Source organism: Sceloporus undulatus, chromosome 2, assembly GCF_019175285.1.
Source record: "Sceloporus undulatus isolate JIND9_A2432 ecotype Alabama chromosome 2, SceUnd_v1.1, whole genome shotgun sequence".
NCBI lineage: Eukaryota > Metazoa > Chordata > Lepidosauria > Squamata > Phrynosomatidae > Sceloporus > Sceloporus undulatus.
The window spans coordinates 321,594,675-321,719,868 of NC_056523.1; the positions used below are offsets into that span (position 1 = coordinate 321,594,675).

The 125,194-nt window shown below is 42.4% G+C and overlaps 1 protein-coding gene across 1 annotated transcript; it reads left to right on the plus strand.

The window, feature by feature from the left end:
* Positions 1–17,455: 17,455 nt before the first annotated feature.
* On the plus strand, positions 17,456–120,341 carry SKOR2 (SKI family transcriptional corepressor 2). Its single transcript, XM_042447861.1, has 12 exons — positions 17,456–17,529; positions 69,788–70,355; positions 71,617–71,864; positions 71,940–72,875; positions 73,416–73,468; positions 75,937–75,997; positions 77,917–77,991; positions 102,532–102,597; positions 103,016–103,114; positions 108,978–109,045; positions 113,775–113,840; positions 120,103–120,341. The coding sequence occupies exons 2-11, from the start codon at positions 69,823–69,825 to the stop codon at positions 113,835–113,837; spliced, it is 2,202 nt and encodes a 733-aa protein (XP_042303795.1). The 5' UTR covers positions 17,456–17,529; positions 69,788–69,822; the 3' UTR covers positions 113,838–113,840; positions 120,103–120,341.
* The last annotated feature ends 4,853 nt before the right edge of the window (positions 120,342–125,194 follow it).

Here is a 125,194-nt window from a genome sequence, read left to right on the forward strand (position 1 = left end):
TTCTAGTCTGTTCAGGTCATTTTGAATCTTGATCCTGTTCTCTGGGGTATTAGCTACTCCCCCTAATTTGGTGTCATCTGCAAATTTGATAAGTATTCCCCCAGTTTTGTCCTCCAAGTCATTGATAAAGATGTTGAATAGCACTGGGCCCAGGACAAAGCCCTGTGGGACCCCACTGGTCACTTCTCTCCAGGATGAAAAGGAGCCATTGTTGAGCACCCTTGACACCACTTTAACTGCCATGGCTCAATGCTATGGAATTCTGGGGGTTGTAGTTTGTTGTGGCAGAAAAGGTCTGCTCTGGTGCTTCAACAAACTACAATTCCCAAAATTCCATAGCATTGAGCCCTGAATGTTAAAGCTGTGTCAAACTGGATTATATTTTGGCAGCGTGGATCCTGCCAATGACCACAGCAACTCCCAGAAGTCTGTGGTTACATGGAGAGCGCCCATGGTCACCTTCAAAGAAAAACTTTGGTGAATCACAATCCTACAAAACCTCAGCTCCTCTACCTGAAACACTCTCCAGTTAGTTACAAGTTAGGTACATTTTATATAGAATTCAGAAAGTGAGTGTTGTCCTTGTCACTCCTCGCTTACCATCTACCCTGTATATCCTTATATAAGTGAAACAAATCAATCAGAGCAATTAATCAGTTGGTAATTAGGAGGTGACATGAACATTTACTACCATCAGGCATAATTTGTATTATTACAGATGATTAAATAAAATGTAATTGAGTGCAAAGGCAATTTGTTAAGTACATGTAGGTACATGCAGCTCTGTCTCTGCGAACCTTACAAGCTAAACAGAGCCAAGCTAGGTCAGAATCTGGACAAAAAGTCCAGAAAACAGCACTGGAAGACTTTTCTTGAGGGGTTCCTGTAGATGCACATTATTATCAATAATAATAATAATAATAATAATAATAATAATAATAATAATAATATCAAAACATTGTCCCAGTTTGGGTCTCAAGACAGTTTACAGTAGAATAAAAAACACAAAAGTTAAAAACTGATTAAACTATCAAAAACAGCAAAAAAATAACAGTTTAAACTATGCACAGGTTGAGTCTCCCTTATCTGAAATGCTTGTTTTGATTTTGGATTATTTTTTTGTAGTTTGGAATATGCACGTATACATAATGAGATATTTTAGAGATGGGACCCAAGTCTAAATATGACATTCATTTATGTTTTGTATATACCTTAGAGACATAGCCTGACGTTAATTTTATACATGATGTTTTAAACAATTTTGTGCCTGAAATTTTGTGCCGCTCTAGAGCAGGACCGGAGAAATTTGATGACGGAGGTAAGCCAGGACTGAGGCCTAGTCTTAGAGGAAGAAGTGCGTACAGAGACAGGGGCAAAGCTGTCAAGAGTCGAGGAAAGAGTGGAGTTAAATAAAGACATTGCTGAGTCAGCAGAATCGCCGAGATTTAGGGAAGAGAGAGATGAATCCAGGGTCTGATCAAGATGGTTGGAGTCAACAGATTGAAGATCACGAAAATGGCGTTGAACAGTATGACGAGGAGGAGGAGTATAAGTGAGAGCAAAGGAGATTAAATGATGATCAGATAGTGGAAAGTCAAGTGCCAGGTAGTCAGAAATGGCGCAATTTGCAGCAAGAACTAGGTCAAGACAGTGACCGTGAGAATGAGTTGAAGAGTTGGAGTGTGGCTGGAGGCCAAAAGAAGCCAGGAGAGAGTTGAAGCGAGACGTTGTAGGGTTATTGGAATCATCAATGTGGATATTAAAGTCACCTAGGATCAAAGTGGGGACTGAATCAGAAAGAAAAAATGTCAGCCATGATTCAAAGTCTGAGAGGAACTGGGTGGCAGAACCAGGAGGGCAATAGATAACTGCAACCCGGAGCTGTAGAGGAGAAAAGAGTCTAATAGGATGAAACTCAAAGGAAGAGAAATGATAGCTGGGGGGAAAAGATAGAACTTGAAACTGGCAGGAGTTAGATAGCAAGATACCAACCCCTCCTCCTCGACCCTCAGGACGGCTAGAGTGGGTGAAGGAGAGACCACCAAAAGAAAGGACAGCGGGGGTTGCAGTATCACGGGCTGGGAGCCAAATTTCTGTGAGAGCAAGGAGATTAAAGGATTTGGAGAGAAAAAGGTCATGAATTGCTGCTGCTTTAAGGGCAGCAGAGCTACCGTTACATAGGGAACAGAGAAATGGAAGCAGGGAGACAGGAAGAGGCTGAATGGGGATCAGGTTAGGAGAAATGTGTGGAGCCATGGGAAGGATAGGATTCACTGCCCAGTGAGCAGTGTATGCTTTTGTATGCTTTTAACTGTACTGTGTTTTTAGACTGTAAACTGCTTTGAGTCCCAATTTTGCAGGGAAATCGGGGTAGAAACAAATATAATAATAATAATAATAATAATAATAATAATAATAGTGTAGTCCTTGCCAGTTGATTGCAGATCACTTGCAGTTCTACCAATTGGTTTAGATCTGTCTTCTGCCATCTTCCTTGCTCTAAAGAACAAATTAAAAACACACGGCCTACAAATGACCTAAAGCCCTTGAGAGAATCCCATGTAGCCCTTTGCCCTCCCCCAATCAAAAATGTTCTTTTAGTTTTCAAATGGGCTTGCTTGGGTCCGTAAATGGTGTTTTTCTGTCACCCTAAAACAGCCAGAAAACATCCCATGTATGATGTATAAGTGATCAGAAAGGAGTTCCAATTGGCCCGCTATCACTTCTGATCACCATGGGGCATACTGATACATATCCTGCAACATTTCATAGATGAAAATGAGGACATGTTTAGCCAAGTAAGCATAGACTGCACTCGAGATTGCAATGAGGAAGGGAAGACAAGCTAAGAAAGGCTACAGAAGTTTGCCTGAGTCTACAGGGAAGGGCAAGATTCTGCTCTCTTCTGTCCTCTCCCTAAGGACGTTATCAGACAAGGGAAATTGGAAGTATATTCCAATGGCAATCCAAACGCAATCATGGGTTTCATGTTATTGCGTGAGAGGTGATCACACGCAATTTCAGACAATGGCAAGCTATTTTTGGGCAATGGGAAGTCAGTTCGAATGCAGTTCGAATTCACATACATTCACTGAACTAGCAAATTCACATGAATGCATTTTGGCCCCACTTTCTTTTCATTCAAAATTAAGAGAAATTCCTCCCATGTGATAAACTCCTATGTTAAATGAGTCCAAACCACTTAATGACATTGAACTCAAATTTGCAGGAAATGAAATAAGCTGAGGACAAAGGGGGGAAGTGGGAGGAGGAGAGAAAAACGGAAACACTTTAAAAGCAGCTGGAAAAGTGGGATGGCTTGGGATTAATCAGGACTATCCTTGCCAAATAGGGATGGTTGGAAGGATGCTGGGGGCAACCCATCAAGTGGCCAGAGTGGGCAAAAATTACTCTCTGACCCTTAGCAAATACCACACTCTTGCTGTGAAGTATGCTGTTTAGGGCTTTTTAGGTCAAAGGAAGAGAGACTTGGAAATGGTCTTTGATTATTAAATGGATCCTTACGCAGAGGGATAATCGGTCCAGGTTCAGGAGGATAGAACACATATGAGAACTGCAAGTGCACAACAGAAAGATTAGATGGAAAGTAATGTAGGCTTTCTTACATAGACCCAATAAACAAAATCACTTAGCTGACATTAAAAGGACCCTGTGTCTATCATGTTCCTTTTATATATTTATTTATATAAAGTCTACCCTCTGCCTTGGGCACACAATTTGGGTCAGTGTGATGTTTAAAACTCTTAAGTGGTGCCACTAATCCCCATTAATCTGACTTTAAAGATGGGATATAGCGCTTAATGCACAAGGCTAAGACTGCCTGTTAATGCCTGGACCACCATGCCTAGAGTACATTAGGGCACAACTCCTGCAGAAGGAGTAACCTCTTTGAGACCGAGGTGGGGAGTCTAAAAAATAAGCATCCATTTGTGGGGAGATGGGCAGAGTAGCTATAGGAACTTTTCCTTTCCTCTTTCTCCTTCTTCAAATCCACTCACATGCTTTTATTCCCTGCATTCTTGGTGCCAACCAAAAATGTGTTGCTGCTAGTGATTGTTGTTCCCATGTGCCTTCAAGTGGTTTCTGACGTATGGTGACCCTAGTGATTGTGGGGCAGTCTTGGCAGGATTTGTTCAGAGGGGTTTGCCTTTGTCTTCATCTGAGGCTGAGAGTGTGTGACTTGCCCAAGACCACCCAGTGGGCTTCCATAATAGGGAGGGGACCACAAATGGTTCCCTGACTCACCAAAGTCTTCAAAGCCAGCCAAGCTATTTTCTGTGATGAGGCAGAAAAGCCACACATACACACGCGCACATGCACACGCACATGCAGCCATCCCTGATATTGAAAATACATTAATAACAAATTAGACCACCAGCAATTTGCTTGATTTCCATCACAACGAATGGGCGGAATTCTGTTGGGGTCTTACTCGTGAATAAGTTCCTTATGGATGACACTTTTCTCTGATGGGTAAGATGCTCATTCAGCTTATGTTTGTAGAAGTAGAAGGAATTTAAGAATGGAGATGCACATTCTTGCTTGATGAATATCCATCTTCCCATAAGGAAGTTGGCAGTAGTATTTCTTCAGCTGTGCATTTAGTTTTGTGTTCAGTTGTACATTTTTCTGCACTGTGTTGACAGTCAACACAAAACTATTTGGACTACTGTATCATACTCTATGTGGAGCTGCCTTTGGAAACTATTTGAAAACTTGAACAAAAAGGTCTATGATTTCACTGATGTGAGTAATCCTTCCACCAATGCAGATTGCAACCATTCCAGACTGACGTGATCATAATGACTTTTGACTAATTCATCAGCTAGTGACCAATCAGTGGCTTAGTGGTTAAGACACCAATACTGATGATCAGAAGATCAGAAGGTTGGCAGTTTGAGGCCTGGTGCTGCATGATGTGATGAGCTCCTGTCACTAGTCCCAGCTTCTGCCAACCTAGCAGTTTGAAAGGCTGCAAATGCAAGTAGATAAATAGGTACCACTTCTCAGTGGGCAGGTAACAGTGCTTGGTGCAGTCATGCTGGCCACATGACCACCAGAGCAATCCTCAGACAAGGCTAGCTTAGAATGAAGATGAGCACCACCCCTTACAGTCAGTTACGACTAGACATTCATGTCAAGGGACTACCTTTACCTTCAGTGACCAATCTTCTGGTCACCCATCCATCCTATCCAGACTTCCACTAGGCTAGTTCTTGGATGGAGAGCTTGCTTGGGAGACCAGCTGTCCATTAGTTGCACTGTTTGTTATTGTTGCACAAATGTAAATAATAATAATAATAATAATAATAATAATAATAATACAGCCACATGTATAAAGGAATTTACTCATGTTTATGGCACCAACAGGATTCTAGCCAATGTTTCTTCTGTCTTACAACCCTCTTAAAGAGCTGTGTAATTTGTCCTTGCGAAAAGACATCTGTTAGTCTTCTGCAATAGTGATGTTGTTTTGAAAAATCACAATAAATCCAACAGTTGTCAGCCTCTCCATTCATCATATGTATAAGAGCATTTACTAATGCCATTGTCACCACCAGCTAATAGAGAAGCCAAAGCTGTCACTGGCTAATAGAGAAGCACATGGCTGTCAGCTCTCCCTCCCTTTCAGCTGTGTGCAAACAAACAGTGGTGATTAAGCACCAGATTAAACATCCTCATGAATAGTTAAAAGCCTGTTTTTGAAAGTTTCCTGTCCTTTTACACTAATAGCCCCATTAAAACCTGTTTACAAGGCGGTTGTGAGAGTAACCATGTGCACTTAAAACACAAGAGACTTCCCCCAAGAGGCGCACTTCAGCCATGTTCGAATGGCCCCTGATCAATAGGGTTCTTAAAGTAAGACTGTCTGCCCAAAGCCAATGGAAAAGGGCCCTTGCAAGAGAGACATAATGAGCTGGCAGAGGCCCAACTGGTTAATTAGGGAAGCAAAATTGGTATTGGTGAAGCTGCGCACTAGGAGCAAGCGAGCAAAGTGAGGTCTATCATCCCTTTAAACTGGTCAATGTGCGCTTAAAACTGCAAAACTTGCAAAACCATGGAAGTGATAAAGGGTGCAGACTGAGCCAGTGTGGTGCAAACTCTCCAACTGTCTCGATTTGGCAGAAACAGTCCCTGAGTTCAAAAAGCAAAAGTAGTTTGGCTCAGATCAGCAGGGAGAAGAGTAAGGGTGAAATCTTGCCCTTCCCAGTAGACTCAGGCAAAAGCAAACTGCTACAGCCTCTGTATTCTCTTTTCTAATTTCTTTTTTAAATAAAATTACCAGCCTTATAGAAGAAGGGAATGCTGTGTATATAGCATATCTTGATTTCAGTAAGGCCTCTAACAAGGTTCCCCATGACACTCTTGCAAATAAAGCTAGTAAAATGTGGATTAGACAATGCAACTGTTAAATGGATTTGTAATTGGTTGACCAGCCAAACCCAAAGGGTGCTCAGCAATGGCTCCTCATCCTGCAGAGAAGTGACCAGTGGGCTGCCACAGGGTTCTCTTCTGGGCCCAGTGCTATTCAACATCTTTATCAGTGACTTGAATGAAATAATAGAGGGTATGTTTATCAAATTTGCAGATGACACCAAGTTAGAAAGAGTAGCTAATGCCCCAGAGGAGGGGATCAAAATTCAAAATGAACTTAGAAAGCTAGGCCAAAACTAACAAAATTAATTTCAACAGGGAGAAATTTAAGGTACTACACTTAGACAGAAAAAATAAAGTCCATATATATAGGATGGCTTAACAAGACTACATGTGAAATAGATCTAAAAGTCCTAATAGACCACAAGTTAAATATGAGTCAACAATGTGATATGGCAGCTAAAAAAGCCAATGTGATTCTAGGCTGTATGAATATAAGGATAGTTTCTAGATCAAGGGAAGTAACAATGCTACTCTATTCTGCCTTAGTCAGGCCTCAGCTAGAATATTGTATTCTGTTCTGGGTACCACGGTTCAAGAAGGATATTGCCAAGCTGGACCATGTCCAAAGGAGGGTGACTAAAATGGTGAAGGGTCTGGAAACCATGTCTTATGAGGAAAGACTTAAGGAGCTGAGTATGTTTAGCCTGGAGAAAAGACGGTTAAGAGATGATATGATAGCCCTTTTTAAATATTTGAAGGGGGGGGTCATATTAAGGATGGAGCAAGCTTGTTTTCTGCTGCTCCAGAGAATAGGACACAAAGCAATGGATGCAAGCTACACCTCAACATTAGGGGGAACTTTCTGATAATAAGAGCTGTTCGACAGTGGAAAATAGTGCTTCAGAGAATGATGGAGTATCCTTCTTTGGAGGTTTTTAAACAGAAGCTGGAAGACCATCTGTTGGTGGTGCTTTGGCTGTGAATTCCTGCATGTGAGGAGGTTGGACTGGATGGCCCTTGTGGTCTCTTCCAATTCTATGATTCTATGGTTCTCCTAGCCTGTGTGATCTTCCTCATTTATAACTTCTGCCATCTTGACTACATTCTGGCATTGCTTGGCCTCACATGTCTTGACTTTCATCTGTAAAAGGTTGGCAGGTATGAGGGGTGTAATGGTTTAAGTGTTGGACTAGAGCTCTGGGAGACCAGGGTTCAAGTCCGTGCTTGACAATGGAAATCCACTGAATGGCCTTGGGACAAATCACATTGTCTCAGCCTCAGAGTAAGGAAATGGCAAAATTCCTCTGAACAAATCATGCCTAGAAAATCCAATTCACCTTAGGGGTGATGTAAGTGAAAACGATTTGAAGGCTATATTCACACATGCGTTGATAATCACAGAAACATATGAAACTGCCTTATACTGAGTCAAAACAATGGTCTGTCTAGCTAGTATTGCCATCTCTGATTGGCAGTAGCTGTCCTCATTTCAGGCATGATTCTTTCCTACTTTTGGCTGGAGATCACTGGTATTCCCTGGTACTCAACCCATCAAAATAATAACCACAATAGACCTTGTTTAGTTTCTGAAATCAGAAGATCTTCTGATGGATCACTATGTCGGGTGGCAACTTGCATGTCTGAATGGCTATTATATGAGCTCAACATCGCTGCTTTGTCATCAGCTCAATATGTAGTGCCATTCAGCAGAGTCACTTCACACAATCATCTGCAACAAGTCACAAAGTGTTGGACAATCTGAGGCTTGAGGGTGTATATCACCATTGGCATAAATGAATGTTGGCTGTAGGCTAGTTTTGGATTTCAAAAGCCCATTCTGCACAAACTTAGACCTTTAGTGAGCTGGTTCCTTCCCTGCGAACAAGCTGGATGGGAAGGAAGAAGGAAAGAAAAGTTAAGCAAAGATGGATTAATTGGTTCCAAGAAGTCTTTTTAGGTGGGAGGTCCACTGTATCTTTAACTTTATTGTTATGTTTTTAATTGATTTTACAGTTTTAAAAAACGTTTATAGTGTTTTAGTATAACTTGCTTAACTGTGTTTATAAACTTCTTTTATTATCAGGTTTTTAGCTTTATCTTGTTTGAACCTTGTTGTAAGTTGCTTTCTGCCCCGTGCCATGAAAAGGTCTAGATAGATAGATAGATAGATAGATAGATAGATAGATAGATAGATAGATAGATAGATAGATAGATCTCCTACCCTTTTCATGACGTGAAAGAGAAGGTAACTAACAGCAAGGCTAAAACAAGATTAAACAATTAAACCTATCAGGTGGGCCTAGAAACAAACTGGAGGGAGAAAGAGAGAAAGAAAGTAGTGGTAGAAAGAGCAAGAACAGTTTCAGGGCTTTGGAAAATTAATTTGGGGCTGGGGCTAAAACTCACAGAGTTCCTCAGGATTCTGGAGAAATTCAGGGACTTGTAGTCCAACAACAGATTTTTTTCTAACCTTCCCTGAAAAAATAGTTCACAATTAACATTCCTAGCTAATACTCTGAAGTCTGGACAGAACAGTAGTGAAGCCCACACTGGTTTGTTGGTTTGTTTGTTTGTTATTTGGTCTATATCTCACCTTTCTCCCAACATGTAACTCAAAGCAGCATTAAACAAAATAGCTGAAATAGTACATGCCACAAAGGTTTTTAAAAGCACTGAACACTCAATCCAACTAAAACATTACTTTTAAGGCATGAATTTAAAATGATAAAAAAACTATAAAGGACATAATATATATGTGTGTGTATTTTAAAAACACATCCATTGCACATCCTTATACCCCAACTGGTTAAAGCCTGTTTAAATAAAGAGGACTAATCCTACCAGCAAAAATATTAGTGGGCTATGCTATATCGCAAGCTCAGAGTGCCTGGTCTAAATTCATACTTTTCCTTCTCCTTTTTTTCCTCTTTTTTGCCATCAACATCATTGCCATCATCATCATCACTATCCTCCCCTACATTCAAATTCATCATCTAGATTCATCATGCAGATTCAGAAAGCACCACTTTCACTCCGTTCCATTTTGCCTTCTAAGGAAGAAGTAGATTCAAGTGTGAAAATACCAACTTTAAACACAATTATGGATTGATTGATAGGAATGAATGGGATTAGGCAAAGGAAAAGTACATTTCAGAGGGGTTTTTAAAATGAATATTGATCCCCTCAAAATCCATGCCGTCTTCATCAGTTTAACTGTTTGGCAAAACTGCATTATGTCAATAAAGTTATATTGAATTCTGAGCATTATTAAAAACTTACTGGAGCTCAGAAAACAGCCAGCTACCAAGTACAAGCAGGATTCCATGAATACCAGAAGGATTTCAGATTAGAGGGCGTCCAAGTTTGGACTAGTTGGCAGGCTAGGGATGGTGCTGTCCTTCCTGAAGGTACTAGGGGCTAACAAAGGGAAAGCTGATATAAAGCTGATACTGTATATATAGTGGCAGTTTAAAAAAACAGTGTGATTCTGGGCAGCATCAATAAGAGTATAGTATCTAGATCAAGGGAAGTAATAGTACCACTCTATTCTGCTTTGGTCAGGCCTCACCTGGAATACTGTGTTCAGTTCTGGGCACCACAATTCAAAAAGGATGCTGAGAAGCTGGAGCATTTCCAGAGGAGGGCAACTAAAATGGTGAAGGGTCTGGAATCCATGCTTTATGAGGAGAGACTTAGGGAGCTGGGGATGTTCAGTGTGGAGAAGAGAAGGTTAAGAAGTGATTCGTTAGCCCTTCTTAAGTATTTGGAGGGGTGTCATATTGAAGATGGAGCAAGCTGGATGGACCAAACTGAGCAATGGATTCAAACTGCAGGAAAATAGATTCCACCTCAATATTAGCAAGAACTTCCTGAAAGTAAGAGCCATCCAACAGTGGAACGCACTCCCTTGGAGAGTAGTGGAGTCACTGTCTTTGGAGGTTTTTAAACAGAGGCTGGATGGCCATCTGTGTGGGGTGCTTTGATTGTGTATTCTTGCATGGCAAAATGGGATTGGAATGGATGGCCCTTGAGGTCTCTTCCAACTCTATGACTGTATGACTCTAAATAGTATTTTTAAAAATGTAAAGCACACAGAACAACAGGGGTCTATAGACAACAGAATGTAGCTGAATATCCCTCACTATAATAAATTCAATATAGTACCATACAGTAGAAATGTATATGCAAAGCAAGGGCAGCTGCATTGTAAAATAAAATAGCTCAAATCCCAAATTTGGAAATTCATAATGAACAATGTAGTCACATCAAAGGGTCACCAACAGAGACTGGTACAGTTGATGTCCATGGCATAGTGAATCAACTTCAAGATTTAGTTTCATAGAAGCCTTGGTGGTACAGTGGTTAAATGCCAGTACTGCAATCATCAATAGCAGTAGCAAGTACATTGCTATACCGCTTACCGATGTACTTCATGGTTTACGAAGTGTAAACTAATTGCCTCCAACAAGTTGGGTACTCATTTTAGTGACCTATGGAATGATGCCAGGCTGAGCTGACACAGAGGCCTGACTGATATTAAATTCACAACATTGTGGTTTGTCAGTGAGTGGCTGCAGTACAGGCATTTAACCACTGCATCACCAGGGCTCCATAGCCACAAGGTTGTGAGTTCAATCATAGGACTCTAAGGTTGACTCAGCCTTCCATCCTTTTGTAGATGAGTAAAATGAATACCTAGCTTGTTGGGGGCAATTGGCTTACAGATTGTAAATCACTTCTGGAGTGCTAGTTCATCTATAAGCAGTATAGAAATATACATGCTATTGCTGTTGCTAGTTTGAAGTTTAAGGAATTACCCAAGGTGCTGAACCTATTCTGGGGGTAAGGTTCAGCATGTTGAAGAGATTAAAATCCTACAGAGATTGAACTCTGTCCCCATCAAAGATCATTATCAGTAGGTTCTTTACAGCTGTTACATGTCCTTGTGAACAGAGAGATTATGATGAAGAACATTTAGGACCACTGAAGAGGAGGAGGAAGAGGAAGAAGAGGGATGAAAATCCATGGGAATCAAGTTGGAAACAACATTTGAGCCCACTATCAAAACAATGAATGTGGAATTTTCCTGTTCAGAGCTGAAAACAATCACTTGCCTGCCAGTTTGGTGAGGGTGAAATTGTTTCCTTATTCCCAGTGGCAAGAATTACATCAGCTTCATCGTTGTAGTCATCATTGTCATCATCATCATCATCATTAAAATATTTATAACCTGCCCTGGATCAAAAATCTCAAAACAGTTTACAGACAGCATTATTATTATTATTATTATTATTATTATTATTATTAGCTTTATTTATAAAGTGCCATAAATGTACACAATTAAAGCAAGCTGAACACTTTAAAAGTATAGAAAAAAATTAAATAAGTTAAATGCATTAAACAACAATCAGAAATTTTGAACAGATTTTAAACTTTTTAAAACGATGTGCTACCATATTTGGGAAGAATTCTTGAGGCCTAAAGGTTTTGAACAGCCAAGTTTTAACTTGGCATCTCAATGACATGAGTGTTGGCACCAGTTGGACCTTTAGGAGGAGGGCACTCCACAGTTGAAATGCCATGGCAAAGAAGGCCCTCTCCCAGATCCCAAAACGATGTATTGATCTCACTTGGGGGACACTGCCCTCCACTTTACCAAGCATTACTGTAACTTCTGGTGAGCCCTAACTGCTCATAATATGGCCAAAGTATGGGTCTCCGTTCAGTCAACTTGGCTTCTAGGGAGAATTCAGTCATTTGATCTTTAACTTGGTCAAAGACTGTAAATAAAATTGACTGACTGACTGACTGATTTGCTCTTGGTCTCATTTACTTGTCTTTTTAGCAGCCCATGGTATGCTTCAGCACCACCTCTCAAATGAGCCTACTTTCTTCCTATCTGATTTTTCACTCTCTAGCTTTCACAACTGTACATAGTAATGGGAAATATCATTGGATGGACCATCCTAATATTCAGTGATATATCTTTACATTTCATGATCTCATCCAGTTCCTTCATTGCTGCCCTGCCAAGCCCTAGTGTCCTTCTGACTTCTTGACTTCTGTCTCATAGAATCATAGAATCATAGAGTTGGAAGAGATAGCCAAGGTAGGAAAAATCTTGAACCATTTCACCATCTGCTTTAAAGTTATGTGAATCATCTGTTACGTCAATATATCTATTACATAATTAGTAAGGAGCTGTATCAAAACTGTGCTGTTGTGTGCCAACAGTAGCAAATGCAGAACTACGCCATGACTTAAAAGATTTTGTCCACTAGAAGGCATCCATTTATCCAGGAGGTTTGGATGTGCCCTCTTCTGCAATATTAACCACATTTGCTACTCAGCTAGTCAGCTGAACACAGGGCAATATGTGCATTGTCCAAATATCGGTGCAGATAAGCACTCAGTTTAAAGATAATGATGCGGTATTAAAATTACATGTGTCAAATAGCTCCATGCATAATGCAGGCACATGATTTCACATGGTTAGGAAGTCTCTTGAGTGGCTAAGCCATGGGTTTTCTTGCAGAAGAGAAAATCATTCAAAAACAGGTGGAATAAGAGGCAGGGATAGGGGTGACCAGTGGGAACTGCAACAAAATGTTGCAGTGCAGAGTGTTTTAGTTCAGGGTTTAGCCGTGTCAGTCCTCCACTCACTGATTTTCTGTCTGTTTCCTCCAGCAGTCCCACATCACCAGACCTTTATAAAGGGAAGCATGGTAGAAATTCCCCCAGGGCTCACATATGAGGAAGGTTCCGATAGGAGGTTCACACTGGTATAGCTGCATTATTGACATGATTGCCAACCCATTTATTTCAGAATCTGACTAACCTGAGTTCCAAACATGTAATGGAGAGGGGGAAACCACAAAACAAATTCCATTGGTTTGAAGTGGATCCTTTTGTATGAGTAAGATTGCTGCAGCCACAGACAAGGCTAATGTTAGCAATCCAGACTAACCATACTCGGATTTTGCTTTGGATGAACCCAAGGAAGCATAGAATCATAGAGTTGGAAGAGACTTCAAAGGTCATCCAATCCAGCCCCCTGCCATGCAGGAACTCACAATCCAAGCACTCCCAACCAATGGCCATCCAGCCTCTCTTAAAAACTTCAGAAGAAAGAGACTCCAAGGGAGTGTGTTCCACTGTCAAACAGCTCTTACTGTCAGGGGATTCTTCCTCATGTTTAAGTGGAATCTCTTTACCTGTAGAATAAATCATTGCTCTGGGTCTGATTCCCTGGAGCAGCAGAAAACAGCTTGCTCCATCTTCAGCATGACATCCTTTCAAATGTTTAAGCAGGACTATCCTGTCACCTCTTATCCTTCTCTTCCCCAGGTTGAACATACCCAATTCCTTATGTCACTCCTTATAGGGCATGGTTTCCAGACCTTTCACCAGTTTGGTCACCCATGAAAGCTACTGGGTGACTTTGGGAAAACCAGCCTCAGGGGAAAGCAATGGCAAACCTTCTCTGAACAAATCTTGCCAAGAAAAAACCCATGATAGGTTCACCATAGGGTCATCATAAGTCAGAAACGACTTGAAGGCACACAACAACAAGAGTCAGTGTGGTGTAGTGAGCATTGGATTAGGGACAGTGTGAGACCAGGGTTCAAATCCTGACTTAGCCATGGAAACCCCCTGGGTGACCTTGGGCAAGTTGTACTCGTTCGGTCATAAAGGATGGCAATGACAAACTCCCTCTGAAGAAACCTGCCAAGAAAACTCCATGATAGTGTCTCCATAAGTGGGAAGCAATGTGAAGACACACAGTAACAACAACAGTTGCAAGATTCTTCTCTTCTTCCACTTTTTCTTCTTCTTCTTCTTCTTCTTCTTCTTCTGTCTTCCTCCTTCCCTTCTTCTTCTTCTTCCCCTCCTCTTCCTCCTTCTTCTTTCTCCACCTCTTTTCCCTCTTCTTCTTCATCCTCTTCTTCTTCTTTCTCCTCCTCCTTCCCTTCTTCTTCTTCCTCCTCCTCCTCCTCCTCTTCTTCCTCTTCCTCCTTTTTCTTCCTCCACCTTTTCCCCCTCTTCTTCTTCCTCTTTTTCTTCTGTCTTCCTCCTTCCCTTCTTCTTCCTCTTCCCCTCCTCTTCCTCCTTCTTCTTCCTCCACCTCTTTTCCCTCTTCTTCTTCTTCCTCTTCTTCTTCTGTCTTCCTCCTCCTCCTCCTTCCCTTCCTCCTCTTCTGCTTCTTCCACTTCCTCTTCTTCTTCCTCTTTCTCCTCCTCCTCTTCCTTTTGCCTCCTGGCGATCCCTGCCATTCCCCTGGGTCTGTGGTTAATGCAACTTCCCCAATCTGCGCCTCCTCCCTTTGCAGCCAGCTAAGGGCTGTTCTCTTAATGAATTACTAATGAGTTAAAATTGGACAGCAGGCTTAATTAAAGCGTAGAGGCAATGTGTTTACCACATTGTAATTGAACTCATTAGGGCTAGGAGGGCTGGTGTGTTTTCCTATTCCATTTTTTTCCTCCTCTGTTTTTCTTTCCCTCTTCCCTCCTTACTCGCCTTCTGTGGTTTCGGGGGGAGGGAGGGGGGCAAATCGCCTATGGCTGCATCCACATTGCAGAAATAATTGGGTTTGACTCCGCTTCAATCTGCCACGGCTCAGTGCTGGGGCATTCTGGGAATTATAGTATGTTGTGACTTTGTCTAATTATTCCATTCGATTAGGTTTTCTTGGCAGGTTTCTTCAGAAGAGGGTTGCCATGGCTTTCCCCTGAGGCTGAGAGAGTGTGACTTGCCCAAGGGCACCCAGTGGAAACATGGACCAAAAGGGTGAGGCAGAATGTAGAACTAGAATATGACTCTTTGGGGACTACAAGACCAGTGCTACCTGGGGGATTATGAGAGTTGTGATCCAAAAAAAAAACCAAAAAAAAACAGTCCGCTCTAAAGCTAAACCCTCCTGAAATAATCTGGGGAAATTAGACCCTCCAAAATCTGGTGTAGTTGAATCTCCCCAGGAATTAACAAGCAGAAGCCTACTCAAAATAACCATGCTACAAATATCAGCCATTAATCCCACTGGGTGTCCTTGAGCAAGTCATACTCTCTCAGCCTCATGGGAAGGCCATGCCAAACCTCCTCTGAACAAATCTTGCCAAGAAAGCCCATGAAAGGGTTGCCATAAGTAGCAGCCAGGGTTAGGACAAGCATCCTCACCCTTAGGATGGCTCAGTTAGGAAGCAGCTAGGGTTAGGGTGGGCTTGATTATGGTTAGGATGGCTTGAGTGGGCAGTTGCTAGGGTTAGGATAGGCCTGATCACTTAGGATGATTCAGATAGGGTTAGGATGGCTTGGTTAGAATTCAGCTAGAGTTAGGATGAGTTTGACCAAGGTTAGGATGACTTGGTTAGGATTCAGCTAGGGTTAGGATGGGCTTGGTCAAGGTTAGTTAGGATGGCTTGGTTTGGATTCAGCTAGAGTTAGGATGGTCTTGGTCACACACAGGATGGCTTGGTTAGGATCCAACTAGAGTTAGGATGGACTTGGTCGGGGATAGGATGGCTTGGTTAGGATTCAGCTAGGGTTAGGATGAGCTTGGTGAAGATTAGGATGACTTGGTCAGGATTCAGTTAGGCTAAGGATGGACTTGGCCAGGAATAGGCTTGGTCAAGATTCAGTTAAACTGGGCTTGGTCAGGGATAGGATGGCTTGATCAGGATTCAGCTAGGGTTAGAATAAGCTTGGTGAAGGTTAGGATGACTTGGTTAGGATTAAGCTAGAGTTAGGATTGACTTGGTCATGCATAGGATGGCTTGGTCAGGATTCAGCTAGGGTTAGGATGAGCTTAGTCAAGGTTAGGATGGCTGGATTAGGATTGAGCTAGGCTAAGGATGGGTTTGCTCAGAGATAGCTTGGTCAAGGTTAGGGTGGCTTGGTTAGGATTCAGCTAGGGTTAGGATAGTCTTGATCATGGTTAGGATGGGTTCGATAGGGAGCAAGTAGGATTAGGATGGACTTGATCAGAGACAGGATGACCTGGTCAGAATGCAGCTAGGGTTAGGATGGTCTTGGCCATGGTTAAGATGGCTTGGTTAGGATGCAGCTAAAGTTAGGATGGGCTTGAACTCACACAGGATGGCTTAGTTAGGATTCATCTAGAATTAGGATGGACTTGGTCATGCCTTGGATGGCTTGTTTCGGATTCAGCTAGAGTTAGGATTGGCTTGGTTAAGAAGGAGTTAGGGTTAGGATGGGCTTGGTTAGTATTAGGATGGCTTGGTTAGGAGTCAGCTAGAGTTAGGATGGGATTGGTTAAGAAGGAGCAAGGGTTAGAATGGGCTTATTCACCTAGGATGGCTCGGTTAGAAAGCCAGGATTGGGATGGGCTTGGTTAGGGATAGGATGCCTTGGTTGGGCTTGAGCTAGGGTTCGGGTGGGACTGATCACTTGAGATGCCTTGGTTAGGAACCCACTAGGGTTAGGATGGGCTTCTCCCTAAGGCTGTCATCCTTCGCTTTCGAGGGGGTTTGCTGAGAATCCTACCGACACACACACACACCCCGGGGAGTTTCTAGAGCCCCGTTGAAGTCGTTGTTGTTGCTGTCGTGTGCCTTGAAGCCGTTCCTGACTTATGGCGAACTTTTCCTGGGGGCTTTGTCTTGGCCAGATTGGTTCCGAGGAGGTGTGCCATGGCCATCTTTCTGAGGCTGAGAGAGTGTGATTTGCCCAGGGTCGCCCCTTGGCTTTCCGCGGCCGAGCCAGGATTGGAACCCAGGTCTCCAGAGTCCTAGTGGAAGGCTGGGCCTCTCTGCTAGGCTGGGATGTTCTCCCCCGGCTTCCCAGCCCCCTTGGAGTCCTAAAGGGGGTGGAGGAGGGAGGGAAGGGGAGGGAGGGAAGGAAGGAAGGGGCTGGCTGGCTGGCTGGCTGGGATGGCTCTCTGCTTGGCTGGGTCTTTCCAGTCGGAGCAGAGCCCCGCAGAAGGCGATCGCCCTGCTGGCCCCCTCCCTCCTCCAGCCCCCTAAAAGGAGGAGGGCGAGAGAGCCTAGGCCAAGCCCCTGGAGCCTCCGAGGGGATCGTAGCCCCCTGGACCCCCAAACTCCTCCGATGGGTCAGGGCTGGGAGCAGGCGCCTCGCCCGGCAGCATCGCGGAGATGAAGCTCTGGGGCTGAGCAGGTAAGAAGCCCCCGGCCAGGATGCCCCGAAAGCGGAGTCACTCCGGAGGGAGCAGAGAAAGAGGGACTGCTTGGGGCAGCTCTGGGAAGGGACCCCGACTCAAAGCGGACCAAGAGGAGGTCGGTTGGGCAAGGGTCTTGGCTCCCCTCTTCTCTTCTCTTCTCTTTGGAAGGTCTGAGTTAAGATGGTCTTAAAAGGCTGAGTTAGGATAGTCTTGACTCTCTTATTTTATTTTATTTGGAAGGGATGGTTAGGATGGTCTTAAGTTAGGATGGTCTTGACCCCTTGGATTTATTTTATGTTATGTTATGTTATTTGGAAAGGATGAGTTAGGATGGTCTGTACTCCCTTCTTTTATTTTATTTCGTTTGGAAGGGCTAAGTTAGGATGGTCTTGACTCCCTTTTTATTCTATTTATTTGGGAGGGCTGAGTTAGGAGGGTCTGGACTCCCTTCTTTTCTTTTAGTTTAATTTTTATTTGGAAGGGCTGAGCTGAGGGAGCCTTGAGTCCTTTCTTTTTTTTTCTTTTCTTTTATTGAGAAGGGCTGAGTTAGGCTGGTCTTGATTCCCTTTATAGGTCTGGACTCCCTCATTTCACTTCATTTCATTTCATTCGGAAGGGCTGAGTTGGGAGTGGAGGGTCTTGATTCCCTTTTCTTTTTCTGTTTTAATTTTCTGTTTCTCCTCCCTGCCTCCGTCTTAGTCCCAGGAGCTCTCTATTTGTTCTGCTTTTGTGGTGTGTTTTTCTTTTCTTTTCTTTCCCCTCCTCTCTTCTTCCTTTCGCCCCGCGACCCGCTATTGTTTTCTCTTTCTTTCTTTCTTTCTTTCTTTCTTTCTTCCCTTCCTCCCATCCTTTTCCTTTTCCTTTCCTCTCTCCTTCTCCTCCGTCCGCACTAACCACTGGGCTCGTCCACCCGCCGACCCGCGATCTTTTCCTTTGCCGAGGGGGGATCTACTTGATTAAGGCAATCCATCTTTGATTACAGGACGCCGGGTGTCGCTTTGGCAATTAACATTTTAAAAGGGCCCGCTTTCGCGCTGATGCAGCGCAGAGGTTTCCTAAAAAATACACACACCAGCCTTGGAAAAAGACATTTTCCCCCAATCTGCAACAAATGGAGAGTTGTGTGGTTGTGGTTGTGAGTGGATCGCTTTCAGTTTGGAAAGGGCTCGGAAAGGAAACGGGTTTGGATCCCCTCCAGTTACGCAGAGTTTGGTAGCTTTTTCATCATCTTTCTTTCTTTCTTTTTTCTCTTTCTCTCTTTCTCTTTCTTTCTTCCTTCCTTTCATTCTCTTTCTTTCTTAGGAATTACATCCCTCCTTTCGCCTCCTATTAATACTTTTCCCCCATTCATCCCTAAATCATCATCATCAGCTAAATAAAGCTGAGCCGAAAAATTTGCTTTTATAATTCTGTGGCAAGAAATATATATATATATATATATTTCTTGCCATATATATATATATATATATATATGAATGAATAAATGCGGTGTTTAGAAAATTTAAGTTATTTTTTTTATCTTAAAATCTGAAATTAAAATTACCTGGCCTGATCATGAAGGGGTTGTTTTCTCAAGATGGGGCTCTTTCGTTGCGATTTCCCCAAATGTCGGGAAGTCGGCCGCATCCTTTGCGGCATCCGGTTAAAATGTTAAAATCGGAAGGTTTGCAATCTGCAAATAAAACAAAATAACAAAGGAGCCGGAGCGGAGAGGGAACCCAGGGTTCAGACGTGTCTGGCGGTGACACGCGTTGACCTTGATTCCCCGCCGCTTGGGGACCCGGCAGTGTTTACTCAGCGGCGAGGAGATATACTCTGCATATGCCCAGAGGCGCTCTTTTTTGTTATTCTTGTCGCAATGCAAGACAAGTCCCAGCCGCGGCCCTGGAAGTTGTAAGGAGACAAGAGAGCACCATGATTTCTCCTTATCTAATATTCCTCTCTTTCTGTGAGTTCTGCTTCCAATCTCTTTTTCGGAAGAAATCCCCTTAAAAAGGGGGGGAAACTAAAAAATTAAAAACCACAGCTCCTCTTTGCTGCTTTGCTCCTCAAGAAAGTAGCCAAAAAAACACCTTAAAAGCTACCCGATCCCAGCTGATCAGACAGAGGTCGCCTTGGTTTTCCTCCGAGGCTGAGAGAGTGTGACTCGGCCCAAGGTCAGCCAAAGGGTTTCCATATCAGATATCCCCGATTTGAACCCCGATCCTGTCAGCCGGCATGGTTTGAGCCTTGGACTGTGGCTCTGGATGAAGTCCCGAGGGATGTAGGGATGATCTTGGGTAAGTCACGCTCTCTCAGCCTCAGAGGATGGCGGGGCAAACCCCCTCGGAAGAAGCTTGCCAAGAAAAAATAGGGTCAACCCGACAACCCTAAAAGGCCCCAGATCCTGTCTGGTGTTGGCAGCTAAGCAGGGTCAGCCCAGGTTAGCAATTGGATGGGAGACCGCTGACCAATACCAGGTGTTGTCGACTCTGTTTCAAAGGAAGGAGCTGGCCAACAACTCCTCTGAGCCTTCCTCGCCTGAGAAAACCTATGAAACCCATAAAGACAAGCCTAGAAAAAGAACAGACACGTGTCTGGAGAGTTGTCCGTTCAGCACCATGAGAGTCAGGCTCCAAAGGGCTTGGAGACTGGAGCCAACATGGCAAGGATCGGGGCATCCCTGGCACATAATAATAATAATAATAATAATAATAATTATTATTATTATTATTTATATTCTGCCTTTTCCTAGATCAGCCCTGGAAGGGAAAAAATGTCCCTTAGGTGCCCTAGGAAGGTTGGATGGAGCTTATTTCTCTGCAGGGAAAAACTATGTGCCAGAGCAGTTAAGAAAAGTTATTATTATTATTAATTTTCCAGAGTTTCCGGGATTTATAATTATTAAGAACTGGACTAAACCTAATAAGACCCTGTCCAGATGCAGACTGGTCTCACTTATGGCACCGAAGATCATGCCATTCATATGAAAATGGCCCAATCGTCTGTGCCACAAGTGAGAGCAATCTGTATCTGCACAAATGCTGACCCATTGGCCATAGAGAGAGAGAGAGAGAGACCATTGGTGCCAATGCTCCCAAGCATCTCTAAACTTGATCTACTAACTAAAGGATACGGTCCTCCATTAAAACCTATTAGTTGGGCTGAACTGTGCAACGACCTCTGGCTCCTAAAGACATTTAGGGCAGGAGACCTTTCCTCTCTCCTCTGAGGAGGTTTTGCTATGCTTAGGATCGTTGGGGAAAGTAAATGATAAACCATATAGTGCCAATCCCTTTTTAAAAAAACCCACAGAAAGGATCCCTCATAGATCGCCCCGATCCACAGCCCCTTTTGATACTGCAATGCCATTTTAATGGTCACTTTTGTAAGTGTTTAATTGCACTGTGGGGTTTATTATTATTATTGTACTATTATTATACAGTATTAATTGCACTGTGGGTTTTTTTGTAGACTGTAAGCCACTTTGGGTCCCAGTCTTGGGAGGAAAGTGGGATAGTAATAATAATAATAATAATAATAATAATATTTCAGGATACCCAGGATTTATTATTATTACTACTACTACTTTTTAAAGTTTGTAATTGTACTGTGTTTTTTAGACTGTCAGCTACTTTGGGTCCCAGTCTTGGGAGAAAAGTGGGATATAAATTATTATTATTATTATTATTATTATTATTATTATTCAGGATATCCAACATTTATTATTATTATTATTGTCACTTTTATAAGTTTATAATTGTACTTATCTTCAGGTCACAACTCAGAAAGGCGAGATACAAATAAATACAGTACAACAACAATAATAATAATAATAACAACAACTTTTGTAAGTTTGTATTTGTATTGTTTTTTAGACTGTAAGCCGCTTTGGGTCCCAACTTTGGGAGAAAAACAAGACACTAATAGTAGTAGTAGTAGTAGTAGTAGTGATATCTAGTCCTAGTTTGCTCGAACCGAGGCCTGTCTTCAACGCTGGGGTCTTCTTTCCAATAAAAATACGTCTGATTTCTCTCCTATACGTACCTTCCTCATATATACCTTTCTCTCCTATGCCTTCTTCATTTCATTCATTTATATTTCGTTCATTTATATGAATGAAGCCTTGGGAAGCTTAGCTGAGACCGTCCAGGAAAACAATAAATATAAATAGCGAGCTTTAAAACTCAGTTTTTCCAAAAGTTAGGCTTTTCTATTTGATGCTCTAGTCTAGATCATTTGACAAGGCCATAGATGTGCAACACATATATCTAAAATCTTGGCCTGAATCGGAGGAATTACTCTCAGAGAGAGAGAGAGAGAGAGAGAGAGAGAGAGAGAGTAGATATATAAAGTGTGTACATACATACATACATACATAAAGTTGCCTTCACTTCTGCTTTTCTGGCCCGAAACTCAATATTGAAAGGAGCTTTAAAGAGCCGGATTTGAAAATGGAAAAGGACAGAGGAGAGACGGATTTTCCATGGAGTAACCTGAAATCTGACAGCCCAGGTAGGAAATGTAAACCAGGAGTAAGGCAAAGGGACATTTAGACAGAGCCAGGGACCAAGATGCTTTGGGTTTTTGCTTTTTTGTTTTTAGAAGGGGGGGATGTTAAATGTCAAACTGTTACTTGATGGAATGGTTTAAGTCGGAGTTCGAAGCCCGGCTTCACACTAAAAGTACATGCACACTAGAGAAATAATCCGGTATGATACCGCTTTGACTGCCATGGCTCCAGGCTGGGGAGTTCTGGAAATTGTAGTTTCTGGAGGCACCAGAGCTCAAAAAATAAATGAATGAATGAACATCCAGCTTTAAAAACCTGGAAACGTCCAGGTAAAAATGAAGAACATCCCATTTCAAACCCCCTTAAAAAGAGGCTGCGATCCCAAAGGTTTTGGGGCGCAGCCCCCCCCCCCGATCTTAAGACTCTTCCAGCGGATGTTTCTTCTTTGGAAAGACTCTTTTCCTCTTCCGTCTGCCAAAGGGGTCTTGCAGCGCCTTGGAGGCGGACTGCAAGAAAAGACGTTGGCAGCGTGGGCTTTTCGAGGCTGAAACCTGCTTCCTCAGAAATTGAAGCTCAGGCGGCCAACATCTTTCTTGCAGGTAGTCGCAAAGGTGCTGCAAGATCCCTTGGCAGACTCCTTTTGCAATACATACTAGATCCCTTTGGCATACTTATTTTGCAGTACATACAAGATCCCTTGGAAGACTCATTTTGCAATACACACAAGACCCCTTGGCAGACTCGTTTTGCATCCAGGATCCCTTGGCAAACTAATTTTGAAAGACACACAAAGATCTCTTGGCAGACTCGTTTTGCAATGCATAGTGGGCTCCATGGCACATTCATTTTGCAATACGTACGAGGTCCTTTTGCGTATTCCTTTTGCAATACATACGAGATCATTTTGCGTATTCCTTTTGCAATACGTGCGAGATCTCTTGGCAGACTCATTTTTGCAATACATGCAAGATCTTTTTGCATATTGATTTTCCAGACTTAACACGGCTATACTTTTACAGCCTTTTCCTCATCTTGGTCTTGTTAAAAAAAACAACCGAAAACCCCAAAACACACACCGAGCCAGTTACTCCTCAGTTGCAGAGGATAGCGGTCTTGAGTTTCGTGGCAGGAAGATGCGATTTCAAAAGGAAAACCCTCCAAAAACTACTTTCACCCGCAATTCTAAAGAGATCCCTCTCCGTTTGCTCTGCAAATGTTTGTCTTTTTCCTCTAAATCTCCTTTGGAGTTGAGATTATCCTGACTCCAAGCCTCTTGAACGCTGGAGCTGAAACAGCTTCTAATTAGCGGAGGTTAATTAGCCATCCAGTGAAAGCCGGGATCCATAAACCAATTAAGCCGATGCAGCTGAACTCCAACACCTTTTGCCCCCCTTTCGTTTCCGCGGAAGTCTTTTTGGACAAATAATAATAATAATAAATTAATAATTATATATATAATTAGGTCAACAGCCAACGATTCCGCAGCCTCTTTGCTTTGCAAAGAAAACCCGACTAGTTACTCCCAGGTGTTGCAGAGATAAGTCTAGTTTTAAGGGAAATTGGCAAAATAAGATGGCAATGAAAAGATCTAGGGAGTTTAACACACACACACTTACACACGCACACAATTATTGTAGCCCGCCTTGAATCCCATTGTGGGAGAAAGGCGGCGTATAAATCTTTGAAACCAATGACTGAACCATCGAAAAGAAATAGCCTTGGAAAGGAAAGAGGCCGATCCAGAAGCCGATGAAGGCTGCAGAGCTGCGTATTTGTTTGTTTGTTTGTTTGTGTTTTTGTGTCAGTGTGGACTAGATTTTGGGATGGCCCTAAGCAAGTCACACTCTCTCAGCCTCAGGGGAAGGCAATGGCAAACCCCTCTGAACAAACCTTACCGAGAAAACCCCCCAAAATAGCCCCCCCTTAAAATCTCCATCGAGTCGGAAATGGCTCGAAGACCCACAACGACACTCTTTTTCTAGGGCTTTTTTTCCCTCCAAGATTTTAAAAAGGAAGCGGGGGGGGAGGAACATTGAGGTCCAAAACACACTGCAGAAATAACCCAGTTTCAGACCGCTTTAACTGCCCCTGGCTCAAATGCTAGGGAATCCTGGGATCAATAGTTTTTGTGAGACATTGGGCCTTCTCTGTCAGAGAGAGAGCTCTGGTGCCACGATAAACTACAATTCCCCAGGATTTCCCTAGCACTGAGCCCCAGGGCAGTTAAAAGCGGTCTCAAACTGGGTTATTTCTTCAGTGTGCTTTGGACCTGAGACATTTTAAAAAGTGACATTTCGCGAATCGAATTTCCTGAAGCTGATCGCAATTCTTCAGCCCCAAAAAGGTTGTCGCTGGCGACAAGTGATGCCGAAATACATCCCTTGTCCAAAATAACCCTCTTAAAAAACGTCCCTTTTATTAGGAAGTGTCTCCCAAGGCACTTCAGTTTCTGAATTCTTAGCCGAAATTCGCTTTTGATTCCAATTAGAGGAGAGCCATTGAGTCAATGAGGTTTACCTAAGTGTTGATCCACCATTCAAATAGTTGACCTATATGCCACAGGATCCCAGATATCCTTTTGAATCTCCTTTTCCCCTTCAAAATCAGGTTTACAGGGTCACCCTTTAGGTGCCGCAAATTATTATTATTATTATTATTATTATTATTATTATTATTATTATTATTATTAAACTACCATTCCCAGAATTCCACAGTCTTGAGCCCTGGCAGTGAAAGCGGTGTCGCATCGGATGATCCCTGCAGTGCGGATGCAGACATAATAGAGAGGGGAGTTGAGTTGGCGGTTTTTGCCTGCTCTAATGCCAAAACACACTGCAGAAATAATCCAGTTTGAGACCGCTTTAACTGCCCTAACTCAATACTTGGGGATTCTGGGAAGTGTAGTTTTGGGAGACATTGAGCCTTCTCTGTCAGAGAGAGCTCTGGTACCAGGATAAACTACAATTCCCAGGGTTTCCCTAGCAGTGAGCCAGGGCAGTCAAATCGGTGTCAAACTGGATTATTTCCGCAGTGTTTTTTGGAGTCCCTAGTTAGTTTATGCCAAGGAAAGGCACCGAAGTGACTGCAAACGTTTGATCAATAATGAACGAATCTCCTGCAATTAAAAAAAGGCGACCCTCATGGGCTGAATTCAAGTTCTTGTAGTTCTCTGTTCCTCTGCGGAATCCTTAATCCTTGAAAGAAGAGAAGGTTTTTTAAAACGTTGGAGGTTTGTGCTTTCACCCTAAAGGCACCAGACGCCCTCTGAGCTTGTACGCTAAGCAGGGTCAGCCCTGGTTGGTACTTGGATGGGAGACCGACAAATAGGCTCTGCTTCAGGGGAAGGAACTGGCCAAACCAAACCTCTGAGGATCCGTTGCCTAAGAAACCCTGCGAAAATCACCACCTGAAGGCACACACATAAACACAATCACACACACACAGAAAAGAAGGTAAAGCCTAGGAAACCTGGAGAAACCTCCATAGGGAAGCGTTCCAGGAGAGCTGTTAGGCACCCTTACATCAGTTTCATAAGGCTTTCTTAGCCAAGAAGTACTCAGAAGTGGGTTTTGCTAGTTCCTTCCTCTGAGAAACATAACCTACAACAGTCTGGTTCTTGGCGGCGGTCTACCATCTATGTCCTAACCAGGGATGGCCCTGCTTAGCAGCCAAGATCAGCCCAGATCTGATGCCTTTCAGGTATTTCGCGCCTCCATGCTCAAATACTGCCTGTCACATCCCTAACATTTCCCTTTGGTTCGGCAGTATTTGTCTAGATGCGACTTCCAATCTTTGGGCTGCGTCTGCGCTGCGGAAATAATCCGCTTTGATACCACTTTAGGGAATTCTGGGAATTGGGGTTCGTTGTGGCGCCAGAGCCGAGCTCTGCCAGTTCCATAGCCTTATGCCAGGGCTGTTAAAGTGGTGTCAATCCGGGTTTTTTCCCCTGCAGTGCGGACGCAGCCTGTATTAGCGCGCCATCAAATCGCGCTTGGCTTTCTTTGCAGAGGAAGCCTCTGCTCCGAGGAATTTACTCATTAAACGTAGAGGAAGAGAGTAAGTAAGTAAGAAGGTTAGAAAGCCATGTAAGTGAAAGCATAGGCTGCGAATTGGTTTAACAATAATAATAATAACTTTAAATTAAATTAAAAATTAATTGACGGTCGTTTGGTTTTTGACCAAAACCTCTGGAGAGGTGTCTTTGGAAGGACAGAAATTCAAAAGAACTTGAACTGTAACGAACTAGAGTTACTTCTCCATCGTTGAGGCCAGCGCAAGGAAATCCAAACACGATTTTTATAATCCATTTTTTAAGAACTTGAATCCTTTCACAAATGCAGAACTCTGCCATTACGAAAGATGACGGCTGGTGTCACTCTCCATGCTCCAAGACACACTGCAGAAATAATCCAGTTTGAGGCCGCTTTAACTGCCCTGGCTCAATGCTAGGGGATTCTGGGAACTGTAGTGTTTGTGAGACATGAAGCCTTCTTTGTCAGGGAGCTCTGGTGCCACCATAAACTACAGTTCCTAGCATTCCCTTGCATTGAGCCAGGGCAGTTAGTTAAAGCGGTCTTAAACTGGATTATTTCTGCAGTGTGTTTGTGGCCCATGTTTCATATACACAGACTTCCCATCAACTGATACCTGTGTCTGTTCTCTGCTTACACTTTCAGTAGGAGGTCAAGCTCTTAAAAATCCCCCAAATCCCAAAAATGAAGGCAGAGCAAATCTTGGCACAGATGGAGAGAGAGGATCAGGGTCCTCTTGTTAGGACCATGGAGAAGAAAACCCTGGGAGTAGATTAGTAGAGAGGGGAGATGTAGGACTTCTGACGGCCTGGATCTATTGGTTTGTCCTGACTGTTGTTGTTGTTGTTGTGTGCTTACAAGTCTTATGCCTGGGATGGGATGTGTTCAAGGACAGTGTGTGTGTGTGTTGTGTGCCTTCAAATCGTTTCTGATTCTTAAGGGTTTTCTTGGCAAGGTTTGTTCAGAGGAGGTTTGCCATGGCCTTCCCCTGAGGCTGAGAGAGTGTGACTTGCCCAGGGTCACCCAGTGGGTTTTATGGCAGAGCTGGGATTTGAACCCTGGTCTCCAGAGTCCCAGCCCAACCCTCAAACCACTACCCCAGGCTGGCTCTCTCGTATTAGTAGTATCTGACTAGTACTAGAGCCGTTAAATTATGAAATGGTGAATCAACACATCATTTCGGTGTAATGGGTCTCCCTTAGCTGGGTATAACTTTAGGAGCCAGATTGGGGCAGTGGTCCAAGGCTCGGCCATGGAAATCCCTTGGTTGACTTTAGGCAAGTCACACTCTCTCAGCCTCAGAGGATGGCAATGGCAAACTCCATCTGAAGAAAATTGCCATGAAAACCGCAGGATCGGGTCGCCATAAATCTGACTCAAAACCTGAAGGCACCTAACAACCTCAGCAACAAAGAAAGGTATCTGTGTTTTGTGGATTTTTGGAGGCTAGGATCGGGGCCAGTATTTGACGGGTTCTTCTTTCCCTTCCTGCTTTTCATTTCATTTATTTATTTCACTTTTTTTCATGCCGCCTTTCTCCCCCCCCAAAAAAGGGACCCGAGGCGGCTCACAAGATAAGAAAAAATACCTTAAAAACAATTAAAATAAATACAATTAAAATAACCTCGTTCAAATGATATAAAACGAAGATTAAAAACATGCAAAAGTTTGAAACACAGGTCCCATATAAAAACCCACCTTTTCATGTTTTTTTTTTTAAAATTAAAACAAAGCCTGTTGGGGAGTTATGTCCCGCCTGTTTAAACTCTCCGGTCCTTGATTTTTTTCCCCCTTTAAAAGCAAATACATTAGACTTCATTTATCACCAAACAGACCTCTCTCTGTCAAAGGTCAGGAGGAACCAGGGTTTTTTGCGTTTTAGGATTTCCAGAAATTCCTAAAAGAAGAAGACGAGGAAGGAGGGAAGGAAGGAGAAAGTAGAAGGAGAGTGTAAAAAAGGAGGAATTAAACCGATCCCTCTCTTTGGCGAATCCCGAAGCATCATTAACACCCCGCTTTAAGTGAATGTTAACAGTAAATAAAGCATCCTCTTGATTGTAGTCGTTGGAACAAAGCAACCATAAACCAGTAGGTGGTCATCAGGCAAGATGGATGCAGGGGGGGGGGGTGTTCCAGCGAGCAAGGGTTTCTTTTTCCCCCGACAAAGAGTAGCCTGTGTGTAGTTTTCCCCTTCAAGCCTCAATAGGTCTACTCGGGTGTCAAGTTTGCAGGGCATCCCATAGGCTTCACTTAGGAAAGTGGGTTGTGGGTTATTGGCTACCTCCAATTCCTAATCACTTCGTTTTCTTTCCCGACAGATAGTAAGTAGCCTGTGTGTAGCTTTGCCCTGCAATCCTCAGTAGGTCTACTCGGGTGTCAACCTTGGAGGACATCCTATGAGCTTTACTCAGGAAAGTGAGCATTGGGTTGTGGGTTCTCGGCTACCTTCAATTCCTATAGTCACTTCGTTTCTTTCTTTCCCGACAGATAGTAGCCTGTGTGTAGCTTTGCCTTGCAAGCCTGAATAGGTCTACTCGGGTGTCAGCCTTGGAGGGCATCCTATGGGCTTCACTTAGGAAACTGGGTTGTGGATTCTGGGCTACCTCCAATTCCTATAGTCATTTTATTTATTTATTTCCCGACAGATAGTAGCCTGTGTGTAGCTTTGCCCTGCAAGCTTGAGTAGGTCTACTCGGGTGTCAGCTTTGCAGGGCATCCCATGGGCTTCACTCAGGAAAGTGGGTTGTGGATTCTGGGCTACCTGTAATTCCTATAGTCGCTTCGTTTCTTTCTTTCCTGACAGATAGTAGGCTGTGTGTAGCTTTGCCCTGCAAGCCTCAATAGGTCTACTCAGATGTCGGATTTGCAAGGTATCCCATAGGCTTCACTCAAGAAAGTGAGCATTGGGTTGTGCCTTCTGGGCTACCTCCAGTTCCTAGTCGCTTTGCAATACTCAGGCTGCATCCGCACTGCAGAAATAATCCAGATTGACACTTCTTTAACTGCCATGGCTCAGTACTAGGGAATCCTAAGAATGCTAGTTTGTTGTAGCACCACAGCTCTTGGGCAGAGAAGGATAAACGCCTCCCAAACTACAAATCCCAGGAATTCCAGAGCAATGAGCCATGGCAGTTAAAGTGGTGTTAAACTGGCTTATTTCTGCAGTGTGGAGGCATCCCTCAGAGGTGCTTTGGTCAGTTCCTTCCTCTGGCTGCAAGGTAAAATCTTGCTCCCTTGAGTAAAAACGGATGTGCAGGATTGTAACCATAGCAGGGAATAATTCATTACATTACTATAAGAGTTCATTTCTTTTGCGTAAACTCACTGGGAATTTCCCTTCCTTTGCCAGCAAACTCTTTCACTTCAGAAGGAGGAGAAACACCATCCAAGGTGTGCTTACCAGAGAGTAAGCACCAACTGAGTGGCCCTAAATCCAACTACTGTTCTCAACTAGATGAAACCTAAATCAACTCTTAGGCAAATGCTGTGGCTTCACTGGGTCTCCTGCAGCCAGGACTGGAGGCAACTGAGTTTAGGGAGTGCCTAGTGGTTTGAGTGTTGGGCTACAACTCCGGACACCATGCTTTGACTGCCAGCTCAGCCATGAAGCCCACTTGCTTTTTTGTACTCAACTATGTTTATGATACTGAATTCAAACAAAAAAAAAATCCACCAAACAGTGATGCCTTTATTGCAAGCTTTTGTAGCTTCACGGGCTTCTTCATCAGGCAAGGAGTTACAAAGCAAAATGGAAAACAAAAGGAAGATGTTAGACATAGGCCTGCATTTTGCTGTTACTCTTCTCAGTTCAGATGGTATGGAGAGGTATCTGTTGCAGGCTGGCATCTCCTCTTTCTGGGTGACTGGGAGATTCTCAAAATCCAAGGAAGTTTAACATTTCTCTGAAGATGCCAGCCACAGAGGCTGGAGAAACCTCAGGAATAAACTCTTCTAGGACATGGCCACATAGGCTGAAAAACCCACAAAAGACTATAAAGTCTAACATCCATTTGCAGCACAGAGAAGACATTTCTTTTGGGATCCACTATGCCTTGCGAAGCTACAGCTCCTTTGTTAGGCGGCGGGCACTGGATTTCTGGGGAAGCCTTCATGTTTTTGCATCAAATTTTTTTTAGGTGGTGTTGAAGTAAAAGGGATCCTTACTGAAAGGAGGGTGGCCACGTCTTTCTAAGAAGCTCCCCTTGTCTTTTATCAGATCCAGGTGCAGATCAGTGGCGTCACTGGGGAGGTGTGGGGGGTACAGGCCACACCAGGTGACACCAATGCTCCTCAAACTGTGAGCATATGCTGTTGTCATTTAAAGGTATGATGTTAATTTTGCTAGTTGTTTGTGTCACCACTATTACCACGACCTTCGACCTTCGGCAACAGTTGGAAATTAGTTGGGAATTACGATTTAGGAGTAACGTTAGTACCAAAAAACCATTACTAAGGATTCTGTATGGTGTAAAATGGGAGGAGGTCAATGGGGGAGTGACACCACGAGTAACTGTATTGGGTGACACTAACCCTAATGAAACCACTGGTTCAAAAACCACTACATTGCACTGGTTCCAAATGCTTAGCTTTTAAACTTAGTTTCTGTGTTCAACTATGTAGAGAGATCTTGTAGGACCTTTGAGACTAACTGAACGAAAGAAGTGGCCAGCATGAGCTTTCCTAGACTTCACTCCACTTCCTCAGATGCATTTGGAAGTAGACTTAATTCTATAAAAGCTCATGCTGCCCACTTCTTCCTTCCAGTGAGTCTCAAAGGTGCTCCAAGATCTCTCTGCATACTGACTCTACAGACTAACATGGCTATACCTTTGTATTCAGCTATGTTTGTGATAATGAGAGTGGGGTTGCCACTTCTTCTTTCTGAGAAGCTCCCCTTATCTTTTATCAGATCCTTGGAAGGGAGGTTCAAAACCATCATCACACTGGCACTCTTGCCTTTTGGCCTTGCTGTCCCCAAACACACTGCAGCAATAATCCAGTTTGAGACGGTTTTAACTGCCTTGGCTCAATGCCAGGAGATTTGGGGGAAAGTAGTTTAGTGAGGCATTTAGCCTTCTCTGCCAGAGAGCTTTCGTGCCACAATACACTACAGTTCCCAGCATTCCCTAGCACTAACCCAGGGCAGTGAAAGCAGCCTCAAACTGGATTGTTTCTGCTGTGTGTTTGGGACCCAAATGCCCCCCCCCCAGGTGTAGTGGTTTGAGCCTTGGACAACAAGGTTCTGGAGACCAGGGTTCGAATCCTGGCTGGGTCTTGGAAACCCCCCCCCCCCGTGACTCTGGGCAAGTCACGCTCTCTCAGCCTCAGAGGATGGCAATGGCAAAAAAAGTCCTCTGAGGGAACCTGCCAAGAAAAACCCATGATAGGTTGGCCTTAGGGTGGCTATATAAGTCGGGAAAGCCTTGAAGGCACACATGCAATGCAATCCCCACACATACATACACACAGAGAGTTGTTTAGTAAAGAGGAAGAAAAGCAGGGAAGCCGACCTCCAAAGCAGAGGAGGGCAATGGCTTTGTTGCTCCAAGAGGGAGAGAAAGGGACCCCAGGTGTTCCTAAGCAGCCCCCATTATTCTCTCCATGGCTCTGCTGGGCTGACTAGCCTTGCAGAAAAGAGGGCCCTTAGGTAAGGAAGGCTTTGGGTCATGGCAAGGGAGGGGGCCGTGTGTGTGTGTGTGTGTGTGTGTGTGTGTGTGTCTTTGTGTGTGTTGTGTGCCTTCAAGTCGTTTCCGACTGATGGCGGCCCTAAGGCCACGCTCTCATGGGGCTTTCTTGGCAAGCTTTGTTCTCCAGAGGTTTGCCCTTGCCTTCCCCTGAGGCTGAGAGAGTGTGACTTGCCCAAGGCTATCCAGTGGATTTCATGACCAGTGGGTTTTAGGGTTGCCCTAAGTCAGAAATGACTTGAAGGCATACAACGACGACAACAACACAACTATCTGAAAGAGTGGGACCAAGCAACAGCAAAGAAGGGAAGGGAAGGGAAGGGAAGGGAAGGGAAGGGAAGGAAGGAAGGAACTCGGCCATTTTTGATTATTGTGATTACTTTGTTTTTTGATCTGTTTTTAACTGACTAATTTTAATTGTACTATGTTTAATTCTTTTTAAGGGGGGATACGGGGATATTATATATACAATGTGTTGTGTATTGGAGGGACTTTTAGAGGTAAGTTGATTGTTTGACCACAGAAAAACGGGATATAAATTAAGTTTTTAGTAATTATTATAGGAAGGCTGGCTGGCTTACTTTCTCAGAAGAGGTATTTCTGATTAAACGCTGAATTTTGTTCTGCGCTGCCCAGGACACCTGAGAGGACTGTTTTACAGAATAGTCTCTCTGTGTGTTTGTGTGTTGTGTGCCTTCAAGTCGTTTCCGACAATGGCGGCCCGAAAGCGACCCTCTCATAGGGTTTTCTTGGCAAGATTTGTTCAGAGAGGGGTTGCCATTGCCATCATCTGAGGCTGAGAGAGTGTGACTGAGCAGCGAACCGAAACACACACACTCACAAAGATACACACACAAAAGGGAAACAGCGTAGAGTTAACCTCAAATACCGACTCACCGCCTTTGAATATCAGTGTCTCTTGGGGAGGTAAAAATGTAATTTACCTTGGAAACAGCACTTCTTTCTTCCTTCATTATTACTCATCAATCATCGTCATCAATCATATTGATTATTAATCACTATTAATAATCAATCATCCTATTATTATTATTATTATTATTACTACTATTGTTGTTGTTGTGTGCCTTCAAGTCGTTTCCGACTTATGGCGACTCTAAGACAAGGGTATTCCTGGGGTTTTCCTCTTAAGATTTGTTCAGGGGAGGTTTGCCATGGCCTTCCCCTGAGGCTGAGAGAGTGTGACTTCTTGCCCAAGGCTACCTAGTGGGATTCCTGGTCGAGTCGGGATTCAAACCTTGGCCTCCAGAATCGCAGTCCAACACTCAAACCACTACACCACACGGTCTCTATCATCATCATCATCATCATCATCATCATCATCATCATCAAATGATGATGAGCCTCCAGGAACTGAAGCCCAGTGCCTTGCTTTTCTTGCGCCAGCCCAATGCCTTTTTGCAGATCGTTTCTGTCTTCTCGCTTTCTCGTTCCCTTCTCGTTGCTCGTTTGCAGTTTTTGGGATCTCTGGAAGAGAGGAGGAGGAGGGAGAGAGAGAAAGGAAGGAAGGAGGGGGGGGGGGGGAGAAGAGAGCCTGAAGTGAAGGGATCTAATTGAACAGCCAGCGTCTCCAGATGGGACCCTTCTCTGCCTCTCTCTCCCTCTCTTCTCTCTCCAAAGAGTCCCTGCCTTCTTTCAAATTCAAATGACAACTATCGGAATTAGGCTTCTCTCCCTGTGTAAAACTAACGATATCAGGCTTCACATATACTGTATATTAAAACAGGAGGAGGAAAGGTGGGGAGACACTTTGCTTCCCTCCAACTCATAAAGCCTAATTTTAATACCATTTTCAGCTTTGGAAATCGTCCCTTTTCCACAACCCAGTTCGGTGGAAAGGGTTTGGTTTCTCTGTTTTAATACTGTAATCGTTTAATCCCATTTTAATAGCCACTTTTGTAAGTGTTTAATTGTACTGGGGTTTTAGGCTGTAAGCTGCTTTGGGTCCCGATCTCGGGATACAGATGATGATGATGATGATGATGATGATGATGATAGAAGTCCAGACTCTGGAGCCACTCTCTTCAAGGTAAAAAGGCCACGACCCAAATAAAACACTTTGAGGCACTTTCTTGCCTGAGCCAGATAATATATATTGAATTTAAAAGTGCATTAACTTGGAATAAATTCTGCCCTACAGTTTTGTCTCCATTTCCCCCTCCTCTTTTTGACCCTTTCTTTGTTTTATTGGTTGTTGTTGTGTGCCTTCCAATTTATGAAGACCCTAAGGTCATAGGTTTTCTGGGCCAGATCCATTCAGAAGGGGTTTGCTTTTGCCTCCTCCTGAGGCTGAGAGAGTGTGACTTGAGCAGGGATTCAAAACAGCAACAACAACAAAACAGATTTGTTATTATTGTGTGCCTTCAAGTAGTTTCTGACTTAGTGTGAGCCTCAGGCAAATCCAGGGCTGGCTCTAGGCATTTGGCCAGCCTAGGCGAGAAATATTTTGGCACCCCTTGTCTTCACCCCTTGATTTCTGCTGTTTCGTTTGTTAAAGCTAAATGTGACCTAAAACTTAGGTTCTAATCTCTTGTCATAGTATTGAGAATTAGTCAAAAAGCCAATTAGGTTTTTACAGGCTAAAGACCTTTTTATTGCTTTGACATTTGGAATGGAGTTTCAATTAAAAAACACAGAATCACAGGAAAATACAGTAGTGTTTTTAATGCCACCCCTAAATTTTGCTGCCCCAGGAGGCTGCTTCGTTCGCCTATATGGATGAGCCGGCCCTGGGCAAACCTATCTTGGCAATTTGCCTTTGGGGGGAGTTACCATTACCTTCCTCTGAGGTTGAGAGAGTGTGACTTGCCCAAGGTCACCCAGGGGGGTTGTATGGTGGAGCAGGGATTCAAAACCTGGTCTCCAGACACCTACACTGGACAATTTTCAAATACTGACAATTAAAATGGTGTTGAAATGAGACTTTATGAGTTGGGGAGGGAAGCAAGATGTCTCCCCACATTTCCTCCTCTTCTGTGAAAAAAAACTGATGCCATTTTAACTGCCATGGCTCAATCCTACAGAATCCTGGGATTTGTAGTTTCCCATTAATGGAGGTGCTGGGTAAGTGGGAGAGGGAGGAGACTTGTTTCCCCATCCAACCAACATATGCCCCAGACACAGAAGGTGTTGGGATTTTTCTTTCTTGAGTTTCGAAAGCAGGAGGGATTGTTTAATCTCAGCAGCAGAGCAAACACAGCAGAATAGAGGGGACCTAGGCCCACTTATCGCCCAGCCCATGTGTCCCCCAAGTGAAAACAGAGTCTTTCATTAGAGTGAAATAAAACAAGTTTACTTACAAAAACATGTGTATGAAGCTATATGCAGATCTAACTTCATGTTGCAAAGAAGACGAGGTAGAAAAGTGGACTGCATGCTTCTTCAGAAAGTTTCCTTTAGCATGCAAGGTATGGCATGCTTCTGGCAATTCTCTCAAGGGATAAAAGGTGAAGTGTGCTCTTAGTAAATAGGAAATGTAAGTAAGCAATAAAACTACCATAGACATGTGTTTACATTCCTGGAAGGTCTCAGCATGCAAAGTTGCTAGATATCCCAACAGAAGGAAGAGCCTTCCTACCAGTGCACCAAGTGGCACCCCTTTCTGAAGTGTTGCCTGGTGTGGTCTGCACCCCTTGCATTCCGCGAATGATGCCCCTGATGCTTATTTCTTCCATAGTTTAAAATGTCAAATTCAGATATAAAACCTGCACCTGTAGGTAAAAACCTAGCAAATGGCAAGTAGAGGCACGCCCATTCAAATGAAAAAGAAGTTGGAAGGCTTCTTCTGTGGTGGTAGTTATTGTTGTTAAGTGTCCTCAAATCAACCTTGACTCAGACTCATGGCGACTCTGTGGACAAGACATCTCCAAGACTCCTGTCTCCTACTGCTCTGCTTGAGTCTTGTAGACTTATGCCTGTGGCCTCCTTAGCTGAATCTATCCATCTGGTGTATGGCCTTCCTCTCTTTCTGCTTCCCTCCACCTTTCCCAGCATTATTGTTGTTTTTTTATGAGCCATGCCTTCTCATGATGTGGCCAAAGTATGACAGGGAATTACAGGTGTGACCCTTCTTATGTGGTGCATGCCTGCAGCTATTTTTTTACTTCTCATAGGCAAAGGACTACAGATATAGGCTGAGACCCAACCTCATGCTTGCATAGTTATCTACATTGATGCAGTTACGCAGTGGGTGCTCAACAGCACCCTTCTGTTGAATACCAACACTGCACAACCAATTGCATATCTACCAGTGTCCCTGTCTATTGTGACATTTTGCAATGCACAGTAGCTGTTTCCTCAAATCCAAGGGAATCAAATGGGACCTTGAGAGTACAGACAAATGGTTATGGACCATCTAAGAATGAACACCTCTGTGTGAAATGGTTACACTTCTGTGTATATGAACTAAGCATGTCACTTGTGCACCAACTCACCAAAGGCATGTGTAGATGAACTTATGCTAGTGCATGTCACCAACAGGATTCCAGCCAAAACTGGTGAATTAGCCAGTTAACTGAGTATACTGGTAAGTTTTTTCCAATTAAATCTTTTTGAAAAGCAAACAACAGCCCAACTTTTGATACCACATTGTAAAAAGCAAGGAGTCATTAATTCAAACCTATTTGAAAGATTGTTGGTATGGAAGTCAGAGGTGGGTACTTTTGCAAATTAATGCATGTGAAACAAGGAGGGAGAGATGGAATTTGGGAACTGATGAATCTGGACCCATTACATAATCCTAGACAGTCTGGATTACAGTTACAACAAAGAATATATGGAGGTGACTCTTAATAGAATATAATCTGCAAAACTGTAGTATAAACTGGTGTCAGAATCTATTCAGTTTGGTGTTTGTCAGTTCATCAAGACTGAAGCTAGATTGAAATTCCTTGAGAGGGACTTCCATAGCCCTGTTGGTGTACTTACCAATGTACTTAACAATCTAGTTGGCCTTGCAACAGGCCCACTGCTGAAGATCTCGAGTTTAGGGTAGCCTCATATAGAAGGAAATAGTATTTTAAGTATCAAGGACCCCAAATTTAAATTCTCAGCTGTGTTTTTATCTGGGCCTTTTGTTAAGCAGTTCTCCACAGGTACCTCCCCCCCCCCCATCCTTACATTAACCCTGTTTGTTGTTAAAATCCACCAGTGATACCTTTATCGGCCATTTGAAATGCACAGTATACTTGTTGCAAGCTTTCGGGGGCTCCATGGGCTTCTTCATCAAGCAAGATGTTACAAGCCAAACGGGGGGGGGGGGGGGGACCCAATTGGAAATGTTAGTCAGATGCCTGCATGTTGTTTCAGTCCTTAGTAAAGATGTTATGCTGGGGAGGATAGCTTTTGCAGGCAGGGTCCTCCTCCTTCTGGCCATGCTGCAACAGGGAAATTTAAAGACAATTTGCATCTCAACAGAGACCCCTCTTTTGCAATCTGATATGCCTCCATTCCAGGGATGAGACATCTCCAAGCCCTCTATCTCTCTGCTCAGGTCCTGCAGGTTCAAGCCTGTGACCTCCCTGTTTGAGCCTATCCATCTGGCCTATAATCTTCCTCTCTTTCTACTGCCCTCCATCTTCCCCAGCATCATTGTCTTTTCTAGTTAGTCCTGCCTTCTCATTTGTGGCCAAAGTACAACAGCCTCAATTTAGTCATCTTGGCTTCCAGGGAGCGGTCAGGCTTGATTTGTTCTAGGACCCAGTTCTTTGTCTTTTTGGCCATCCATGGTATTCTCTTCAGCACCATGTCTCAAATAAATTACTTTTCTTCCTGCCTGCTTTCTTCACTGTCCAGATCTCACATCCGTACATGGTGATGGGGAATACCATGGCTTGGATGATTCTAACTTTAGTCCTCAGAGGTATATCTTTACACTTCAGGATTTTGTCTAGTTCTTTCATAGCTGTTCTTCCCTGTAAGATAGGGTGATAACCAGTGTCCTGCAATGCAAAAGTGTCAGACTAGGTATTTGTTGGCAGTTTCTCATCCAAGTCCTAACCAGGGCTGATTCTGCTTAACTTCCAAGATCAGACCTTAGGCCACTCATTACTCCCTCATGCTATTTTGGTTTGTCTTTCTTTTTTTTCCTTTTCTGCTGTGAAAAGACAGTCTTGTACTTTTTCTGTGTCTGCTGTTGGGTCCCTTCAAATCATTTCTGACTAATGGAAGCCCTAAGGCAAACCTATCACTGAAGGTTTCCTTGGCAAGATTTGTTAAGGCAGGACTTGCCTTTGCCTTCCTCTAAGGCTGAGAGTGTATGGCTTGCGCAAGGTCACCCAGTGGGCTTCCATGGCTGAGCCTGGGATTCGAACCCACCAGCACTCCAACTACTATGCCACACTACCTCTCCCTTTTATTCTGAAGCTAATTCTACTGCATTCTCAGGGATTTGATTGAGAGTTCCTGCATGGCAGGGGTTGGACTGGAAGGCCCTTGTGGTCTCTTCCAACTCTACGATGCTATGATTCTGATTTACTCCCAGGGAAATACATACAGTGTGCTAGCTTCAGCTGCTCTTTCCAGAGCATCCTGTCCACACATTCCTTCTCTAGACTCTTAATTTAACAATTTAAATTTAAAAAACTGAGCCCACTGTTCCTTTCCCTTACCAAGTTTCTGAGCTGGAACCTGGGACTTTGCTTCTGAGGGTCCGAAGAGTTGCTTTTAAAACTACAGTTCCAGGTTTCCTTTGAGAGTTTGGAATTATTATTATTATTATTATTATTATTATTATTATTATTATTATTATTATTATTATTTTCACTACAGGTCCCAGAATCCTTCAGCTCATATGTTTGCTATGGGATTCTGGGGGCTGCAGTTTCAGAGAGAAAGCAAGAGAGATGGTTCACATTCAAAGCTCTGTTCTGGACTCAGCCACCTTGAATTCCATTCTGGAAGGAAAGCAGGCTATAAATGCAACAAATAAATCAACTAAAGAGCAGGAATTTACTGTGATCTTGGAAACTAAGCAGGGTCAACCTGGTTAGGACCTGGATGGGAGATCACCCTCACCCAGGAACCTCAGCTGCTTTACGCTATATTTTGGAAGAATGAAAGGGCAAAGACACCCCCCCCCTTGGACCCTGCACTGAAGAAACAATGCAGTCGGACACCGGTTCGACTAGCATGGTTCCATGCTATTAAATTCTGGGATTTGTAGTTTTGCCAGACATTTAGCCTTCTTTGTCAGAGTGCTCTGGTGCCACAACAAGCACCCTAGGATTCCATGGGATGGAGCCATGACAGAGGACACAGTGTCAAACTGCATTATTTCTACAATGTGGATACAGGACAAGTGGGAAGAGAGGCAGAGAAGGCCAGTCCTTGTTCGCATGGAATTGGAGCATCTACACTGTAGAAATAGTGCAGTTTGACACCATTTTAACTCCATTGTACAGAATCCTGGGACTGGTAGTTCTGTGTGTGCCATCACCAGCACTACACACACACACACACACACACACACACACACGTGTGTGTATATATACATATTTACATATGTGTGTGTATGTGTATACACAGATATAGCCACATCTGTATCTGTATATACACACATACATATATATATATATATGTATGTGTGTGTGTGTAAATAAGTATATGTATGTGTATATATAAATATGTGTGTGTGTGTGTGTGTACAGATACAGATGTGTCTCTATTTGTGTACACACACATATACTTATTTACACATATATATGTATATATATATGTGTGTGTGTGTGTATACAGATACAGATGTGGCTCTATCTGTGTATATATACACACACACAATATATATATATATATATATATATATATATATACATACATATACATATTTACATGTGTGTACACATACACAAATATGTATGTGTGTGTGTATACACAGATACAGACAGAAAAACAGTCATACAGTATATAGATCATGTTTCATATATATGTGTGTGTGTGTGTGTGTGTGTGTGTAAATGTGTATATGTATGTGTAGATACATGCATACATATATACAATATTTGTGTGTGTGTGTGTGTGTGTGTGTGTATATATAGTGTTTACCATGTTGCTCCACTGTTTGACTGGGGTTTTCTGCCTTATTAGTGCCAAAGCAGATTTACCTCTAGCACCTGCCTGATAGAAGAAAGAGAAGGAAAGGATTGGGTTAATTCATGATGCACCACTCATTGTGGCCGTATTTCTCCTAATGCCTCCGCACCAAATTTTGCCTGGGGAGCCTAACCTCCCTTATTCCTTTTGCAGGAGGGTTTCCCTCCTTCCCTATACTTTCTCTGGTGGATTCCCAAATGCTCCTCTGCCTGAGGGATCCCTTCCAAAATGAATGAATTTCTTTTAGGTTGCATCCACACTGCAGAAATAACCCACGGCTCAGTGTTAGGGATAAATACAATATGCAATGCAATGCAACGAAAGCCTATAGAATGCTATAGGTCAATGATTAGGGAAGGAACTATAGAAGGGAAAGCATTCAATATGTTGACTGGGGATGATGGGAGCTGTGGTTCTACGATGATGATGATGACGATGATGATGCATTGGCCCTTAGTATCTGCTGGGGTTTGGTTTCAGGACCCCCCCCCCCCCAGTGGCTACCAAAATCCCCAGATGCTCAAGTCCCATTGAATGCAGTGGCATAGTAAAATAAAGCCCCTTATATAAAATGGCAAAAGCAAGGTTCACTTTTTGGAATATATATATATATATATATATAATATTTCCAATTAGTGGATTTAAAAAAACAACACCGTAGATATGAAGATAATCATAATAATAGATAATAATAATAATAATAAGTAATAGTAATAATAATAATCCATAGATATGGAGAGCTGACTGTAAAAATAATAATTAATAACAAGAAATAATAAGAAATAAGAAATAATAATAATAATAATAATAATAATAATAATAATAATAATAATACTGTACAGTAATCCCTATCTTACTCCCACTTAGTAGGAAGTATACTACCTTGAATTAAATTGAGTTTTGAATGAATTTTCCGCACCGTATCCTTGAGTTTGGGACAAAGGTTCTGCCTCTTCTGGGCCTCATGGAGACCTTTTACCTGGGAGTAACTATCCCAGAGTTGTTAATCCTCCGAAATGATGTTGTTGTGTGTGGTTGTGTGCCTTCAAATCCTTTCCCAATGATCGCAACCAACCCTAAGGCAAACCTGAGAGCCAAGATGATGTGTGACTCTAGGTTCAAATCCCTCCCACCCATGGAAACCCACTGGGTGACCCTGGGCAAGCCACACTCTCTCAGCCTCAGAACTGAAGACACTTGCCAAGAAAACCCCATGATAAGTTGGACACACAACACACACAACACACAATGCAGACCTGTCACAGGATTTCCTTGGCAAGTTTTGTTCAGAGGAGTTCGCTTTGAGGCTGAGAGAGTGTGACTCGCCCAAGGTGGGTTTCCAAAGCTGATCAGGATTCGAACCCGGGTCTCCAGAGTCCAAGTGGGCTCTTGCCACATATTTATTCCTAAGCAAATCTGGATGCTCTCCCAAGCTTTAAACCTCCCCCCCCCCCAAAACAGTGGCATGAATTGAACTCACTCCCCATTAAATTCAATGGGATATTTCTGGGACGGAGCAGGGCTGGGAAACTGCCTGCACTTTGGATGTGAGTCTGGTTTTGACACAGTTGGACCCCTCTTTAGATATATGTGTGTGTGTGTGTGTGTGTGTGTGTGTGTATAAATGTATCAAAATGTTTTGAAAACGCATTTTAAAAAGATAAAACTATATAGTTTTATCTTTTTAAAATGCGTTTTATTCCTTTCATAACTACCTGCTTTAATATTGCAACAATTCCTTTTTAATGCACTTTTCCCTTATGTTTTTAATATATATATGTTGTGAAGACGGTCTGAGTCCCAGTTCTGGGGAAAGAGAGGGATACAAATAATAATAATAATAATAATAATAATAATAATAATTTCACCTAAAAAGTCGTTTCTAAAATAAAAACACTGAGGATTTCTGGGATGAGTATAATATAATATCAAAATATACTGCGTTGCGGGTTTTGAACAAAGTTTATTTTTACTGCCGTTATTATTATTATATTTATATTTGTTTATAATTTAAATTCTTCTCCTTGGGGGGAAAAATACAAGGCACTGATGCCCCAGTGCCCCCAACAAACTACACTTCCCAGAATTCTATAGCATGGCCTAGCAGTTAAAGCGGTGTCGAACCGGATTATTTCTGCAGTTCGGATGCAGCCTCGGCTGATGTACTCTAAATAAAGCCCGCGGATCTGAATTAAAAGCAGATTTTTAAAGGACTCCTTGCATCTCTCTGTTGTTGTTTTTAAGCTTGGCCTTTGAGGCTGCGTCTGCACTGCAGAAATACTCCAGTTTGGTACCGCTTTAGCGGCCAAGGCTAAGGGCCAGAGACTTCTGGGAATGTTACCTTTCTTGCGAGATGTCTAGCCTCCTTCTCTCTCGGAGGGCGCCGTGTTTTGTGCCTTTCGGGTGGCCCCCATAAAGGGAGCACTGCCCTGATGGGTTTGGGCTGTGGCTGGCCTTTGCTGTGCATGGCCATGTGGCTGAGTGGTTTGAGCCTTGGACTAGGACTCTGGAGACCAGGGCTCGATCCCCAGCTCCGCCATAGAAACCCTCTGGGTGCCCTTGTGTTGGGCAAGAAGCCACACTCTCTCAGCCTCCTCAAGGCAAGAAGGCCAGGGCAAACCTCCTCTGAGCAAACCGTGCCAAGAAAACCCCACAAGGGCCTCACAAGCTGGAAACGACTTGAAAGGCACACAACAACAAGACATGGAGGTAGTCCCTTCCCTCCCTCCCTCCCTCCCTCCCTCCTTCCTTTCTTTGTCCTTCCCTCTCTTCCTTTCCCTCTTCTTTTCTTCTCTTTTCCTTCTTTCTACCCTCCCTCCTTCTCTCCCTTCCTTTTTCTTTTCTCCCTCCCTCCCTCCCTTTCCTTCCTCCTTGTTTCCTTCGTTCTTTTTCTTTTCCTCTTTCCTCCCTCCCTCCCTCCCTTCCTTTCTTTCCTTACGTCTTTCTTTATTTCTTTCCTCCCTCGTCTCCTTCGTTCTTTCATTTCTTTAGTTTTCTTTCTTTCTTTCTCCCTCCCTCCCTTCTTTTTCCCATTCCTCCTTCCTTCCTTCCTTAGCAGAGAGGGATCCTGGGGGGGGGGGTCGGTGGTGACGTCACCGTGCCCCCTGGGGTCGTCCTTTGGGTCCGCCTGTGAGTGGAGCGAGCGAGGGAGCTTTGGAGCCAGGCGCCGCGGAGCTCCTGAGACCTGGACGGAGGCTGGGGCTTCAGGGCTGGCCTCTCCCTTCCGCCTGGCTGGCTGTGAGCGAGGGCAGCGGCGCCTGGAGGATGCGGAGCAAGAGGAGAGGCAGGTGAGGCAGGCAGGGCTTCGGGGGGGGGGGGTCCCTGCAGACCCAGCTGGCTGCAGGCAGGAGGAGGGTTTAGGGTTTGAACGGGGGGAGAGGTTTGCTCCAGGGAGGGGGGAAAAATCCTCCTGAAGCCCCAAGTGGGTTCCTTCAAGATTTGGGAGCTTGCTAGTAAGTACTTGTAGTTTACTACTGCAGTTTTAGTATTGCATTTTTAGTATTGCTTTCCAAGCATTTGATATTGAAAGAGTTGTTAATGTTTCGCTCTGTTGCAAAGCACCATGTGCATCAATGAGGCTACATCAATCAACCATAATAGGAATAATAGTCGTAGCTCGGTGGAGCTTCCCTGCTCAGGAGCAGTCTACTCAAAGAAGGCAATGAGAAAGGGCCAAGTCGTATTTCCGATGGGCTTCCAGTTGAAGGGCATTAAAAAAAATCCTGGGTGTGGATCCTAACCTAAAAGAAACCTATTCAATGGTTTGGTTGCATTCAGTTGTTGAATGTTGGGTGATGAATATTGGACGTTCAAGGGTTGATTATTGTTTATTAGTATTAGTGTTAATATTAGTATGAATGTTGGACAACGTAAAAGTACTTCCTATCGACTGAATGGATTTACTCTGGCTGGGAATAGCCAAAGCATTCAGGCTGTATTTTATTTCTCTCCCGCCTTTCTCCCCGAAGGGACCCAAGGCGGCTCACAATAACAATTTTAAAAACATACTGCAAATAAAATAATTTTAAAAAATCAGCTAAAACCAATATAAGATTACAAACACCGAAACAACAATAAAACCACAATACCCATCCCATAATTACACATATTTACTTCTGGTTGTACTTTTGGGTTTACTGGGAATATCTGGATACAACAAATAATAATGATAATGATAATGATAATAATAATAATAATAACAATAATTTATAAATCTAATAATAATAATCAATAACAACAGCAATATTAATAATGTATTATTATTATTATTATTATTATTATTTATACATCTCATCATCATCATCATCACCATCATCATCATCTGATTTTCTAGTTTTGGGTTTCCTGGGGACATCCAGATGCAAGAACAAAATTAATGATCATCTGAATTTCTAAGCGATCCTTTTAACTTCAAACGACCAAAAAATGCCCCCAAATCTGTATTTATTGAAGAGGCAAAGAAGAGAAGGACTGGAGGAGAGGACTTTATATGTCCAAGGCCACGGTCCCCTGACCTTTCTTCTGTACCTTTCATTAGGATTTAATTTAATTTAATTTAATTGGGATTTCCTTCCAGGTAAATATAACCTAAAATAGTGGCCTTTAAAATAACAACAACAACAACAACAACCCTCGAAATGCATTCGGGTCTTTGGAGGTTAGGATCGGGGTAATAGTACTACTCAGAAGTAAGGCTGCATCCACACTGCAGAAGTGATCCGGTTTGACACCGCTTTAACTACCGTGGCTTAATGCTATGGAATTCCAAGAACTGTATTTTGTTGTGGAATCCCCAGCATCCCATAACATTGAGCCAAGGCAGTTAAAACGGTGTCAAACCGGATTATTTTTGCAGTGTGGACGTGGCCCAATTCCCCCCTTCCCCTCAGCCTGGATTGTTACCTTGGTTCACCCTTTCAACGTCTACACTGCAGAATTAATGCAGTTTGACAGCACTTTCACTGCCAGGGCTCCAGTCTTGCAAAACTACGAATCCCCAAACGCCATAGGATAGAGCTGCAGCGCTTAAAGCGGTGTCAAAGTGGATTGTTTCTACAGTGCAGACGCACCCTCCTCCGCTCTTTTTAAAGCGGGATCAAACTGCATTCATGCTGCAGTACAGATGCAGCCAAAAGTCCACCAAGAAGCCCCAGAGGGAGTGGGCTTACTACAGAGGAGTAAAGTCACTCAGCATTTGCACTTAGCAAGGTCTGGGGGTTCTAGGCCACATCCCACGTTAAAAACGAATTCATCCCAGAACTTATCTCCCTGATTTAGGTTGGGAAGCTCCTGTTTTGAGACAATTGACCTTTAGGCTGATGTAGGGATGCTATTGTTTGTTTTTTGTTGTTATTTTTTGTTGTTGTGTACCTCTGAGGCTGAGAGAGTGTGACTTGCCCAAGGGCACCCAGTGGGTTTCCATGGCCGATCCAGGATTTGAATCCAGGTCTCCCGCAGTGTCCTAGTCCAACACTCAAAGCATGAGGTGCAGCATCAAATGTTAGGAAAAGTTAGGAAAAGCAAAAGGTGCCATAGAAGCGATCCACTCACCTGTTCCATTGGCATCCACACTGCAGAGATAATCCCCGAGTTAATTGCCCTGGCTCAGTGCAATGGGATGCTGGGATTTGTAGTTTTTTGTGGTCCCAGAGCAGAGCCAGAATTCCCCAGGGCAGTTAAAGTGGTGTCAAACCAGAAGATTTATTTATTTATTGCTGTGCGGATGTATCACTCAACCTTTTAATTTAATAATATTAATTAAATATTAGTTGGCATTTAATGATCACACAAGAGTCTTTTTCAGCTTGGGTAGTTAAGAAAATAACTAAGAAAGAAAGAAAGAAAGATTTATATGGATGCAGAAGTGTGCACACACACACACACATATATATATATATATATGAATTTAATGCAAAATACTAGTTGGCATTTAATGATCACAATACAATTGGCACACAGGAGTATTTTTCAGCTTGGGTGTTGTTAAAATATAATAAAGAAGAAGAAAGAAAGAAAGAAAGAAAGAAAGAAAGAAAGAAAGAAAGATATGGATGCAGAAGTGTGCATATATATATGTGTGTGTGTGTGAATTTAATACAAAATATTAGTTGGCATTTAATGATCACAATATAATTGGCACACAACACTTCAGCTTGAGTGGTTAAAATATAAGAAAGGAAGGAAGAGAGAGAGAGAGAGAAAGAAAGAAAGATTTATATGGATGCAGAAGTGTGCATATATATATACACATACATATATATATTTATGAATTTAATACAAAATACTAGTTAGCATTTAATGATCACAATACAATTGTGTCTTCTTCAGTTTGGGTGAATAAGAATATAAGAAAGAAGGAAGGTTGTATATGGACACAGAAGTGTGCACACACATGTACGTGAATTCAATCCAAAATATTAGTTGGCATTTAATGATTGCCATACAGTTGACAGACAGGAGTCTTCAGCTTGGGTGGCTAAAATATAAGAAAGAAAGAAGGTTTTATATGGCTGCAGGAGTGTTGCGCATATATATATATATATATATGTATAATGGAATCCAGTATATATAGGTTTCCAATTTAGATATTGTTCTTTCAGGGGAATAATTACGTTCATCAATAGAACTTTTCCTTAACCAAAGCAGTCTCTCTGGAATCCGTGAGAAATGTATTTTTATGTTGCTGGTTGGGGGGGGGAGTGAAGCTTCCCTCTGTAACAATTTCCCTTTTATATATATATAGGCTAGTTTGAATGAGGAAAGGTCTGTGTATCACTTCATTGGATGCATGCATCTTAAGATGCTATTTTATTGAACTTGTGGGTCTTGGTGTTGCCTCTACAGCCCTTCAAGCGTGCTTATAAATTAGTCGATTTTCTCCTCACTGTTTGGTTTACTTAAGGATATTTACTACTTGAAGTGTGTGAATGGTTCATTGCAGAACTTCCATGTTGTTTTTGGATGCCCCTAAATGTTACCATGCTGTAGAAAGACCTCCATGACTGTGACTCACAACTGGCTGTGGCTGCATCCACATTGCAGAAATAATCCAGTGTGACACCACTTTAACCGCCTAATTAACTGCCTAATTAATGAACTAATTGAGATGATGTAAAATGAGACACAGGTGATTTTTAACCATAATGCTGGATCTGTGATGCTCTGTTCACACCCATCGGTCACCCTCTGATGGAGCAGAGCTTACAAATAAGACTCTGCACTCACAATCTATTCTGTGTAGCTTGGAAAATCCCAGCTCATATATAAAGTGGTGCCAAGATGCTTTCCTCGTACTTAGAGCCCATACAGACAGGCCAAAATAAAGCTGCTTTGGGTCACTTTGGAGATATGTTGTTTAAATGATCCATGCATCCTAAAAGCTGCGCCTAAGGAGTAGAGCACAGCTTTGGCGCAGCTTCTGGCCTCTTAAGATGCAAGTGTCATTTAAACAGCATACTTCCAAAGTGACCCGAAGCAGCTTTATTTTGGCCTGTCTGTATGGGCCCTTAGTCTCTACTTCCATGCCAGTGGGATAGAGAGTCCGCTCCAGGTTTTACCCTGGCCCTTAAAAGAGGTGTCCAAGGTGCTGAACCCAATGCACAAAGTAAGTTCAGAACTTTGGATCTGTTGTTGTGTCTCTTCATTTCTGACTTGTAGCCACCTTAAGGCAACCCTATTACCAGGGTTCATTGCCCAGATTTGTTCAGAGTGGGTTTGTCCTTGCCTTCCTTTGAGGCTGGGAGAGTATGACTTACCTATGTCACCCAGTGTGCTGCTATGGCTGAGCAAGGATTCAAATGATGGTCTTCAGAGTTGTGGTCCAACGTTCAAATCACTACACCCTGCTGGCTCTCATATAATTTTGCATAGTTTCTTTAAAGACTGAACTAGTTCCAAATTTATATGGAAGACACAACCTGCCACCCTTTCTAGGTGGGGTTTGCTTCATAACCATGGAAAAGTGCAGTTACCTTTTGGTGAAGGAAATCTTGTTATTTGTTGTATATCCCAGCCTTCACAGGGTCATGTCCCGGCCCAGCTGAAAAATAGATGCTGGGACTAAAGCCTCATGAGTTCCCCGCTTCTTTGAACCACCATCCCCATTCTGAATAGGGCTTCATCCAGAAGAAGGATTTTCTTGTTGTTATTTACCATCAAATTTGACTTATATGGATCTCACCCTATGGATGAGAGACATCCAAAAGCCTTGGTCACCAACTGTTCTGCTCAAGTCTTGCAAATTCAGGCTCATGGCTTCTTTGATTGAGTCAATCCACTTCTAGCGCAGCCTTCATCTTCCACTTGATCAACCTTGATCATATTTTCCAGTGAATCCAGTGTCATCTCATGATATGTCCAAAGTCTGGCAGGCTTAGTTTAGTCACTTTGGCTTCTCAGAAAAGTTCAGGCTTGCTTTGCTCTAAGACCTGTTCACTTGTCTTTTTAGCAGTCCATTGTATCTGTAAAACTCTTCCCTGGGGAGTTGATTTTATCATATTTATTTATTTTATTTAAACATTAAAATTTATTTAACTATAAAATTTATTTATCAAATGAATTTATCTTCCTGTCACCTTCCTTCATGGTCCAGCTTTCACAACCATACGTAGAAATAGGAAATACTATATCCTGGATGAGTCTGACTTTGATATGCCTTTACACTTGAGAATCTTGCCTAGTTCTTTCATGGCTGCCTTTCCAAGTCTTTAACACCTTCACTTGATGAAGAAGCCAATGGAGCTTCAAAAGTTTGCAACATGTATAATGTGCATTTTGGTTGGTCCAATAAAGATATCACTATTTGGTGGATTTTGGATGGTGCTGTGCTTTGCTATATGGCCAACACAGCTACCTGGCTACCCCAGATATGTTTTCCAAGTCTCAGCCATTTTCTGATTTCTTGACTGCAGATCCCATTTTGATTCATGATGGAGCCAAAGTATAGGAAATCTTGATCTTCATTACCTCCTTTAAAGTTAGGTAAACTGTTTGTTCCTACCCAGGCTGAAATGGGCCAGTACACAAGCACTGCCTTCCCTTTCTGCTAAGAAAAACAAACCAGCCAACATGAAATGCAAAGAAATGCACCTTTGGAGATACAGGAGAAACTGCTGACCCTGCCTGCAAAAGCCAAAAGGATCAATCATTGCAGAGAATGACTTGTCCCTTAATGTTTGTAGACCTTGGACTCAATAACCTGTATCCCCAATAACTTTTCCATTTGCAGAACTAAACACATTCCAGTTGGGAAGCAATTCCCAGAGAGGACTTTCTTTCCTGTTATGGATTTTAAATCAAAAAAGTAGATTCTTCTTCTTCTATTATGAAGGCAATGGACTCTCTCTCAGATGTTTTAAAATAGTGTTTGAATGGTTATCTCTTAAGGGGCTTTAGTTCTGGTTCTGGGTTGCTACACACTGGCATGGGGCTTCCTTTCCTACCTTGTTTTTGCAGCCATAGGGAAACTATTTTAATCCCCTTTAGACCAAAGGAGTTGTGAAGGTAGATTGGCTCTACACTGGTGGGTTTTTTATTCATTGACAGCAAGGATTTGTGATTCCTAGCACCCTTTCACACTACGCAATTATAGCACTATGTTCTACTTTTACTGCCCTTTGGAATCCTGGGATTCATAGTTCTCTGTCTGAGAGTTCTAAATGCAAACTGCAAATCCCATGATTCCACAGGATGTTGCCACGGCAGTTAAAGTGGAATCATAGCACTGTAACTGAGAAGTGTGAAACAGAACACAATTGCATAAGAACAGCAGCATCAAGATTATATTCTTTCCAACATCACATGAACACCTGATTCTTCTGAAATGCCTGAGAAAACTAAGAATGCAGAAGAAGGACAGGCTTCGTCCAGCTTTAATTCTAAGAAAAATAGATTCTTTAAATTCCCTTAGATTAATCTGAATTTAGTATTCTTTCATGTGCGAGAGGACATTTTCTGTTTAGAACCTGTTTTGCAAGATGAAGGCGGAGTTGTTGATCCTACCTAGAATAGACGCATTCAGTCACTGATATTTACATAAATGTTGACTCACAATTTAACAACTCTAGTCAGGATTGCCAATATGAGTCAGGCATGCATACATTGTACCGATCTTGGGATTTTCAAAAAACACACAAACGTACAAATAGATCCCTGTCCTGTTTTAAGCTGTCACACACCAAGAGGCTGACTGATTCCAAAGACTCTTCATTTCTTTGCAATAATGATAAGAAACCTCTGGAGGATTCAATAGGTGTCAAAATGCCTGTTGTTAGTTCAGTCCAAATTTAACAGTTTATTCATTCTGGTAGCGGATGGTATTTTCAGTTTAGTACCTGTTTCGCAAGGTGAGATGGATTGTGGTTTGTGCTATTTCAGAAAGTGGAGAGGAGAGTCATATGTTTCTTCTAAATTATCAATAGAGAGGAAAAGCTACCCAGCATGCTGAAAACGCTCCAGTCATGGGACATTGCTTAAATTAAATGTTTCTCTTGGGTTTTTTAAATTTAGAACAAACAAGGATAAGCTATCTTTAAATATGTGAAATGATGTCCTGTAGAAGATGGAATATGCTTATTTACTGCTAATTCAGAGACTAGGAAACAAAGCAAATTGCAAGCAAAAAGGAATCCAACTAAGATTAGGAAATACTTCCTGATGGAAAGAGCTGTTCACTGGTGGAACTGTGGTATGGATGACCACACCGGATGGTGATCTCTCCTCCTCTGGAGGTTTTTAAACTGAGGTTGGATGCCCATCTGTTAGGGGTACCTCAGATTTCTGCCTGGCAAGGGGTTGGACATTATGGCCATTGAGGTCCCTTCCAAATCTATGATTCCATGCTTTGTTTTAAATATATAGCCTGGAATTGTGTCACTGGACTCCTATAGGAGCCTCAGTTAGGCCGCCTTTGCCATGTAAGAAAGATGACTCTGATTTAGGCTGCATCTATAAAGCAGAATTAATGTAGCTTAACTGCCATGGCTCAGTGCTATGGAATTCTGGGATCTGTAGTGTTGTGAGATGTTTAGCCTTCTCTGCCAGAGAGCTGTGGTGCCACCACAAACTACTAATCCCAAGATTCCATAGGATGGAGCCATGGCAGTTGAGTGTCAAAACTACATTGCAGTGTGGCAGTGATGCAAGTGCATCCTGTGGAATATATTAGTGCAGAATCACCAGCACAACACATCTTCAGTTAAATCAGGGCGGCATGAAGGTCTGGCTCAACAGAGGTTGATAAACTACTCCTCCCATCAAGCCTCATCATTGACTAGGGCAAATGGGAACTGGAGTTTTGCAACATTTTGGAGGGCTGCAGCTTCCCCAGCCCAACATTTGAGGCCTAGTCTCAGCCTACAACAGCAAAAGGCAGTGGTAAAATTCAAGGTAAATTCAATGGCAAAATTCAGTGCAAGAGCCAGTGTGGTGTAGTGGTTTGAGCCTTGGACTATGACTTTGCAGATCAGGGTCCAAATCCTGGCTTGACCATGTAAACCCACTGGGTGACTCTGGGCAAGTCACACACTCTCAGCCTCAGAGGATGGCAATGGCGCACACACACCCAAGAAGCATGCCAAGAAAACCCTGTGATAGATTCACATTAGGGTCACTGTAAGTTGGAAACAACTTCAACAACAAGAGCAACTACAAAATCCAAGGTACTGCAACTCTTTAGAAGGGGGTGGTCCACAAGCTGCATCCAGGGCCCCCCATCATCTTTGTGGCTCCTAGGGCCCCCACTTTACATTACATTACTTTACAATTCAAGTGAAATAGAAAAAGATTCCAAATTTCCAAACATACTTCCTAGGGAATGTAAAGATCAATTGTCTATGTTTTGGAGAGAGAGAAAAGGGCATTTTAGGCCCAGGAAAGATCTTGTTACAACAGGAGGTGACCCAGGAATCTGAGTCCCTTCCTGTTGGAAAAAAATAGATATCTCTTGGCCCTAAAATGGCCCAGAAGATGTGGCAAAACTGCTTCCCATGGCCCCTAGGGAGTAGTGGGTTCATCTGGGGGAAATAATTCAAGGGAATCCTGGGTTGCAACCTTCCAAGTTCCCTAAGCTTGCATAGTTGCCAACATGACTTTTGCCATTGTTTATACTTCAAACAGGGGGCAGCCATTACAATTTCCTCACCTGTACTGGTGTGGTTGATATTACTAACAAGCATTTTGCCATGACATTTTTCAGCATGTGGAGAGACATGGTTTGTGGAGACGGAGGTCTTGTTGTGGGAGATGCTCATCTGAGACTGTCAGAGATGTTGGGCTGGATGGATCAGTGGTTTGATAAAGCAGTTTCACATATCCACATACAAAGCTTAGAAAACATACTCAGGAGTGGTTGTGTTGCCAATGCAGCACAACACAACAAAACCCAAAATTCACAAAATAGTGATACCTTTTTGAGCCAACTAAAAAGCACAAAAATGCATCATGTAAGCTTTGGAAGATTCACCAGCTTCCTCATTAGACAAAGATGTTTAAAATCATAAATGAGAATAAAAGTGATAGTGTCAGAGTCACAAGCCAACATTTTGTCTCAGATGTTACTACTGTTGTCAGTTAAGATGATCTAGAACAAGGGTTCCCAACATCTCATCTTCCATCTGTTTTGTACTTCTATCTATCCTTCTGGCCTTTGTCCTGATATGGTGCCCAAGGAAATATGCAACAAAAAGTTCAAACAAGATAGAACTACCAGATGACAACAGCAACAACCCCAGCAATTAAATAGGCTATCATATTAAAACATCATTAATATAAAATGGATAAAATCTTTTTTCTTTTGTTTTTTCAAGATAAAAGTGCAGCACACTCTTCCCATAAAATGATGTTTCTGCAAAACCAACTATCATTTAAATGGCCATTTAAAGAGAAACATTATTACATGCTGAAGAAAGGAAAACAGTGAGGGAGCCTTCTTAGCAACTCATGGAAGAGAACCCCATGCAGGCTGCAGTCACACTGCAAAATTAATGCAGTTCAACACTTCTTTAACTGCCATGGCTCCAACCTATGGAATGCTGTGATTTGTAGCTTGTTGTAGCACTAGAGCTCTTGGACAGAGAAGGCTAAATATCTCACAAGACTACAAATCCCAGAATTCTATAGCATTGAGCCATGGCAATTAAAGCAGTGTCAAACTGCATTAATTCTTCAGGGTAGATGCATCCTTGAAAAGGTCCTTTCATGTATACTCACCAGAAAAGGCTCTGATAAGATAGAGCCTTCTGAGGATCTTAAAACTTAGTCTGGTTCATTTAGAGAGTTAATTAATTAGCTGGCTGGTGAGAAAAGGTAGATGGTCTATTTCTAAATGGGTCACACAGAGAGTGACTGGGGGAACATGGATTGGCCATATGTGAGTTAGATGAATGCAAGCTTCTCAGATGCACTAATGTAGATCTACATACTGTATGGCCCTTAGATATTCCTATCTGGAATTGGTACTGGCAATCCTGATCTGTCTCCTGCTGAATACATTTTATCAGCCCTCTAGTCATTGCATGTAATTCTAATTACAGTATGACTGACAGCTTATATTTTCTGTGATGAACCTCCATTTGTGCTTCTTGCACAGTCGTATCATACTGCTGATTCATGCACTTTCTGGAAAAGCAAAGGGCAGTAGCCATAATCTGACTGACAAAGAAAGAGTATTTAATTGTTATCTGTACTGACATCTTGTATATCTGTTTGAGGGCCAACAGAAAGATGGCTCAGAATTGTGACCATGGATTGTACCTCTAGTGCCTAGAGTCATGACTACTACCACCTAGCTGATGATCCCATACTATCTGTAGGACTTGTTTTGGACTATAGTTCCCATAATCCCCCAGACAGCATAGCCATGGGCCATGTTGGCTAGAAAATATGGAGCACTGAAGCACCAGCAGGTAATTTCTCAAAGTTGGGGGGAGGCTTTCACAGAATCATAAAATCATAGAGTTGGAAGAGGCCTCATGGCCCAATGAGTCCAACTCCCCATTCAGTACAAGATCTCCAGCTAAAATATTCCCAGCTGGTAGCTATCCAGACGCTTTTGGGAGATGTCCAGAGAATGAGACCTTACCATCACTCTGGGCAACTGGTTCCATTGCCAAACCGCTCTTACTGTCAAGAAGTTCTTTCTACTGTTCAACCTAAATCTACATTTAGGCAGCAAAAATCAAAGCCATAGTTATAGGATGGGAGAAGATATATGACTCAGCAGTACTACCTGCAAAAAGAACCATGGGAGTATTTTTGCTCATGATAAACCCATGCCCATCCTATATTTCTGAATTTCATTGTTTCTACCTAAAAACACTATCACTACATTTCAGACACACCATCTTCCTCCTTCAACTCCTTCTCGACACATTACAAATTTTCAGGGAAGGGTCAGATCACTCTTGCTAGAGCTCTGTATGGATCTTCTGTAGAAAGCTTTTGAAATTGACCCAAGAGATGCATGTTGTCCCCTAGCTTTAAAACACAGAGGGACAAAAGGCAGCCATGTGGCTGCAAAAAGCTCCCATAGTTGTTTCTGTGACTCTTGACACAGTAGCATCTGGTGATGACTTCCGTGCCATTGAGCCAGGGAGTCAATTCTATGCGTTAATCCAGGCTTTGAAAGAGCTTTCCAAGGTGCTGAAACCTATTCTGAAATACAAAACTTTTTATTTCCAAAACTCTTGTATTTTTAGGCCTAGCAAAGGGGTAGATTCCTTCCAAATTATTCAAATTATATTTGTCAAATAGAGGAATCTAGTTCATCTGAGTAACTGTGAATCCAGATTCAAGTTTATTCTAGATGCAACAATCTCAGGCCAAAAGCAGACAGAGGGGAAAAGCTAGCTTTTCCCAATTCACAGAGAACCCACTGACCACACTGCCAGCTCCCACAATGGGCTGACAACTTACACACAGTCTACACTGCTTCCTCCTATTGCAAAGATGAACCCACCATAATCGGCAATCATGGCTGCAAACTGCACCGCACCATTATTATTTTTCTTACACCACAAATGCATGTGCACAAGTGCATGGCTGCTCTGCTCTGCCAGCAGCAGCCAATCACTTCTCCCAGCCACCAGCCCATTGGACAGCCTTCAAGAGACAAATGATCAAGTTCTGGTATGGTGCATAAGTGTGCCCAATGACACATTGGCACAGCACACTCCTGTTCAGTCATGACAACCCCTTGTTACCAAAGCAAGGTGGAGGACTGGGGGAGTCCCCACCAAATATTATAAGGTTGCTTTAATTGTTGGGAAAATTAGCCTTTGCAAAAAGCTGGTTAAACATTAGGAGCATTTGCACCTGTGTGTATCAGTAATAACTGAGGAGAACTCCAGCTTTGGGGTGAATTAAGAGGGCTTTGTTTTGAAAAAAATCAAATGCACAATATCAATTCACACAGACACAGTATTCAGAGCTAATCAAAATGGTAATATAGAAATGGAATAGCAGAGATTGAAGGGTTTGCAATGGAGTGACATTTACCTGTCTGATGAGCAGACCATAGAAAACTGGAGTGGCCCAGACTGGGAGGTTTGCAGGGGACACAGAACATACACAGAGTGCTGTGCATACAGAGGCTAGGTTCTCGAACCAATATTTATACCTGAATTCTAGCCCCAAGCAATGGGCTACCTTGTCAGGCAACAAAGGCTGGATGTCCTTTCCCAGGAATTGACAGAGTGATTACAAACTGGTTGATGGTTTTAATTTTACTGTGACAAAAACAGTGATTGGATCAGTATATCTCCAGGATGGATGTATAGAGAAGTTTGGATAGGTGATTTGGGTGCAAGGAGATCCTTTGTCTCAGGTTGCAAGAGGACATGTGGATGACATGGGGGAAGAAAAGAGAACTTAATACTCATATTTAGATTTGATTGTCTTCTTACCTGGATGTGCACATGCCTTGGGTCACACTCTTTTTGTCCTGGGAACCTGACCTAGTTTTTCTGAAAGGTCATCAATCTCTCAAAATCATGCTACCTCCAGATATGAGATATGAAATATGGGGACCCTAAAATAGAGCACAGGGTATGCATGCTATGTTAATACCCCCCTGTACATATCCCCTTTCTTCCCCCGGCCCCCTGTTGAACAAACCAGTTTGCTAATGTTTTTATTAAAACTATTTTATTTTTGATACTATGATGTATATTGTCATAATTTTGTTTCATGATGTGTGTGATAGATCAGTGGTGCCACTGACCACTTGTACACTTGTTCAATCGATTTGCAGGTGGGTTAAAAATATATATTATGGCCAGCAATCCTGTCTCCCATTTCCACACTGCCACCAGTCTGCATGCCAATTCATTAGTTTGCTCTTTCCAAATTGAACCAGAGCAATATGGGATTCATTTTGCGCCAATGTTATGCTCCGATTTGGGGCCATTTTTCTGCCATTTCAGCCACATGCATCATTTGCACAAGTGAATTCCAAAAAGGGGCAGGGACATTTCTTTCAGCCCATGCAGACAAGTCCTGAGTGGAGGCATTTAGGAATGAGGTCAAGTATCTCTGAGAATGTGACTCTTTTTCTGGAATTATCTAACTGGAAGGAGAAAGAAAAAGAAAACTTTCCCTCTACAAAATATGCATTTCCAGCACTGAATAAGAGGGCGGCTGCTGTGTTTCCTAGGACTGGTTCTTTGTTTCCCAATGGCTGTATGACAGAAATTCAATGCATAGCCATTTCTTTATTTTTGCACTATCAGGCAAGGAACAGTCACACCAATAGCATTTCTGCCTATATCCATGGTTAAGGAGACAGGCATCTCCACTGAGATGATAAATTAACATGATCCAATAATCTGTGCCATATGTACACTGATGTGCTTCATTTACTGTTAGTTGTATATATTTAAAAAGCTTCCCCCACCCTCCACAGACTTTCTTTGGGCTCAAAGAGGCTGACATAACCAATTGGAAAATGAAACAGAAAGAGTGCATTCTTGAAGCACATTGCAAATGCATGCTGCAGTCCCTTAAGACAGACATTCCCAACCTCCTGCCCTCCAGATAGTACTACAGGTCTCATCACATACACACACATCCATCCAGCATGCTGGGATCAGACTCAAAAAGAAGATCTCCTCTCAGAGGCATCATTAAGAGGGTGCAAGGGGTAGAAAATGCACAGGATGACACCTCAAAGGGGGTGAACACCAGTGGGATGATTGCTCCCATCTGTCCCAAGACACACTCCCAGCTGTCTCTGTCCACCAGCCTGGGCACCTCTCCTGCTCCTGGGTCTGGTGTGGCTGCTGCCTGGTCAGGAAAGAGATGGTGCATTCACACTACAGGGATAATCAGGTATGATCCCACTTTAACTGCCATGGATCCATGCTAGGGGGTTCTGGAAATTTTAATTTGTGGTGTCACCAGAGCAGAGCTCTGTTCATGCCTTTGACAGTGAAAATGTCTTGGCAATTGAGCCACTTGCTTAGAGAAATGGTGGGGGGTCTCCTTCTTTGGAGTTCTTCAAAAAGAGGCTGGACAGCTCTAGCTGGAGATGCTGCACTGAGCAGGGGGTTGGATCTGAAGGCCCATACAGCCTCTTCCAGGGCTGTGATTTTATTATTTATTTTAGGATTGGAAAATTTTCCCTTTTATATAGACTGAGAAAAATGATGAAAATTCTGTATTTTGAAATGCAGGCACTTCATAAAGACAGAAATGTGTGTATCGTGTAATTTATGAATCTAGACAATACATTATTTTTACAGAGAAATACGTGATTAGGTTAACTGAAATCAATACCTTCACTTGGTGTTTTGGTAGAAAACAGATTTGTTAATATCTATTTCCTAATTTTCAGCTCTGCACACGATGAATTTTAGCTGTCTCTTATTATTTTGAAAACCTGGCAATATTAATTACAGTATACAGTAGTGTTTTGAACATTGGACTATGACTCTAGGAATCAGGGTTCAAATCTCCACTTGGCCATGGAAACCCACAGGGTGACCTTTGACATGTCACACTCAGCCCCAGAAAACCTTGTGATAGGTTTGCTTCAGGGTTGCCATAAGTCAGAAGTGATTTGAAGGCACACAACAACAACACAAAGTGCTTTGGATTTGCAGAATCCAAACAGGCTCCTATATTATTATTATTATTATCATCATCATCATCATCATCATCATCATCATCATCATCATTTTAGAAGCATCTCACCAGTAGCTCTCATATGTTTCCTAGTATGTGTAGGATTATAAGTAGATTCCCTGGGTGTTAGCTCTTTTTCTGGGAAAGATGAAAACTGGTTCAATTAAGATATAGCCTCCTTTAGCAGGATTCACAAGTGGAAGCTTTGGATCTCTTGGGTCTCTCTGAGACTAGTTTTAACAACGTAAGGCAGCAGGCAGTATGAAAGTTTCATAGTTTAAAACTTTCCTAATTACAGTTTGTTCTCCATTTTCCACGGATTCTCCATCCATGGATTCAACCAACCACGGCTTGAATTTTTTTTTTAAATCCAAAAAGCAAATCTTGATTTTGCCATTTTATATAACGGTCACCATTTTACTGCCCCACTGTACATAATGGAACTTGGGCATCCACAAATTCTGGCATCCACCGGGGGTTCTGGAATGAAACCCCAGCAGATACCAAGGGCCCATTGTATATTCAAAGGTACATCCAAACATACCTACATGCAGTGCCTCAACCCTTTCTAACTACAAGCACATTTTAACTCACCCTCTTGAGTGATTTAATGTACCACTTTTCTATGTTTTTAATTGTATTGTCCTTTTAATATTGTGAGCTGCTCACAATATCAGTTCTGGGGAAAGAGCAGGATATTAGTATTCCTACTTATAATACTAATGATGGTGGTGGTGATTATTTTTGTTGTTGTATTTTCTGACTTATGGTGACCCTAAGGCAACCTTATCACAGGGTTTTAGATTTGCTTAGATTTGTTGTTAATAGCCTTCAAGTCAACATGGTGACCCTATGAATAGGAGACCTCCACGCCACCCAATCTTCAATAGCAATAGCAATAGCAAATACATTTCTATATCTCTTGTCAGTGCACTTAATCACTCCCTAAGTGGTTTACAAAGTGTAAGCTAATTGCCCCCTACTGTCTGGGGACTCATTTTAGTGACCTCAGAAGGATGCAAGCCTGAATTGAGCTTGAACCCTTTCCCTGGTATTGAACTCACAACCTTATGGTTTTGAGTGAGTGGCTGCAGTACAGGCATTTAACCACTGTGCCACTAGGGCTCCTCCTTGGATGCCCAAGTTCCATTATGTACAATGAGGTAGTAAAATGGTGACCATTATATAAAATGGCAAAATCAAGGTTTGCTTTTTGGATTTTTTTTTAAAACAAAACATTTTCAAGCTGTGGATAACTGAATCCATTGGTGGAGAATCCATGGATAGAGAGGATAAACTGTAATTAGTAAAGTTTTAAACTATGAAACTTTCATACTGCCTACTGTGTTACTTTGTTAAAAATTAGTCTCAGAGAGACCCAAGAGATACAGCACTTCCACTTGTGAATCCTGCTAAAGGATCTTTAACCAGCTCTTGTAGATTCATAGCAGTGGCTTCTCTAATTGAATCTATCCATCTGGGCAGTGTTCTTCTTTTAGCAAGCATTATAGTCATTTTGTAGTGAGTCCTTTCTTCTCCCAGTATAGCCAAAGTACATCAACCTCAGTTTCGTCATCTTTGCTTCCAGGGAGAGTTTTTGCCTGGTTTGCTCTAGGACCCATTTATTGGAGGTATCCTAAGCACTCTTCTCCAGCATCACATTTCCATTGAGTTGATTTTTCCCTTCATCAGCTTTCTTCAATTGTCCAGCTTTCACAACCATACATAGAAATGGGAAATAACAACGCACAATCAATCCTCATTTTAGCATTTAATGATATAACTTGGTACTTTGGGATCTTGTTTAGCTTCTTCTTTGCTGACCTTCCAAGTCTTGTTCTGGTTTCTTGACTGCAGTCTCTGCGCTTATGGTTGAGCCCAAGTAGGTAAAATCTTGATACAGCTTAGATACCTCCCTACAATAGGTGATGGAGCAAATGGGGAAAGTTTTAGAGACAGCATGTACAGGGTAGAGGCATCCAGGGAACTTTACTGACTAAAGCTTCATTGCTCCAATAGCAAAGGGGATTAAAAAGAATGCTTGGTTGGGAAGAATTTCCCAATCATATGATTATTAATGCTTCTGCTGATTAAATACCAGGCAATGGCAACATAATGTTAAGTCCTGTATGAAGTTTAGGAGTTGTTGTTGTTGTGTGCCTTCAAGTCATTTCTGACCGTAAGTCAGTGGTTCCCAACCTGTGGGTTGCGACCCCTTTGGGGGTTGAATGACCCTTTCACAGGGGTTGCCTAAGACTATCAGAAAACACATATTTCCAATGGTCTTAGGAACCGAGACAGTGCTAATTTTATGGTTGGGGGTCACCACAACATGTGGAACTGTATTAAAGGGTCACAGCATTAGGAAGGTTGAGAACCACTGCCCTAAGGTGAACCTATCACAGGGTTTTCTTGGCAGGTTTCTTAAGGGGTGGTTTGCCCTTGTCATCCTCTGAGGCTGAGAGAATGTGATTTGCCCAATGTCACCCAGTGGGTTTACATAGGTGGAGCTGGGATTCAAACCCTGGTCTCCCCAAGTCATAGTCCAGTGCTCAAACCACTACACCATGCTGGCTCACAGTTTAGGAATAAGAGGCTTAATTGGATCTAGACCTTTGCAGACAGAGTCAGCCCTCCATATCCATGGTTTGAAATTATTTTTAAAATATATACATTCCAAAAAGCAAACTTTAATTTTGTCATTTTATATAAGGGGCACCATTTTATGATGCCATTGTATTTAATGGGACTTGAGCATCCATGCTGGTATCTACAGTGAAATCCTGGAACTAAACCCAATACCAAGGGCCCAATGTATTTGGAGTAAAGAACAGCAGAGAATTCACCACAATGACCATATCTAATTTTGTCTAATGTCAGTTTAAGCAGGGCTGGGCCTGATGATTTGTCAGGTAGGAGACCACCAAACAATACGAGGGATCTCCTAGGAGGGCAAGGAAAGAAAGAATTCTACCTGAAACCCTGAACAGCTTTTACTGTCTGTCAGAGGCAGACTGCCTCTGTTACAGACTGCCAAAATAAAGCTGCTTTGGGTCTCTTTGGAGGTACAGGTATGCTATTTAAATGATGCATGGGTCCTAAGAGTCCGGAGGTCGCGCCAAAGCCACACTCCATTCCTAAGCACTGGAGTGCAGCTTTGGTGCAGCTTCTGGATTCTTAGGATGCTTGCATAATTTAAACAGCATACCTCCAAAGAGACCCAAAGCAGCTTTATTTTGGCAGTCTGTAACAGGCCAGAGTTACTATATTGGCCCACATGGACAAACGTTTTAACCTCAATGTAAGGCAATTTCCTATCTCCCCAGGGTTCAGATTCCAGAAGTACCTGCTTTACAGTTGTCAATGAGTTCATCTGCACTGTAGAAATAACGCTGTTTGACCCCACTTTAACTGCCACGGCTCCATCCTACAGAACCCTGAGATTTGTAGTTTTGTAAGGCAATAGCACTCTTTGCCAGAGAAGGTTAAAACCTGGTATAACTACAAATCCCAGGATTCTATAGGGAACTACAGCACACAAAGTGGTGTCAAAAGTCATCATTTCTGCAGTGTAGATGCACTCTATACTTTTAAAGATAGAGCTGCTGCTTGAAACTTTGGTGAAAGCTCATAGATCCTGTTTGGCAGCTTGTATTCCAAGTTATTTCCCTTGCCTTTCAAGGGAATGTGATTCGGGTTGTTTTGATACCTCTGCGATTAAAAAAAAAATTATGTGCCACTCAGAAGCGAGAAGAAAATACAGCATTGCATAATACCGTTATTGGATCATGGAAACATTATAAAAGTGATGTACCTGTATTGCATGTTTTTAAGTTCTCCGGAAAATTAGATGAGAGGAGAAGGTCTATGTTGGTTGGTCCAGGCCACAGCCCTGAAGGTTGTAAATGAGAGGATATAAAGAATTACTAGAGATTAATAATGGAAACAAGAAAACAGTACTATTCAGATCCAGATTTTAGTCTGCATTGCAAAGTATCTATAACTGTGAATCAATTTGGCTTAATACCTTGTGCAGAGAGAACAGGTTCAAATATCCTGAAGGGATCAGATCCCATCTGATGGTGGAAGCTAAGCAGGGTCAGCTCTGGTTAGTACATGAATGGAAGACCACCAAAGAATATGAACAGGTGCTATAGGCAATATTCAGAGGAAGGCAATCATGAAGTATAATTATCCCTAGCCTAAGAAAACCCTACGAAATTCATGAGGTTGCTATAAATCAACTTGAAGTTGTGCGCGCTTACACACATTCATTAGGTAGCTCATTAAAGTGCAAATTAAAATCCAGAGAAAGGGGATCATCTCTGGTTTAATCTCCCTAATTTATTTGTCTTCCTCTCTCCAGAACTAAGAGGAGGGTGCAAAAGTAGGGAGCAGGATGGCCCATGGGCTACCTGTTTGCTGCACATGGCATGAAAGCACTTTTGTCCTACATGCTTGAGAGCCAGTGTGTTGTAGTAGTTTGAGTATTGGACTAGGACCCCAGGAGACCAGAGTTAGACTCCCCATTCAGCCATGGAAACTCACTGGGTGACACTGGGTAAGTCACACTCTCTCAGCCTCAGAGGAAGGCAATGGCAAACCTCCTCTGACTAAACCTTGCCAAAAAAAAAAAACCTCACACACCCTGTGATAGGATTTCCTTAAGGTCTGCATAACTCAAAAACAACTTGAAAGCAAAGAACAACAACTATGGTCCAAAACACACTGCAGAAATAATCCAGTTTGAGACCACTTTAACTGCCCTGGCTCAGTGCTAGGGAATCCTGAGTACAGTAGTTTATTGTGGCCCCAGAGCTCTCTGACAGAGAAGGCTAAATGCCTCACAAAACTAGTTTCCAGAAATCCCTAGCATTGAGCTTGGGGAGTTAAAGTGGTCTCAAACTGGATTATTTCTGCAGTGTGTTTTGGACCTATGCTAATGTTTAAACCATTTTCCTTTCTAGTTAAAAGCACCACATAGATTTTAAATCATTTCCCCTCACAACAACCCTACAAGGTAGGCTTGTGTTAATGTGCCAGTATTGTAGAAATTATAGTTACTGAGCCTGATCTGGTGCTCTACCTTGCGTTATAGGTGAGATTTGAACACATGGCTTCCTGGTTCACAGCTCATTGCCTTACATTGTTGCTCACTTAGCTATTCACCCATAATTAAGGTCTTTTCCTATTTCTCCTTGTTAGGAAAAGAAAGGGAGCCACCATGGTGTAGTGGTCTGGCCATTGGACTATGACTCTGGAGACCAGGTTTCGACTCCTGGCTCAGCCATAGAAACTCACTGGATGGCCTTGGGCAAGTCACATTCTCTCAGCCTCAGAGGATGACAATGGCAAATCCGTTCCGAAGAAAGATGCCAAGAAAACCCCATTATTGGTTCACCTTAGAGTTGCCATAAGATGGAAGGGACTTGAAGACACACAACAACAAGGAAAAGAAATCTGTGTTTAGAGTTGCTTCTCTATTATGCAAATGGAGTGGGCAGAAAACAGACCTAATGACAGAACTCTGTGTGATCTGCAGTAGATCATCAAGGACTTCTGATTCCCGCTGGCTCCCATCTTTTAGATTGATGAAATGAAGAAAGCTTGAGAGGGAGAAAATACCTAAAGACATGAATTTGGGGGTGAAAAAACTGTGAACTCACTAAATCTTCCAAAAACTCTTCCTTGGGTTGAGTATGTGCTTAGTAGGTACCCTGATCCTAACTCCTATGTTACGTCTTGGCAATGTTACTTTTTGCATTACAGCCCCCAGATCTCCTGAGAGCCTTAAGTCTGTGTGTCAGTGTCCGTGAGGGACTGTTTTGCATTTGGATCCAAGTTGATGCACCCTCAGGAAATGGTGTGGAATTATGGGAGTTGCAGCCCACCAACCTGGTGTATGTCGGGTGGCTTTTAGTTGCTGTTGTTGGTCCTGAAAATATGACCACACACACACACATATATCCACTACTGACAGCCAAGGCCAGCCCAAAGCCTTTTGCTGATTAAAGACAAAATGGTGCAAATGCTTGCAGGAGAAATAGTTAAATCTTATTTTAATGCTGGCAAGTGCCATTCTCCCAAACATTCAAGAATCATAGAATCATAGAGTTGGAAGAAACCACAAGGGACATCCAGTCCAACCCCCTGCCATGCAGGAACTCTCAATCAAAGCAGTAAGATTAGTAGGTGCAAGACAGGACATGTGATGCACACAGGCATGTCCTCTAAGGTAGGAAAATGTGAGAGGGAGGAAAGATTCAAGGAAATTGGCTGCTGGACTGTCATTGCTATCCCCTTCCCAGCATCTGGGGTAGTTATTTCCTTCCACCTAATGAAGGGATAGAAAACCTTTGGCCCTCCAGTTGCTTTGGCCAATAAATCCCATCAGCCCCACTCAGCATGGTGAATGATAGAGAGTGTGGGAGCATCATTCCAAACTTATGAAGAGCCAAGGGTAGTGGTGGCTGGCGACTCCCATGTCAGTGGACTGGTGAATCCATCAAAGGCTCTGGCTAGCTCTGGAGGAGATTACCATGGTGCTGAACCCATTTCGGACCACATTTCAGCACCCTGGAGAACTCTCTCATTTTTATGGCAGAAGTCTGCAATGAAATGTCTGGCATCTCACTGTGAACTTTGCATGGAATGCCCACGTATGCTCAGTTGCTGTAAGGCTCTTAGTATTGCCTGATATCTTGTGAAACAACCCTATATATAAGCAACATGGTACACTTCCACAAACTTGACCACTGTTTGGAGAATAAAACATCATCTGAACATCCCTGGCCAAGGGGTGTAGTCCAAGCAGAATTTCACCATAATCATCTTTGTTTTACCGACTTAACTTAAAAGTGCAAAGGTCTTTGCCCTAGACAGTACGCAGTTAGAGGACAGATCACGTTGTGATCACCACCAGAAGTTACTTTTAAAAACTACATGTTGGCTGGGAGATTCTGAGAGATATAGCTCTGCAACAACACCTGCCTAGATTATGATCTAAGTAAAACTGAGTCTTTGTAGACAAAGTTCACTCAGGAGACATCCAAAAGAGTGCTGAGTTTAAGCATTCAGTCCATTAATTCTAGAGCAAGACATACATGGTGTTCCTTATTAAAATATAATATTATATTAATATATACTAACTGCTCTATTTAATTATGTAGGGCAGTACCAAGTGACACTGCTGGCATGCATACATAAGTTGAAGTCTCATGGTGCTTGCTTGAGAGCTAGACTGGAAGAAGCACCCATCAGTTTGTTCAATATATAACACTGCTACTTGTGATAACTGACGTCAAAGAAGGTCAAAGCTGCCCGAATGGAAGATAGGAGCGCATCTCTACATATGGTATATGATGCTCCGAGAGCCATTCCATGACCCAGTACAGTCGCAAATCTTCAGTGATTACTTGTAGCTATTATTCTTATTCTTATTTTCAGTTTGGGATGCAAAGCTGCTTACACCAATTAAAACAAACATAGCTAGAAACTGCCAACATGCAAAGGTTTAAAATGTAATTAAACTATCAAAATTATAAAATAAAACCTGTTAAAGACATGATGCTGACATGGTGGTGAATCCATTCTGGCTTTAATTTGAACCTGAAAGGTGCTGAATTTATTTGGGGGGGGGGGGGAGGCTTCAACACCTTGGATAGCTCCATTAAATGCAGAGTGGATACACCCCACTGGCATGGAAGTCCCTAGTCACCATCAAATCTGAGCCTGGCTGTCCCACTTCTTCTGTCCCAAACAATTCCTGGCACACAGAAAAGTAGCTTGAATCCTTCTCCCTGAAATGCTTTACAGAGCGGTCAAGAGCAAAATCTGAGTTAAAACCAGAAGTTTGAGGAGAAGCCAGGCATAGTCAAACACGCATTCTAGACTTTAGGAGAGCGGATTTCAGTAAACTTAGAGAAATACTGGGGGTGATCCCATGGTCAGGAAGGGAGTTCAAGATGGATGGGAGTTTCTCAAAAGGGAGATCCTGAAGGCACAAATTAAAACAGTTCCAGTGAAGAAGAAAAATGGGAGGTGTCGCAAGAACCCAGGATGGATGACCAAGGAACTTTCAGCTCAGCTAAATTTTAAACAGAACATGTATAAGAAATGAAAAAATGGGGAAATCACCAAAGAGGAATTCAAACAAATAGCTAGCAAGTGTAGAGATAAGGTCAGAAAAGCTAAAGCGCAGAATGAACTCAGGCTTGTTAGAGAGGTTAAAAACAACAAAAAGCGCTTTTATGGATATGTCCGCAGCAAAAGGAAGAAGAAGGAAATGGTAGGACCACTGCATGGAAAAGATGGCAAAATGCTAACAGAAGACAGAGAAAAGGCAGAATTACTCAACACTTTCTTTGCCTCAGTCTTCTCAGAAAAGGCAAAGGGAACTCAACCTGAGGATAAAGGAGCAGAGGACAAAATAGGGGAATTTCAGCACAAAATAAGTAAAGAGATAGTACAGGAATTCCTTGTTAATCTAAATGAATTTAAGTCTCCAGGACCAGATGAACTACATCCAAGGGTATTAAAAGAACTGGCAAATGTAATATCGGAGCCATTGGCAATAATGTTTGAAAACTCCTGGAGAAGAGGAGAAGTCCCAGCAGACTGGAGGAGGGCAAACGTTGTCTCCATCTTCAAAAAGGGGAAGAAAGAGGATCCAAACAATTATCGGCCAGTTAGTCTGACATCAATCCCAGGAAAGATTCTAGAGCAGATCTTTAAACAGAGAGTCTGTGAACATCTAGAAGGCAATGCCATAATCACAAAAAGTAAACATGGGTTTCAGAGAAACAAATCATGACAGACAAATCTGATCTCTTTCTTTGATAAAATTACTCGCTTGTTAGATGAAGGGAATGCTGTGGATATAGTATATCTTGATTTCAGTAAGGCCTTTGACAGGGTTCCCCATGACATTCTTGCAAACAAGCTTGTAAAATGTGGGCTAGACAAGGCAACTGTTACGTGGATTTGTAATTGGTTGACTGGATGAACCCAAAGGGTGCTCAACAATGGCTCTTTTTCATCCTGGAGAGAAGTGACCAGTGGGGTCCCACAGGGCTCTGTCCTGGGCCCAGTACTGTTCAACATCTTTATCAATGACTTGGAGGAAAAAATTGGGGGCATACTTATCAAATTTGCAGATGACACCAAATTAGGAGGAATAGCTAATACACCAGAGGACAGGATCAAAATTCAAAATGACCTGAATAGATTAGAAAGCTGGGCCAAAGCTAACAAAATGAACTTCAACAGGGAGAAATGTAAGGTACTGCACTTAGGGTGAAAAAATGAAATGCACAGATATAGGATGGGGGACACCTGGCTTAAGGAGACAACATGTGAAAGGGATCTAGGAGTCCAAGTAGACCACCACAAGTTGAACATGAGTCAACAGTGCAGCAGCTAACAAGGCCAATGCGATTTTAGGCTACATCAATAGAAGTATAGTGTCTAGATCAAGGGAAGTAATAGTGCCACTGTATTCTGCTGTGGTCAGACCCCATCTGGAATATTGTGTCCAGTTCTGGGCACCACAATTCAAAAAGGACATTGAAAAACTGGAGCGTGTCCAAAGGAGGGTGACTAAAATGGTGAAGGGTCTGGAAACCTTGCCCTAGGAGGAACGCCTTAGGGAGCTGGGGATGTTTAGCCTGGAGAAAAGAAGGTTAAGAGGTGATATGATAGCTCTGTTTAAATATTTGAAGGGATGTCATATTGAGGATGTCCGACTAGGACCCGGAGCAATGGATGCAAGCTGCAGGAAAAGAGATTCCACCTCAACATTAGGAGGAACCTCCTGACAGTAAGGGCTGTTCGACAGTGGAACACACTTCCTAGGAGTGTAGTGGAGTCTCCTTCCTTGGAGGTCTTTAAGCAGAGGCTAGATGGCCATCTGTTGGGGATGCTTTGATTTGGATTTCCTGCATGGCAGGGGGTTGGACTGGATGGCCCTTGTGGTCTCTTCCAACTCTATGATTCTATGATTCTATGATGTGGTCCAAGCCCAGACACAGGTTTAATAGCAGAGGAGGAGCATTGTTACCTCTACGTGTACAAGTTCACATATCCTGGTGTGCATTATTATTACCTCTTCTCCTGTGACCACTGTATATGTCTGATTAACAACAATCCAGCAGTTCTCTGTAACACCAGATTTTGGTGACAGTAGTTCAACAGCCTGATCTCACCCCTCTCTGCCCCTTAAGAGTGATTCTTAACCAGTGGGGAATATCAGGTTCTCAGTTCATGTGGTCACAGTTTGGGGGAAAGAATTATTCAGTATTACTGTATTATTTATAGTACTTTTTAAAAATAGTACCTGTACTATTTTTTTTAAAAAAAACCAATTACTTTCTTAGTGTGCATTTATTGCCCATGTTGCACTGTATTATCTCTCCTTTATCTTTCCTGGTCCCCAAGTTAATTTTAAAATGAAGATCCCAGTCTAATTTCAGATGAAATGAGAAAGTTTGAAGGGAGCACAAGATGTTTGTTTACCAAAGGGAGATGTGGAGAAATGTGTTTTCCTTAAACGAGGCTGCCCAGTGTTGGAGATGTTCGGAGCAATCCTTCTTCTTGGTCCCATCAACCTCACAGGCACTTTGAGTGAGGAAATAGGAAGCAAGGCCTTTTTGGTGGTTCCTGCACTAGGGAGGCTAGACTAGACTTGTTCCCTCCTTGTTGTACTTCCATAGACAGAGGAGGAGTTTTTAATTTAGGAACCGACTGTTTATAAAGAAAAAAGCTTTTCTTTATGTATTGTACAGTTTCTTATTTCTTGCTTTTTTAATGAATATGTTTTAAATTGTTCCTAGCTCTATAGGTAATTTAATTATATTTCAACTCTTAACTTTTTGCATGTTTTCAGCAGCATGTGCTTTTATTTGTATCAAGTTGAATTGGACACTTATCAGTAACCATGCATAGAGCTGTGTTAAATAGTGTTGTTTTACACATGTACCCACATTTATGTGTCTCATGATCTCTCTTTTCTTTATGCAATGTGATCTCACAGCACCTTTGAGACTAACTGAAATAAAAAGCAAAATCTATTATTCTATGACTAAATAAAAGGTTTAAAAAACACTAATACAAATAATAGAAATTCATCAGTTAGTCCTGCTCAAAACATTATGGAATACTTCTTGGACATAGAAGGCTGAGAGGTAATTCTGTTTTAATGTAACAGTTTTCTATGTCATTAATTGCACCGTTTTTAATCTTGTATGCTGCTCTGAGTCCAGGTTTTGGGGAAAGGGTGGGAAATAAATAAATAAAATAATTGGTAGGACATATCCTGGAAAAGGAGGATGCCTGGTCACCCTGATGGCGCATTGGTTAAATGCCAGTACTGCAGCCACTCATTCACATTGTGAGTTCAGTTCCAGCAAGGGGCTCAGGGTAGACTCAGCCTGGCATCCTTGTGAAGTCACTAAAATGAGTACCCAGCTTGTTGGGGGCAATTCTAGTTTATAGTTGTAAATGGCTTAGAGACTTTGAAGGCTTACATGACTGGTATCCATGGGTTTTTGTGGGGGTTTTCGGGCTATGTGGTCATGTTCTGGAAGAATGTATTCCTGACGTTTCTTAGATGCTAGCCACAGATGCAGGTGATACATCAGGAATAAATTCTTCCAGAACACCGCCTCATAGCTCAAAAAATCCACAAAAAGCTATGCTTAGAGATTGCTTAGTGCAACATGAAGCGGTATATAAATGAAGCTACTACGGCTATTCAAGACTGCTTTGCATACTGATTTTCCAGACTAATAGGGCCAAGTCTTATGGTTCTTTGTCTTTGCCTCTCCAGCTCACCCAGGAGCCTCAAGGGGCCCCAGGAGGACAATGGCCAGTAGCCCTTTGCCCGCCGCCCCCGACCTCCTCCTGGCCGCCCCGTCCAGCGCCTTCCCGGCTACAGAACCACTGAATCAAGCACCTCCACCACCCCCACCTCCACCCCCTCGAGTTTCCTCCTCCTGCAATCCGGGGCCCACCATGAAGCCCAACCAGGTGGGCCAGGTCATCCTCTACGGCATCCCCATCGTCTCACTGGTGATCGATGGCCAGGAACGGCTCTGCTTGGCCCAGATCTCCAACACCCTCCTGAAGACCTTCAGCTACAACGAGATCCACAACCGTCGGGTGGCACTGGGCATCACTTGTGTCCAATGCACCCCGGTCCAGCTAGAGATCTTGCGTCGGGCGGGGGCCATGCCCATCTCGTCAAGGCGTTGCGGGATGATCACCAAACGCGAAGCAGAGCGGCTCTGCAAGTCCTTCCTGGGCGAGAACCGTCCTCCCAAGTTGCCAGACAACTTTGCCTTCGACGTATCTCACGAGTGCGCCTGGGGCTGTCGGGGCAGCTTCATCCCAGCCCGGTACTGTTGGAGTATTAGCATCAGTGCTTCTTTGTAGATCTATGTTTTCTTTCCTTGAGAAGTGAGGGGCGTCTTCTAGCAGGAACATTGGTGTATATCTCTATGGTCATTTCATCAGTGTTGCTTGGGAAGAGGTCACTTCTCATACCCCTCCCTTTTCTAGGGTTCAATAAAATGTATTGCCCTTTGTTCTCTGTCCTTCTTCCTCTCTCTGCTCTCACCAAGAATGAACGCAGAAACCAGGTTATGCTACTAAAGATGTTTTTTCTTCTTACTTACACACAGGAGAGTCAGCTCTAGGCACTTTTCTATCAAGTATAGTTTTCTCTTGTTGTTATTGTTAGCTGCCCTTGAGTCTGTTCCAACTCATGGTGACCTTGTGGATGAGACATGTCCAAGAATCCCTCTCCTCCATTGCCCTGCCCAGATCCAGCAAGCCCTTACCCATAAACCCCCTAATCGAGTCTATCCATCTGGTTTGTGGTCTTCCTCTCTTTCCCTTTGCCTATTAGGAACCACTCTGTTTCCCCGAATTCTGTTCCTCTTGTCCTTGGTACAGATACCTCATCAGGACTATCTGATATAGTGGCACCCCTATGTCTTTGAGTGTATTACATAGCTTTTCATGATCTATACAGCCTAGATGTAGCAATAAAACAAGTTTCCTTTTCCCTAGCAGTATATCCTGTTTATTTGCCAGAAGCTCAGCTCTGGTAGAATTTTTACCAAATACCTGTGGAGTGCATGATTGTGCAGTGGCTTAATGGTTAAGATGCCAATTCTGATGATCAGAAGATCAGAAGGTTGGCCTGGGTGCTGCGTGATGGGGTGAGTCCCCATCACTAGTCCCAGCTTCTGCCAACCTAGCAGTTCGAAAGCATGCAAACGTAAGTAGATAAACAGGTACCATTTCAGTGGGAAGGTAACAGTGTTCGGTGCAGCCAGTCTGGCCACAAGACCACCAGAGTCGTCTTTGGACCATGCTGGCTCTTTGACTTAGAAATGGAGATGAGCATTGCCCCCTACAGTCAGTTATGACTAGACACTCATGTCAAGGGACTACCTTTACCTTTAACTTTATAACCTACAGGTAGCAATAAAGCAAGTTTCTTTTCTCTACCAATGTATCCTGTTTATTTGCCAGAAGCTCAGCTCCATTAGATTTTTACCCAATACCTGTGGAGTCCATGCTTGTTGCTGTTGGTGCTGCTGCAAAACTTGCTTAACCACAACTAACCATAATCCTTTTTCCCCTCAACAGGTACAACAGCTCCCGGGCCAAGTGCATCAAGTGCAGCTACTGCAGCATGTACTTCTCACCCAACAAGTTCATCTTCCACTCGCACCGCACCCCGGAGGCCAAGTACACCCAGCCGGACGCCGCCAACTTCAACTCTTGGCGCCGTCACCTCAAGCTGACGGACAAGAGCCCCCCAGATGAGCTGGTCTTCGCCTGGGAGGATGTCAAGGCCATGTTCAATGGGGGCAGCCGCAAGAGGGCCCTTCCGACGACCTCAGGAGGCCACCACGGGGTCCCTAACCCAGCCGTCAGGGCTGGAGGCGGAGGCGGAGGCAGCGGAGGTGGCCCAGGGGTGCAGCCCCATTGCCACCCTCTCAAGGCAGTGGTGGGCGTTGGGGGAGGTCTCCTCAGCCCTCACCTCTTAGGGGCCCCACCACCCCCACCGCCACCACCACCTGAGCTCCACTTGCCCAAAAGGGGACGTTTCCTCGATGACGACGAAGACCTCCAAGAAGCCGTCGCAGCTGCTGCCGCTGCCGCTGCCGCAGCAGTAGCCCACAATAGTGGCAAAGGACCCCGAAACTACCCGGTCATCCCGGTCCCCAGCAAAGGGGGGCCTGCCTTTGGGGGGGTCTTGCAGAAATTCCCTGCCTGTGGGGGCCTCTTCCCTCACCCTTACAGCTTCCCCGCCGCTGCCGCCTTCAGCCTCTGCCACAAGAAGGAGGACATCGAGGGCTTGGTTGGGGCTCCCAACTCTGCCACTGCAGGGCCCAAAGGCGTGGGAAGCGTTGCCTCGACGACAACAACAGCGGGGGCCACAGGAGCTAGCCTCTCGGGCCTTTTCTGGCCCACAGGCCGCAAAGAGGCAGCCACAGCTGCAGCAGCTGCTGCAGCGGCTTTCTACCCACCTTTCTGCATGTTTTGGCCCCCAAGGACCCCTGGGGGGCTGCCCGGCTTGCCGACATACCTCCAGCCCCCTCCTCCTCCTCCTCAGCCCCCTTTAAGTGGGGAGAGCCCCGGTTTGCTGAGGCAAGCCTTCCTCGACTTGGGGGAGCCCAATAGTGAAGGGAATGCGGCTGGGTTAGGAACCCCTCTGACAGCAGCCAGCAATGGAGCTACCTCAGGGAGTGGGGGCTTTGACAGTGGGGAAGGGGCTCACTCGCCTGAGGTGGAGGGAGCCCCCACAGCCCCCCAGACCCCACTCCTTGAAGGGCAACCCCGATCCAAAAGCGGCTCTTCTTCCTCTTACCACCATTCCAGCGCTTTCCGCCCTGTCGGGGGTAAGGAGGACTCGGAGAGCTTGGCCAAGCTTCACCACCACCACCACCACCACCATCCCCACTCCTCCTCCTCTTCGCCCCCTCAGCCTCCAGCCCCACCACCGCCTCTCCTGCTCCTGCCGCCTGAGCCGTCGGGGCACCGCCTCTTATCGCCAGTGGGCACCACTTGTAGCTACCCGAGTGAGGAGAGCAGTGAAGAAGAGGAGGAAGATGAGGAGGAGGAAGGAGAAGAAGAGGAACCCGAGGTGGACGTCGAGGGGCACCACAAGGCACCCGAGGAGGAAGAGGAGTTGGAAGAGGAAGAGGAGGAGATGATGATGATGATGGAGGAGGAAGAAGAAGAGGGAAGAGAAGCCGAGGTTTTGGTGGACCCCGTCGGGGCTTCCAGCCGATACCCAGCGGACAAAGGACTCCCTGTCCGGGAAAAGCCCTCCAAGATGGGCTCTGAGGAGGGGAAAGTGGAGGAGGGCCCTGATCCCCAGCTACTCCGATTGCGGCCTCTTCCTCCTCCTCTTCCTCCTCCTCCTTCTGCCCCCCAAGATGGAGGGAGCCCCAGGGAGAATCCATCTGCAGAGGAGCCCCCTTACAAAGAGGTAACTATTCAACACACACACATACACACAAACATCTAGGCTTGGAATCATAGAATTGGAAGAGATCTCAAGGGTCATCCAGTCCAACCCCTGCCATGCAGGAACTCACAATCAAAGCACCGCTAACAGATGGCCATCCAGCCTCTGCTTTAAAAAACCTGCAAAGAATGAGACTCCACCACTCTCCAATGGAGTGTGTTCCACTATTGAACAGCTCTTACTATCAGGAAGTTCCTCTTGAGGCGAGTTCCCACTATGAAAAAACCGAGTTGCTGATCGGTGTAAATGACCCTCATTCCCATTTGAAACCGGTTCCTGTCGCAAAAGGATTGATTCCTGTCGCGATAAAGCGAGGCAAACACGAAACCCCTGATTTTTCCAGATGCTAGTTTAAAAGAGGCTCTTTTGAAAAGAATCGATTCCGAAGAGTGTTCAACAAGTGAGAGCAAGAGTTTGGAATCTCATCCCTCCTCAGTTTTTGGGAGATTTCACACACACACACACACACACACACACACACACACACAGCCTTTTTATTTGTCAAGTCTAACAATATTGAGGTGGAGTCTTGATTTCAGTGGGTCTGCTCTAAGTAGGGCTAAGTCTGGATCCAGTCCCTCAGCCTGACTTCTCTTAATTAGTACAAAATAGGGAAGACATATCAGCTGGTGAATAGATAAGTTGCATCGATTCAAGAGCTCTGCTTCAGTCAGGATCTACAATAGCTTTTAGATGTTTGTCTCCAGGTTGACAAACCTTTGAGCCAGACTTGGTAGATGCTACCCAAAGGGCCCAAACAGGACATGAAAGCAAGGCAGCTTCCTGTGTTTTGTAGCACATATTGTTCAGGTGTACACTGCCCCTGCAGCAGGTATCTCAGTGCTTGGAGGTATCCATTGAAATAGCCCAGGATTAGTTGGCCATGAGTTCTCCCAACTCAATCTATGACCCTACAAAGGTGGTTGAAGGCCATCTCCAATCATCCCTGATCATTGGCAACGCTGGTAGGGGCCAGTGGGGCTTAAGGTCTAACAACATTCAAGGATCTAAGGTTCCCTTCCCCACAAACCAGCCCTCTGAGAAAGAAAAAAATCTAAACCAGTGGTCATTGTCTCCTAAAATGGAAAGGTGGTCTGTTCCCACACAAACTGGGATTTCCTCCAGAGTAAACAAAGAGCACAATTCAGCCAATTGTAAGGTCATAGGGAGCCCTGGTGGCACAGTGACTAAATACCAGTACTGCAGCCACAACATTGTGATTTCAATCCCAGAGGGCTCCAGGTTGACTCAGCCTTCCATCCTTTCGTAGGTTGGTAAAATGAGTACCCAGCTTGTCGAGGGTAATTGACTTACACATTGTAGAGAGTTCACTCTGAAGTGGTATAGAAATGTACATGCTATTGCTATTTGATCCACACATTCAAAGGAATGCTCTCCCACTGACATCGGGGTACAAATCTGGCAAAGGCAGGTCACTGTGTTGCAGTATTAGTTCCCCAAGTTCACAAACATTTACTTGGAAGCCTGTCCCAATGAATTTATAGGGATTTCTAGCTTAGGAGACACGGCTTGGAAAGCTCACCATGGAGTAGCCAATGGAGGTGGTGGGGTTGGCATTTTAAAATCATGAGTCTCTTTGGTCTAGAAAACCAGTGATTCTTAACTTGTGGTTCACAGACCCCCAGGAGGCTGCAGTGCCCTCACAGGGGGTCTGTGAAGGCTTAAGCCCACCTCTTCCTTGGCCATATGAAAGGAGCCAAAGCAAAGTCTGGCTCCCTGCCTGCCTGGGCTTGTGCATTGCCATTCAAGCCACAAACTGGTGAGAAGAAGAAGGAGAAAAATCTTCACACACCCCTGGCACTTTTGAGGGATGATTTAATGAATGGTGTAAGAGCCAGTATGGCATAGTAGTTTGAATGTTGGACACCAGGGTTCAAATTCCATTGAATTCTGGCTGGGCCACAAAAATCTATTGGTTGAACTTGGGCAAGTCACATTCTCTCAGAGGATGGCAATGGCAACCCCCCTCTGAAGAAACATACCAAGAAAGCCCTGTGTCTTAGGTTTGCCATAAGTTAAAGGCACTCAACACATACACACAATTGTTAATGGTTCAGTGTTCTATTATTGTTGTTGTTGTTGTTGTTGTTATTGGTTTTAAATTTTGAGTTAAATGTTGGGGAAGGGCTGTGGCAACAAAATATATTTAAAGGCGGTCCTCGGTAAAGAAAAGATTAAGGTCTAGCTCTTACACTGGCATCCTAAATGCGACCCTGAAAGAGATAGGAAGGCCTCCCCCAATTAAAGCCTAGGGACCCCCTTGCATCACCTTTATACCTGTTCTTTTCCTGCTTCTGTTCTATTTTATCTCCCCCTGCCTGCCCTCTCTTTCTTGTTAATGGCTCATCGACTGAAGTAGGGTTTTGTTGTTTTAATTCATGTCTGTTCATTTGTTTTCATTCTGGCAGATCCAGAAAAGCAAGGAAGGGAACCAAGTTGTCGTATCCCTGAAGGAAAACAATTTCTCAGGCAAGACACGAAGGCATCTCTTTTTCTTGCTCAATCTCTCTTTCAACTAAGAACGTGGCTGAAATTGACTAATGCTAATTGTGGGTGGAGATTGGATTTGTCCTTCGATGTTGCTATTGGAACCGCTGTTGCTGCTGAATGTGACTGCAAAACCTCCAACCCTTAAGCATACAACATGCATGTATGGTTGGGAGCGGGAGAAATACAGACATTCATACACCTCCTAGAATATAATAGCTCAGACTAATATTAGACTATAATAGATCAGTCTAGTATGTGGGTAATGTACAAGCTGCATGTGACACTCAGAGCTGTTTTTCAAGCCCCAAGATGTTCTCATCCCGACACCACTCTGGGGAAAAAATTAAATGGGAATTTTAAATATATATTATTATTTAATACACTTAACAGGGACATCCCTCTGGAAATTAAATAGGTACACATCAGTTTCTATATTATACCTATTGTATTTGCTTTCAATAATATTATCTAATTATATAGGAAGATGTCAATACCTGTATTATACAAACACAAGTTGCCTTACACATGCAGCTGTGCATTCAGGGAGCATGGTGTAATGGTTGTATTCAGCTTTCAGTTGCATAAACAGCATAAGCAGCATAAGCAGCATTTTGCACATACAACTATTCTGCATGCAGTTTTGCATGCCTGGGCAGAGTGTAACTGTTCATCAGCACCTTCAATGTGGCTTGAGTCACTGGGATTGTGAAAACAACTGGCACATTGGCAGATACACAGTTGGTTGCTCCATGTTGGTATTCAGTAGAAAGGTGGTGTAACACAACCACCACTTATGTACATGAGTGTAGATTTACACTGCGCCTACACAATGGAGGATCCTGGCTAGTTTCACTACAGACCAGCCTTTCTTGAATGTTTTTGTTTTATCCTGGAAGTATCCTTTTTAAAATAATTTGTGTGTTTTGGTAAACCACTGCATAAAAAATATTTTATCTATAGTTCAATTTTTTTTAAAAAAAATCATGATCTCTCATGGAAAGCCTTGTGACATCCCAAGGAACTAGGCTTGTATATAATACAATTATTGTATTTAATACAATCTAATTACAGTGGGCCCTTGGTATCTGCTGGGGTTTAGTTTCAGGAGCCTCCATGAATAGCAAACCTATGTGAATGCTCATGTCCCATAATGTACAATGGCATAGTAAAATGGTGCCCCTTATATGACAAAATCCAGGTTTGTTTTTTGGATTTTATATTTTTTGAATATTTTCAAGCCGTGGATGTTTGAATCTGTGGATAAAGAATCCATGAATGTGGATGGCTGACTCCATATCATATCAATATTTACTGATAAACATGGATAAAGAATCCATGTCTAGCAGATCTATGATATCGATTTTTAAACTGCGGTATATTCTTATCTGATGATGTGGGCTGTAGTCTGGGTACGCTTTATGTAATAATAAATGTGTGAGCCTTATGATTCCACAAGTTTCTTAGTTGTGTAATTAATCGATGAAGTTGACTGTGTCCGCAAAAGCTTGTTAGAAATGTCTTCTTACCAGTTAGTCTTAAAAGTGCTGCTGGATTCCTTTATCTCTTGGTTTGTTTTGTTAAAAAAAGACTTAACACAGCTGTCTCTTTATATATTATCTTAATGTGTAAAAGCCAAACATTGAATCAATTGACTTTAAGTAAATGTTGACTTGGCAAAGTTCCCATTGATTCCAATTCCTTCTGGTTTGTGCTAATAATTGAGATTTAGGCCTGACGCTTAAGCCGTATGGTGTTAATACACATTTTTCTCTTTGTACGTTTGTATCTTTGCATGCTGAATTTTGTCTTCTCGCCTCCACTGGTGCTATGTGTGTGTGAGAGAGATTTCAGATGCATTGCAAGATTTCAATTTTTTTGTTCCGTCCTTTTGTTTCCAGATAAAAACAAGGAGCACAGTTTTTTCATCACGGAATCCGAACACCCAGCAGGAGACTTCTGGAGAAATATAGCTGGTAGGCTCAGACATGGGGCTGGGGAAGAGATCAATAGATATTTCTGCAACCCAATCCAATGCATGTTTACACAGAAGGAAGCCCCACTGGGTTCAATGGACCTTGCTCCCAAATTGGTGCATGCAGGATTGCCGCCTTACAATTCTCTAATCAAATGACTGAATATTGTAGAAGAAGGGGGGGGGATAAATTAAGACGCCATAGATATTATAACTAAAGGAAAATGCAAATGGTGAGGAGCAAGGAAGCATTAATAGCAATAAGATTATTAATTGCTGGGCATATTTCAGGAGGAAATTTCAGAAATATATCAGGTTACACAATGGAGCAGGCTGGTGGGGGGAAAGGAAACATAAAATGACAATAATTGAAATGTTCTCTTTGAAACCTTCCATTAAAAAGGATCACAGCTTATTGCTTTTAATATCTGTCAGAGAGACATTAAAGGTGTTTTATGAGATCTATGGCAACATTTATATTATCTCCGTGATAATGATCTCTACACAAAATGTATAATACATTGACAAAAATTACATTATACAAATTAAATGGAACCACCTTTTACTGATTGCTAAATGTCTCCAAGGGGTTTGGGAGGGGGAGGCAAAGACGTGATTAGAAGTTTTGATACTAAGTTGTCTATTGCCAGGGTGGGTTATAAGGAAAAGCGGGTTTTGTTTCTTGGGAGAGAGAGAGAAAAGGGAATCTAATTTTCCATTTATGTAATGCAAACTGTCTTGGCTTTGACTATTCACGGTTAATTGACTGTCAAACGAGGTTGTTATCCCGAGGCTATGTCTGCAAATTTGCCTGTCAAATGAGACAGAGAGAGCAAGCCTGAGAGAGGCAAGGAGGGGGAAAGGAGAAAGAGATGCAAGTAGGGTGGAAGGCTACTGCTGGAAATGAGATCCTAAAGAAAACCATCTACGATAGCGGCTAACACAATTTAGAACCCAGTTTTTAAAAAACAAAAAATCGATCTAGCTTGGGTATACCTTTGTTCTAAACAGAAGCCACTTTCCTTCCTTCCTTCCTTCCAAAAAAAGAAGAAAATCTCATGAATAAAAGTCCCATTTTGAAAGGAGAGGGGCAGAGGGGGAAGACAAAGCAAATAGGCTTTTAAATAAAGCGAATAGATGATAAAAAATTGAAAATTGATCTGGGGAGGGGGAATAATACGGCTTGATTATTTCCAGGCTCATCGGGGAGCCAGAGATCAACAGGACAAATGTTCCGGAGTAAATTATGGGGAAAGGCTTTGGATATTTCTTGGCTCGAGTTGGACAAGATTTTACTAAACTTGAAATGTGGGTACAGAAGGAAAACGCAATTCTATATCCGTGTGTGTCTTCCTATATTATACGCTTATATGTCTTACCATAAGAGTGAAGTTCATGGTTACATAAACAGCCCAGATGCACATGCCTCAAAGAGTCCTGTGGCATCTAATAGATTAACAAATTTATTATAGCATAAGACTGTCATGGTCTGGAGTTCATTTTGTCCATTGTGACCAATGAAATGAACTGACTCCAGTCCACAATAGCTTGTAATATAATAGATTCTTTAGTCTTTTAGATGCAACAAGGCTCTATGTTGCTATTCTTCATTTTTGCTGCATCAGACTATACCACTGGACATAATACATGATTCCCTGTTATGCATTAATTTTGATTATTTTCTGGATTTAAAAGCACTAGCATGAACAGCTGTTAGACATTTCTACATAGACAGCCATGGGTGCATCTACACTGTAGAAATAAGGCAGTTTAATTTAATCACTTTAATCGCCATGGCTCCATCCTTCAGAACCTGGGAATTTGTAGTTTTGTGTGGCACCAGCACTCTTTGGCAGTGAAGGTTAAAGACCTTGTAAAACTACAAATCCCTGGATTCCATAGGATGGAGCTACAGCACATAAAGTGTGCACAACACAACAATAAAGTGGTGTCAAACGGCATTATTTCTATGCAGTGTAGATGTACCCCATGTTCCTTTGTTACAGGAAAAGCAACAAGGAACCTGGTAGCACCTTAAAAACTTGCAAATATATTAGTGCATAAGCTTTTATGAACAAGGAGTGAGGCATCTTTGCCGCACCAGGTGTTTTTCTGCAACACCTCCCCAAGTTGTAGGCTGAAACATCTGGAAGGTGATGGTAACACTGAAAAGGCTTTCAGGTGAAATGGGACTGTTTGAAATGAATGCTGGAGGGAGTTTTGGAATGTGGTGTGTGCAGGTTGGAACCTAGAAAGGAGATATGATAAACCGTGTTCTTGTGAGGCTGGGGTGTTAACCGGTGTTATAATGTGTGCAGTATGCCAGGAAGCCATTGTCTTTGAACTTTTAACTGTATTGGTTGAGTCCAGTAGAGGTTGTGGTCAAAAATATTCAGGGAGCATGCAGTTGCCTACCTCTGACATACAGTGGGTCCTTGGTATCTGCTAGGATTTGGTTCTAGGACCCCAAAATCTTTGGATTCTCAAGTCTTTAGATTGTAAAAATGAGGGCATGGAACCATCTAATTAAAAATAATAATTGTAAGCCGCTCTGATAGCCTTTAGGGCTGAAGGGCAAGGTATAAATACCATAAATAAATAAAATAAATAAAAAAGTCCCATTAAATACAATGCTATAGTAAAGTAAAATGGTGTCCTTTATAAAATGGCAAAGTCAAGGCTTACTTTTTGGAATTTATTTTTAAAAAGTATTTTCACGCCATATCCATGGAATCCATGGATAAAGAATCTGTGGATACAGAGGGCCTACTAGATCTAAGTAGTAAGGTAGACATAAATACACATCCACCCCTATTTGTTCATTGCTGTCTCCACTTCTTCATTCCCCATTCTCTACTGCTCCACCTCTGTCCTAAATTTTAGATTATAAATACATCAAGACAGGGACCTCTTCTCTTTGAACTGTGTAAAGCAGTGTGCACATACGGGTAGCATTATGTAGTCAGAGCACCAGCATAGTGTAGTGGTTTGACTGTTGGACTAGGACCAGGAGTCCAGGATTTGAATCTCAGCTCAGCTGTGGAAACCCAGTGGATGGTTTTGGGCAGGTCGCAGCTTTTTCAGCCTTAGAGGAAGGCAATGGCAAACCTCCCCTGAATCAGTCTTGCTGAGAAAACCCCCTGGTAGGTTTACCTTAGTGTCCCCATAAATTTGAAATGACTTGAAAGCACACAACAATAACAAGTACTATATAATCATAATGTGTTTGAACAGCTCTGTTGTGTATAACAAAGTACCTTTTGATGTTCCTCAGGGTTTCAGTTCTGGTTCATAATGCCACAGGTGTGTGGAGGGATGCTCTTCAGAGTATGTGAATCCATCCCTCCATCCCTATAATCAGGGAAGAGCACCTGCTTTTGCATGCAGAAGACTCCCTTTTGTCCTTGGCATCTCTAAGGAAGAAAATGGATTAGTAATAAATCATGTAAATCACCTCTGGAAAAAAGGAGACCCCAGAGAGGTGCAACCAATCCAACTAAACTAGCATACCTTGCATGCATTCCACAGGCCACCCGGGACCTCCAATACCCACTTTTGCTGCTATCAGTGAACAAATCTGTCCAGAGAAATACATAGTTGAAAATAGCCATATCATTGACACACCTGTAGGCATATAAATTTGTGGGTATATGTGCCTTCAAGTTTCAACTTATGGGGACTCCATGAATGTCACAGGGTTTTGTTAGGTGGCGGTGGTTTTATCAGCTCCTTCTTCTGAAATATAGGCCCCATTCCCACTCGCCCATTTGCCCCGGATGAAACTGGGCAGATTCGGCCCCCCCCCCCCCCCTCGAATCTGCTTGGAAACAAGTGCCCACTATGTCTTACCTCAATCGGGATAAGTTTCCCCTCTGAAGTTCACATTTGCGCTACCGGTTTAAAATGGAGCCTCCTCTGTTGTCAATCAAATTCACTTCCGCTTTCATCAAAGGTGACATTTCCTACAGCCATTGGCCAACGGAATGGGTGCTTCCCCCCTCCTTTTAAAAAAAAAACTGGCGGCAGTGTGCACATACTCTTCCAGGTGTGTGTGTTGTGTGTATTTGGGTCATTACAGATTATGGCAACCCTAAAACGACCCCATCCTGGGGTTTTCTTGGCAAGATTGGTTCAGAGGAGATTTGCCATTGCCTTTCTCCTGAAGCTGAGAGAGTGTGACTCCCCCAAAGCCATGGGTTTCCACAGCCTTACCTCTGAATGCCAGCCTCTAGCTTCCCCTTCGCTTCCAGCCCAATGCTACCTCCAAAGCCCTTGCCTCCCCCATGCCATCCTCTTCTTGTCACAATAATAATAATAATAATAATAATAATAATAATAATAATAATAATAATACCACCTCACCTCGGAATGCCATCTCTGCATCCTTTGCTTTCCCTCATTGCCACCTCAGAATACCTTACAATACACATATGTAGCAAAAGCATTCTGTATCAATTTGCCAAATTGAAAGAGAAACATTTGTAACATTCACATTGTAGCATTCGCATATTACACAAAAACATAATTTAAAAAAAAGCCTCTTGCAAAGTGAGGTGCCCTGATGGCAGCAAGCAGAAAGGGAAATGTAGCACAAGCAGACACATCCTATCTATATGTAGAACTGTAGAACTATTCGCAGTCTGTCAAAAATAAAAATTACCAAAAAAGAGAGAGAGAGAAAGCTGCCTGCGAGAGGGAGGCATGTTTCGTTCTCTGCCCTCCCTCTGACCTAATCCCTCCCCTGAATGTGACCCGATCATGAGCAGGACCACGTTCACATTTGCTGGGACCTGGGTTTTCTCAAAAGATACAGGTAAAAGTCCGCTTTCAAAAGACATGCACCAAGGGGCATTTGCCCCTGAACAGGTGTGAAAGCCTCGATTTCAACTGTGGAAGAATCGGGGCCAATATGAACTTCCCGTGTTTAATCCGGTTTCTGAACCGAGGTAAAAGGTAGTCTGAATGGCCCCATAGTCTGTAGCATCTGATAATAATAACAACAACAACAACAACAACAACAACAACGTGTCCCTGTTGGTGCTCTTGGACATCTCAGCGGCTTTCGATACCATAGACCATGGTATCCTTCTGGAGCACCTGGCGGAGGTGGGAATCGGGGGCACTGCGCTTCAGTGGTTCTGGTCCTACCTCTCTGGGAGGTTCCAGATGGTGCAGCTGGGAGACGTGTGCTCCGATAAGAGGGCCCTCACAACTGGGGTCCCTCAAGGAGCCATTCTGTCTCCCATGCTTTTTAACATTTACATGAAACCGCTGGGAGAGATCATCCGGAGACATGGGGCGCGGGGTTATCAGTACGCTGATGACACCCAAATAGTCTTCTCTATGTCTCCGACTGATGCAGTGACTGAGGATGGCGTCTCTCCTCTCGTGGCCTGTCTGGAGTCGGTAATGGGCTGGATGAGGGAAAACCGACTCAGTCTGAATCCAGAGAAAACGGAGGTACTTGTGATAGGTTCCCCTGGTCCAGGAATGGCGGTGGTTCCACCGGTCCTGAACGGGATCACGCTTCCTGTGAAGGACTCCGTGTGCAGTCTGGGGGTGCTTCTTGATTCGTCGCTCCACCTTACATCTCAGGTGGATGCGACAGTCAAGAGCACCTGTTATCAGCTTCGGCTTATTCGCCAGCTGCGCCCATACCTGACCCAGAGAGACCTTGAAACGGTAGTACACGCTCTGGTAACCTCTCGATTGGATTTCTGCAATGCGCTCTAAATGGGGCAACCCTTGTACCACACCCGGAAGCTACAGATGGTACAGAATATGGCAGCCAGACTGGTCACTGGCACCTCCAGGGCCAGTCACATTACACCTGTACTTAAAGATCTGCATTGGCTGCCCATTCGCTTTCGGGCACAATACAAGGTGTTGGTGATAACCTATAAAGCCCTACATGGCTTGGGCCCAGGATACCTGGAGGACCACCTCTCCCCATACATTCCGCCCCGCACCCTCAGAACATCTGGGCAGCAACTACTGAGGGTCCCAGGGGCTAGACTAACCTCTACAGTGAAGAGGTCATATACCATCGTCACTGCCCATAGAGCTCCGCTCGGCCACCTCCCTGGCCCAGTTCAGGAGGGAATTAAAAACCTTCCTGTTCCGTTTAGCATTCCCTGAATCAAGCTCCAGCTAGTCTTCCCCCCCTTCGACAGCAATGGTAGCTGGTTGATGGGGTTATAGTATTGGTTTTAATAGTTTTGTATAATGTATTGTACTTTATTTTATGGATTGTATTGTATTGTTTGTTACTTGTTGTTCACCGCCCTGATCATTGGAAGGGCGGTATACAAATATTATTATTATTATTATTATTATTATTATTTATATACTGCTTTTCCAATGATCAAAGCAGTGTACATCAAGAATATCATTACATTCAGTTTAATATATATATATATATATATATATATATATATAATCTTCAAATATTAAAATACATAAAAACACAGTCAAAAATCTATCAGTCAATAAAATGCAATTCTATCAAAAATAGTGACTACAGAGAGTCAGATGGATATGCTAATCGAAATAAATATGTCTTCAGAGCCTTCTTGAAGGCATCCAAAGTAGGACAGACTCGAATTTCATCAGGAAGATTGTTCCAGAGAGTCGGTGCTGTCGATGTTTATGATCTCTTGTGAGTTATTGACAATCTCACTCTCAGACATTCTAATAGATGTTTTCCTGATGTTCTGAGAATGTGGGGCGGATTGTGTGGGAGGAGGCGCTCCTTCAAGTAGCTCGGGCCCAAGCCATGTAGGGCTTTATAGGTAATAACCAACACTTTGTATTGAGCCCGGAAGCTGATGGGCAGCCAGTGAAGAGATATTCAGTGGTGATCTCCCATCTAAGCACTAACCAGAGCTAACCATGCTTACTTAGCTCCTGAGATCAAATGAAATCTGATTTTTTAGGGTATGCAAGACACAGTTTGTTCTTTACCAAAAATGAAAGGAAGACCCTCAAATAAATAGACATAAACACATACATATTTGGGGCTTTTCTTTCCCTTCCTTTTTGGCAAGGATGTCAGTGCTCTGCCCAACAGCAAGTAGGATCTAGGTGGTGCGGGGGGGGGGGGGGGGGTAGCAGCTATCTGGTTGTGTCTTGTATTAGAGAGACCTGCTCTCATTGTTGCTGAATAGTTTGGATCTAGATCAAATTCAACATCAACTACAGCAGCCATGTCCTCAGCACTGGGATAAATGGAAAAATAAAACGATATGTATAAGACAGCTAATTAAATACAGATATTTATTTTTCATGCACACACAATTATAAGTATGTATTTATTTTATTTTTTAAAATAATTTTATTGATTAAAAAACATAAAAACATCCCTGCTTACATTTACTCATTTGCTTACATATAACGTATAAAAAAAGTCATGTACCAATTATTTCAGTCTTTGTCCATTTTAGAGTTTGGTAGTTGAATTGTAATTTCCTCTCTTATTTTTCTTCTTTAATCCTCTTGTGGACTAGACAAAGTAACTGTTACATGGATTTGTAATTGGTTGACCGGATGAACCCAAAGGGTGCTCAACAATGGCTCTTTTTCAGCCTGGAGAGAAGTGACCAGTGGGGTCCCACGGGGCTCTGTCCTGGGCCCAGTGTTATTCAACATCTTTATCAATGACCTGGATGACAGAATTGGGAGCACACTTATCAAATTTGCAGATGACACCAAATTAGGAGGAATAGCTAATACTCCAGAGGACAGGATCAACATTCAAAATGATCTGAATAGACTAGAAAGCTGGGCCAAAGCTAACAAAATGAAATTCAACACAGAGAAATGTAAGGTACTGCACTTAGGACAGAAAAATGAAATGCACAGATATAGGATGGGGGACACCTGGCTGAATGAAACTACATGTGAAAGGGATCTAGGAGTCCAAGTAGACCACAAGTTGAACATGAGTCAACAGTGCGATGCGGCAGCTAAAAAGGCCAATGCAATTTTAGGCTGCATCAATAAAAGTATAGTGTCTAGATCAAGAGACGTAATAGTGCCACTGTATTCTGCTCTGGTCAGGCCCCACCTGGAATATTGTGTCCAGTTCTGGGCACCACAATTCAAAAAGGACATTGAGAAACTGGAGCGTGTCCAAAGGAGAGCAACTAAAATGGTGAAAAGTCTGGAAACCTTGCCCTATGAGGAACGACTCAGGGAGCTGGGGATGTTTAGCCTGGAGAAGAGAAGATTAAGAGGTGATATGATAGCCCTATTTAAATATTTGAAAGGATGTCATATTGAGGAGGGAGCAAGCTTGTTTTCTGCTGCTCCAGAGAACAGGACCCAGAACAATGGATGCAAGCTCCAGGAAAAGAGATTACACCTCAACATTAGGAAGAACTTCCTGACAGTAAGGGCTGTTTGACAGTGGAACAAACTCCCTCGGAGTGTAGTGGAGTCTCCTTCCTTGGAGGTCTTTAAGCAGAGGCTGGATGGCCATCTGTTGAGGATGCTTTGATTTGGATTTCCTGCATGGCAGGGGGTTGGACTGGATGGCCCTTGCGGTCTCTTCCAACTCTATGATTCTATGGCGGGGTACAGACCGCCGCTTTGCGGCGGTCTGCCGCCACCGCCTAGTCCGTGGGGGAGCCGGAGCCTCCATACGGCGCGGCTCCCCTGCGGACTGAAGAAGAAGCTCCAAAATGGAGCTTCTTTTCGAGTCGCGTTTGCGACGTAGCGAGGCGCCAGGGGCGCACTCGCTACGTCACAAAGGACACGACGCGTACGGACGCTCAGCGTCCGATACGCAAAGATGGCGCCGGCCATGTAGAAGGGCCGGCGCCATCTTGTACGGACGGAGTCTGTACTAGGCCCAGGGGCGTCTAAAAGAGACGCCCCTTTTTAAAAATGGGACGTCCTCCGGACGTCCCAAATGACAATGTAGAAAGCTTCTATGATTCTATGATCACGTTCGTCATGACCTTTTTCTTTCTTCTTTCCATCTTCTTCTCTTTCCTCATGAACCTTCTTCTTACATTATCCAACTTACTTAATCTTTCTTCTCCCTACTCACTCTAACTCCCAATTTCATTCATTCTTCTAATACTACTTCAATTCCCACTCTTACCTTCTAAATAACATTCATTAACCTTTATTCAACACTCCTCAGTCACTCAACTTCCTCCTCAAAGTATGTATTTAGACAATGTAGTTCATTAGCACCGAAGGCAACACAATGTGCACTGCACTGCAAAGAAACGTTGGAATTAATAAGTAGTGATGGAGAGCCAGCATGGTGTACTGGTTTGTGCATTGGACTACAACTCTAGAGACCAGGGTTCGAATCCCCACTCAGCCACAGAAACCCACTGGGTGATCTTAAGTAAGTCCCATTCTTTCAGCCTCAGAGGAAGGGAAAGGCTCTGAACAAATTTTGCCATGAAAATCCTGTGATAAGTTCACCTTAGAGTTACCCTAAATCAGAAATGAAGGCATACAACAAGGCAAAGCTATAATGGAATTTTCTTAGAAGATTTGCTCAGAGAAGGGTCTGCTAGCCTCCCGCAAAGGCTGAGAAAGTGTGATTTGCCCATCATCACCCAGTAGTTTTCCATAGCTGAGTGGGTAGTCAAAACCTGGTCTCCTGGAGTCCTAGTCTAGCATCCACTACACCATTCTGGCTCTCATGTACATGCATACAAGACATTTTCATACACAGTTTATAGCAGTTCGATACTACAATGGACCCTTGGTATCCACTGGTGTTTGGTTCCAGGACCCCCAGTGGATACAAAAATGCATGGATACTTGAATCCCATTAAATACAATGGTATACTAAAATAGTGTCCCTTATATAAAATGGCCAAATCAAGGTTTGCTTTTTGGAATGTATATAATTTTTGAATATTTTCAAGCCGTGGATGGTTGAATCCATGGATTAAGAATCTGTGGATATGAAGGGCTGGTTGTATAATAACTGTCATACCTCCCCCCTGTGGAATCCTGGGATTGATAGTTTGGCAGAAGTGCTAAAAATTCACTGATAGAGATCACTAGTCCACTCCCCTTTGAGTTACCTAAAGGAGAATTCTGAGTGCCTCATCAAACTGCAAATCCCAGAACTCCATAAAATGGAGCCAAGGTGGCTAGCCTTAGATTAAGATATTTAAAACTGTTTATACTATGTTTTTAAGATGCTATTTTACTCTGTACTGTATTTTACCCTGTATTGTAATGAATATTTGATGTTGTGAACCACTTTGATCACCTTGGAAAGGCAGTATATAAATAAAGTTTTTATTATTATTTTTTATATTAAACTGTGATAACTGTGTATGTAACCTAGCTGTATATTACAGATACTGGTATAACCTGTGAAGTACAGGTACATTCAGAGCAGGAAGGAATACATAGATAGTCAACTACAGTTGAGGGAAGGGAGTCTTTAAAGGTGGAGTTTGGTGCATGAGGAGGGTCAGTCATTTCTTACCATTAATGGCCAACCTAAATGTTTCCATGGCTTTTTAAAAATACTTTGTTGGCACCCTTTCCCCACTATCTATCCCAAAAGGCAGATGATCCTTAAGCATGTTCCTTAGGGACAGGGCTTGTTCAAGATACAGGAATAAATGGCGCCCACAATCTCACAACTCATAATATATATTTGTGTCCCGATTTTTGCACAAAATTGGGCCTCAAAGCAGTCCACATTTTAAAAGAACGATACAACGAAAAACATACAACAAGTGAGCATTAAAATAGAATTCAGCTGTTACAGTATTAAAAACTCATCACACATTAAAAAATAAAATGTAATTTAAAAACATAAAAGTGCTGAAAAAACAGTAGAATTAGTAGAGCAGTCCCAGTCCGTTCTTTAAAAATGTTCTGTTTTAAAATCCTGTCTGAATAAAAAGACTATAGCCTGCTGACAGAAGAGAAACAAGAAGGGGGCCATTCTGGATCTCCTGGGAAGGGAGTTCCAGACTCTAGGAACAGCCACCAAGAAGGCCCTCGCTTGTGTCCCCACCAAATGTGCTTGCGATGGTGGTGCGACAGAGAGAAAGACCTCTCCTGAGGATTGCAGAGCCCGGGTCAGCTCATACAGTTTGCCAAATAGCCAAGCCACACTCCACATCTGTGGCAGTAAACATATATTAATAGCCAAGTAAGTAAATAACCTCTTTGTTACCCTTCCCTGCAACCCAGGATCTGCCATCCAAGGCAGCCATCTCACTGCATCATGGTAGGGCCAACCAGATAATAAAAATAGCAAGATTATCAATGAAGTTTAACAGCTATCTGTTCTTGGTTTGTATTAAACAAACAAACCTGGAACACATAGTTATACTGAAGCCTGCCATGCTGGCTGGGGATCATGGGGAATGCAGTCCAACACATATGGAGGCCACTGGTTTGGGGAAGGCTGGGGTAGTAGTTGATAGTTCATTGTCTGTTTCCAGAATTGTTTTTCTTCATACTGTCAATGTCACCGAAGCAGAGGTTGTTGTGTGGTGCTTTCTGCCTTGTGAAGACTGTTTCCATTTGAAAGAGCTGTTTAATGGGCCATAAGTTACAGAAAGGATAAGGGTGTGTGTTTGTGTGTTTGTTTTTTGTCTTCAAATAATCTCCACATGGAGAGTATAATGTCTCAAAATCAGTCTTCAGGATTCATTGGAAGATTGTTCCACATCCTTCACTGAAATATTAGCTGTCAGCATACTCAATAAGTTCAGTTGATTAAGCATCTTCTTCTCAATTAATTGATGAATTAAATTTAAATACATCTTATCAAAACCATATAATTACCACTTTGTGTATTGAAGAAAGATTGTGATTTTAGAACTTAATAAATGAGAACTATCATCTTATTGTGAGAAGAAATGGAAACCTTTTAATATTTTATCTTTCATTTTTTTAGTGTAATACACGAGGAACAAAATTAGTTTCTTAAGATACAAACTACTGAGACTAAAGCTCCAGGAACTAAAATGGGCCTTTCTTGGTTTTTCAGTTCAAACATTTGCTGATTGATCTACAACTGTAAATAGTTAAACATGTGATCCCTGACCTTAGCATAGAGTTAAATATCCGCTATGTTGAACTACAACTGTTAATAGCCAATGGGAAATTTCCCATTGATTGTGTGGTTCTCTTGGCTTCCATGGTTTGTATCTAGCCATGCCTAAGAAAATATTTACAGGAGTCTAGTATACATATTTTCTCATGTGAAATATTGGCCTCTGCATTATTATAAGAGATATTTACAGTGCATTTTTTGCATCATAACTGTATTTGTGCATGAGTGGTGTTAGTTCCTGTGCTTTCTTTTTTACACTTGCAATACAACAGTACCATTGATGCCACCCTGTTTGCTCCACCTCCTGTCTCATGGTGTTTTTAATGTTTTTTCTAAGGACAGCTTTAATGGCACAACTATGCAGTTGAGCAATTTCATCATTGTGCGATTTGGGTTAAGGTGAGGTTATGGAACCACCCCCACTATCCATCCAGATTGGAAAGATGAACACATACTGTGCTAGTTCCATCATTTTTTCCTATTCTTTTTCCATGCTGATCCCAAACTTGCCTGGTTCTGCTTTTGTATGTTACTCTTCAAATCTTTGTATATTTACTCTTTAAACTTTTTCTAAATTGTGTGATTTTCCCAGGCATTAATGCTTAATAGAATTCCACTGTAATTGCACTATCACAGTACAGTCCAATGTGCACATCCGTAGTATGGGTAACCATGTTTTTACTTACTCACGTCTTGAATAAAGGCTCTCTCTAGGCATCTGGGTTTCCTCTAGCATGACTCTATGGTCAAACTCCGGCAGAAATATAGAATTCACTATTATCGTGGGTTTTGTGGATACGTCTGAGAATGTATCCCCTGAAGATATGAGGGTTGGACCATTTTCCCCTTATTTTAAAGCATGATTTAAAATAATGTTTAAAGATGCAGAGGTTGTAGCACAATTCTTTTGGTAATCCCAGTGTCCTCCCAACCCAACCACTGGAAGTAGTCTGGGGTTTCAGTGCTGCAACTCCACATGAAATACCCAATAAAATCACAGCCACATTGTGCCCATTATGTTCTCTATATAGGCACACCCCAATTAATGAAGTAGTTGTATTCCCAGGTATTATTTCTTTAACAGTACAGTACATTTGGTGCTAGAGGCAGAAATAACACGAGAAGAATAGGGATAGATTCCTGCGCCACAGAAAAGAAGAAGAGTGCACATGTTTCAGCTATGCTTTTTATGCAACTCTAACAATGATATGGACATTTAAAATGAAACAACCAATGATAACAGCAAATTGTAAATGTGTGACAGAGAATATCCACACCAGTGCACTGCTAAGGCTGGCATGTAGATAAGCCCCAGGACAGATAAACTTTACATAAGTAAACAAAAATATTCTCAAACTTCTAGAGACCATTTGAAAGCTTCTTCCAAAAAGCATCCAGGGATTAATATTTTTTATTTTATTTTACCATCCTCCACTCTTCTTATACTTTCCATTTTAATGGCCAAACTTATAGATCTATACTTTATTTTTTAACATGCTGAGGCTAACTGGTATGGTAGGCTTCTCAGTTCTTTCTGTTTTGCAGTTCATATATGCTCAGTAAAGCATTCTGGAGGCAGCTGCTGTTTATCTTGTTTTAGGCAAACACACACAGCTCCAGTAGGATCAGCTGCAGCAAAATCCCACTGCTTTATTGCATTATTTACTGCAGACATGCTACTGCGAACCAACACTGAAAGTCTGTGTCTCTCTAGCCCTTATTCTCCATCTTCCCAGTACCAATCCTGCTTAAAAAACCTTTGAGCTAGATAGAGGACAAGGAGGAAAGGGATAGGCATAAAAACTTTGCAAACAGGAGCTTCTTTGTCAGAAGCTTTGTTAACAGAGGTATGCATATATATACCAAACTATAGTGGGATTGGGAGTCAGTAACTGATAGTTTAGGTGGGAAAAGAATCAGTTTTCCAAATGACTCTACAGTAGTACAGCACGGTACAGTACCAGGAGAACCACTAAAGTTGCATCTATACTGTAGAAATAATGCAGTTTGAGAACACCTTTAACTACCATGGCACAATGCTATGGAATTCTGGGATTTGTAGTTTTCTGAGGTATTTAGCCTTCTCTGTCAGAAAGCTCTGGTGCCACAATAAACTACATTTGAAAGGGATCTAGTAGTCTTAGTGGACCACAGAACAGAGTGGCACTATATTGTTTAGAGAAGCGTTCCCAGAGGCGAGCCCCTCTCTGACCCAGGAAGCCTCCTTTTAACCATCCATTAAGAAGCCAAGCCCTTCCTCCAGTCCATCTGCCTTGGTCCAGGCCTCGGAGGTGGAGAAGATTTGCTGGACCTGATCCTATTCCCCACCACCACTCCCTTCTCCTTTTGTGTCGTCTCTTTTTAGATTGTAAGCCTGAGGGCAGGGAACCGTCTGACTAAAAGATTGTATGTACAGCGCTGTGTAAATTTACAGCGCTTTATAAATAAATGTTAATACTAATAATAATATGAGTCAGCAATGTGATGCAGCAGTTAAAAAAGCCAATGCAATTCTAGGCTGCATCAATAGGAATACAGTATCTAGACTGAATGAAGTAAAAGTACCACTCTATTCTGCTTTGGTCAGGCCGCATCTGGAATACCACATCCAGTTCTGGGCACCACAATACAAGAAAGATGTTGACAAGCTGGAGTGGGTCCAGAGGAGGGTGACCAAAATGGTTAAATGTCTGGAAACCACCAACCCCTATAAGGAGTGGCTTAGGGAGCTGGGAATGTTTAGCCTGGGGAAGAGAAGGTTAAGGGGTGACATGATAACCATATATATATATATATATATATATATATATATATATATATACACACACACATATACCATATATATATATACATATATACAATATATATATATATATATATATATATATATATATATATATATTATATATATATTCTTATACCACTTATCAGTGAAAAGCAAGCTTTTTTTTCTGCTGCTCAAGAGACCAGGACATGGAGCAATGGTTGCAAACTACAGGAAAAGAGATTCCACCTAAACTTTAGGAAGAACTTTCTGACAGTAAGAGCTGTTCAACAATGGAACGTGCTGCCTCAGAGAGTGGCAGAGTCTCCTTCTTTGGAGGTTTTTAAATAGATGCTGGATTGCAAGCTGTCAGGAGTGTTTTGATTGTGTATTCCTGCATGGCCCTTGTGGTCTCTTCCAACTCCATGATTCTGATTCTACAAATCCCAAGATTCCACAGGATGCAGCCATGACAAGTAAAGCAGTGTCAAACTGCATTGATTTTGCGGTGTGGTAGCAGCCAAAATTGCGTAATAAGCTCCTGAGGGAAGAACATATTGTATCACTTTTCATGGAGGCGCGATTACACCATACATATAGAGAAGAAATTTGTCAGTATTGATTTATACCTATCCACCGAACCAACAACAGTTTTTAAAACAAAGCTGAAGCTCTGTTAATAAACCACTCAAAAATAAATCCCATTGCATTTAAAGTTTCCTCCCCAACACCAAGTGAAAAGGGTGTCAGCGGACTGGGAAAATTATCTGACCTGCTCTTGTGTCCCTTATGAAACTTTTCGCTGCAGAAATCAACAGGCTGAAGCTTTTCACAAAGCTAAAACCCCTGTCCCTGCTAATGTCTGCATATCAATCTACTGTCAGAAGGGCCGGCCCTACCATGAGGCAAGGTGAGGCAGCTGCCTTACACAGCAGACACTGAAGGCCAAGGAAGGGACAGAAAGGGAACTGTATGTACCATATGAACTTTTCTGTCCTGCTCCCTTCATGATACTGTCAGATGCTTTGTAAAATGACTCTTGTCGCCAGTGCTAGAATAAGATGCAACTACCACTTTGGTCAACTTTTGTACATAGAGTAGAAGAAGTGCCATCTTGCATTTTGCCTTAGGCAGCAGACTGTTTTGGGCCAGCCCTGATTCTCAGACAGTGGGCATGTCTACATGGACCAAGAGAGCCAGTCTGGCATAGTGCTTTGAGTGTTGGACTATGACTCTGGAGACCAAGGTTCAATTCCCAGCTTGACCATGGAACCCACTAATTAGCTTACTTGCTAATTAGCTTACTTGCTGTTCACCGCTATGATCTTTGGAATAGCGGTATATAAATAAAACAAATTATTATTATTATTATTATTATTATTATTATTATTATTAGCCTTGCCAAGAAAACCCCATAATAGGATTGGTTTAGGGTCGTGATAAGCTGCAATGACCTAAAGGCACACAACAACAACAACAACAACAACAACAACAACAACATGGGTCAAATGAAGTGCATATACATAATAAACTGCTGTTCAAGACATGCAGATTCATGACCTATCTCCACCATTCCTCCCCAGTTAGGCTGCTTATTCCTAGCCTCTCTCATTGCATCTCTGGATCACAGAGCTGTTTGAAGAAAGAATAACGAAGTTTGATCAGATTAAGGTCTATCTGGTTTAGCATTTTTCTTCCAACAACTGACTCTGAGACTCTCACATACTGATAATGAATATGACAGTCTGGCCTTTATTGTTTACCCTCAGTAATCAGAGGTACAGAATATGGAGGTTCCATATTCCATTATCTACTGTTGATAATATCTCCTGAGGGAGTAGTAGTTCTTTCCTAGTGCCTCACCAGACAACAAATGCCAGGATTGCATAGGATGTTATAATAGCTAATAAAGTGCTATAATATCGTTGTATAAAAGGGCACCTAGACTAATCCGGTATAAGGGACCTCCTTTATAAGCATGTGGTGGTTATTTGACAGCAGCCATTAAATTATAATTGTACGCTGATTGTTATATTACTGATTATATTAATTGGTTGCTACAATAATCAATGGATTGATTGGTTGTAGTTAAGGTACATCCTTCATGGCAGGTGGAGGAGGGAGATGTGGCAGGTCAGATCTTGTTGGAATATAGCCCGTGTCAGCCGTTGACAGCATAACCAAGGGTGAGGGATGATGGAAGTTGCTATCCAACCACAAATGGAAGGCATCCCACATTCTATCCATGCCTTCTCATTTGCACCAACAAATGCAAAGATTTGCATGGACTCCATACACAGCTGGTGGGTCTCATGCTAGTGGACCATTAAACCATTTGGGGTACTATCCAAGGTGCTGAACTTCCAGTGACCTGGAAGCCGTGAATTCCAACCCAATACTTAACCCATTGTGTGCTGTTATTTCCCCTCCATTTCCCCCAATTCATTTTAGTTCTAAGTTGTAAGAGCTTCAGAAGTCAGCTTCCTAGGACAGGTGATGAGCTCTTACATGGTGTCCAGTACAGAACAGACGAGTACACAAATTTTGCTGGTTTTAAATTTTTTAACCTTGGAATTAGTTGAACTATCCTATTTGAAATATGAATGAAAATAAAGATTCCTGTGAGACCTACTATTAAAGCACTTATTAAAACACCTGATGGAGAAATGACTACTTAGGCACACATTCATGTCTAATTTCCTCACTGGCTCTGTAATAATTTTATCCTCATGTGGACTAAGTCAGCTATGTACATTTGCAATTAGTACTGTACTGAAATCCTTAAATTCCTTTGCAGGAGAAAAATGCTTCCTGAGAGAAAAACACTTACTTATGTAGTTATTATTTACCTGTACATCCCATCTTTCCTCCACTTATGGTGATATGCATGACTCTCTTTTTCCACACTTTATCCTCAAAACACCCCTTTGGGGTGGACCAAATTGAGAGATCATAGTAATGGCTCATGGTCACCCAGTGAATTACAAGACTCTTTCCTTAGGGTCACCGTGAGTTTCCCAAACCCCAGTCCAACACTCTTAACCACATCTTTATTTTACATCAGATGAACACATTTCAAAATCAAATTTGTAACACATTTCAATCCCTCCCCCCAGTTCATAACCATCTGTCTTATGGTTTAATAAATCAGGTTGTTGGTGATTTCTCACTGTAAGTTTGCAAGGTAACTAAAATTAAACACAGCTTAATATGTCCATACAAACACATCTCAGTGCAGTAAAACCTCAAATATTCTCGTATTTGTAGAAAGATATGTTTTTACAGGCCCTGGCTAGTTGAGTGGATACGGAGACAAAAAAGTATCAGAAATGATTTGCTTTAAGGTGTTTGTTTTACTTTGGGGGTCTTTACGGGGATTTGAAGTGTTTCTACAACCTTCAGAAGTGCTCCAGATTTTACAGATCTAAATAACGGTCTACATAGAAATAGGGCCTAAATATCCTAAAGGCACCAGGTCCTGTCTGATCTTGGAAGCTAAGCAGGGTCAGCCCTGGTTAGTACTTAGATATGATACCACCTAAGAGTACCAAGTGCATAGGCTATATTACAGAGGAAGCAACTGACAAAGCCACCTCTTAGTATTCCTTGCCTAAGAAAACCCTATAGAATTCATGAGGTCACTATAAATCAGCAGCTATCATAAATCCCTGGTTTCTATGATGTGACTCCTGTATTATTTTTGGAATTTAGGTGAGAAAGAATCAGATATTGGGACTTACAACTTCAATAGCCTTCTTAGGCAAATCTCCCCAGTGGAACTGCTCTTGGGAAACTGGTTTAACTCTTGTGCCATTAACCTTGTAATTTCCCAATCCTAAAAGGCTGTGTAAGTAACAGTTTTGCACAAATCCAAGATACCTTGGATTTGGGGTAAAGAACCCAGTGAGTAATGTGGGATTTGTTGGCTCTTTAGCAAAGTGGCTCATTTAAATAATAATTACCTTAATTAATATCTTGATGCTCGAAGACCATTCATTCTGAAATTAGAATCATAGAATCATTGAGTTGGAAGAGACCGCACAGGCCATCCAGTCCAACCCCCTGCAATGCAGGAAATCCAAATCAAAGCATCCCAGCAGATGGCCATCTAGCCTCTGCTTAAAGACCTCCAAGGAGGGAGACTCCACTAGACTCTGAGAGAGTGTGTTCCACTGTCGAACAGCCCTTACCGTCAGGAAGTTCTTCCTAATGTTGAGGTGGAATCTCTTTTCCTGGAGCTTGCATCCATTGTTCTGGGTCCTGTTCTCTGGAGCAGCAGAAAACAAGCTTGCTCCCTCCTCAATATGACATCCTTTCAAATATTTAAACAGGGCTATCATATCACCTCTTAACCTTCTTCCAGACTAAACATCCCCAGCTCCCTGAGTCGTTCCTCATAGGGCAAGCTTTCCAGACCTTTCACCATTTTAGTCGCTCTCCTCTGGACACACTCCAATTTCTCAATGTCCTTTTTGAATTGTGGTGCCCAGAACTGGACACAATATTCCAGGTGGGGCCTGACCAGAGCAGAATACAGTGGCACTATTACTTCTCTTGATCTAGACACTATACTTTTATTGATGCAGCCTAAAATTGCATTGGCCTTTTTAGCTGCCGCATCACACTGTTGACTCATGTTCAACTTGTGGTCTACTTGGACTCCCAGATCCCTTTCACTTGTAGTTTCATTCAGCCAGGTGTCCCCCATCCTATATCTGTGCATTTCATTTTTCTGCCCTGAGTGCAGTACCAAAATTCCAACTTAAGTCCATTGATTGAGTTTAAAAAAACATTTAATTTAGTTTCCCGTTTTCATTACCAAATTTCCAACTGAATACATAAATTAATTGATTTTCATTAGTTGCTTCCTGCCACTGACACAGGGAAACACAATTGGAATACATTGGCAGGAGGCAGTCATTGATTGGATGCTAGTGGATTTCATTCAGGGCTGGCCTGGTTTTCTCATCATCATTTGAGCACTATAGGAACTTGCAGAAGAGGGGTTTATTAATGTAAGTATTCTATAAATTCTTGTTCGAGCATTAGATCAGAGCCAGATGTCCTCTCAGACTGCAGAATTAATGCAGTTTGACACTGCATTAACTGTCATGGCTCAGTGCTATGGAATTCTGGAAATTGTAGTTTTGTATAGTTCTGTATAAGAGCTTTTGGTGCCTCAACAAATTACAAATCCCAGGATTCCATAGGATAAAGCCATGACAATTAAAGTGGTGTCAAACTGTATTAATGCTGCAGTGTGGCAGCAGCCTACTTAAGTACTACTACTACCATCACCAGAGCATGAAGTGGTTACTGTTTTGGACTACAGCTTCCAAGGACCACACCAGCCAGCTAGGGGATTTGGGGAGTTATAGCCCAAAAAAGTAACCTTTCCGAGCTTTCATGGGGGTACTAATAAATTGGTTAGTCTTAAAGGTGGTATATGTGTGTGTTGTGTGCCTTCAAATCGGTTTCAACTCACAGTGACCCTAAGGCAAGCCTATCATGGGGTTTTCTTGGAAAGAGTTGTTCAGAGGAAGTTTGCCACTTCCTTCCCCTGAGGCTGAGAAAGTGTGACATGCCCAAGGTCACTCAGTGGATTTCAAGGCCAAGCTGGGAATCGAGCCCTGGCCTCCAGAATCCAACATTCAAACCACTATACCATGCTGTACTACCTTCATTCTCACTGTTCACCAGGGGCAAAAGGAACTAGAGAGTTTGCAAATACGTGAGCAATATAGAAAACTATCACAAACTGAATGGTTTGATTTATATCACAGTTATATCACAGTTTATATCACCAGAGTGAGAGACAAGACAGGCCACAACATGATAAACACCAAGTACAGGTTTTTAAAGAGTAATAAACAATGCTAAAATACTGTTCTACAAATGATAACACAAAAATCTTACTATTAACAGGAAACTATACCTGCTATAATAAAAGGGAGTTTTAAAAACACATTGATTAAAAAGTTGCAACACCTACCCCTGGTAGTTTGTGTAATACATGCCCATGCACATACACAGAGATCACCTTCTCTTTCTTTCATGTTTCCTTGTAAATTGTGTATTATAATTACTATTATTATTATTACTATCATCATCATCACCTCTTTTAAAGACAGTGCACATACAGTACATATAAAACAAAAATACAGGAAGTAGGGTAAAAACTAGAGCTAGGAAGTCCAGAAACTTTTTAAGTGTACTATGACTCTGAAGATCTGGATTCGATTTCCTGCTCTGCCACGAAAACCTACTGGGTGACCTTCGGCAGAGTCACACAGGAGTTTATCACACGAGACGGGAAGCTCTCAATTTCAAAAGAGAAGATAGCGAGGTCAATTTGAAAATTCACACAATTATGTGATTATTTATCACACCTTAAATTCACTGTAATGGCCTCCCCGAACGTGACCCAGATTCTGTGCAAAGTAAGCCATCACATCGGTGGGTTCTTAATTATGAATTGGCACCCTTGCGCATGTTCAGTGAGACTCCAGATGACTGGAGCATAGCATATTTAGGCCAGTGAGAGAGAGGAACCAATTTACAAAAGAGGTTGGGGGGGGGGAGAATGGTTGAAAGAACATGCTCTATTCACGTTAAAATTAGCATATATTCACTCTTGTCACGTTAAAATGTGATATAATGGTTATCCAATAGCTCCCGGTCCATACCTCTTAATTAGCAGGCAGCAGCCTCCCCTCAGCAATGCTGAAGGACAAGCAGAAGCTAAATTGAAGCAGAATTGCAGCGTGGCTTCATGGGAAACCCCCCCTTCCAGATTGAGGGGGGGAACCAGGACCAAAGGAGACATGCACATCACACCAAACAACAGGGCACTGAGTGCAAAGTTGCCTAGGAATAGGGTTTGTGACTTCACTAGTTCACTGAATTTACTTAACTGTGGATTGACACATGATTGCGTTAGGAGTACATTGGGACTGCCAGCAATCGTGTGCGGTAACCTTTCACACAATAACATGAATATGCATGATTGCATTCAGGATGACACTGGATTATACTTACAATTTCAGTCGTGTGATATCTTCCACACTCTCAGCCCCAGAAAACCATGTGATAAGGTCACATTAGGATCTCCATAAGTCAGAAACAACTTGAAGGCACACAAACAACAAGAAATGCATGCATTGAATCTTCTGTACTTAAAACAACATAACATAGCATAAAACAACTGTGGTATCCTTGAGCCTTGGCCATGCTGACTGTGGCTGATGGGAATTGGTGTCTGTCCAGGAATATCTGGGAAGCTCCATGTTCTTCAGCCCTGTGTTAGTTTTTTCCCCATTATTGATGCTGTTGACCATGCAAAAGAAAAATTAGAAGGTTGTGGAGCGCTATTCACTTCATTTCTTCCAAATAATATATACTTATTAAAAGCTGATTCTAGTTTTATAAATATGTGTCCTTTTTCAAAGGATGGCTGGTTCTGTTATTTATAGATTAATTTTCTGATAAAACAATTGCTCAGGACATTGACCTTGGGGTCTTTAAGCAACATCCTGGAATGAATTCTTGCAGCGGCGTTTCTCAGCATAATGGGCGTGCTGGCACTAATGTAGCTACATCTGGTTATACAAGCTCAATTGCATTAATACAATAAATATCGGGAAAAGAGAGCACAAATATCCCTACTGAATATGCTTCACTTGCAATAATATGATTGCTGTAGAGACTAGATGTAAGCATGCATTGATCAGCGGGAAACCAGGAATAAATAAACCCATCACTGTAAATATTATTAAAATCTACAAATCTAAAGTTTGTTTTGTAACAGTGTCTCGTCATAATAAATGCCAGAATGGCATTTTGCTGATTTATGTCTTACTCTTCCTCCAAAGAGCTCGTTTTTACATTTTATCTTTACAGCAGCACTATGAGATTGGTTAGGCTTAGTGTTAGCAAATAACCCAAGGTCAGCTTCTGAGATCAGAGTTTGGGAAAGTTACTTTTCTTTTTACTACAACTCCCAGAATGGCAAAGTAGGTTGTCCCCTGGCCCAGCTGGCTGTGTGGTTCTGGGGGTTATAATTTTAAAAAATGAACATTTCTAGATGAGCTACATGGCTAAGCAATTATTTGAATGCAAGAATGAGAAACCTGTGGACTTCCAAATAATTGTTGTTGTTGTTGTTGTTGTTGTTGTTGTTGTGTGCCTTCAAGTCACTTCCAACTTATGGTGATCCTAAGGCAAACCTATCACAGGATTTTCTTGGCAAAGTTGTTCAGAGGTGGTTTGCCATTGCCTTCCCCTGAGGCTGAGAGAAAGTGACAAACATTGCTGGAATGCAGCTCTCTTCATCCATCACCATTATCTATACTATCTAGAGCTGATAGGCACTGCAGTCCAGCAACATCTAATCTGGATGGCCACATGTTTCCTGCTGCCAGCCCCAGCTTAAGTATAAAACTCCAACCTCTTTGCTGCACCAACTCAAATCTCAAGTAGAGGTTATTAAGGTTTAATAGAAGTCCAGTAATTTCAACAGGTTGCACCCAGACTAACTATGAGCAGTGATGATTTTAATGTCACTGAGGCTTGAATCTATTCTAGGTTTTAACTTTTCAGCTTTTGAAGCAACATCTTGCCTTCTAGGTTTCATCCAGTTATGATTTGTAGAGTTGGCTTGCTGTATCTGTTTGGACATTTCTTGTGCAAAAGCTGTTTTATACCCAGATGACTTGAAGCAGGGATGGGGAACTTCTTTTTGGATAGGGGGCCAAAAGTAGAAGTGGCTAAAGGGCATGTGACAGAGTTAATGGGAACCATGTATTATTCTTACTGGTTTGGATATTTTCTGACCATCCATACAAAGCAGAGCTGAATTCTATGTGTGTCTACTCAGAAGTAGACCTCAGTACATTAGCTTTCAGCCATGCATGAGCTCCATCTTAAAATACCCTCACATCTCTTGTCTACAGAAATAATCCAGTTTGAGATCACTTTAACTGCCCTGTTTCAATGCTAAGAAATTCTAGTTTTGTGAGACGTTTAGTCTTCTCTATCAGAGAGCTCTGATGCCACAATAAACTACAATCCCCAGAATTCCATTGCATTGAGCCATGGCAGTTAAAGTGGTCTCAACTTGGATTATTTCTGCACTGTGTTTTGAACCTTTGACACTAAATCAGAGGTCTAATCAGAACTGCAGAAATAATGCAGTTTGCCCTCACTTTAAACGTCATGGCTCAATGCAAATGTAGTTTTGTGAGATATTTAACTTTCTTTGTCGGAGAGCTCTAGTGCCACAACAAACTACAGATCTTAGAATTCCACAGCATTAAGCCAAGGCACTTAAAGTGGTGCCAAACTGCACTATTTCTGCAGTGCAGATTGGACTAGAGATAACAATAGAAGACATTTGCAGACCAGAGGGGTATCTCCTGTGAACCAAACGATCCCTGACTTAGAAGAACAGGGGAAGCTGTCTCCTATTTCTTTGGTTATGTCTTGTAATGGAAAAGTGACATTTTAGTTCATTGATACTTAATGTTCCTTTCATAAACGAGAGCCATGACGGAATCTGAATAAACAAAGGCAGGAGGGTTTGGCTGTCACACATTAAAATGCTGTTCACTGTATTTCTCACCACACCCCTCTCCTGGATGAAGATGCAAAATAAAACATGATATCTGATAAGAAGCAACCTAGGCATAAATCAATAACTTTGTATTTCTCTCTTCATTAAGGTGAACCCATACAGGAAACTAATCCACCTCATTCTCTGAAAAAGGATGTAGAAAACATGGGGAAAGGTAAAGCAGGGAAATTATATATAGATAAATTGATATAGATACCTTTGTTTCAGTAGCATACAAAGACAATTGAGGGTAATATATATTTTTTATTCCCCACCATATTTTAAGCTTGACAGGTAACATATGAATAATATATGGACCTTTTGTGTGGCTATAATTGAGATTAATGCATATGTATCAATCAATACATGACACTGTACTATAATACTTTGAAATAATATATTGCATTGATTTATATTCATAGATTTCTGCACAAAATCTATCCTTGGCCTGTGGAAATCATCATGTCACTACCACCCTTAAAGGGCCAAAAATATTTTGCTTTCTAAAATAATGAGTTCACTGGATAAGTGGGCTTTTGAGATTTGTTACAGCTGATGAGTAGAAAGGCTCTTTATTTCTCCTCTTGGTCTAGAAGAACTTCAGAAGGTCTTGTTTGAACAGATTGACTTGCGAAGAAGGCTAGAACAGGAGTTCCAAGTCCTCAAAGGAACTGCTTCTTTCCCAGTATTCAGTAAGGAAAACAACACTATTATTATTATTCCTGCTACTGCTATTGCATTTTTCTCAGTCTAAACTGTGGTTTCATCTATGATCTGAATATGTGAACAGTTTTGATGATATACAGTTCAGGGCTAGTCTGCATGTAAATAGCATTATGTAGATTGTTGCAGATTTTTGCACATGCACATTGACGCTTATTTGTCTTTACTTTCCTGTGCAAATTTACATCTATTTGCCTTCCCTCAGCCAAAAATGTGCAGCCATGTGAATCTACGTGAGGCAGACAGATGGCCACACATCATGCCCATCCCTGCAGATATTAGCAGGTGTGTGTGTGTGTGTGTGTGTGTTTGTGTGTGTTGTGTGTGCCTTCAAGTCGTTTCTGACTTATGGCAATCCTAAGACAAATTTATCATGGGGTTTTCTTGGCAAGATTTGTTCAGAGGAGGTTCTTCGCCAATGCTTTCCTGAGGCTGAGAGCATGGTCATGCAGTGAGTTTCATGGCCAAGCCGGGAATCGAACCATGATCTCCAGAGTCCTAGTCCAACATGCAAACCACTATGCCATGCTGGCTCAACTCAACTGGCAGCTACTATGGTAAAAACCATTAATTCTACTGGCTGACCTTAGGCAAGTCACACATTCTCAGCCTCAGGGGAAGACAATGGCAAATCTCCTCTAAACAAATCTTGCTAGGAAAACTCCACGTTTCATTAGCTTTAAGATCGCCATAAGTCAGAAACAACTTGAAGACACTCAACATACACACACCATTATAGGCAACAAATCATTACAGTCATCCCTCCACATTTGTGGCTCTGACTTTTGCAGATTTGATTATTTGTGAATTTGATTAATATGTTCTCTCTAGGTATCTTTAGGTCCTCCTGTGCAACTCTACCGGATGTTGACCATAAAGTTGCACTGGAGAACCTAGAGATTCCTAGAGAAAACACTTCTCTAGGGATTTGTAGGTCCTCCAGCATGATTCTATGGTCAACATCGGTAGATGTTGACCATAGAGTTGTGCTGGAGGACTTAGAGATTCATAGAGAGGTAAAAAAAATAGTGGCAATTTATTTGCAGTTTTTCCACTTTCTGTGCTCCTAACTCCAGCAAATGTGGAGGGCTCACTGTAATTTCTGTAATTATTAAATTTTAGTTTCCCTACAAGAAGTGCCATTTGGATACTCAGCCTCAGGGATCCCAATGTCTCAGGCTGTATCTGCATAGCACATTGTTATTATTGTTTTAAAGAACAATTCCTGTTTATTTCAGGTGCCAAACTATTGTGCTGATCTTCCTGAATTAAAACAGAAATCTAAAATTGTAAGGGCATATCTCTGAAAAGAAATCAAAATCATCCCAAACAAGTGAACTTAAATTGCTTGGTAAGAAGTTGGTTTGCAAGCCTAACCGTATGTTAGTTACCTGCCAGGTGATGTCAATACGGTGGCTTGGAATTTTGCCATCCACATTTCCCCCTGTATCCTTTTGCACCACAGTGAAATTTAAGACTTGCCTCCCCGTCATGTAAATACAGGCTGCAATGAAACCACACAAAATTCAACGCAAATGGAAACAGATAGTTGTGCACTGCTGACCAAGGAAGTGGTGGCAGAGGCGTTTGCCAGCGTGAAGAATGTGTGGTCTTCTCTTCATCTACCACAAAGCAGTGGTCAATTTTGCTCTATATTAAAATAGAAAGCAAATACCATACTATAAACAATTGTGGAGGATACTGGAGGCTGATCATAGAAACATGTACTCAGAATCTGATCCCAGACCTGAATGGCATCCAGCCCCATGTAAGCATGCCTAAGATTACAGGTAAGCATGTACATAGCTCAATGCACTGTGTTTTTGCTCAGAAGTAAAAAATACTGAGATCAAGGTGCAATTCTACATATTTTTAAATAAGAACCACTGAATTCTATGGGGCTTACTTCTAAAGTGGCATTGTTGTTGTGTGCCTTTAAGTCATTTCTGACTTATGGTGACCCTAAAACAAACCTATAATAGGGTTTTCTTGGCAAGATTTGTTTAGAGGAGGTTTATCATTGTTTTTCTCTGAGGCTAAGAGAATGGGACTAGGATTTGATTCCCAGTTCAACTGTGAAACCCAAGGTCACCTTGTAGGTTTCATGGTCGATCTGGGAATCAAATCCTAGTTTCCAGAATCGTACTCAAACCACTATGCCACACTATGTAACAGATAGTATTTACACATATCTAATAGTGGTGCAAGATGACCCACTTGCTGAGGTGGGAGAACATGTGCCTCCCCACCCACCATAATGACTCTATCATTGCTCATTCTCCCCATTGGTAGCACCCAAAAGGCTTGTTCTAGGGTAGAAGGGAACTCTTCCTCAGAATAAGATGTTGTGATTGAGGTGATCACAGAGACTACCTGTGTTTCTCTAGTGCAAGTGATCTTCAGGACCATTTCACTTACAGTGCCTTACTAAAAGGAAACCTGTCTCAGAGTGAGTCTTGTGGGGTAGCAGAGGTAACATTTTGGTCTGCTCTTTTTGAAATTTGCTGCATCATATAACCATAGAGTTGGAAGGGATCTCAAGATCATGTAGTCAACCCCTTACAGTGCAGGAATCCACAGTTGAAGCACTCCTGAGAGATGGGAATCCAGCCTTTGTTTAAAGATCTCCCAAAAAAAGGAGAGTCCATCCCCACTCTCTCACGCAGTTTGTGCCACAGTTGAACAGCTCAAACCATCACAAAGTTCTTCCCAATTAGTTGGAATCTCCAATTTTGTAGTTGATCCAGATCCTAGTCTTTGGAGCAGGTTGTTCCATTTTCTACATGACATCATTTCAGATATTTCAAGATAGCTATCATGTCACCTCTCATTCTTGTCTTCAGCAAGCTAAACATATTTAAGCCATTCCTCCTGGGTCTTGGTTTCCACACTTTGTACCCTCTTGGTTGCCCTCATCTTTACATATTTTAGCTTGTCAATATACTTATTGAACTGTAATCTCCTGAACTGGACACAGAATTCCAGGTGATGTCTGACGAAAGCAGATTAGAGTGATACTATTATGTCCTCAACCTGGATACTGTACTCCAGGGCTGAATCCACACTGAAGAACTATTGGTTCTCTCTATTGGTTCTTCCTAATTTGACTTGTTCTGAGTTCCACCTCCCAACCTACAACCATTAGGCTGAGAGGACTTTGCGGGCAAAATGAAATTTATGGCATCTAAGTCCATTTTTTCTCTTCACCTCTGATGCTTGGAAGAGTAGCCACTGTCATCTAGGGCTTATGGAAATGGGTTTAGGATGCATCTACACTGCAGAATTAATACAGGTTGATATCATTTTAACTGCCGTGGTTCAAGGCTGTGGAATTCTGAGGTTTGCAGTTTTGTGATAAATTCAGCTTTCTCTGTCAGAGAGCTCTGGTGCCACAACAAATTACAAATCCCAGGATTGCATAGCATTGAGCCATGGCAATTAAAGTGGTGTCAAGCTGCACTATTTCTGCCATGCAGATTCAGCCCAAGAGGAGAAAATCCTTCTCTTTTAAATTTCTCTCTTCAGCTTTGCTGCTAAGTCTTACGACTGATGTTTATGATTTTATTTCCTTCATTTTTCTTTGAAAGCTTTTAAAACTGTTGCCCAGAAAATATTTTATAATACTTTGTAGACTTTTCAGATGGTTTCCCAGAAAACCATCCAAGAATCCTGAACTTTCCTTTGGGGCCATGGGTGTGTGTTTCTCTCATGCCTGGGATTTTAAAGTGCTTAACTTAGTTCAACTGGATTGGTATTTAATATTTAATACAATTTGTGTTATTTGCTTGTTGTCATCTATTATGCATTCATTAATTAATGCACTTAGCTTTATTATTACATTTATTATTGTATCGTTGCCTATTATGTTAGTCACATTATAACTGCTTTAGTGCTTTTGAATTAATCATAATTATTACCGTTATTTTATAATACAAAATATATTGTTCATTTTCAGAGCTTTTATGAATGTTTATGTTTCCCATCATTTTGCTATTTATTTCATTACAGATTAAATTAATTCTATTTTTGGAATGGTTCTGACTTAATGGTGACTCTTCGTATGCTCCATGGAGAGAAATAAAAGAGTGGCCATAAAGAACTAATCTTTTAGCTAACTCTGGAGAATCTCTGAAAATCCTATTATATGCATAACTTGGGTCACTTTCTCCTTGTACCCCTATGAGTGGATGGTTTCTCACTTTTTATCATGCAAGCCTGCTTATTTTTATCCACCAGGGGCTCATTCACATTACAGAATTACAGTACTATGATTCCACTTTGACTGCCATGGCAAGTTCTTACAGAGGAGTTTATCAGACAAGGGAAACTGGAAGTATAACCCAATGGCAATCCGAACGCAATCATGGGGTTTAACGTTATTGCGTGATAGACTACCCCACGCAATTTCGAGCAATGGCAAGCTATTTTTGGGCAATGGGAAGTCAGTTCGAATGCAATTCGAATTCACGTAAATTCGCTGAACAATGAATTCACATGAATGCGTTCTGGCCCCACTTTCTTTTCATTCGAAATTAAAAGAAATTCATCCCATGTGATAGACTCCAGAGTCCTGCAATTTGCAGTCTAGGGAGAGGCATTTAGAATTCTCAGGCAGAAAGCTCCAGTGCTTCCCAAAACCACAAACCCCAGGATTCCATAGGATAGAATCATGGCAGTAAAAGTGGAATCACAGTGCTATAATTGTATCATGAAATGGCCCTAAGTATTAAAGCATATAAAATATCAGCAATATAAGACCAAACTAAGCATACAGCTGCACGAAGTAGTTATAGGCGATTAATAAAAGAACATGTCTACGGTCTGCATCTGGTTATGGGAACATAGCCAGATACTTCTCCAATCTCTGACCCCTCTGTCCTCTACCAGCAGTTCATGGGGAACAGTTGCATTATACATTATACACAACCATGCATGATTTGAAGTGGAGGGAGGGAGGGATATTGTCCTACAGCTGGAAGTAATTCTTTTTTAAAACTGTACAGGCAATTTCCTGTACATTAGTCTTCCCCCACTATGGCCCTCAATACAGTTCTAACCATCCTCAGTCATAGATTCATAGAGTTGGAAGATACCCCAAGGGCTATCCAACCCAACCCCCTGCCATGCAGAAAGACACAATCCCAGCATTCCCTGTGACAGATAGCCATCCAGCCTCTGTTTAAAAACCTCCAAAGAAGGAGACTCCACCACACTCTGAAGCAGCATTTTTCACAGTTGAACAGCTCTTACTGTCAGGAAGTTCTTCTTAATGGTTAGATCTCTTTCCCTGTAGTTTGAATCCATTGCTCCATGTCTTAGTCTCTGGAGCAGCGGAAAACAAGCTTGCTCCTTCCTCATTGTGACAATATGAGAGAGTTGCCTGGAGACAGTAATATGTTCTGTATAATACATCTTTAGGTCTGAAAATTGGAGAAGCCTGCTAGCCATACTTAATTGAGAGTAAGCCCTCCATCTGATTGGGTGTTACACCTGAGGAACACATATAGCATTGTAATGCACATGGGCTTTCTCATACCTTACTGGTAGGTTCAAATTGGCATTTAAAAATTTTGCTTTGTGAAACATAAGAGCTTGTGATCTTGTCACTGTATATGTTTAACGTTCTAACTCTTGCTGCTTTCCGTAAAAAATATTTGATTTTTCCACCAACGCAATAGTCTCAGGGGTGAAATAGGCAGACCATTTTTTAGAATTAACCACCCACATGGTTTGGCTGCTTATCTGTTTGTTGCAAATTGAATTTCCATTAATTGTATACCTATATTTTTAAAAGTTTCTTAATCGACTCTTACTTTCTTTTTCCCCACACAGATAATTTTCAAGATCAGATGAAGCGTGAATTGGCCTACAGAGAAGAAATGGTCCAGCAATTACAAATTGTAAGACATCTTCCTTTACTGAAAATATTAAGCTTCACAGTTCCCAGATCAGAGAGGTTTGAGCAGGGGTAGGCAACCTGCGGCCCACGGGCCGGATGCGGCCCGCCAAGGCCTTGGGAGTGGCCCCCGCCCGGTCCTGCCACCGATTGCCACCGGAGCCTTTGGCCTCTCGCGTGAGGGCGTGGGGCCTTTGGCCTATCAGGAGGAGGCGGGCAAGGGGGGGCAAGCGGCAGGCAAGGGGGCAAGCAGCGGGCGAGGGGGGCAATTGTCTATAGAAGCCGCCGAAACATGCATTTATATTAACATTTTTTTAAAAAAATCAGCAAATTTTTTTTGGGTGTCCTCCATTTTTTAAAAAAAGTGTCCTCCATTTGAAAATTTTGTCCCACATTTGTCCCGGTTTATTTATTTATTTAATTTTGTTTTTTAAAAAAACAATTATTTATTTTTTGGCTTCGGCCCCCCAGTTGTCTGAGGGACAGCAACCCGGCCCCTGGCTCAAAAAGGTTGCCTACCCCTGGGTTTGAGTCTCCCAAAAGACTAAGCCCCCCTTTCCCTGAAATGATCTGGCAAAACTGGGCCTATGAGTTGAGCTTTCTGAGGAATCATCACATCAGAAGTATACTAAATGGTCAAACACACACACAAATAAAAATCAGAATGCAGAGGGATCTTGTAGCATCTTAGACACTTCCTGAAAGTAGAATCATAGAATCATGGAATCATAGAGTTGGAAGAGACCGCAAGGGCCATCCAGTCCAACCCCCTGCCATGCAGGAAATCCAAATCAAAACATCCCCAATGGATGGCCATCCAGCCTCTGCTTAAAGACCTCCAAGGAGGGAGACTCCACTACACTCTGAGGGAGTGTGTTCCAATGTCGAACAGCCTTCACTGTCAGGAAGTTCCTCCTAATGTTGAGGTGGAATCTCTTTTCCTGTAGCTTGCATCCATTGTTCCGGGTCCTGTTCTCTGGAGCAGAAGAAAACAAGCTTGCTCCCTCCTCAATATGACATCCTTTCAAATATTTAAACAGGGCTGTCATATCACCACTTAACCTTCTCTTCTCCAGGCTAAAACATCCCCAGCTCCCTAAGTCGTTCCTCATAGGGCATGGCTTCCAGACCCTTCACCATTTTAGTCGCTCTCCTTTGGACATGCTCCAGTTTCTCAACATCCTTTTTGAATTGTGGTACCCAGAACTGGACACAGTATTCCAGGTGGGGCCTGACCAGAGCAGAATATAGTGGCACTATTACATCCCCTGATGTAGACACTATACTTTTATTGATGCAGCCTAAAATTGCATTGGTCTTTTTAGCTGCTGCATCACACTGTTGACTCATGTTCAACTTGTGGTCTACTTGGACTCTTCAAAAAAAAAAAAAAAAAAAAAAAAGTAAGAAGTTAGCAGCAAGAGCTTTCTTAGATTTAAAAGTTGCCGCTCTCATCTATCCTATGCAGAATTACTTAGATGTAAGATAACTGAATACATGCCGGGGGGGGGGCTCTCTTAATAGCTGTTGTCCTTGTAAGACTCTTCATATTTAAGGATAATTCAGTGATGATGAATAAGAAAAGTGATTTGCTCTTGTCCTACAAGTACCTGCAGTAAGCAAAATAGCCACTAATAACTTTCTGCTAGTATTGCGACCCACAACCTTAAAAACAATTCCAGGTTCTCTGAATGCACCAAATGTAATGAATTAGGATTAAAACCAAGTGTCTTCTACTGACTGCTTTTACAGATCTTCCAACAGAGCAAAGAACTGCTTTACTGGCATAGGGCTGCTGGCAGAAGAGACAAAGTAGGTGAAGAAGAAGTGAGGCAAAAGAGAGTACATCTATTTGCAAGCTTCAATTCCCTCCCTGAAAATGCTAGCATGTGCAAGTCATTGTTAGGCCAAATCCAAAAAATCCTCCAATCTGGGAACACAAGTGCAAAATTAGGGCAGGACAAGAGGTCACTAGGAAGAGTTTAGATTCACCAAAATTTCAGCTGGCCCCTCCCATCTTGGCCAGTTAAAAGTACACTCTAAGAAGACAGACAGATTGACAAACAGAATAATTCTATGGCTATTTGCAGAGGTGTGAATAGATGTACCTGCAACATTCAACATCCACAGAACCAAACCCATGGAAGCCAAGGGCCCACTGTATTAAAAATGGCAGCTTTCCTAAGAATGAATTGTTACATAGCCAAAATCCCATCATCCACATGCAGAGAAGGCAATCTCAGCATCTTCAAGGAAAATCAAAGTTTTGCAGAAATACCTAAAAAAAAAAAGTTGGGAAAGTGATTGTTTTGGAAGAGGGAAGCCCAAAATTGCCCATTGAAGAACGTGCCAGCATACTATCTGTTGACAGGGAATAAAATTGAGGCAGAGCTTGGAAAGCATGCACTTGACAACTGTATCTCTCAGAATTCCTGAGCTGGCATTGTCAGTGGTCATGATGGCTTGGGGATTTTGGGAACTGTAGCCCCAAAAGGTAAGCTTTCCAAGCTCTGAAATACAGACTGGCTAGGATCCAGAAGTGGCACTGTGCTCATGGAATACCCATGGGGAAATGTTTCATTTCCATACATAAAATGCTGTTTCCTGTGCAGAAGATGCTGTTTCCTGCACAAAACAACCAAGTGCAAATTTTGTGCAGAATAAATCATGAATTGTGAAAATTCTTCTCAGTCCAGGATCCTTGTCAGGGATTCTTGACATTAAAACAAATGTGGGTTTTTTGTTTACCACTTTTGAAATCTTTTCAAATATTCTTTTCATCCTTTGTGATTATTACTTGTTTGGTTTCCTACTGAACTATGACTCCCTTCCCTGCACAATGTGCACCAGTGCCTGATACTCAGCATTTTCTGCTCTTCAAGTTTCTGGAATTTGGCACTTCCTACACCAAGGTTTCAATATCCCAAGGGAAGAAAGGTCCAAGGCTTCAGAATGTTCCAATAAGTAACTAAAAAGTCTGTTCACTTTTGACCTATCTTCTCCAGCTGCACCTCTGCAGACATCAGCCAGTAATAACTTTGGTTTTCATGCTGTGAAATGCATTACCAGCTGGTTTCTACAAGGTTTTGCTACAAGCACAGGAACTGTTTTTCCTGGTCAGTTGGCTTCATAAATATAAGTTCTGATGGGAACATGCCAGGGCATTTGGTTGAAGAAGTGTCTTGAAACACAGCCTACACAATCACATACCTTTGGGATATTCTGAGGGTGCAAAGGGATGGTTAAAGAACTGGAATGTTCTTTCTCTAACATCAGTCTCCCAGTGCCCTCTTCTGCCTCTCTCTTATTACTACACCCTTCAGCATCCCAGCAAGGAAGGCAGTTTAAAGCTTGCCACTGAAATAATGCTCAATCAATAGCTTTCATTTTCAGCTTTTTGTCCGCCAGCCGTGTGGATTTGTTAAAGATTCTTTTTATGACTTCCTGAACAACTGACTTCCTTGGCTTCCCCAGTAATTGGGAAATTGGCAAGACAGTCTTTCGCCTCTCTTGCATTTCCCTTGCCACAGGAAATTATGTTCTCGAACAAAGTGGGCTACAGAGAGCAGATGTGGGAACTACTTGTTGGAAGAAATGTGCGAGTAAGATTCTGGCTGAGATCTTACATTGTGTTTTAACAGTTTAAAACTACAGGCATGCATTTATATGATGGTGGCAGTACAGCATCTTTCTTCTGAATACCAACATTGTGTGAACCAACTGCACACCTACACAGTGTTTCTGCTTACGGTCTAATTGTGCAATAGGTGAAGCACAATGGCAGTTCCTGAAATCCCAGTGAATAAAGTTCTGCATTTAAGGCATTGATAAATAGTTGCATCTTGAGGGAGAGAGAGGCAGGCCAGCTCCACCAGGCCTGCCTGGAAGAAGACAAGCCCTCCCTTCATCCTCCATCTTGAGGGAGAGAGAGGCAGGCTAGCACCACCAGGCCTGCCTGGAAGAAGACAAGCCCTCCCTTCATCCTCCATCTTGAGGGAGAGAGATTGTATTGTATTGTATTGTATGGCATTTTTGTATTGTACACTGCTACGATCATTGCGGAATAGCGGTCTATAAATAAAAAGTATTATTATTATTATTATTATACTGTCCAAGGATATGCAACTGTATGGCTGAAATCCTGAAGGTTAGTTCCAATTAGAGTTGACCCCCTGAGTGAATTACTGAGTGGTGGGTCAACACATAGGTAAATCTTGTTGATTTGTTGATCCTACTCTACAGTAGTTGGGATTAACAATAAGCTTTTAGGGAAGTTAAATGTCTGCACTTGTGGAATTCTGAATTGTTGTTGCTAACGGTCTTCAAGTTGACTTTGACCCATGACGATCCTATGAATGAGAGATCTCCAAGTCACCCTAGACCTTCTTTGGAGGTCTTTAAATAGAGGCTGGATGGCCATCTGTTGGCATGCTTTGATTGTGTATTCCTGCATAGCAGAATGGGGTCAGATCGGGTAGCCCTTGGGGGTCTCTTCCAGCTCATGGATTCTGTGATTATTGTAAAGTTCTCATGAAAATCCAGAGGATTCAGTGGCTTATTGACAAGAAACCACCAGCTGCCACTCCTGTCAGAAAGTGACAGCCTTTTCATGGGAGCAAAAAGACTTGCGTAACTTATAGGGTTCCTGTAAGAGTTACTAAGGAAACCACATTTCCTTTATTAATGGTTCTATCTTTGATATCACAGCTTCACCTGATGGCTTTCTCTTGCAGATTCCCTATGCAGCAAGCTTGATCAGGAAAGAAAAGCTTGGAGCCCATCTCAGCAAAAGCTAGAAGGTGAGATAGTGTGAATGGACAATAAACTCAGTTGTCACTGCTGCTTGATGTGCAATGGGTGTTAAATTCACTATACAAATTTAGTTAAGATTTTGGGGGAGAATCTACACTGTAGAAAGAAACAGTGCAGTTTGACACCACTTTAACTGTCATGCCTCCATTCTACAGAAGCCTAGGATTTGTAGTTTTGTGAGGCACCAATACTCTTTGGCAGAGGAGGTTAAAGATCTTGTAAAATTACAACTGCCAGGATTCCATAGGATGGAGCTACAACACTGAAAGTGGTGTCAAACTGTTATTATTTCTTTGGTGTAGATGCATCCTCAGTGAAGGATGACCTGAACTTTTAACAAAGAAAACTAGATAAACTAGCAATTCTGTATGTGTCTAAATAATGTAGTGTAAAGGGGTATCCCAAAACCACCTTCAAACATTCACTGCATGCTTGCCTGTTTATTTAAGGCAAGCATCTGCTGTGCAGGGTGCGGGAAGAAAAAGTTTGAAAAAGTTAATATTTAGTCTATTACTCCTGTCAGAATCCACCACTCAGTACAGCATGGTGCTCTAGTTTAGTAAAGTTGGGGAATTCTAGTTCAGAAAGCACCTTTTTCAAGCTTTTAAGAGGGTGAGTGGCAGGAGCAGTGGCAGTACAAAGTGGACACCTATCAACCACTGCAATGGAGCGATTTATGAGCCTAAATCCAATTGATACTCCCAAGAAGAGTAGATCCACTGAATCAACTGGATTTATCCATGTGTTGACTCACCATTTGACAATTAATAGACTGGGTCTACTCCAACTGGGTTTCATCTGGCCTTGATTAGACAGATGAAAGGATGGATGCATGTAACCAGGACCAGCCCAAGAGATCTTGCTGCCTCAAATGGCATCCCCTTGTCAAGTCAACTCAAGACCAGCCAAGTTATTTCATCACATAAGGCAAAAAAAGAGAGAAAAGTCCCTTCCTATTCCTGGCAGTTAACAAAATACAATAATAACAAAACATTATCTGCCCTTTTGTAATATGCTGGAAGCAGCTATCTCATTCTGCTAATGGTAAGGCAGAACAAATTTTATGCTCTGATTCAGGAGGGCTTTTCTTATGTCATAAAGCAGAGGTGGGCAAAGTGGGACCCTGGGGCAAAATGCAGCCATCCAAGGCCCCTCCAGAATCCACAAACCACCTTTTTGGGAAGCAAAGAAAGGGGAACTGCCCTTTCTGAAAGTATCCAAAAGCAGCAGTTTACCTTTTAAATTGGTCGGAGGAATCTGAAATGTGATGTGTATTCCTTTTTAATATCAAAAATACAAAAATTTGCTTTACATGGGGGATCTGTTGCAGACACACATCCTTGCGTAAAGTGAATTCCGTGCATGCTCAAGTCCCATTTAGATGACTGGGGTGCGCTTATGCGTGCAGTATGACATGCACCCCAAGGACATGCGCACCATTAATCTAAATGGGGCTTCTCGTCCACATGACCTCAAGTCCGAGTATGGGAAGCCCATGTATGGGGCAGGCGGACTGTAAACATTGTTCAAGGCTATACACAGGCTGGCATCTTGTTACCACACTAGGTGGACCACACCAGGTGACACTCTAAAGGGGGTGACACTATGTCTCCTCAAACACCTACCTTTTGGCTGTGGGATTCATCTGCTTCCCTTTAATATTCTTTAAGAGATAGTGGGAGTGGGGTGAAGCTCAGTGGGAGGAGAAAGGAAATTCCCCAGAATTTTTTGAAATTCAAATTTCAAAATTTCAAAATTTAATTTTTTAAAAAAATAATTTTTGAATTTTTTTTATTCTTTTAATTTTTTCTTTAAAATCATCACATTTTAACCAAATCTTCACTATGTATATGTAAATATATTTAGGGCGTGTGTATGATATTGTAATTTTAAGGTATAATTTTAATTCTGCTAGTTGTTTATGTCACAACTATTAGCATTACATTCAGTGCTATTTGGGAATTACAATTTATGAGTAATATTAGTGCAAAAAAGCATTACTAAAGATTCTGTATGGTGTGAAATGGGAGGAGGTCAATGGGGGGGTGACACCACAAGTTACCGCACTGGGTGACACCAACCCTAGTGATTCCGTTGAGCCTTACCACACGGAGGGTTTTGCAGCTCTGTTCCGACGCGACTGTGGGTCCAACCATGCGGATTCACACTGAAACGTGATGTATTATCTCACGTGATTGCTTTCTATGGGGGACTTGTTCTAAGGCACTTCCACAGTCAATCCAAAGTGACTCCTCATTTTGGTGAATTCAGTAACAAATAAATTCACAAAAATTGCTTCTAAGCTCACTTTGATTTCACTCCAAATTGGTCTGGTGTGGAATGCAACTTTGCTTCCGTCCTGGTACACACACACCTCAAACCTCCAAGGTCCCACATTTCCCATGATGCAATTTTGCCCTGTTTGCTTCCAGTGCTCGGAAGGGTAGATTTAGATGTAGATGACAGGGTTGAAGGGAATGAAACGGAGGGTAGATTTAGATCTAGATGACAGGAACAATTCATGTGAGGGTTGCATTCATGTGAAAGTGGAACCAGGAAGTGGCCCCCTTCTTCACCCCAGAAGCATAAAAGGTCTTGATGCGTTCAGAACCCTACTGAGCATGCACAAGGGTGCCAATTCAAATTGTTGAATCCCAATAGTATGTACTGGTGTGGTAATTCAAAGTGCTCTTGCTCTGCTTTGACTCAGGAATCAGCACAAATTCGTTCTTTGTGTGTGCTAATACATCACGTGAATTGTCTTGGATTCGAAGTGACCCTGCTTCCCCCTTGCTATGCAAGGGCTCCAGATTGGAGTTCCAGTTTCATGTGTGATAAGGCCCACTGTTGTTGGCTAGTCCCAAGTAAAGTAAACCTATTCAATCAATTGTTGAATGGTTAGTCAATATGTAGGTAAATCCCAGTAATTCAATTGGTCTACTCTCATCAGGACTAATAATAGGACTAAAGTCTAAGCATGGACTTCTAGACACTTCCTTGGCTTTTTTCTTTGAGCTTTTCGACATTTTTATCTGGCCTCTAAAGGGTCTCTGGGGCAGTCAGTTGGCCTGCAGAACCTCCACAGTTGCTCACCCCTATCCAAAAAGAACAGAAGGCCCCAGCATCCACAAGTCTCCTTGAGTCCCATTCTGGGACAAAGATACAATATAAATAAAACAAATAAATAATAAGCAAATAAGTCAAATATGAAGGTTGAAGAAAAGAACCTGGTGCTTAGGCATGCATAGAGTGTAAACAGCACTGGGGACACATTTCTCATGCTGTGTTTTTTGTCTTGAAATGTCAATGGAGAATTTTTTTGTAAAGCAAACTGCAGTGCTATTCTGAAATTAGTATTCACTTAAATGATTAACCAAAGTAGCCAAGCTGTAGTTTTTAGAAGCAGTTTCCGGTTCTCTGTAAGCCCCAGCCAAAAAGACAAAGCAGCTTTGGAGGCCAGTGTGACTCTTCTGTGAGCCACAAATCAGTAAATCTGGGATTCTTGGCTTTATAGATACTGCTGCAAGGGCCAGACCTACTGTAAACAGAGCATGAAATGTTATTTCTTCTTTGTGGTGTCTGTGATTCACATATGTAGGTTATTCTGTACCTGAGTGGAGCCATTCAGAAACTCCTAGAGCTAAGCAGAAAGTGTTGGTTGGAGCCTTGTGCACTCCCCTCCATACTTGCCTGGAGCAGTCCCACTCTTTTCCTTAGGTTCCCCCCCCCATGCAGGAATACACACTCATATAACTGTTGGCCAAGCTGGCTGGGACTTCTGAGAGTTGAAGTCTAGAGAACCAAAGTTTAGAAAACACTACTCTGTATTCTCAGGGCATGTAGAAGCCATCATTACAGTGGCAAGAAAACCAACTATGCATAGGTTTTGTCTCAGTAAGTAAAGACATTTATTTTCTTTCCTAGACACCTAGACTCTTGTTCATACAGTCAGCCCTCCTCATAGGCAGACTTGCCTTCCACGGCTTTGAGCTTATGCGGAAGGCAAGCCCCATTAGAAGTAATGAGGCGCATATCTGCGCCATGCACCCTGTGTGTTGCCATGCACACATGCCTAATTCTTTCCTATGGGGCTTGAGCATACACTATTTTTCCCATACATGGGTGAGTCCAGAACGGATCCCCTGTGTATAAAGAGGGAGGATTGTACAAGTGGTCCATGTTTTGGAAATTGTAACATATCTCTCTCAAAACAACAACTGTTTGGTCTCCATTAAGATTTGTTTGATGGCAATTATGCCACACACCTCACCTTCAGAGGCCACCATTTGGTCCATCTATAGCTAGTCCAGACTGAGCTCATGGGCAAGGCCTTTGAACCTTTGATAACATGTGCCATCCATCTTCTCTCCCGAAAAACAATATTCTTAGTAACTATAACATGTGTTTAGTGAGCTGGAAGCCCTGCAGTCAGATCTACCTTTCCTCCAATTCAGTAAAGACAAAGTTATTCACCATCCAGATCTCTCCTTTCTATCCAAAGACATTACATCATTTCACATCTTTCAAGATGCTGCATTGCCAGTGTTCTTTTCATGCTCACCAAAAGATGAAGAACACATGTGTCACACACTGGATATGCAGAGGGCCTTGGCTTTTTATTTGGAGAAGACTAAATGGAGTGAGGATTAACTTTCAGTCCTCACTCCACCTCGTTGTATATTATGGGGATCTGCAGAAAGGTCTTCCAATTTCATCTCCATGGGTTGCGACACTATCCTATCATCTAGATAAAAAGATCCTGCCACAACCATTCAGGAAGCACTCAGCTAGATCACTCTCAGAGTCTACTGCCTTTCCCCACAATGTGTCTGCAACATTTGCAAAGCAGCAACTTGGGCAGAACCACTGACATCTGTCAAGCACTGTTTTGTAAATGTGACAGTAAGGCAGGATGCTTCCTGTGGTACTGCTGTTCTTTCTTCTGTTTGCAACTAACATTGCTCCTCCTCTGATAGCATGCTGGACATAATTTGTATGAGTCACAGAGGCCAGGTTCTTTGAATGGTCATCTATGAACTCACACAACATGCTCTCTTCCCCTTGGCATATGTTTAATAATAATAATAATAATAATAATAATAATAATAATAATAATAATAATTTCCCTTTGTGGTTAACTTGGCTTCTCTGCAGTGTACAGGAGTGTGTGTGTGTGTGTGTGTGTGTGTGTATGTTATTCCACATTTTCTCATGGGGAGGGATGGAGCTCCTTCCAAAACACTCTGCTTAGCTCTAGAGGTTTCCAAATGGCTCTGCACAGGTGCAGGATAACTCATATGTGTACATTCACAGATGCCCATTCAAAGTACCTCAAGTTACAGGTAGGCTTCATGTTCTTTTAAAAGAAATTAATTGATCACTCATTTGTCTTATCCCTTAACAGGTCATTGCCTGTAACTGCTACCACAGTCCAGAAAGATAATTCAACAGGTTACTTGTTACTAACGAGTTACCACTACTACTACTACTCTTGTGTCATTTGAACATTTCTCATTCCCCCAAATGGCCAATTCACATATTGCACTTTGGAAATTCTGGGAAAATGCAAAAGAAGTTACAAATAAAAATCTTTCCTAGCTGTAGTACTAGGCAACCTCTGATTTGACCCTTCCTCCTTCCTTTCCCTTTTTGTTGCTCAAACTGAGTAACACACACCCAATAATGAGTGAGAGGTTAAAAACATGTTCCAGTTCCATTGAAAAGTAGCAGATTACAGCTATGGGCTTGACAGAAGAAAGCTCATTGCTGCAAAAAGTAACTAGTTGCCAAAGTAACTCTTTAGAAAAGTCCTCTCTCTGACCAGCCACCCCAGGTGATAGATGCTGGAAGCAGGCAGTGATGATGCTGGTATGTTGGGGAGATTGCTGTGGGTTTAGGTTGTCTTACCTAAACTAATCCACTTTTCTCAGGAACAGTAAAGGAAGCTGCCCTTGTTGGAAATGAAGTGCAGCCACATCTGGACTAAAGACTATGACAAGGCTGGAAATTGCACAGCCTTCCAAATGTTGTTGGACTGGAACTCCCAGCAGCCCCCGCCTGTGGTGAGGAAGACTGGGACATGCAGTCCAAATATGAATGCAATTACACTTGAGTTGAATGACTTCAATGTTAGACTGGAGCTGAAGTGTCTTCCGAAACAATATAATTTAATTTATTTGCTAAGATGTATATAGCCTTATCCAATTAGTGGGCTCAGAGTTGGTAATGTTTTCTTTTCTTTCTCCTTAGACTAGGTGCATCGGAAGGTCTTGTAAAATACCACCCATCACTCTGAATTCAGACTTACCTAAAGACTGAAAATGGAAGGGCTTTGGGTATTAAAACAAAGAAACAAAAAAAATACAAACAAACAAATCAGGTTCCACTAAACCTAAGGACAAGTGACCTCAAAGCTTCATGGACAACCCATGTAAATTAGAATGTAGCAGCCATTTATTAATTTAAAAAAAAAACAAAAAAGGGGCGAACGGAACAAATTCAAGAATGCTTGTCTTGGATCTTTTTGGTGGTACCAAAGTTTGGTTTGGTGTTTATAGAAGGACTCCTGAACTTGATAGAAACTGTGAAAAGGCTTTTGACCTGGTTGTGTGGATACGCCCATGCAAAGAACTCCCTGGCACTTCCCAGTCCTATGCCATGAAAAGCATTTTATAGTTATGCTGTTTCGCTTTTGAAGAGTGATTCATTTCTGGAGAGGAATGTGATTCAGAAAAGAAAAAAAACATGGGCAAGATTACATCAAGATGTACTGATGGAAGAGCATTAGCCATATCCAGGGCTTTCTAAAAGCAAACTGGAAACTTCAAGGATCCCCATATGCGCACTCCACCCCATGCCAATCCCAGCTCCTCACCCTTTCCCAGACTCTGCCCATTCTTCTCCTGGTATTTTGCCTGCTGTATGAATGAAGATTGTACTCTTCTGGAAATATTTTACAATTTATTATTGAGTGTAATTAAAAAAAATATAACCACTGAGATTTAAAAAAGGTATTTAACTCTGTTGCAGTTTCTTTAACATTCATGTGGATAAAAAGAAGTCTATAATAAAAACAAAAAACTATATGATGCAATAGTTGGTGCTTTCCTGCCATTCAGTTGTTGCGTGTATTTGCCTAACCTGTCTCCTTGGATGGGAGGAAGCTGTGTTGATTATGCTTCTGACTGAAATATAGGATGGAAAAAAGTGCAGCCCTAGGGCTTCATGTGTCTCCCTAAGACTATTTGTCTGTCCCTCGCCTCCTTCATGCTCCCCATGCTGCTCTTTCTCTGTGCCAAAAGGGGAGCTGCAAATCCTAGAAGCCCCCCAGAGAGACAATTTACCTTATATACAGGCTGAAGGGCCCTTCCCCTACACTGTTTAACATAGAAACATCCCTCCCTCTGTTTCTTTCACACACATGCACACTCATACAGAGTGCTTCCACTCTGACTAGTCATGGTGACCCAGTATCCATACCCAGATTCCTTCTGAGTATACATGGGGAAGAGCTAAAAGTACCCTAAATATCTTTCTCCCCACTCATAATGTTCACAATTAAGCATAGATCAGTGCTCTAATAGATCAGTGCTCTAATGCAGCCCATAAATCAGCTATTCCAAAGAAACGTATGTGTGGAGTTGATCACATTAGGTACAGGATGTCACTGTCCTGTCCATATCTCATCCTTCCCACCTGATCGCGGGAAGGACTTTCACACTTGTCCCGGCAGGGAAGCACGAGCGAGAATGACGACACAAATCACTTTCACACTGCAGCTGACAGAAAAGAGCTTTCATCCATCAGCTGAAAGCATTTTCAGCCATCATTTGCAGTCTTTCATATTAACGGCTTAACTCATTAATACTGTTGGGAAATGTAGTTCTTTCTTGAGGATCGTTTGAAACTCAGGAAAGTAAGCAAGATTGTTTAATCTTACTAGCAAAGTTCACACAGCGGAATATGAGGCAAGCAGGAAAACTCAACTAGCTCCACTCCTCTCCTAGCCAAATGTCCCCAATAAAAACACACAGTCACTTGGTTAAAAGTGAAAAAAGAAATAAGTTTATTTACAAAATCATGTGTATGAAGAGATACACAGGTCTAGCTTCATGTTGCAAGAAAAATGAGGTAGAAAAAGTAGTCTGCATGCATCTCAGGAAGGATGCTGCCCCAGCATCCTTTCAGCTCCAGACACAGGCATGCAGATTAGTAGGTAAGCAAATTTAGTACTAATGGCGACTCATCCTTGCTTTCTTCTTCTTGGGAACAAAAGGTTAGGTGTCCTTATGGGTAAACAGGAAATGAGGAGGGGCAATGAGTAGGGGTTGTTAGTGGGCAATAAATACCATAGACATGCATTACTAGAAAGTCTCAGCATGAGAAGTTGCTATATCCCAACAAATACCATGATAACTGAAAGCGCTTTTCAGCCAGCTGCAGTATGAAAGTGATTTGCGCTATCACTTTCACTCGGGTCATGGACTGGATGAAGATCGAGAAGCAATCCCATCCCTATCCCTTCCCCCTTGTGATAATCTCCTTAGGCAGTTGTGTACTGGACACATTCTACACCCAGTGCAAATCATTTTTTAAACACCCCAACAAAACAAGGAGGGGGAGTGTTTAAAAATTAAAGAATCTGTTCCCGCTGCCACTGCCACTCATTTCTTTGGGGGGCTGTTGGCCCCCAAAAAAATTCACAAGAACAGGAGGGGGGGGGGGGGCAGGGCTGAATCCTCCACATTCCTGCCCCCACCATCACTTGTTTTCTTGGGAGGCTGTGATGTCCCAAAGAGACAAGCAGTGGCAGTGGTGGGGAGGTGGAGGGCTGAGTCTTCCACATTCCTGCTGCTGCCATTGCTTGTTCCCTTGGGAGGCTGTGGCACCCTGAAGAAGTGAGAAGTAGCAGACTCAGTCCTTCACTCCCGCTCCCCACTGCCACTCATCTCTCCAGGTTGCCACAGCCCTCCACGGAAATGATGGCATTAAGACTGGTGGCAGTGACAACTGAGTCTTCCATGTACCCGCCGCCACCACTGCTCACTTCTTAAAGGGAAGTAGGGTGGTGAAAGTCTAAGTTTGAGGGAAAGTTGATAATTGTGCTTGGAAAAGGACCGGCAGCCAGTGGAGCTGTTGCCACAAGGAAATTGTGTATTCCCTGTAGCCAGCTCCAGATAACATTGGAGATTATCAGACGGAGGATAAGGATGGGATCAAAGTGGATTGATCCTGTCCTTATCCCATCCCAATCGCAAAATCAGGAGAAAGATGATCACACCCCATATGCTTATCCCGTTTTTCTCCCATCTGTGAAATGTAATGGTCTTGTCATTTGGTATTAACAGGAGTTTCCTTGTGGCAACACTTCACTGGCTGCCAGTCTCTTTCCAAGCACAATTATTATGTTTCTTTTAATCGCGCCAATAGAACGGGAGCAATCTGCTTTGCTCCCATCCTTATCCTCCATCTGAAAATCTCCATTGTCGCTGCAGCTTTTTGGACCGAATGAAGTTTCTGAACATTCTCCAATGGCAACTCCACATTGTTGTTGTCAACTGCCTTTGAGCTGATCCCAACTCATAGCAACCTTGTGGATGAAATATCTCCATGATCCCCTATCCTCCATTGCTTTGCTCAGTTCCTGCAAACTCATGCCCGTGTCCTCCGTGATTGAGTCTACCCATCTGGCGTGTGGTCTTCCTCTCTTTCTACATCACTCCACCTTCCCTAGCTTTATCGTGTGTTCTAGTGATTCATACTCTCTCATTATGTGGCCAAAGTATGACAGCCTGAATTTGATCAGCTTGGCTTCCAAGGAGAGCACATTATCCAAATGGAATATATCCAAGGCATGTGACTAGGTCAGACATCTCAAGGATCATCTGCCAAGGCCTCCAGAGCATCTCAGCTATCGTTCCACCATTGGCTATAGCCAGATGCTTCCCCAATCCACCTCCACTACCCACTGATTGTCTGTGGAGTGGGACTATTGCAGTAAAACCATGAGTACTGGAATCGTAAAAGAAGAAATGTAAGATAGTTCTTCCTGTTGAACTCTTATGCTATGCTCAGTGATGTAGATCTCAATCAGTGTGTGGCATAACACTCTGGGCTTGATTGTTGTTGTGTGCCTTCAAATCATTTCTGCCTATTAGTTTCCAGGCACAGTACAAGGTGTTGGTTATAACCTTTAAAGCCCTACATGGCTTGGGTCCAACCTATTTGAGGGATCGCCTGCTTCCATATAATCCGCCCCGCACCCTCAGGTCCTCTGGGAGGAATCTATTGCAGCCTTTAAAAACCAGACTAACTGCTACCTCCCAGTGGGCCTTCTCTGCAATTGCTCCCAAACTATGGAACGGTCTGCCAGAAAAAAGCTGTCAAGACGGATCTCTTCCGGCAGGCCTTTCCTGAATAACAAGTGCACGGCCATAGAATAAATGCCCACCACATCAGGTATCAACCCACCGCTCTGTCCTCGCTGATTTTATGTGTTTTAATAGATTTTTTAATGTAATTTGTTTAATACGTTTAAGGGGGGAATTTGGGACATAAATTGTAAATGTGGATTTAACATGTTGTAGCCGGCTTGATTGTCTTGTCACAGAAAAGCGGGATTAAATAAAAGTTTTATTTCTTTATATTTATTTCCAACTGATGGCATCCCTAAGGCAAATCATTGCCTTTATGCAATTCTAGAAGACTTCAGTCAGACACACAGTGGCTATGGAACCATGGCATTTCAAACTCACGGTATTTACAGATATACATTATTATGTTTCCGGCCACATGGAACCCTGGAAGAGTTTGTGTGGACCTTTCACCTTTGGTTAGGTATTCTAAAGTCTTTAGGTGAAACCCAGTGAGTCATTTAATAGCTATCCAAAGCAATGAGATCATCGAGTCAATTTTTCGTCTGCTTTTTTTAAAAAAAAAATCTTGATGACTATGGCATTCTTATCTTATCTTTGTACCGAGGATTAAATCCAAGAAGGGGTAAATTATGATATCTGGGAAACTGGGAGTTTCCTTCAATATAAATCATTCAATGGGAAGAAAGGGCAAGCCCTAAGAATTCCCCACCTTTCCTTTTTGGTGACAAGGTACATAGCAGTATGGTTTTTTTGTACATTTATTAACCACCACACTCAATTTCGGCTTATCTTGAGGAAGATAGTACCGGCGTGTTTCAGCCCTCTTCTTTAAAAGTAAGGATTCATATCCACAACAGTATAAAGTACCAAATGATGGGAAATGTAAGAAAAGAAGCTGATGAAGACATGAAATTATGACATGCTGACGTCTCGGCTTCTAAATAAAAAAAAATAAAAAAAGTGCC

Excerpts from the sequence above, each read along its gene's own strand:
- SKOR2 (XM_042447861.1), top strand. The coding sequence starts at position 69,823 with ATGGCCAGTAGCCCTTTGCCCGCCGCCCCCGACCTCCTCCTGGCCGCC. Across the intron at positions 103,115-108,977 it reads TGCTTCTTTCCCAGTATTCA|ATAATTTTCAAGATCAGATG; the intron begins GTAAGGAAAACA and ends TTCCCCACACAG. Across the intron at positions 109,046-113,774 it reads TGGTCCAGCAATTACAAATT|ATTCCCTATGCAGCAAGCTT; the intron begins GTAAGACATCTT and ends TTTCTCTTGCAG.